The 127,844-nt window shown below is 43.9% G+C and overlaps 2 protein-coding genes across 9 annotated transcripts; one reads left to right on the plus strand and one right to left on the minus strand.

Moving 5' to 3' along the window:
• The first annotated feature begins 4,009 nt into the window (after window positions 1-4,009).
• Cdk12 (cyclin dependent kinase 12) lies at window positions 4,010-77,487 on the plus strand. Of its 8 annotated transcripts, none has more exons than XR_003486877.2 (18): window positions 4,011-5,121; window positions 12,535-13,410; window positions 20,652-20,828; window positions 21,976-22,115; window positions 23,306-23,476; window positions 29,653-29,842; window positions 31,390-31,446; window positions 32,356-32,457; window positions 37,709-37,786; window positions 42,946-43,062; window positions 44,086-44,217; window positions 46,764-46,975; window positions 48,592-49,044; window positions 66,702-66,803; window positions 67,450-67,568; window positions 71,122-71,229; window positions 75,009-75,176; window positions 75,697-77,487. XR_003486877.2 is itself a non-coding variant. In XM_027424051.2 (14 exons), the coding sequence occupies exons 1-14, from the start codon at window positions 4,079-4,081 to the stop codon at window positions 53,883-53,885; spliced, it is 4,461 nt and encodes a 1,486-aa protein (XP_027279852.1). In that variant the 5' UTR covers window positions 4,010-4,078; the 3' UTR covers window positions 53,886-57,048. The 8 variants fall into 8 exon arrangements, 3 of the variants coding, with proteins under 3 accessions (XP_027279852.1, XP_027279854.1, XP_027279853.1); XR_003486879.2 differs by having other exon boundaries at window positions 71,122-71,225; XR_003486881.2 differs by lacking the exon at window positions 75,009-75,176.
• A 48,674-nt stretch (window positions 77,488-126,161) lies between these two features.
• On the minus strand, window positions 126,162-127,310 carry Neurod2 (neuronal differentiation 2). The gene has a single exon (XM_027424156.2). The coding sequence runs from the start codon at window positions 127,308-127,310 to the stop codon at window positions 126,162-126,164; it is 1,149 nt and encodes a 382-aa protein (XP_027279957.1).
• Between the last annotated feature and the right edge of the window lie 534 nt (window positions 127,311-127,844).

Genomic DNA, 127,844 nt, shown 5'->3' on the forward strand with positions numbered 1-127,844 from the left:
CTTACGCTGCCCTATAAGATCTTTGGGGAGACCTTAGGAGCCGTCTTTTTCTAGCCGTCTGCCATGGCGGGTGGGTGAAAGACCCGAGCTAACATGGGGTTAGCTCGTTAAATTACAATAAAGCCTCGTGCAGTTTGCAGCAAGCTCTCGAATCCGCCTGGTGATTGGGGTGACCGCGAACCTGGCCTGAGACCCCGGATACTTGAGTTTTCGGGGGTCTAACAAGGGGATGAGGAAAGACAAGAAAGGGGAGGGGGGGAAGGAAAGAAAAAAAAGAAATTTTGGACACAAGATTTCCTAGGATAGAATTTTACTTACTAAAAAAAGTGTAGTTCAATGGAAACACTGAGGACACTGCTGCTTCCTGTACCGAGTGCCCATGTGCTCAGAGCCATCCGTTCTGAGTTTCATTTTCTTCTCTTTTTGTAGAAATTTGACTTTTGTGATGTCAAAACATCAGTGTTTTTCCTTTTTTAAACTTTTTATTATGTATACAATGTTCTATACTGCATGTGTCCCTGCATGCAGAAGGGGGCACCAGATCCCATTATAGAAAGCAGTGAGCCACCATGTGGTTGCTGGGAATTGAACTCAGGACCTCTGGGAAGAGCAGTCGTGCTCTTAACCCCTGAACCATCTCTCCAGCTCAGTCAGTTTTTCTTAATTCGTGTTTATGTTCACTGATTTTTGCCTGCATGTGTGTGTGTGTAAAGGTGTCAGAAGTCCTGGAATTGAAGTTTATAGGCAGGTGCAAACTGCCATGTGGGTTCTGGGATTAACCCTGGGTCCTCTGGAAGAGCCAGTGTTCTTAACCACTGCGCCATCTCTCCAGCCCTCAAAACATCAATCTTATCTATAGTCTATCCCAGAGTTTTCTTTCTTTTTTTGGTTTTTCGAGACAGAGTTTCTCTGTGTAGCTTTGGAGCCTATCCTGGCACTCACTCTGGAGACCTGTCTGGCTCTGCCTGCCTCTGGCTTGCTCCACCAACGCCTGGCTCTCTTTATTTAATTTTGCCATGCTTGTCTTTTTTTTTTTTTTAAGATTTTACTTATTATGTCTTCTGCCTGCATGCCAGCAGAGGGCACCAGATCTCATTCAAGGTGGTTGTGAGCCACCATGTGGTTGCTGGGAATTGAACTCAGGACCTCTGGAAGATCAACCAGCGCTCCTAACCTCTGAGCCATTTCTGCCGCCTCTATCCCAGTTTTCATTCAGCTGCTCTTCAACTTTTCAGGATAAACAACCTATTTTTGTATAAAATTTGCACAGTGCATTCAGTCAAGTCAATTCTTTCTTAATTTCTTGAGTTTAATTTATTTTTAGTCAGAATCTCTATACACAACTTTGGTTGACTTGGAACTCAGAGATCTTCTGCCTTAGCCTCCAGAGTGCTCGGTTTAAAGGTGTGCTCCACCATTTCAGGCTTCAAAGTGACTTTTGCTTGTTCCAGATAGGATTTTTTCAGTATAAGAGATTTGGCGGTCCAGGAATACATTTAAAGACCAGGCTGACCTCCAATTTATAGATTCCTGCCTCTGCCACCCGGTAGCTGGGATTAAAGGTGTGCCCGGCTCAAACTGACTTTTAATACCTTTTTTACCAAGGTCTTCATAATCTGACGGGTGGTGGTGGCACACACCTTTAATCCTGGGAATTAAAACCAAATCAAGAGCAACCATTGATCTTAACCACGGAACCATCTCTAGAACCCTTTAGGCCAAAGTTTAAAGAATGGGAATCTTAGCCGGGGATCTCTGTGAGTTCGAGGCCAGCCTGGTTTTAAGCAAACCATTCAGATGATTCAGCCCAATTTCCAACCATTACTAGCTTCATATATCCTTTGTTCCTGGCTCACTTGTTCAATTGACATTTAAATATATTTAAAATAGTGTGAAAGGACGCCCCGGTGGCACAGACCTTTAATCCCCAGCACTCAGGCTCAGAACATTCCATCCTGTCTTTGTGAGTTCCTGGCCAATCAGGCTACGTAGGGAGACTCTATCTCAAAAAAAAAAAAAAAAAAAAGTAAAAGAATTTAAAATAAAAAATAGATGTAACTGCAAAGGTTCCGGAAAAAAGCTCACACCTGTGATTCCATCAATAGGGTGGCTGAGGCTGCAGAGCCCAATTTTGAGGCCATCCTGTGCTGCAAAGTGACTTTCCTTTGGCCCTCTCCACTAACTTTTCTGCTTCTAAACTAACTTCTCTGAATCTGGGATTCCTCGCCTGTAAAGTCGCAGGGAAGACAGTGTCCAGTGGTTGGTTAGTTTCGTTTGGTTTCTCTGTGTAGTCCTGGCTGTCCTGGAATTCAGGCTGCAGACCAGACTGGTCTCAAACTCACAGAGATCCCCCTGCCTCTGCCTCCCAAGTGCTGAGAGTAAAGGCGTGCGTCACCAACGCCCGGCTAAGACTCCCATTCTTTAAACTTTGGCCTAGAGGGTTCTAGAGATGGTTCCGTGGTTAAGATCACTGGTTGCTCTTGACTTGGGTTCAATTCCCAGGACCCACATGGTAACTCAAAACCACCTATAATTCTATTCCCAAGGGATCTGGTGCCTTCTTCTAGTTTACATAGACATGCTTGCAGACAGAACCAAATCTCAGTTAATCAACCAGGTTTGGGCTAGATCTCAAAAAGTAAAGGATACCTGCTGGCTGTATGCTCTTTTATTTAATTTTCTGAGACAGGGTTTCTCTGTGTAGCTTTGGAGCCTTTCCTGGCACTGGCTCTGGAGACCAGGCTGGCCTCAAACTCATAGATCCGCCTGCCTCTGCCTCCCGAGTGCTGGGATTAAAGGTGTGAGCCACCACCACCGGCCCCAGGGGTTGTTATTCCTGAGGGCAGAGAAATTCAATGCACAATGCCTGGCACTCAGCAGCAAGCTTTCTTTATACCATCAGACGTCAGCTATCACGTCCCCACGGTTCACTGTTTACCTGTCCTTTGATTAAGAAAAAAAAAATCTGAAAATCCGGGCTTTGGTGGCGCAAGCCTTTAATCCCAGCACTCGGGAGGCAGAGGCAGGTGGATCTCTGTGAGTTCGAGGCCAGCCTGGTCTCCAGATCGAGTGCCAGGATAGGCTCCAAAGCTACACAGAGAAACCCTGTCTCGAAACCACCACCACAACAAGCTGTGACAATCCTTCTCGCACGAGTGGTCGGACGCGTCTCCGCGGGGACCCAGCGAGCCACCGGTTAGGTTCAAGTTTTCAAGGTAAACTCGGCAACTTCCGCTTCTAGAAACCTCTCCAAAGGGGAGCTGGAAACTTATCGCGAGAGTCTAACGGGACGCGTCCGCGGCTCGGGTCCTCTTCTCGCGTTGTCTGGCGAAATGGGGTCGAGAAAAAAAAAAAAAAAAAAAAAAAAAAAAAAAAAAAGGGAAGCACGAAGTATCGCGGGAGTCCAGTGCAGTCTCGCGATACTTCGGGAGCTCGCCCCTCCCCCTCAGCCAAGTGCCGTTTCGGTTTAATCTAGTGTGTGACTGAGTCTGTGTGAGGGAGCGAAATGAGTGTGTGAGGTATTGGGCTGAGGCGGAGGCTAGGCAAGGGCCTCCCTCAGAAACGAGGGACAAAGCGAGAGGGCAGGCAGCCTAGGCCGCGGGGCCCGGGCGACCGGGCAGGGGAAGGGCCCGCGCAGTCCTCCCGGGGCGCCGGAGCCGGAGTCGGCCCCTCAGGCTCTGCCGGGCGGGCGGCTTCCTGCTTCCTTGGGCTGCCGGGCTCGCGGGCCTGAAGGGCGGCTCGGCGGGGGCGGGCAGCGGCGAGGGGCGGACTCGAGCAGCTCGGGCGGGCGCCTCGCTCGCTCTCCCTCCCTCCCTCGGCTGCCGAGAAGCTCATTTCTGCCCTCGCTGCTTCTCCCCCCACCTCATGTAGGAGGGCGCTGAGGAGCGAGAGGGAGGAGGAGCCTGGCCTGAGGTCCCTTCCTTCCTTCCTTCCTTCTTTCCCTTCCTTCCTTCCGTCTTCCCTCCCCACCCCGTTTTCGGGGTTCTGGTGGTGGGCGTGGAGGTGGGGCTGGGGGGGAGGGTGGGGCTCCTGGGAGCGCCGGGGAACTTTCCCCCGTCCTGAGGCCCGGGCAAAGGGAATGCCCAATTCGGAGAGACATGGGGGCAAGAAGGACGGGAGCGGAGGCGCTTGTGGAACTTCGCAGCCGTCATCGGGAGGCGGCAGCTCCAACAGCAGGGAGCGTCACCGCTTGGTGTCGAAGCACAAGCGGCACAAGTCCAAGCACTCCAAAGACATGGGGTTGGTGACCCCCGAGGCGGCGTCTTTGGGCACGGTAATCAAACCTCTGGTGGAGTACGATGACATCAGCTCCGATTCAGACACCTTCTCCGATGACATGGCCTTCAAGTTAGACCGGAGGGACAGCGACGAGCGTCGCGGGACGGACCGGAGCGACCGCCTGCACAGACATCGTCACCACCAGCACCGGCGGTCCCGAGACTTGCTAAAAACTAAACAGACGGAAAAGGAGAAAAACCAGGAAGTCTCCAAGTCGGGATCTGTGAAGGACCGGATATCGGGAAGTTCAAAGCGTTCGTTGGAGGGGAGCGATGACTACGGGAAGGCGCAGATATCCAAAAGCAGCAGCAAGGAATCCAGGTCATCCAAACTCCACAAGGAGAAGACACGCAAGGAACGTGAGTTAAAGTCTGGACACAAGGACCGCAGCAAAAGCCATCGGAAGAGGGAAACACCCAAAAGTTACAAAACGGTAGATAGCCCCAAACGGAGGTCCAGGAGTCCCCATAGGAAGTGGTCTGACAGCTCCAAGCAAGATGACAGCCCTTCGGGAGCTTCTTATGGCCAAGACTATGACCTTAGCCCCCCGAGGTCTCACACCTCTAGCAATTATGACTCCTACAAGAAGAGTCCTGGCGGTACCTCAAGAAGGCAGTCAATCAGTCCACCCTACAAAGAGCCTTCTGCTTACCAGTCCAGCACACGGTCACCCAGTCCCTACAGCCGACGACAGAGGTCCGTGAGTCCCTATAGCAGGAGACGGTCATCCAGCTATGAAAGGAGTGGCTCTTACAGCGGGAGATCGCCCAGCCCCTATGGTCGAAGGCGATCTAGCAGCCCTTTCTTGAGCAAGAGGTCTCTGAGTCGGAGTCCAATCCCCAGGTGAGCTGTTGTTACCTGTCTTTCGTGAAGTAGGGTGGGTTGGGAGGGACTGGCAGTTAGACTTTATAACATTTTGTTAAAGTTTGCTTTAACTAGGTTGGCTAGTCATCTAGGTAAGTCTGGCTTTCCCTTAACCCAGAATTGAGAAAGATTTCACATGCCTCCAACTGCTCAAGCAAGGTAGGTAGGTACTTTTCACTAGTGGGGAATCTTCTGTTGTAAGAAATCACCCTTCTGCTTAGGGAGTGCATAGTCTCCAAAACTTATTTAACAACTTGTTGCTTTGTCTTAAAACTTTGTGCTTAAACCTTATTGGAACTCACAAGAGAATTGAAAAATTATAAACTTTAATTTCTATTATTTTTAGTCCATTTGCCTGTTAACCTACCAATTTTGTCTAGATATGTCCCCAGATCTATAATTATCACTATTACTTTACTGAAGAGCCCTATCTTGTAACTGTTTAGTGAAAATTGAGCTAATGAGGGTGTTTTCTTTTTGACATACAGCCTAGCAAAAACAGGTTTCAAAGACAGTTTGTTGAATTTTTATTTTGGTATTTTGGATTTTTTTTTTTTTACAGCACCACTGTTGACTTACCTTGTTAATACTAACAATTTTCAAAATCTTCCTTGAACTAGGTGGTACTAATGCCTTCAGCTTGTTTTTTTTTTTTTCAAGACAGGGTTTCTCTGTGTAGCTTTGGAGCCTATCCTGGCACTCTCTCTGGAGACCAGGTTGGCCTCGAACTCACAGAGATCCTCCTGCCTCTGCCTCCCAAGTGCTGGGATTAAAGGCAAGTGCCACCAACACCCGGCCTAAATACTCTTTTAAATGTATGTCTTGTTCTAGTCTGCATAGAGTAGGGCTTTGTGTGACAGTAACCCTAAGCACTGATGGACTCTGGGACTGGGCTTGGGCCTGGGGGCCCCCTTTCCTTCCTCTAATGGGAGATGGAGTGGGCTGCACTTCCCTGTGGTCCCTCTGCCTCCCAAGTGCTGGGATTAAAGGCGTGCGCTGCCATCGCCCAGCTTTGAGTGGAATCTTAATATTTCCTAGTGACCTTTGGCAAATGATCTAATTTGTCCACACCTGAGTTTCTTCTTGTGGAAAATAGGAATAAAACTGCCTACTTCAAGGCAGTTGTGAAGATTAATATATATGAAGCATGTTATTGTGTCTTGTACACAGTGTGACTCAGTACATTTTATGAGTGAAGACCACTGGTAAATATTAATTCATTCATGTGTTTTATAAGTCAGTGTATATTTCACTGTCTTAAAGGTACTTAAAATTTAAGAGTATTTGCCTAACTACAGTGCTTAAGTTTTCTTAGTATTTTCTCATTCTGTAATTAAAAAATTCAGCCAGGCGTTGGTGCCGCACGCCTTTTATCCCAGCACTCCTGAGGCAAAGGCCAGGGGGATCTCTGAGTTCAAGGCCAGCCTGGTCTCCAGAGCAGAGAAAACCAAAAAAAATTCAAACATAGGTTGAAATAATTATAATAAACATGCATGTATCTAACACCTAAATTTTGCAACTAACATTTTGTCACATCTGTTGGCCTTCATTGGTGCATCTTTTGTTTAGAGTCATCTCAAAGTCATAGCAAACAGCATACTTTTTGTAAACATCTAGCATGTATACCATTTCTTAGAGTTTATACTTTTTTAGAGAGGTATGATTAAACAGAATACATAAGTCATGAATGTGCCATTTATAATGTTGCATAGTTTTGAAAGGGAACCTAAGAAGTATTTTTAGAATTTTGTGTTTTTTAGACAAGGTTTTACACTGTAACCTGAGGTGGCCTGAAATTGCCTATGTAGCCTATGCACATCTCAAACTGACCTGGGATTTCTAGCAATCCTGCCTTAAGCTCTTGACTGTTGGGATTACAGACAGATAATAATAGGCAGAATGTTTGTTTTCTTGAGAGTGTTAACATTAAGGTTATTAAGGTTACATGAAAAATTTTTTACTGTTGAGTTTAGATATATAAAAGGCTAAAATAGGATTTTGTCTTTAAATCATTCCTTTTAGATAGATTCTTAGAGAAAATAGCAGATACCAAGTTCTCAATTCACTTAAGAGAACTGAGAAAGTTGTGTTCCTTAATTGAAATTAATGCAGTGATGGCAGGTATAAACCCGGAGGGATACAGGAGAGTAGTGGGGGATGAAAATATAAAATATTGGAAACATGCACCTTTTTTTGTTGGCTTCTAGAAAGCATTATTTGTACCCACATAATTTTATTTATTCGAATTTACAACAGGAAATTGCAAAAAAAAAAAAAAAAAAAAAAAAAGAGCCTGAGCAGCCTGGCACACATTCATAATTTGAGAAGCTTAGCAAGTGGATTTTGATTTTTGAGGCCAGCCTGGGCTATTTGAAATCCTGTCTCAAAAAGACCAAACAATGAATAGGCTGACAAGATGGCTAAATACCTGTTTGATCCTCAGTTATCCTCCAACCTCCACAGATATATACAAGCAAAATAATAATAATAAACCTATTTCTTTATATGCCCCCCTCCCCCATAGGGTTTCTCTATGTAGTCCTGGCTGTCCTGGTACTTGCTTTACAAGACCAGGCTGCCTCTTGCTTCTATAGTGCTGACATAAGAATCTAAAAGGCCTCTTCTCCCTTCAAAAAGAGGCCTGGTGATATAATTCAATTTACATAGTATACTTTGGCCCTGTATTCTTTTTTTTTTTTTTTTTTTTTTTTTTTTTTTTTTTTTTTTTTTTTTTTTTGACTTGATGACAGAGTTTGTGTAGCTCTGACTGTTCTGGCACTCTGTGGTAGACTCTGCATTTGGGAAAAACAAGAAACTGGAAACAAGTACCATTTTGGTTATGGGTCAGAGTTTGGGGATTTTTGCGTGTTAAGGAAGTGCTCACGAAGTAGACCAGGCTGGCCTAGAACTCAGATTCACCTGCCTCTGCTTCCCTGGTGTTGAAATTTAAGACATGGGCTACTACATCCAGCTTTATTCTTTTTTTTTTTTTTTTAATGGTCCCTGAACACTTTTACTTCTTAAATTTTATTTTATTTATTATGTATATAGTCTTCTGCCTGCATGCCAGTGGAGCATCAGATCTCATTTTAGGTAGTTGTGAGCCACCATGTGGTTGCTGGGAATTGAACTAGGTACCTCTGGAAGAACAGTCAGTATGCTCTTAACCACTGAGCCATTTCTCCAGCTACCCCCCCCCAACCCCCAGCTTTAGTCTTGATAGGGTCTAACTGTAGTCTTGGCTGCTTTGGAATTCCATGTGTAAGTGAGGCTGTGCTTGAACTCAGAGATTTCACCTGCCTTTGTCTCTTTAGTACTATAATTAAAGGTGTTTGCCACAACAGTATATGGTCCAGTACCTCTTTTTTTTTTTTTTTTTCTTTGAGACAGGGTCTCACTATGTAGCTCTGGCTGTCCTAGAACTCACTCTGTAGACCAGGCTGGCCTTACTCACAGACATCCAACTGTCTCTTTCCCCCAAGTGTTAGGATTAAAGGTGTGTGCCACCACCGCCTGGCAAGACAGGGTCTTATACAGACCAGCCTTCCTTGAATGCAAAGAGATCTGCCTACCTCTTCACGGGTGCTGGGACTAAAGGCATGAACCATCATGCTTGGCTGTACTCAGTTTTAGTGGTTTGTATTGTTGATTTTTCCTCACACTGAATCTTGAGCAGGATTGTAATGAGAAATCCATTTGTGTCTGTTTAAGGTTTATCAAGGATTTATTAAGATATGAAAGGGGAAAATATATTCATAAATACAAGATATGGTAAATCAGTTGCAAAGTCTTTGGAAAGCTGGGGACCAACCATTCACTGCTTCACCAACGCCTGACCTGGTTTTCACCACCCCTTTGTCCTTCCTTATAATGTCTTGGCCGGGCATTGGTGGTGCACGCCTTTAATCCCAGCACTCGGGAGGCAGAGGCAGGTGGATCTCTGTGAGTTCGAGACCAGCCTGGTCTACAAGAGCTAGTTCCAGGCCAGCCTCCAAAGCCACAGAGAAACCCTGTCTCAAAAAACAAAAAAAAAAAAAAAAAAAAAAAAAAAAAAAAAAAAAAAAAAAAAAAAAAAAAAAAAAAAAAGAAATGTGTGTGTAAAGCTGCACTAGAATTCAGGTGCCAGAACAGCAGTAGCTGATGAGTATATTGGCAACTCTTGTTTTCTTCTAAGTTTATTTAACTGATGCCCAAACAAAAAAAAAAAAAAAAGAAAGAAAAGGTCTTATAGGCACACAAGCACCATCTCTATCAGGCCAGATAGCCCAAGGTCATATACCCATTAAGGGGCTATAGTAAAAGTAGTAATTAATGAGTGGAAAAGTAATTAATGAGATTTTAAAGATTCTAAAGTTCCAGAGCGCTCTCTCTCTCTCTCTCTCTCTCTCTCTCTCTTTCTCTCTCTCTCTCTCTCTCTCTCTCTCTCTCTCTCTCTCTCTCTCCCTCTCCCTCTCCTCTCCCTCTCCCTCTCCCTCTCTCTCTCCAGGGTTTGTAGCCTAGGCTGGCCTCCAACTCACAGATCTACCTGCCTCTGCCTCCCGAGTGCTGGGATTAAAGGTATGGGCTACCACTTCCTGGCTAGATTTCCAGATTTTCTTTTTCTCTTTTTCTCTTTTTCTCTTTCTTTCTTTCTTTCTTTCTTTCTTTTATTTAATTTATGAGCATTGGTGTTTTGTCTGCATGTTTGTCCTTGTGAGGGTGTTACCCTGAAACTGAGGTTATAGACAGCTGTGAGCTGCCATGTAGTTGCTGAGAATTGAACCCAGGTCCTCTGGAAGAGCAGCCAGTGCTCTTAACTGCTGAGCCATTTCTCCAGCCCAGATTTCCAGATTTTATTCACAGTCATTCCTCATACAAAATTTATTTTGTATAATGGCTGAGCAGTTAAGAACATTAACTGTAGCTGGGCATAGTTTGAAGCCAGCCTGGTCTACATATCAAATTTCAGGCCAGCCAGAGCTACATAGTAAGATCCCATTTCAAAAACAAACAAGTTGATTTGTGCATGTAGTAATTTCTTGTCTTACATGTCCTAAAAAGTTGAGTGGAAATCATTTTTTCTGTAAGTAAGACCTTTAATATCAACCAACACTTGAGGGGAGACTAGGACAAGATGATAAAAAAGATACCAAGAAATGTTATAGCTTTTAAATTTCTAAATTTTGTATATTGGACATTTGTTTTCTAGAGACACAATTTTATAATAAACTGAGTCTATAAAGTAGTACCATAATTAAAATTTAGGGAAGTTGGGCTGAATGAAGTCTTGGCTCAGTGGTTAGGTGCACTGGTTCTTCCAGAAGAACATTCCTGGCACCCATACAGTGGCTCACAAACATCTCTAAATCCAGTCCCAGGGGTTCTGATGCTCTCCTCTGAAGTCCTTTGACACTGGGTACAGACATGGTTCTCTTACCGAAATACAGGCAAAGATTTAGAAAACAAAATTTCTCAAAGTAAACATTGTGAATATGACTATATTCTGAAGTGGAGACATGCCATCTGATATAAGTACATAATGGGCAATTTAGGTGCTTTTCTGTTTCTTAAAATTTTTCCTTTAAGACAGGATTTCTTTGTGTAACCTTGTCTGTTCTAGAACTAGCTCTGTAGACTAGGCTTGCCTTGAACTCATAGACCCTCCCGCCTCTGCCTCCCTAGTGCTACAACACATTGCCAGCTTATTTTTTCTTTATTTTATTGTTTAATTGCAACAATTCTGTCTCTGCCTCCTTAGTCTATGATTACCAGTATGTACTGTTAACCTTTCTGTTTTACTTGTTTTTGTTTTCTTTTGTTTGAGACAGGGTCTTAATTCATAGCTTAGGCTGGCTTGAAACTTCCTTTGTAGAGCAGACTGTCTCAAATTCACAGAGGTCCTAAAGGCATGAACTTACCACCCCAGATGGTTGGTTCTTTTTTTTCTTTTTTAGTGTTTATTTTTATATTTTAAATTATGTATGTGTTTGTGTGCATATATGTCCATGAAGGCCAGAGGCTTCTAGATTCCCAGATCTTGAGTTACAGGTGGTTTTGCCCAGTGTGGGTGCTGGGAACCAAACTTGGGTCCTCTGCTAGATTAGTGCCCATTTAACCATTGAGCCATCTCTTCCAGTTCCTTATTTGATTTGGAACAAAGTCTGAATATAGTTCAAGTTGTCAGGGACCTCACTGTGTGGTTCGTACTGGCTGCTCAGTAACTGAGTGTGTGTTCTAAGTGCTGGGATTACAAACCGGAGCTGAGTCCTAGCCAAATGAATTTTTAATTTTACTTAATTCAAGTATAGACTCATACAGAATTTAGAATTATGTTTTATTTTTAGATGGTCTCATGTAGCACAAGCTGGCTTTGAGTTTTCTGTATAGCAGAGGATGCCTTTGTTTTTTTTTTTTTTCTTTTCTGAACAATATGTATATGTTTGCTTATATGCATGTATCTGTACCATGTTCATGCCTGGTGTTCAAGGAGATAGATACATAGCTGTTGGAGGGTTTGAGCTACCAAGTACTGGGAAGTGCTTTTAACCACTGACCCTTTTCTTTTTCTTTTCGAGACAGGGTTTCTCTGTGTAGCACTGGCTGTCCTGGAACCTGCTCTGTAGACCAGGCTGGCCTTGAACTCACAGTGATCTGCATGCATCTGCCTTTTCTCTAGTCTCAACTTTGAACCTCCCTCCCAGAGGGAGGGGGGGAGAGAGAGAGAGAGAGAGAGAGAGAGAGAGAGAGAGAGAGAGAGAGAGAGAGAGTGTGTGTGTGTGTGTGTGTGTTTTCTCTGACAGGGTATCGTGTGTGTGTGTTTTCTCTGACAGGGTATCGCTGTCCTGGAACTCACTCTGTAGACTAAGATGGCCTTGAACTCACAGAGATCACTGGTCTGTGCCTTCCAAGTGCCAGGGCTTTATGTATGCACCACAATGCCTGACTTGTTTTATAATTGTTTTTATTTTATATGTATGGATTATTTGCCTGTATGTCTATACACCATTTACTTGCAGTTCCTGGGGAGGCCAGAAGAGGGAGTTTGAACACTCAGCACTAGAGTAACAGTTAATTAGCCATCATATGGGGTTTGGGATTAGAACCCCAGTCCTCTGGAAGAGTAGCCAGTGTTCTTAACCATTGAGCCAGACTCTCCTAACCCTATTCCTCACTCACTTTTTTTTTGAGACAGTAAGCTGTTTTTGAGCCCATGTTCTTTGGCCTCTGCCTTTCAAGTGCTAGGAGTAAAGGAGTATGCTACCATGCCTGGCTTTAATCTACTTTTAAAATTGGTAACTCAGAATGGGATTAAATTTACAGATCCAGACCCTATTTTTTGCTGACCTATTGTTCTCTTTATATCTCTGTATATTGTTGATTTAAACTCTGTTTTGTTTTTGTTTTTGTTTTCAGTAGGAAATCCTTGAAGTCCAGAAGCAGAAGTCCTGCATATTCAAGACACTCATCTTCTCATAGTAAGAAGAAGAGATCCGGGTCACGTAGCCGTCATTCCAGTATCTCACCTGTCAGGCTTCCATTGAATTCCAGCCTGGGAGCGGAACTCAGTAGAAAAAAGAAGGAAAGAGCAGCTGCTGCAGCAGCAGCAAAAATGGATGGAAAAGATTCCAAGGGTTCACCTATAACTTTGACTAAAAAAGATAAAGTTGAGGTGAAGGAGTCAGGGTTAGAGTGTAAAAAGTTACCCAGAGGTATAAAGTCAGAAAAATCTACCACAGATACTGAACTGGTAAATGTAGCACATTCAAACACAGAGGTAAAAAATTGTTTAGATACAGGGAAAGTTAAGGTGGATGAGAACTTGCAGAAGCATCCTGTTAAGGATTTGAAAGCACAGGGAACAAAAGACGCTAAACCTGTAGCACTGAAGGAAGTGATTGTTACTTCAAAGGAGACAGAGACTTCAGAAAAGGAGACCCTTCCACCTCTTGTCACAGTTACTTCTCCACCCCCTTTACCGTCTACTACCCCTCCACCTCAGACACCCCCTTTGCCACCTTTGCCTCCACTACCAGCTATTCCACTGCAGCCACCTCTGCCTCCTCCCCAACCACCATGTAGTCAAATTCCTGTTTCTAGTACTTCAATATTGCCCTCATCTCCTCACCCAAGGACAGCTACTCTATCCTCTCAGACAAATTCTCAGCCCCCTGTACAGGTTTCTGTGAAGACTCAAGTATCTGTAACAGCTGCTATTCCACACCTGAAAACTTCAACATTGCCTCCTCTGCCCCTCCCTCCCTTGTTACCTGGGGATGATGATATGGATAGGTAAGTCCCATAATAGGATGAAAGAAGTTAGTCTTCTTTATCTATGATTTATTTTCTCTTTAAATTTTTTGAAACTATTAGAATGCATATCTTTTAAGGATGCTTTTATGGTTAGGACTTGTTTTTTTGTTTTTTATTATTTGTATTATTATTGTATTGCTTGAGAGTAGAGCATTAGAACTTTGGGTTTTTTTTTCTTTCACTTTAAAAAGTTACCTTATTTTTGAATGTGTATACTGTGTCTTAGTGTGGAGGCCAGAGGAAAATTTGGTAGGAGTCAGTTGTGTGTTTACCTGCTGAATTACCTCTTGATGGGCACCTTCTGGGGTTGGGGGGGGATAGGGTCTTGTTATACTCATTATATAGTCTCATAGCAATCCTGCCTCAATCTCGTGAATCCTGGGATTATAGACATGCACCACTATGCCTGACAAGAATTAGATTTGTGTGTGTTTGTGCACGCATGTATGACTATTTTGCCTGTACATATGTGTGTGTAATATTTGGCCAGAAGATGATGATGAATCCCATGGAATAAATATGGATGGTTCCCAGCTACCATGTGGCAGCTGCAATCAAGTTCTTCAGAAGAGTAGCAAATGCTCTTAATTACTCAGCCATCTCTCCAGCCCTAACTTTATTATTATTTTGTTTATTTATATGTATGTCTACGAGCCTGCATGAATATATGTGTACCACATGAATAGGACAGTGTAGGCTAGAGGTTATTGCATCTCTTAGAACTGTAGTTGTGTTGGTGAGCTGTCATATGAGTGCTAAGAAACACCATGTCCTCTGGAAGAGCAATAATCATTCTTAAACCCCTGAGCCATCTTTTCCAGGCCTAAGTGAACTATTTTCATTTATGTATGCATTGGAGACCCGAGGACACCTTGATAACTCAGGTCTCTGAGGCTAGCCTCAAACTCACAGAGATCTGCCTGTCTCTGCCTCCCAAGTGCTCGGATTAAAGGCATGCACCATCACTATCCATCAGGTGATATAAGTTTTAAAAATCACCTATCCTATAGTTAAAAAAAGAGCAGTATGAAGAATCTTTGCTAATTAGACTATAACTCAGAATGGGATAATGGGAAGATCTTAAATTTTAATGAGTAGTTTGAGTGTTGATTACTGAAATGATTATGAAGCAGGAATCTCATAAGTGATTTTATGAAAGGTATTTTTAATCTATTGGCCTTACTAGATGAACAAGACCTCCAAACAGATATGCTTTAGCCAGCACATACATGGAAATATGGTCTTACTGTTTTTTCTGTTAAGATCTTACCTTTTTCTAGGGGATGAATTGCATTTACTGTCATGAACTTTGTTGTAAATACAAAAGTAAGTGCTGTTTATGTTAAATTACATCCCCTTTTTTTTTCTTTATTTTTTTGTTTTTGTTTTTCGAGACAGGGTTTCTCTGTGTAGCTTTGGAGCCTATCCTGGCACTTGCTCTGGAGACCAGGCTGGCCTCAAACCCACAGAGATCCACCTGCCTCTACCTCCCGAGTGCTGGGATTAAAGGTGTGCGCCACCATCGCCCTGCCCTGTTTTTCAAACTTACTACTTTTTTTTTTTTTTTTTTTGTCAATCCCACTCCCTCCCCTCCTCCCCTACTGCCACCCCTAACTAACACCCTATCACATATCCTCTCTGCTCCCCAGGGAGGGTGAGGCCTTCTATAGGGGGTCATCAGAGTCTATCATAGCCCTTGGAACAGGGCCTAGGCTCACTCCCATGTGTCTTGGCTCAGGGAGTAGTCCTCTATGTGGACTGGGCTCCCAAAGTCCACACCTATGCTAGGGATAAGTACTGAACTTATCTACAGGCGGTCCTGCAGATTTCCGTGGTCTCCTCACTGAAACCCCGTTTTAATTATTAAAAGCTTATTGTTCCAAGCTTTCCCTTTACACCTTTAAAATGTTTGAGAGTAGTAATGGATGGTGGAATGGGTAGGGTGGTTGAAGTGTTTTGCTTTTGGATAAAGTCTTGCTTTACTGTCTAGTTTGCTATGTGTATATATGTAGGGAGGTATTGTACATATGAGTGCAGGCACCCTAGGAGGCCAACAATGTCAGATCTCCCTAAAGTTGAAATTGTAGGGTGGTTTTGAGCCAACACCTAGGTGCCCAGTTTTCCACAGCTAATGCTGTAAACTGCTAAGCCATCACTCCAGACCCTTGTTCCCAGTTTTTCTGTTTGTTTTTGAGACATGAGCTTACCAAAATGCTTTGGGTGATCTCTAATATGCTTGTATACCAGGCTAGTCTAGAATTTACTATATAACTTCATCTGACCTTGAACTCAAGGAATTCCTCCTGCTTCATGGCCTGAGCTTTGGGGTTCCTTGCTTCCTTCCTTTCTTTTTTAAGATTTTTTAAAATTTATTTTATCTATATGAGTACTCTATTTGAATGTACTCCTTTATTCCAGAAAGAGGCATCAGATCCCAACTATAGGTGGTTGTGAGCCACCATTTGGTTGCTGGAAATTGAACTCAGGACCTTTGGAAGAACATTCAGTGCTCTTAACAACTGAGCCATCTTTCTAGTCCCCAAGCTCTTGGACACCCCACATGTGAACCTTTAAAAATTGTGAATGAGGAATCATGAGTTGTAGATATGGATAAAGTGTATACATCAGTATTTCCTGGTAATTTTGTCACATAATATCTCCATTATATCAGACTCCCCATATTTGGCACATTTAGTGCCTTATAGCAAAAGCTGTAGTGTTTGTTAAACATTAGATTTTTATGGGTCCTCATTATGTTTTCAAGTTTGTTTTGACTATTTTAGGCTTGGCTGGCTGTAAAGCTTTTTTTTTTTTTTGGTTTTTCAAGACAGGGTTTCTCTGTGGCTGTGGCTTTGGAGGCTGTCCTGGAACTAGCTCTTGTATACCAGGCTGGCCTTGAACTCACAGATATCCGCCTGCCTCTGCCTCCCGAGTGCTGGGATTAAAGGCATGTGCCACCAATGCCCGCTGTTTGTTTTTTGAGACAGGGTTTCTCTGTGAAACAGTTTGGGCTATCCTGGAACTCACTCTGTGACCAGGCCTGCCTCTGCCCCTCAAGTGCTGGTCTTTTCAGGGTTTTTAATATATTGACATTTACTGAAGCAAGATTTTGACCTCTTCAAATTAGTGTGGTACATGTCCTATTAAAGACTCATTCCTAATAAACTTTCTTAAAATAGAATCTTATAGAATGTTTCTCTTTGTAGTCCTGACTGTCCGAGAACTCCCTTCATAGACCAGGCTGGCCTTAAACTGATAGAGATCCTCCTGCATCTGCCTCTTTGAGTATTGGGATTAAAGGCATGTGCCAACAGGCCTAACAGAATGTACATTTTTCAATGGTAATAAACCATATTTAAGCCACCAAATAAGTCTGTGAGGAAAAAAACTTAAGTGTTAAACATAGACTTAAGTGATAGTATTGAGACAATTCAGATACTTTGAGTTTTCTTCCCCTCTAGTGAACAGAACTAAGAAAATCTCAAGAGTTTTACAGTATTTGTGTAATTATAGTTTTCCTTCTTTAGAGATTTAAAAATTAGATAGATTTTTAAAGCTTATATTCCATTCATTCTCTCTCCTCTCTTCTCTCTCTCCTCTTTCGCTTCTCTCTCCTCTCTGTCTTTCAAGACAGGGTTTCCCTGTAACAGCCCTAGCTGTCCTGGAACTTGCATATTAGACCTGCTGGCCTCTTGAATTCACAGAGCTCTGCTTGCCTCTGCCTCCCTGAGTGCTAGGATTAAAGGTGTGTGTCACCACCACCACCACCACCACCACCACTACCTCCTCCTCTTCCTCCTCCTCCTCCTCCAGGATCTAACATTGCACTTTTAGAATGGGTTCCCCATAGTCAATGTGAATTCCCACCAAAGAATTGCCTGATTTATAAATGTAAATTGGATTGCTGCCTGTAGGAAGCCTTATCATTTATGATGATTTTTGTAGTACAAAATCCAGCTGTTGGTATAAATAAATTTGGTTACAATTTTTTTAATGGTTTTTGGGGGCTGAAGAGTTAGCTTAGTTGTTAAGAGCACTTACTTACTCTTATGAAGGATCAGGGTTCAAATCCTAGCACCCACATGGAGGCTCACCACTTCCTCATGTACCAGGCATACATGTGGTACATAGACATATGTGCAGGCAAAGCACTCAGATGAATAAATGTAACAGAAATGTTGTGGGGCTCTGGGGCTGAAGAAATTGATCAGCAGTTGGAGATAATTGCTTCTCTTGCAGAGGACCTAATTTCAGTCTCCAGCACCCATGTCCATTAAATCACAACTTCTTGTAACTTCAGTTCCAGGGAATCTGATACTTGGTCTGCTTAAGCACATAGTTTCACATGCACACACAGTTTTAAAATACATTTTTAAATTTGGATTTACCAGGCTTTATAGCACATATCTATAATCCTAGTACTCAGGAAGCTAAGGTACAAGGATTGGTGGGAGTTCAGGGTCAGCCAGAAATACATAGTGGCAGTATGTCTCAAAAAAATAAAAAAGATCTAAAATTTGACTAGTTTTCTGATTTCTAGATATCTTTATTTTTTTCTATACTGACTACTATGATTTGCTGGTTATGTGAGTCCTGTCAGGGCCTTAGTAGATCTGAAATAGTTGCTTAAACTTTTTTACCTTTTTAGCTTGAGAGTTCTTATTTTGCGTGCTCAAAGATGATTGAAATCTGGCTTCTAGACAGGCCTATGAGGGATTATGGTGATTATATTAGTTGAGGTGGTAAGTCCCAGTCACTGTGGGTGGCACCATTTCCCTGGGCCTGGATCCTGGACTATATGAAAATGAAAAAGTAGGCTAAGTACAAACATTAATTTTTTTTCTTTTAATTTTTGTTTTTTTCGAGACTGAGTTTCTCTGTATAGCTTTGGAGTCTATCCTATCTATCTGTATACCATGCTGGCCTCGAACTCACAGATCCACCTGCCTCTGTCTCCTGAGTCCTGGGATTAAAGATGTGTGCCACCAATGCCAGGCTTAAAATTTGTTTTCAACTGTATTGTAAAAAAAATATTGCAGTGACTGGCTCAGAAGAGCCCTGGTTGCCTTTCCAGAGGACCCAGGTCTAATTCACCACATCCACATGGTGGCTCACAACCATCTATAATTCCAGTCCCAGGGAATCTGGCACCCTTTTCTGACCTCTATGGACACCAGGCATGTGCATGATGCACAGACATATATTCAGGCAAACACACAAAATTTTTGAAAATGAATCTTTAAAAACAAATGAAAAGGAATATGGCTCACACTATGAACTTGTATTTTTTTTTAAATGAAAAAGAATCAACCTTAAAAATTTTAAAGACAGCAAACTATATCTTTCAAGAATAACTAACATAGTCCTCCCTCTTTATATAGTAGTAATTATTGTAGTTTATGCTTTCATTTGTTTATTTTTTTGGTTTTTTGAGACAGTTTCTCTGTGACTTTGGAGGATGTCCTGGAACTAGCTCTTGTAGACCAGGCTGGTCTCGAACTCACAGAGATCCACCTGCCTCTGCCTCCCCAGTGCTGGGATTAAAGGCATGCACCACCAATGCCCAGCAGTTTATGCTTTTATTAATACATATTTTCAAATGCATAAAATGTTTTTAAAAACATAAAAAAAGATTATTGAAGTATATTCCAAATAACTAAAGTACTTAAATATATTTTTTAGTAATTTTGATATCAAATTAGCTGTAAAACACTTTGATATTGTATTTCCTTTTCCCAAGTTCTTTTTAAGTCTTCAATAATCAAGTAGTGTTAAATTGTTGGCCTTTTTCATTTAGATATTTTGTTACAGAGAAAGTTATCTTTTATTAAAGAGTAAGTTTCATGAATTGTATGAGCTTCAATCTACATTGTGACTTTTACAACTTGCTTTGTACATTTTATTTCAGGGGTGCCATAGGGTTTTTTTGTATTGTTTTAAATATTGAAATGGGATTAAATATAGCTGCTGGCCTCAATTTGCTGTATAAGTTTAAGTTGGGCAGTGGTGGCACACCTTTAATTCCAGCACTTAGGAGACAGAGCCAGGTGGATCTCTGAGAGTTCCAAGGCCAGCCTGGTCTACAGAGAGTTCCAGGACAGCTAGGGTGGTTAAACAGAGACACCTTGTCTTACAAATCCAAAAAGAAACAAAACAACTTACTGTATAGTTGAGGCTGGCTTCTTTTAATATCTGATTCTCCTGCCTATACTTCACCAAATTTAGATCCATCCTTCCCCTTCCTGCCAGGTATTGGGTATTTAACTCAGGGTCTGGCACCTGGTATGGGCTGGAGAGATGGCTCAGGTTTAGGGCTTTGGCTGCTCCTCCAGTGGACTTGGGTTCAGTTCTTAGCACCCCTCCCACGTGGCAGTTTACATTCCATCTGTAGCAACAGTCCCAAGGTATCTGATGCCCTCTTCTGGCCTCTACAATCATTGAATGCATGAAGTGCCCAGACACAAATATAAAAATAAGAGTTCAAGACCAGTTTGATCTACAGAGCTAGTTCCAGCACAGCTAGGACTGCTACACAGAGGAACACTGTCTTGAAAAACAAAAACAAAAAAATAAAAAATTTTTAGTAAAATATACCTTAAATATTAGTATGTTAAGTGTGTTCCCCAAGTATTTTCACACATTAGAAAATAGAAATATTCACAATGCTGAAAGAATGTTAATACTTCATAAAATGAAAACATCAAGTCATTGGTGTCTTTAATAAATTGGTTATATTAATCAGGAGTGAGTAACTAATACACTTCAATGAGTTCTAACTTTTTAGTTGAGACAGGGTTTCTCTGTGTAACCCTGTTTGTCCTGGAACTAGCTCTGTAGACAAGGCCCGGATTAAAGGCCACTACTGCATAGCAACTTTTTAGTCTCTGTCTTTATTTTTAAAGATTATTATTATGGATATGAATATTTTGCCTACATTTATATATGTGCATCATGTATGTGTCTGCTTCCCACAGAAGCCAAAAAAGGATATGGTATTTCTTGGGACTGTCATTACAGATAGTTGTGAGCTATCATGTGTGTGCTTGGAATTGAACCATAGTCCTTTGAAAGAGCCACTGGTGCTCTTAGTCACTGAGCCATCTGTTTAACTCCCAGAAGTAAAATCTTAATCTTTTTAATAGTTCGTCATTATAATGTTGTTCTAAAGCTTTGTTTGCATAGTCTGTGAGTAATCTTTTTATCCTCTCATCTCTATTTAGTCCAAAAGAAATGCTTCCTTCAAAGCCTGCAAAGAAAGAGAAGGAACAGAGGACCCGCCACTTACTCACAGACTTGCCTCTTCCTCCTGAGCTACCTGGTGGAGATCCATCTCCCCCAGATTCTCCAGAGCCAAAGGCAATTACACCACCTCAACAACCATATAAAAAGAGACCAAAGTAAGTTTTTTTTACGGTTGAATCTTTGTTTTTTTTGTTTTTCTTTTTTGGTTTTTCGAGAAAGGGTTTCTTTGTGGCTTTGGAGGCTGTCCTGGAACTTGCTCTGTAGACCAGGCTGGTCTCTAACTCACAGAGATCCTGTGCCTCTGCCTCCCAAGTGCTGGGATTAAAGGCATGCGCCACCAACGCCTGGCAGATCTCTTTCATTTTAAATCTGAAATTTATATAGCTTCCACAACTCATAGAATTGAGAGACAACAATTTATTTTATTTTTTTATTTCATTTTATTTCGTTTTTTATTTCATTTTTGTGGGAAAACAGTCTTTGGAAGAATGCTTATCCTCTAGATACCTATCTTAGTTACTATTTTATTGTTTTGATGAATTACTCTGGCTGATGTAGCTCTTATGAAAGAAACTATTTTGGGACTTGCTTGCAATTTCAGACATTTAATGCATTCACCATGGTTATGAGCACGATAGCATGTAAGTGCCATACTGAGAGCTACATCCTGATCCATAAGCAGATAGTGGGAGCAACACTAGGCCTGGCTTTGGCTTTTGAAACCTCAAAGCTTACCTCCAGTTTATACTTATTTCAATAAGGCCACACCTCCTAATCTTTCTAATCCTATGGAAGAACTCCTTTGCCTGATGACTAAGCATTCAAGTATAAGAGTCTATGGGAGCCATTCTCATTCAAACCACCAAGCATAAAACACAGCTAACATTTTTGTTGTTGAGACAGGATATTACTGTGTGTCCCTGGCTGATCTGGAACTCACTGAGATTGCATGCCTTTAATCTCACTACTTGGGAGATAGAGGCAGTTTGATCTCTTGAGTTTAAGGCCAGCTTGGTCTTCAGTGTGAGTTCCTGGACACCCAGGAACTACCTAGTGAGATCCTAAAAAGAAGATAATAAAAGACACCACCATGCCAGCCCTAACCACATTTTTTATTTTAAAAGTGATCCATGTATTTAGTGAAATTCATACATCCTGCCACCACTTTGTTTCTTTTGAAGTCAGAATTCTGTTATAACCACTGACAGTTAATATTTTATTTCTGCCATTTCGGTAAAAATTTTATGAAAAGCCAGTCACTTAATAGCAAAAAGTAACAGTTTTCACTGGGTTACTTTTTAGAATTTGTTGTCCTCGTTATGGAGAAAGAAGACAAACTGAGAGTGATTGGGGGAAGCGATGTGTGGATAAGTTTGACATTATTGGGATAATTGGAGAAGGAACCTATGGCCAAGTATATAAAGCCAAGGACAAAGACACAGGTACATTTACTAATATTTTAAATAGATTTAATAAAATAAGTTTTAGGCTCTAATTTGTTCTCTTAATTATTAAGTAGATTAAAATGTTCCAAAAGAATAGTTTGGTCAACCCTTAGTGTCTGTTCCAGGACCTCGCTGTACCAAGTCCTTTACATAAAATAGCATAATATTTGCATGTAACCCCTACTCATCCTCCTGTTTAGTTTAAATTACCTCTAGAATATTCATGGTATGAATAAAGGCAAATTATGAATAAACATTGTTATCATTCAAGGATTAATGACAAAGAAAATGATGTCTGATTATGTACAGTTCAGAAAGTATCTATTACCACTGGCAAATGTTTTTAGTCTACAGTTGTTTGAGTCTATGAATGACATGTAAGATACAGAGAGCTGACTGTATAATAATGTTATAGTAAAGCTTTCATTTTGGGCTACGAATATAGTTCAGTGTTTGAGTACATTTATGAGCACTATATTGATTTTCAGCATTATAAACTTAAAGCTTAATTCCTCTACTTTTGTTGTCTGTTTTGAATATTAATTGTTTTGACTTGAAGTATTTTGTTTTTTGTTTTGTATTATGGTTTGGTGCTGGGATTTGAACCTTGGACTTACACAAGCAGTTTATCAAAACTTTTGTGTGTGTATGTGTGTTATAAATTTTTAGTGTTTGTTGGAAATTTTTGTATTATTTTGCCAGGATGGTATTATAATATTATTTATTAATGAATACACATATATGTGTCTGTTTGTCTCTTTGGGGCTTATTTGTGTCATGGTACACATTGGGCAGAGGACAACTTGCAGGTAGTCCTTCTCTCATATGAGATCACTAGGGAAGCAGAGGTAGGAAAATAAGTTGGAGACAGCTCAGTCTACTTGCAAGATCAGGTCTCAGAAATGAGAAAGGGGGTTAGGAAAATAATGAGATTATATATCAGCATGACTCAGTATGAAGAATGGGGAACATAGGACTAGGGCTGGTTGTGTAGTCCGATGATAGAAGAAATGCTTATCATAGGTTCTAAATTCAGTCTTAGCCCCCTAAAAAAAAAGAGAAGGGAAATGAAGTGGTTTTATATAAAAACACAAAAATGCTTAAGTCTGTGAGGGCAAGAATGTGTAATGCTAGTTCATGAGGATGACTAAGTTGTTTATAGTGACAGTTTGCGTATGTTTTTGCAGGAGAACTAGTAGCTCTGAAGAAGGTTCGACTAGACAATGAGAAAGAGGGCTTCCCAATCACAGCCATCCGGGAGATCAAAATTCTTCGTCAGTTAGTCCATCGAAGTGTTGTTAACATGAAGGAAATTGTCACAGACAAACAAGATGCACTGGATTTCAAGAAAGACAAAGGTAATAGCAGAAATTTCAGATTCTTTTGTTTTGTTTTGTTTTTGTTTGTTTGTTTATTTACTATGTATACAGTATTCTGCCTGCATGTCAGAAGAGGGCACCAGGTCTCATTGCAGATGGTTGTGAGCCACCATGTGGTTGCTGGGAATTGAACTCAGGACCTCTTGAAGAACAATCAGTGTTCTTAAGCTCTGAGCCACCTCCAGACCCCGAAATTTCAGGTCCTTTAATTTCATGTGTATGAAGTTTTTATCTGCAAGCACATGTGTGCCTGCAAGAACATTGAATGGTCTAACTAATTTTTTTTTTTTTTGGCAACGGTGGGGGTAGCAGGGTCTCAACATAGTACTGGCCATTCTGTAATTCACTAGACCAGACTGGCATCGAACTCAGAGATCTGCCTGCCTCTGCCTCCTAAGTTCTGGGATCAAAGGCATGCACCACCATGCCAGCATTTATTTATTTTTGAGACAGTTTCCTTGTAGCCTTGGCTTCTCTGTATACCAGGCTGTCCTCAAACTTGCAGAGATGTCTGCCTGCCTTTGATTTCCAGTTGTGTTTTCATCTGTATATTTTTTTTGTAAGCAGCCATGTGGATTCTGGGAATTAAAGATCCACTGCAAGAGCTACAAGTCTTATTTACTGAACCATACAGCTTCTCTTTTCAGAGTTGGGGGGTTGTTTTTTGGGCTTTTTTGTTGGTTTTTGGTTTTGTTTTTTGAGAGTTTCTCTGTAGCTTTGAAGCCTTTCATGGAACTGGCTCTGTAGAACAGACTGGCCTTGAACTCAGATTTGCCTGCCTCTGCCTCCCTAATGCTGCCACCACAGCCTGGCTCAGCTTCTGTTTTTATATTTATTTACTTTTACAGATAAGGTCTCTCTGTCTCTTCTCTTCCCCTCTATCCTCTTTCTCCTTCTCTCCCTTCTCTCTCCCTCCCTCTCCCTCTCCTGGCTGGGCTGTTCTAGAACTTGCTATGTAGACCAGGGTGTATCTCCTGGAGCTAGTATTATAGGTGGTTGTAAGACACCCATTTTGGTTGCTTGGAACCAAACTCAGGTCCCCTGCAAGAGCATCATGTGCTCTAAAATGCTTGGCTATCTCTCCAGCTCCTGCTTTATTATATTGAGACAAGGGTCTTAGTATGTAATACAGGCTGGCCTGCAATTTCTCGTGAACTGCTTTGCTCAACAGCTTGCCAAATAATATGATTATAGGTGCATAATACCACATCATTATATTTTTCCTTTCTTAGCTTGTTTACCTGTGTGAACTTTTTAGCCTTACGCTTGCTGTATCAATATGGATGACATTGAACTTGTTATCCTCTTGCCTCTATCTTTCAAGTGGTAGGATTGAAGTGATAGGCTACCATGTGTAGTTCTTCCTGTGTGGATTTTTTTGACAGGTTGACCTCAGTCTTGCTTTTCTTTTCTTTTCTTTTTTTTTTTTTTTAAGAATTTATTTATTATGTACACAACAGTCTGCTTCCATGTATATATGCATACCAGTAGAGGGCACCAGATCTCATTATGGGTGGTTGTGAGCCACCATGTGGTTGCTGGGAATTGAACTAGGACCTCTGGAAGAGCAGCCGGCACTCTTAACCTCTGAGCATCTCTCCAGCCCCCTCAGTCTTGCTTTTATATCTTTTTTTTCCTTAAGATTTATTTTTGTTCTGACCTTCCCATGAATTATAATCACAACTGGAAAGTTAGCCAAGGATTTTAGGTTCAAGGCCAGCTTAGTCTACATAATAAGTTTGAGTCCTACCTAGGTAATATATAAGACTTAATCTTTTTTTTAAAGTGTTTTTGTTTGTTGGTTTTTGCTAAGTATTGTTGATTAATAAAATACACATTCTTAGGTCAGGTGCTGGTGGCCCATGCCTTTCATCTCAGCACTTGGGAGTCAAAGGCAGATTCTGAGTTCAAGGCCAGCCTGGTCTACAGGGCAAATTTTGAGGACAGCTAGGGCTACACAGAGATATCCTGTTTGAAAAACCAAACAAACAAAATACTTTTTCAAAGAGGTTTACTTGATTTTATTTTATGTGTATGAGTATTTTTGTCTACACATGTCTATGTACCACATGAGTACCTGGTGCCCACAAAGACCAGAAGAGGTTATCAGATCCCCTGGAACTGGGATTATCTCTTCTAGACCACTAAACAGTCTTTACCTGTGAATTACAAGATAGCGAATTAGATAGATTTGCTTAATCAAAGGGGTTTCATAGTAGTTTTAGAATGATTTTAAGAAACACAGTAAAAATGTATATAGCCTTAATTTGAACCCACCCCACTATATGCTCCCCAGCATTGAACCTAGTCATGCACTGTACAGCTAAGTGAATGTGTGTGTCTACTATAACAAATAATGAACAGCATCATTTATATTTGTATAATTATGGTCTGTACTGTTTACAAATTGTAAAACATTCTATTTTTTTGTTGTTTCCTTTTGAGATAGGGTTTCTCTCTGTGATAGTCCTGGCTGTCCTGGAACTTACTGTGTAGACCAGGCTAGCCTTGAACCCAGAGATCCACCAGTCTCTCTCTGCCTTCCAAGTGCTGGGGTTAAAAGCTTGCACCACCCTCACCCCCACCCCCACCACTGGGCTAACATTGTACTTTTAGAATGAATTCCCCATAGTCAGTGATGTGATTTTATATACTTTTGTTGATTTAATTTTGAGACAAGTTCTTGATGTATAGTACATGCAACCTTGTAGCTATTGTCACACTTCCTGTCTCAATTTCTTGAGTGTTGAGAAGTACAAGTGTGTGCTAGCATGCCTGGTTCATACACCCTTTTAAAAACTGTTTTCTAGGGGCTGGAGAGATGGCTCAGAGGTTAAGAGCACTGACTACTCTTCTAGAGGTCCTGAGTTCAATTCCCAGCAACCACATGGTGGCTCACAACCATCCCTTATGAGATCTGGTGCCCTATTCTGGTGTGCAGAAATACATGGAAGCAGAATGCTGTATATATAATAAATAAATACAATCTTAAGTAGAAAAAATCTGGGTTTAAATTAGAATAAAAATTTAGAATAAAACTTAAGCCCAAGCCAGGTGTTGGTGTCACACGCCTTTAATCCCAGCACTGGGGAGGCAGAGACAGGCGCATCTCTGAGAGTTCGAGACCAGCCTGGTGTACAAGAACTAGTTCCAGGACAGCCTCCAAAGCCACATAGAAACCCTGTCTCAAAAAACAAAAAATAAAAAAAAAAGAAAAGAAAAAAAAAAAGTTTCTAGGTAATCTGACATCCTTTTCTGATCTTAAAGTGCACTTTTAATCAGTTGACAGAACTCAACAGCTGAGCCATCTCTATAGCTCTTTCTAAGAAAAATCACAGGTGTTTGTAAGTGGTAATTTGGATCTTGGATCTGAATTCTTGGACCTTTGGTGGAGCCACCAGTGCTCTGAGCTATCTCTCCATCCTTGTATCTATGTTACTTAGGTTACCAGATCTTTTTTTTTTTTTTTTTTAAGATTTTATTTTATTTATAATATACACAAAATTCTGCTTCCATGTATATCTGTACACCAGAAGAGGGCACCAGGTCTCATAAGGGATGGTTGTGAGCCACCATGTGGTTGCTGGGAATTGAACTCAGGACCTCTGGAAGAGCAGTCGGTGCTCTTAACCTCTGAGCCATCTCTCCAGCCCACGTTACCATGTCTTATCTCAATCTTCTCCAAGGTACTCCTTAATTCCATCTTTCTTTTGTGGAAATATGAACTATTTGAAAATTTTAGGGAAACTGGGAATGTTTCTATCCCCATTCTGTCCTATCACCCCGGGTCCCCAAAAAAGAAGAAAGGAAAAAAGCATTGTAAAGAGGCTGAGGACCTGACTCAGTGGGTAAAGTGCTTGCCATGCAATCAGGAGAACCCAATTCCCAGGTAAAAGTTGAGCATATCAGTGCATGTTTTTGATCCTGCACTGTGTAAAGCATAGACAGGTGGATCTCTGTCAATCACTGCCCATTCTCTCTAGCCAAAACAGTAAGCTCTAAGTTTAGTGTGAGACCCTGTCTCAAGAAATAAATGCATAACATTTGGGAAATTTGAGAGAGTTCTTGAAGTCTACCCTCTATATTAATATCCCTGCCTTTTACTGGGGCTGTAGCTATGTTATGACCCACCTGCCTACTACACTTGAGACCCTATGTTACAGTTTTGTTTTTATGCTACTGGTTAACAGAATTATAAACCTACAGTATTTTGTTTTGATGGGGTTTCAAAAAGCAGGCTGAAGCTGGATGGTGGTGCTGCATACCTTTAATCCCAACACTTGGGAGGCAGAGGCAGGCAGATCTCTTGAGTTTGAGATCAGCCTGGTCTACAAGAGCTAGTTCCAGGACAGCCTCCAAAGCCACAGAGAAACCCTGTCTCGAAAAACCAAAAAAAAAAAGCTTCCCCTCTGAATTATCATAAAAATGTTTAAGTAAAAAAAGAAAGAAAAGGAGCAAAGGGGCAATGGTGGTTTCAGAATGAAAAGGTCATTCACGTTTCATGTCATACATTCAATCTTGGCTCTTGTAACAAAATGGAAACAGGATTGCTATCATACAAAATGTTCACTACAGCAGGCTGTATGCACCTGTTTCAAGCCCATCCCCATTCCCTAAAGCTTCCAACTCAATTACTTCCCAGCTTGTTGGGCCTGTCGACAAAGGAGCACATAGATCTTCTCTTTGATCCAGTCTTATGTTAGACCCCTGGAAAACTCAGGTATCGGGGTCCCAGGCAAAAACAAAAACAAAAAACCAACCAAACAAACAAAAAACCAAAAGCCCAGGCTGCTCTATAACTTCTATGGACAGCCTTTAATTTCTCTACCATATAAGGTTTATGTGGTAGTAGGGATTGGGCTCAATCCCAGGGTTTGGGTAGCCAGGTTGGTGTGTATCTTCTGAGCACTTGGGAGGTGTGTGCAGTTTTGGGGCCAGCCTGCTTTACATATCTACATAGTAGGTTCCATGCCAGACGTGGCTACCCTGTGAAACAGCAAATCCAAGGTTTTATACATGTTTGTTCCAGCACACTCCCAGGTGAGCTACATTCTCAGCCCATCCTCAGTTCCATGCTACAGTATTGCTATAAATTTCAAATTCCTCACAACTGTTTTTAGTGTGCTTCTTGCTAATATTATTCATTTCTGAATTCAGAGGCTTCAATTAAATGTTTCATGCTTCTTAACTGTTTTTGTAAATTTATTATCATTATTACCATGTTGTGAGTGGTAGTGTATGTATGCCATTGTACACATGTAAAGTTCAGTTGACAAATTTCAGGAGTTGGTTCTCTTTTTCCACCATGTGCTCTGGGGGTCAAACTCAGGTTTTTTGAGGTTTGCCTGGCAAATATTTCTATAAAACATTGAGCGATCTCAATTATCTCAAATGTCAATTATTTTTACTTACAATTTTTTCACAGTTTTCTTATTTTTGTTTAAGTCTGAGTTCATAGCATATGTGTATTGGGGGATATTATTTATAAGTGTGTGACTTTTGTTTATGCTGCATTTGTTTAACTCTGTGAAGCTGTGTTACTGTGCCTGTCTAAAACACCTGATGACCTAATAAAGAGCTGAATGGCCAATAGCAAGGCAGGAGTGAGGATAGGCAGGGCTGGCGGACAGAGAGCATAGATAGGAGTATGAGAAATTAAGTTGAGGAGGACGTGAGAACATCAGGGGCCAGCCACCCAGCTACACAGCAATGCACTGAGTACGCTGTATAGAAGTGAGAGAATGGGAAAAGCCCAGAGGCAAAAGGTAGATGGGATAATGTAAGCTAAGGAAAGTTGGTGGTGCACGCCTTTAATTCCAGTACTCGGGAGGCAGAGGCAGGCGGATCTCTGTGAGTTTGAGGCCAGCCTGGTCTCCAGAGCGAGTGCCAGGATAGGCTCCAAAGCTACACAGAGAAACCCTGTCTCGAAAAACCAAAAAAAAAAAAAAAAAAAAAAAAAACAATTTATGACAAATGAGCATGGTTGTCTTACCCAAAATAAAACAAGAAATAATTAAGAGCCAGTTCATTAGACTTGGCCCAGGGTCTAATTTTATGTCCTTCATATGTAAAATTAAGCATTTGTTCTGGGGATACTGTGGTTGTTTTTTTTTTAGTTATATTCAAATACTAAGTTTTTTTTTTATGTTATGTAGGTGCCTTTTACCTTGTATTTGAATACATGGACCATGACTTAATGGGACTGCTCGAATCAGGTTTGGTGCACTTTTCTGAGGACCATATCAAGTCATTCATGAAACAGCTAATGGAAGGATTGGATTACTGTCACAAAAAGAATTTCCTTCATCGGGATATTAAATGTTCTAACATTTTGCTGAATAACAGGTAACATAGTAACCAAATAAGGCTAATCATTTTTCTCTTTCTTTTGGATTTTGTCTAGATAATTAGGATAATTATAAGCAGTGCAATTTTTTTCTTGTCATACATGTGGAATGTGTTTTTTTCTTGACCTCCCTCTTCTATCATCTTTCCTGATTTAATGTTAGAATTAATAAAATAGGATTGTAAATATTTTTTACTTGCTAACATTCTAGGATATTGGTCTAGTAGAGAATATACTATATAGTCAACCACTATATAGTTTAAGTTAAATATACATTGGGTTCATTCTTAGTATTCTTTAGTGTGAAGAAAAGTTCCTGTCAGTTATTTCCTTTCAATGGAAGACCTTTCCTCAACACACACACACACACACACACACACACACGCACGCACGCGCGCGTAGTGGTTGTGGTAGGAGGCGCAATGTGTGGGATTACTTGAGATTTTTCCAATTTTTACACTAAAAGCCTGGTAGTTCACATTGTGCAGCTGAGTTTAGTAGTAGGGCTAAGCAGTTTATTAATTTTTCAATTCAGTAAGCAATTTTTGGTTGTTACTTGTTTTAGACAGAGTCTCAGTATGTAGCTTAGGTGGCTTTGAACTATGATTTTCTTTCTCAGTCTCCCAATTGCTGGGATTAAAGACATAACACCACCACAGCAGATCATGTTTGTCTGTTTAATTTAGATTGACCTGGAAAAATGCAACTTTGAGGATTAAATTGAAATTTATCAGGAAGACTGACAATGAAGAATCAAAATCTCTTGACACTGATTACACAAAAGCACATAAACATGAAAAGAGAGCATTCCTGTAATACCAGTAGTTTAGAAGCTAAGGTGGGAGGATCAAGGGTTTGAAAGCAAGGGTAGGAATATGTCTCAATTGGTAGAATCCTTGCCAATATGCACGGAGACCTGGGTTTGATTTATAGCAACGTGTAGCACTTTCATGGCCAGCCAAAAACTATGTGTGACTCTCTCAAAAAGAAAAAAGGTAAATAGTGTATTGTGTCTAGAAAACTATAAACATAATATTATTACTAGAGCAAGAAGTAAAGCAGTTATGGGGAAAATTGAAGTGCTGGGATAAAGGCATGCACCACCACCTCCTGGCTTCAACTTCAACTTCTGTCTTAAAATTAAAACAAAACAAAACCAAAAAGAAGTAAATAGTTAAAACTGTTTTGGTAGATATATACCTATAGTCACAGTTCTTGACTGGGTTCAGGTGAGGTGATGCTTAAGTCTAGGAGTTAGAGACCATGCTGGGTAATGTATGCAGACTCTAGGATAAAAATGAAAATGAAAAGTTAGAAATAACATCCAAAAATGCAATAATAGCTTTTTTTGTATGAATATACATATACTTTATGAGGCATTACATACTATATAAGGAGAGGAAAATGGGGAGGGTAACCCTTAGAAATACCAAGCATTAAAGTTAATTTTTTACAATTATTTTAGGTCTTTAATTGGCACCTAAGTTTTCAAGTGTAGTTTGAGAACTGCTACTTTTACTTATGGAAATAATTGTTTGTTTTACAGTGGGCAAATCAAACTAGCAGATTTTGGACTTGCTCGGCTCTATAACTCTGAAGAAAGGTGAGGCATTCATCAAAACTACCTATGGGAAGGTTTACTTGTTACCCATGATTCAAGGTCAGGTTTGGCATGGCATGAATATTATCTCAAAAAAATAAAAATAAAAAATAAAACTGAGTGTGGGAATTAGAGAAGAATCCTTTTAATTTTCTGATACTTTCAAATTCTACAAGTTATAGTGAGTATTTCAATGTGTTACTAGCTAGATCTTTTTGTTTGTTTGCATGTTTTCTGTTTGTTTTTGAGACAGGGTTTATCGATGTTGCACTCACTGTCCTTGGTTGGCCTTGAACTCACAGAAATACACCCACTTCCATCTGCAGAGTGCTGGATTTAAAGCCACCGTGCCCAGCATTCATTTTTTTGTTTTAGTGTTTTGAGACAGAGTCTCTCAGTATAGTATTGGCTGTCCTAGAGTTTTTTCCTTAGACCAGGCTGGCCTCAGAAATCTGTCTGTCTCTGCCTCCTAAGTGCTGGGATTAAATGCAAGCACCACCCCACTTGATTCATTCATTTTTTTAAAAAAGACTTTTTGTTTTTAATCTTATGCCTTTCACATACTTGACTGAGGAGGTATCAAATCCCCCTGAAGGTGTGTGTGTCCCTCATATTTGTATATATCATGTCTTCCACTTGGTGTGTGGATGGATGCTGGTATTAAAGGCATGTGTCACCATGCCATGTAGCACCTAGATGTTAGACACTATTTGAATTCTTCAATCAGCCCTTCATTGAAATAAGTTAACACAAGTTGGACATTTCTGTCCAGCTTCCTTTTGGCCTGCTCAATTGCCTTTGGAATTTTTAGCAATCTCATCTTTACTTGGCAGCTATTTACATTTGTGTGTAGTTACATATTTTCCATTAAAAGCCATTGTACATTTACAATCTGATGGTTTTACCTTTCAGTCGACCTTACACAAACAAAGTCATTACTTTGTGGTATCGACCTCCAGAACTGCTGCTGGGAGAGGAAAGATATACACCAGCCATTGATGTTTGGAGCTGTGGGTAAGACTCTCGTAACCTTTTGCTTTGTCTGTAACTCACATAGTATTAGCATATACTGTTTCTTCTCAATATTAGCCATTTTTCTTTCTTCTTAAGTGTACACACACTTATATACATACATATAGCTAAAAATAAGGGGGCTGGAGAGATGGCTCAGAGGTTAAGAGAGCACTGTCTGTTCTTCCAGAGGTCCTGAGTTCAATTCCCAGCAACCACATGGTGGCTCACAACCATCTATAATGAGATCCGGTGCCCTCTTCAGGCGTGCAGGGATACATGCAGACACAAAATTGTATACATAATAAATCTCAAAATAAATAAATAAATAAATAAAATAAATGTTTGTTTTTTTTTTTTTTTTTTTTTTTTTTTTTTTTTCAAGACAGGGTTTCTCTGTATCTTTTGAGGCTGTCCTGGAACTCAGTAGACCAGGCTGGCTTCTAAGATCTGCCTTCCTCTGCCTCCCAACTTATTAAGAAAAATAAACAATTTAGGTACTTGCTTCAGTTGCCCAGTCTTTCCTGAATCCGGTAATGCTTCTGTCTCAGCCCTCAGTTAGCCATGATAAGACGCATATATCCCTGTGCCCAGTTTATCTCAAGTCTCTTAATTAGCATTCCTTTCCATCTCTCTTGTTTTCATTTGTTTACTTAACAGACTCTTTAGAGACACTAGATCATTTATTCTATAGATAATTGTAATAATTGTACTCTTTTTAAAAATATATATATTTAATGTGTATGAGAGGGAGGGCGAAGAAAATAGAAAAGAGTGAGAGTAAGCATATGCCAAGTTTGTGGGAGTGGCCACATAACCCGGAAAATGATGCCAGATCCCCTAAAAGCTAAAGAGGCAGTTGTGAGCTGTCCTGACGTGGTGCTGGGAAGCAAACTGGTCCCCTCCTAGAAATGCAAGTGGGCTTGACATTCTAGCCATCTCTTCAGTCTTACTGTACTAATTCTTGTTCAAACTTACTAATCCTTTCCTAGTAGTCTAAATATGATTAGATAAGTTGTTGGGTTCTCTTGTTACATTGTTAATCTTTAATAGTCATCCTTGTTTTCTTGTTCCAGGCTTCTGTCTATAATCAGCCTTTTTTCTTAAGGCATGTTTTTTTTTTTCTTTTTTTTTTCCTCCTATCCCCTTCTTTCTTTTTTTTTTTTTATTCAGGGTCTTTCTATCCCTGGCTATGTTGGTTTACTATATAGAGTAGTCTGGTTTCATATTTGTGGCAATCTTCCTGCCTCTTCCTCCCAAATGCTGAGGTTGTAAGTGTACACCCACATATATATTCTGAAAATTTTTTTCTTTTAAGGTAAGATCACATTTACCACAGGCTATCATCAAACTCATTGTATAGCTCAAGAAGTCCTTAAACTTTGAATTCATTTTCTTCTAACTGCCAAGTGTTGGGATTGCAGATTGTGTAAACTACTCCTGGCTTGAAAATGAAATTTAAAAGCTACATTTTTGTATGTTAAGGAATAAAGTGTTTATTCTTTTGAGACAGGGTCTTGTTATGTAGCTGTGGGTGGCTGGGAAGCTGATATATAGTCTAAGCTGACTTTGAACTCCACCTAACTCGGCCATCTTCCCGCCTCAGGTTCTTAAAGGTGTGTACCACCATGCAAGGGCCCTAAATATTTTCAATGTCCCTCATATGTGGTGTGGTACTTATGTTGCTTATGATTCCCACGTACATACTTCATCTTTCCCATTTTTTCCATTCCTCTATTGTAAGTCTATGGTTTTTATTTTTAAAATTCAACAACATGGTAGCCTACCTAAATTAAATGATGCTTTAGTTAAGTTTAAATGAAACTGGGTATATTTGTATTCAAAAGTACTAACCCATTTTATTATATCTAAGCTGGAACCTTAACAGCCCGTCATTAAGATGAATGCGGAAGAACTAGAGGTGTGGAAGAACTAGAGTTGCAGAGTCCTCCTTGAGGCCAGCCTGGGCTACATGAGTGACCCTGTCTCAAAAAAAATAACAAGATTCATGGGGGAATTTATAGTTGTATTGGTGTTCTTTTGTTTTGTTTTGTTTTTCAGTCTGCATCCTGCTAGCTTATACTATGATAAATAAAATGTTGATTACATAATGAAGTCTTTTGCACCAAAGGACTGAAATCAGAACTCTGAAACAGAGCCAGTGTGGTAGCACATAGCTGTCATTTTAGTGCTTAGCTGTAATTTTAATGCTATTTTCTGGGCAGAAAATAGAAAGACTAAATTATATATGAAGCAATTGACAAGTGGAGTCAGGAGGACTCCAGTTCAAGCTCCACCTCAGTGCTATTGTACACTTTTAAGCCCAGAACCCAAGAGACAGAGGCAGGTAAGTTTATGAGACCGCCTGGTCTAAGAACAAGTTCTAAGACAGCTTGGAACTACATAGAAAATCCCAGTCTAGAAACAATCACCACCACCACTACCCAAAAATAAGGTCTTCTCAACAAGTTTGAGAACAATGTCTCCAAAATAAATCATCAAACCTTTCTATTCCTTTACGATTTTCTTTTCTACTGCTCTTCTATTTTACTATTTGGTTTAAAACTGTGTTTGGAAGTTAATTTGACAATTAATATTGGAAACAAACCTTATTTCTCCTTTTTCTACATCTGACTAAAGTTTGAAAGCATTAGTTACCCACTAATCAAATTAGGGAAGACATAGGAAAGCTAAAGCAAATTATCTGTGAAGTACAAATTTCTTTAGGGCATTTTATGTTAAAAATGCTAATAAAAATGAGGCATAGTAGTGCAGGCCTTTAATCTCAGAACTTCAGAGGCAGAGGCAAGTGGATCTCTCTGATCAAGGTGAGAGTGGTCTACATAGCAAGTCTAAACCAGCCAGGTATACATAGTGAAACCCTTTCTCAAAGAAAAAAACAAACAGTAACAGGAAGAGGGGGAAGAAAATGCTGGTAGAAGGACTGGAGACAATACACTTGACTCAGTGATTAATGCCACTTGATGCACTTACTGAGAAACCCAGGTTTGGTTCTCAGTATCTATCCATAACTCCAGTCCCAGGGGATCTTGATATTTCTGATCTCCATGGGCATGTGCATATACATGCTCCTACCTCCCCCCCACACACGCATAATACATATAATTTAAAGTAAAAATTTTAGTGGCTGGAGAGATGGCTCTGCCTTTAAGAGTACTTGCTGCTCTTCTTGAGGATGACCATGGATTGGTTTCCAAGATATTCAGCAGGCCAATACCTGTAATTCCCCTCAAGGGGATAGAATACTTCTTGTAGCCTCCAAGAAACCCACACATAAATAATAAAAAAATCAGTAAGTGGGGGAGTGAGTACGATCAAAATACATTATATAAAGTTCTCAAAGATTTAGTAAAAGTAATCTAGGCTACATGAGACTATAAAATGTCCCTAAAACCCAACAAAAAGTACATTAAAATAATTAGCACCACAATACTAGCATCAAAAAAAAAAAAAAAAAAAAAAAAAAAAAAAAAAAAAAAACCTTTTTGGAAACAGGATCTCTTTATGTCCTGGAACTCATTATGAAAACCAGGCTGACCTCCAACTCAGAGACCCAACATTTCTGTCCCCCAAATTTTTACTACTTTGGGATCTTACTTTATACCGATCTGTTTTTTGGAGCGTTTTTATTTTTTTTTGTTTTTTAAAGTCATTTCTCTGCTCTTGCAAATCCTAGTTTATAACTTGTAGGCTCATGTGACCTTCCCACCGAAGTTTCTGAAGTAGTGCAGGTATAGGTGTGGGCTACTATGTCAGGCCCTAGTCTTTCCATGTCAGTTTTTTTTTTATCTTTTGTTATTTTGAAGAATGTGGGCCAGGCACTACACAGATCTAGGTCATATATTTTTAGTTAGTATATTTCATGGGGCTGGAGAAATGGCTTAGCGGTTAAGAACACTATGGCTGCTCTTCCAAAGGACCCGGGTTTAATTACCAGCACCCATATAGCAGCTCACAACTGTCTAACTCCAAGGTCTGACACCCTTACACAGACATACATGTAGGCAAAATATCAATGCACATAAAAAGTAAATACATAATTAAAAAATAATATTCCATAAGCAGTGTTATGTTCCTCACTAGGCATTTTATGTACATTTATATGGACTCCAGTTGCCCTTTAGAAATGATAGCTACTTTATGGTCACTTGGTTAATATGTTTTCTTTCTCACTAAAAAGTTGTTTCCCTCTTATAACTAGTAATTATTTTGTGCAGAGATGCCTTGAGTCTGTAATTTGTTCATTTTGAAAGCTGTTTCTTCTTTTTGTTATTGGTGCTTAGTTTTTTGATACAGGCCCCTGGCTGTCTTGCTGCTGCTGCTTTTTTTCTTTTTTGTTTTTGTTTAAGTTTTACTTACTTTATGTGTGGAAGTATTTTGTCTATGTGTATGTATGTATGTTTTCTACTGTATGCGTGGTTCCTGCAGAGCTCAGAAGAAGGTATTAGCTTCTCTGGAATTGGAATTACAGATAGTTGTGAGCTATGTAGTTGTTGGGAATTGAACTCAGGTCCTATTCATAAATCAAGTGATCTTAACCACTGAGATACCTCACTCACCTTGGTGTTTCTTTTTTCTAAAGTTTTGTTTTGTTTTATTCATTTCTATTTTGTTACATGTGTGTATGCATGTGAGAATGAGAGAACGTGTGTCTCCCATGTTGCTATAGAATCACTGAGGTGATAGGACATGACCACACTCAGTTTTATGTGGCTAAATATTTATTTTACCTGCTGAACCATCTGAGTCCTGAATGTCCATTTCAAAATAACAGAAGTATTTAGAATTTATTTGAGTCTTGATGAATTGATTTTAGCTGATAATACAATAGGTTTTTTTTTTTGAATATACATTGCTAGAGGTATTTTAATAGTATAGTGTAGTTCTACAAAGGAAGTTAATGATGAAAAGTTAATTATCTCTTTGTAGAAACTGCTTGCCCTCCATGTAAAATTGTCTGTATTTCCTGAGTTTGCCATGGTAAGTTTGCCATGGTATGACAAAGATGAAGAACTTCTCACTCCCTTGCTTATAAAGGACTATTGTTTACTGGCAGTAGAGTTTCATCTGCTGGCATAATCCTTTTACAATGTCTATTTTCACTACAATAAGTTGCTTTTATCTTTTAGACTACTTTACTGCATAATATATTGCATGTAACCTAGTGTGTTGAGACAAACTTTAGATAGGCTCAAGGGATTTCTTTCTAACCTTTGGATTTTATTCTTTTTAGATGCATCCTTGGAGAACTGTTCACAAAGAAACCTATTTTTCAAGCCAATTTGGAACTGGCTCAGCTAGAACTGATCAGGTATACATATGCTTTTAAGTGCCTACCTATTTTCACCTGAGAAGTTTTTTGCATGGCCCCAGGCAATAAGTATACAAGTCAAACATTTACTGATGATTAATTATAAATTTAAGATAATCTTTGACATAAACTTACTAAGTTTACAGTTTATTAAAGGTGAAATTAAATTTCTATAATACAATAGATATGCTAATTTTTTATTTTTTGGTTTATTTTTAATTTAATTTTTAATTTATGTGTGGGCATTTGCATTTGGATGTCTTTCAACTTGATAGCCTTTCCATCCCTTGACCCTATGGTGGAAGAGAACCAATACCACTATTTGTCCAATGACTTCTACAAATACATGCAAAGAAAGAAATAAGCAGAGAAAAGAAAAGTTTTTAAGAAACCAGATGGGACTGGAAGGTTAACTGGTGGTTAAGAGCACTGGCTGCTCTTCCAAAGGACTGGGGTTCAATTCCTAGCACTCACAGGGCAGCTCAAAACTATCTGTGGCTCCAGTTCCAGGAAATCTGACACTCTCTCACAGACATACGAGAAAGCAAAACACCAATGCACATAAAACAAAAGTAAATTAAAAATAAATAAAAGGAAGCAAGCATACTGGTGTATGCCTTTAATCCCACCCAACACTTGGGTAGCCATCTGTAGACCTTGTTTACATAGTGAATTCTAGTCAATCAGCACTACATAGTGAGAGCTTGTCTCAACAAGACTAATGTAAATAAAAGAAATACTTAGAAATTCATTTTTTAGATAAAACTTGTGATTAATTCAAATAGCACTTTCTTTTTTTTTTAAGATTTTATTTTATTTATTTATCATGTATACAGTCTTCTGCCTGCATGCCAGCAGAGGGCACCTCATTCAAGGTGGTTGTGAGCCACCATGTGGTTGCCGGGAATTGAATTCAGGACCTCTGGAAGAGCAGTCAGTGCTCTTAACCGCTGAGCCATCTCTCCAGCCCCTCAAATAGCACTTTCTAATATTAAATATTCTAACATAATACAATATAGACTAATTTGATACATCCTTAAGAATTATGGTAGGGATTTTTAAAAAAATATTTATTTTTAATGTGCATTGTTATTTTGGCTGGGTGTGTATGTCTGTGTGAGGGAGTCAGATCTTGGAGTTATATACAGTTGTTAGCTGCCATGTGGGTGCTGGGAATTGAACCTGGGTCCTGTGGAAGAGCAACAGTGTTCTTAACCACTGAGCCTTCTCTCTAGCCTCCTGTTTTGTTTTTTTTTTTTTTCAAGACAGGGTTTCTCTGTACCCCTGGCTGACTAAAACTAGCTTGGTAGACCAGGCTGGTCTTGAATGTAGAGATCCATCTAACAATTCCTCCACAGTGCTGGGGTTAAAGGCCAGCCCCAGCTAGCTAGCCTTTGTTTTTCATACTTAAGCCAGTATGTTTCTAAAAGAACCAAAAGCTATGTATATAATAAGACACTGGAGTTTATAACACCATAGTCTCAAATCTGAGCTGTTATTTCAGTGTTCAACAGTATTTTGTGGGATTATACAGTGCAAAGTTGTTATGTATTCAGAATGAAGATTTCAGTGAAGTCATACAACACAACACTGGGGAATGCAGCCAGAAACATCTCAGACTTATTACACATTTGATTTTTAGTTAGCTTTTTGGTTGTATGTATTACTGTTGCCAAATTTGTCAAGATTTAGCTACTCAACCCTTAGTCATAACCCACACTTTTAAAGCCAGGTAATGAAATTTTCAAATTTCTGTAACATTTTAGTTATTCCATGAAATGATTAAATAAATTTCTCTTTTCTCAGTCCAGCTTATCATCTCTTTTGTGGTAGCCTATGGACATACAAATTATGTTTCAGGGGCCTGGAGGGATGGCTCAGCAGTTGGGAGCTCTTTCTGCTCTTGAAGATGATCTGGGTTCTGTTCCTAGTACCCTCATTGTAGCTTATAACCATCTTTTGGGTTTTTTGTTTGTTTGGTTTGGGTTTTTGTCTTGTTTTTGTTTTTCAAGACAGGGTTTCTTTGTGTAGTCTTGGCTATCCTTCAACTAATTCTGTAGAACAGGCTGGCCTTGAAATCATGGAAACCCATCTGCCTATGCCTCTCAAGTGCTGTAATTAACAGTGTGTGCCATATTTAATTAACATTAAATATGTTTTTAATTTTATGTGTTTGAGTGTTTAGTTACATATGTGTAACTACACCACATCTATGCTTGGTGTCATTGGAAGCAAAAAAAAGGCATTGAATCCAATAAAATTGGAGTTACAGAGGCTGTCAGCTGCCCTGTGGGTGCTGGAAACTGAACCAGGATCCTACTTTTAAAGCCACTTCTGTTCTATAATGTCTAAGTTTTACCTTCATATTTTTATTCTTTGCCATACATAAATATGATGTGTTTGGGAACAGTGGTGCCTTTCCTACCAGCTATGTATTAGGCTAAGACAGTAAGAATCATTTAAGCTCATGAGTTCAAGTCCAGTCTGAGCAGCAAAGTGAGTCCTCATCTCAAAAAAAAAAAAAAAAAAAAAAAAAAAAAAAACTGGCAAGATGGCTCAACAGATAATGAATGGCACTTGTTCAGTCACTGCTAACTCATATGATAGAAAGAGAGACTCCACTGACTTCTACCGGTGCACATTAATTAATGTAAGAAGATTTGTTGAAAAAGTAGTTTTCAGACCAGTCTACTTGTAAAAAGATCTTAGGAGCCTCAGTTCCTCTCATGATACCTAATAGTTGGTGGTGTCAAGTGTTGTAGAGACATACTTGCAATGGGCCAGTTAGATGGCTTCTTGGGTACACAGATTTTTACTATGAAGCCTGACAAAATAAGTTCCATCTGCAGGACCCACATGGAAAAAAGAGATTTGACTCCTGAAAATATTTTCTGATCTCCACTAGTGTGGTATGGCATATGCACCACATTACACAAAAACACACATGAAAACCAAATAAATGTGTTTCAAATTATTAAAGAAATAAAAAGTAAAATGGGAGCTGGATAGATGGCTCAGTGGTAAAGTATTTGTCATGCAGTTATGATAACCTGAATTTGATCCCCAGAACCTATATACAAAAAGCTAGGTGTGATGTTGCTTGTGTCATCAGTGCTGATGAGGCAGAAGTAGGTGATCTTGGCACTCACTGACCAGCCTGTTTAACTTCCTCAGCAAGCTTCGGACCACATGAGAAAGCCTGTGTCAAGAACAAGGTGAATAATATTTAAGGAATAGCATCTGAGGTTGACCTCCATATGCACATACATATACACAGACATGATGCTATTTTTTCAGATGGCTACTTTATTCTTAGGGGGGTAGCTCAGTGCAAGGAAAGAAATGTAGCTGGGCCATGGTAGTGACGCTTTTTCTCCCAGCATTTGAAAGGCAGAGGCAGGCAGATCTCTGTGAGTTCCAGGGCAGCCTGGTTAACAGAGTGAGTTCCAGGACAGCCAGAGCTACACAGCAAAACCCTGTCTCGAAAAACAAAGAACATAACTCTTTGTGGATTACATGTTTTCTTTCTCCTTCACTATTTAAATCTTGACGATTGAACTCTGATCATCAAGCTTGTCAGGAGGAGCTTTTCTCACTGAGCTGTTTCTCTAGCCACAGTTATAAAATGCAACCTATAAGTTGGCTATTAGGGAAATACTTGTGGAATAGAATTTGGGCCTCTGTTGCTATACTTTGCTTACTTTTTCTCTGTTCCTTTCCCTTGGTCTTTTTCTTTTGGTTTATTTTTGTTTGATTTTGTATTTTTTTTTTCTTTCATTTTGAAGCAGAGTCTCTCTTTATAGGCCATACTGGCCACGAACTCATAGTCCTTTAGCTTCCTAAATGCTGGGATTATAGGCATGTATGACTTTTTTTTTTTCCTTTTTCAATAAAACAAATAGGGAAAATATAGCAAGTAAATAAAGGTATTTTAAAAGATGACATATATCTCATTCTAATAATAATAATAATAATAATAATAATAATAATAGTAGTAAGTGCTCAGTTATCTATGAACATTTCTTTCTTTTAAAAAAGAAACAAAGAAAACAGGATTTCTATAGCCCAGGCTGTCCTGGAACTCACTCTGTAGACAAGAAGGCATAAACTCACAGAGATCTACCTGCCTTGGGCAAGGATTGGCATGTACCAATTCTTAAAATTTTCACTATTTGAAATTAATTTTGTCATTTGTGGGGTGGCACATGTGTTTAATCTCAGCCTTTGGAAGAAGAGGAAGTTTTTGTTGTTGTTGTTTTGTTTATTATGTATGCAGTGTTTTGTCTGCATGTATCCATGCACACCAGAAGAGGGCACCAGATCTTCTTACAGATTATTGAAAGCCATCATGTGCATGTGGTGACTGGGAATTAACTCAGGACCTCTGGACAACCAGCTAGTGTTCTTAACCACTGAGCTATCTCTCCAGTCCCAAGGCAGGTTCTTGAACTCTGAGTTCAAGGTTATCCTGGTCTACATAATGTGTCCTGGAAAGCCATGACTTCATAATAGATGTAGTCCAAATAAAGAAATAAATTAATTCTAACTAAATAGAATAAAATTTGTGAGAAACTTTATAGGTAAAAACATGTTTTACAAATATTGTATTGTATTTTTAATAGTTTTCTCTTGCTTTGTTTCAGTATTTCCAGTTTGTTTTCTTCTTCTTCTTCTTCTTCTTCTTCTTCTTCTTCTTCTTCTTCTTCTTCTTCTTCTTCTTCTCCTCTTCCTCCTCCTCCTCTTCCTCCTCCTCCCACCTCCTTCCCCTCCTTCCCCCCCTCTTCTTCGCCTTAAGGTTTTGTTTTTGGTTTTTGGAGACAGGGTTTCTTGGTGTAGCCCCTGGCTGTCCTCTCTTTAGAGACCAGGCTGGCCTCGAACTCACAGAGATCCACTTGACTGTGCCTTATGTTATTAAAGGTGTGTACCACCACTCCCTGGTCTCCAGTATGTTTTCTCAAAACCAATTCTCTTATATAGCTTCTCCTTAGAGCAGTAAGGCATGCTTTACCTTTTTTTTTTTTTTTTTAAATACCTACTAAGGTAATCAATTATAGATTCTTCCCCCATATCCCAGAAGACAAGTTCTCCTTCAAGAACCTCTAGAAGTCCTGATACTGGTGATTGACTTCATTGCCCTTGTCCTTTTGCTTTCTTTCCAGTCGTCTCTGTGGTAGTCCTTGTCCAGCAGTGTGGCCTGATGTTATCAAGCTGCCCCACTTCAACACCATGAAACCCAAGAAGCAATATAGGAGACGTCTAAGAGAAGAATTCTCTTTGTGAGTTTAGCACAATCATATTACATCTCTTTTTCTGTTTCTAGCTTTTGTTGGGACCTGACTTTTACTGTTAAGCCCAATTTACTACAGCGAACATTTAAATTACATTTTCCTTAAAAAAAATTAAATAAAATTAAATAATTTTATTTGCATTTGGCATTTTACCTGTGCAAGGGTGTTGGATTACCTGGAACTGGAGTTACAGACCATGTGAGCTGTCCTATCGGTGCTGAGAATTGACCTGGGTCCTCTGGAAGAGCAGTTAGTGCTCTTAACCAATGAGCCATCCCTGCAGCCCGTTAATTACATGTTTTGTTTTGCTTTGTTTTTCTGAGACAGCCTCACTGTGTAGTCTTATTTGGCCTAGAACTCACTACATAGATGAGTCTGATCTCATAGAGACCCATCTGCCTTAGTCTCCAAAATGCTGGGATATGTCCCACCAAGCCCAGTCTTATTCATTCATTCATTTATGTATTTGTGTGTGGAGGTCAGAAGACTGAGTCCAATCCTTTGACCGTGGGTCCCAAGGATATAATATTGTTTGTAAGGCTACATAAATTAGCCCATGGTACACAATTGAGGATGTTGGATGCCCTGGAACTGCAGTTTGGAAGAGTGTGAGCTGCCATATGTATACTGCAAATTTAATCTGGGTTCTCTGAACAATCTCTCCAGTTTTAGACATTTTATTTTTGAAGAGTTTGCTCTATCAGACCCTATTTCTAATTTTCTCTTTTAAGGGCCTTGGAAAATGAAAACCATTTTATTTTGAACAGTATGTGGGTTTCCTTTTGTGTGTGTTTTTTTTTCTTCCGATCTTCCTAAGGAAAGAGAACAGAATTGTTGGTTTTAATAATTTTCACCTGCATTGTATCATTTCTTAAATCATGGCTCAGATCTGTTGCCTGAATTAGCCAATTTCCACTTTCCTTTGCTCAGTTTTACAAGGAGAATCAGGTTTCCAGGTTTGAGAACTAAGGGATTGTTGTAAGTTTTTGATTTCTCTGTTCCTTTTTATAGCATTCCTTCAGCAGCACTTGATTTATTAGACCACATGCTGACACTTGACCCCAGCAAGCGTTGCACAGCTGAACAGACCCTACAGAGTGACTTCCTTAAGGATGTGGAACTCAGCAAAATGGCACCTCCAGAGTAAGTATTGGTGGCTGTATAATGATTCTAAATTTCCTCCTAGACTCAGAAAATGAGAAACTTAAAAAAATCAAAATAACTGTAAATGATTGTCAGTTCTGATGGAATGTTAAGGAAAAGACATAACAAATTTGTTCTAATCTGATTCAAGCTATTTTCCTTTGTTTCCAGATCTCTAGTATAAACTGTGCCAAACAATGTCTTTCAAAATATTCCTTGTAGGTTTTGCTCTTAACTATTCCTTCTGGCTTAATCATTTTTGTTGTGACTATGTATTTCTCACATTCCAAGAATAGTTCTAATAGTTTAGTTTACATCATTGTCAGGTCAGTAATTTTTGTTTTTTAAAGACCAGGCTGTCCTTGAACTCACAGATTTGCCTGCCTTTGTCTCCATGATTTTTTATGTAATTATATAGTTTTAGTGTATCTCTTTCATTACTATTTTTACTTTTACTTTTCTATGTGTGTCCAATAAATTCAACTGGTGAGGCTTCTGCCACAAGGGCTTTTGCTACTGTAGCCACCTCTAGGGCCCTCTTTGGTCAAAATTGTATGAATAGAGTGTACACTAGAGGATATTCAGTGATTCTATACCCACATTTAGCTTTATGGCACATACTACATCCTTTATCTTTGATCGTATCACTGGAAGTACTAATAGGTCACAATTGTGCTAGATTTATGTTTGTTTATATCAGTACTGTGGTCCTTATACATGGTAGTCAAATAAATACGTTTTCACTGAGCTGTGTTCCAAAGCCTCTTGTTTGTGCTGTTTTTTTGTTGTTGTTGTTGTTGTTGTTTTTTCTTCTTTCATTTATTATGTATACAACATTCTGCTTCCATGTATATCTGCACACCAGAAGAGGGCACCAGATCTCATAACAAATGGTTTTGAGCACCATGTGGTTGCTGGGAATTGAACTCAGGACCTCTGGAAGAGCAGTCAGTGCTCTTAACCTCTGAGCCATCTCTCCAGCCCCTGTGCTGGGGTTTTTTATGTTCTTATGTAAGTGGTTACTGGTGGGGGCCAGAAGATGGTGTCAGATTCCATGGAACTTTCAGCCACCAGACATGAGTTCTAGGAATTGAACTCAAGTTCTGTACAAGCACTTAACTAATGAACACTTTCTCTGCCCCTTTAGCATGTTTGTTTGTTTGTGTTTGAGATTTTGTTTTGTTTTCTTTTATTTGAGGTATGGGATGGTCTCACTGAGTTATTTAAGCTGGCCTTGAATTTAGGATCATCTTGCCTCAGATTTGTTTTCTTACCAGACTGGACAGATATGGTGGTATACACATATATACTTGTAATCCCAGCACTTGGGAGGCTATTGCAGCTGAATCAAGAGTTGCAGGCTAGCCTGGGATAATATGTCTTTCAAAAAATAAAACAAACAAACAAACAAAAAAAAAACCAAAAGAGAGGACTTGGATAAGTACAAGAATAGATGGTAACTATAAATTTTATTGTCCAAGGATCTATCCAAATTAATTTATTATATTAGACTTTTTATATGTTTTTTTTTTTTTTTTAGTGAAATTTGGGAACTATTATGTAGTTTTGTTCATTTGTTTGTTTTTTTTTTTGAGACAGAGTGTAACCCTGGGTGACTTGGAAATCATTTAGTAGACTAGGCTTGCCTGAAAGTAACAATCTATCTCACCTTCCTCTGCCTCTTACTTAGTTCCTAGGATTAAAGATATGCCCAGCTTAACTCCATGAATGAAAAAGTTGATATCCAGTCATGGAGATTCACTGGAATTTTTGTACACTGGTGATTTAATCACGATACGTTAATATAGTTTCAAGATTTCTTTCTTTTCTTTCCTTTTTTTTTTTTTTTTTTTTTTTTTTTTTTTTTGTTTTTGTTTTTGTTTTTGGGCTTTTTGTTTTTCTAGACAGGATTTCTCTGCCTTGGCTGTATTGGACCTCAATGTGTAGACCAGGTTGGCCTTGAATTCACAGAGATTCATCTGCCCCTTGAGCTCTTGGATTGAAGGCATGCACCACCACCACTTTTTTTTAGTACCAAGGTTTAAAGCACTCTTTCTTCTGTTTTTGCATTGTGTTGTGTGTTCATGCTTTTCCCGAGCTACATGTGAAAGGTTAGGGCAAGTTGTGGGAGTTGGTTTTCTTTTTCTATCATATGTGTTCCAAATTTGAACTCAGATTGTTATGCTTCGTGACAAGTTCCTTTACCTAGTGAGACATCTCCTAGACCCTTTCCTAGGCTTTCATAACTATTAATAAGGTGTTCATCTCTGTGCTTGTATTTTTCTTCAGCTAAAATTTGGCCAGTAAAGTTCTCTTTATTCATTTTGTACCAACTGTTTTTGACTATATAGGAGTTGGTTCTAGTATTAACAAGATCCTTTTTTTCTTACTGTGCAAATACTTCTATATACTACCACCTGCCAGGACTCTTTTTATATTGCATCCTAACATTTATGTTTCTTTTTTCTATTTTCCGTGTTCTTGTTCTTCTTAATTATTTCTCCATTTACTCACTGCTTATTCCTTCTTTGTTTGTGTTTCTCCAGCCTACCTCACTGGCAGGACTGCCATGAACTGTGGAGTAAGAAACGTCGACGCCAGCGACAAAGTGGTATTGTAATAGAAGAGCTGCCTCCGTCCAAAGCCTCTCGAAAAGAAACCACCTCAGGGACAACAGCTGAGCCTGTGAAGAACAGTAGCCCAGCACCCCCTCAGCCTGCTCCTGTTAAGGCAGAGCCTGGTCCTGGGGATGCAGTAGGTCAGTGCTGAGATGGAGCCTACTTCTATGAAGTGCACTTACGTAGATTTGAGGGTAGAAGACATATGTTTTCATAACCCCGTGTTTTTATCCAGTGGAATATTAGGAGAGAGATAATTGTCCTCATTTCTCACTAGAAGATAAACCTTACTTTCTGCACATGGTTCAGAAAGTTTGCAATAGAGTATTTTTTTTTCCTTGAAATAAGGACTGTGTTTGACAGAAACCAATCAATTAAATAAGTAAAATTTAAGGTTAGTTTGTTCATGACTTTTTTTTTCAACTTACTCATTTTATTTATGTATATGGGTGTTTGTCATCATGTACATCTATACACTGTTTGTGCTTGATACTTGCAGAGGTTAGAAGCAGATTTCAAATACCCTGGGATTGGAGTTACAGACAGTTGGTGACCTGCCATGTGGGTGCTGGGAATTGAACCCAAGTTCTCTTGATAAGCAACCAATGCTCTTAACCACTGAGCCAGTTCTCCAGCATTTGACTCATGGCTTTTTAGCAATAATTTAGAGATATTTATGTTATGTTTTAAAAGGCTTTAGATTCCCATCATGTCAAATCAGAATTGCTAAATGTAATTGGTTTTGTAGATTATTACTTGACCTGTTATACTAAAACTGTGTCAAAATAACCATTATGACCAAGTATTTCTCTTATAATAGCACAGCCAATGGTCTTCAGATTAGGATCTTCTTGCCTCAGCCTCCAAAGTAGCTGAGATTACAATGTTATTTTCAACATTTGGTACACATTAGAAACATCCAGATAACCCTTAAAAATAAATACCCTCAGATTAGTGTGGTGGCAAATAACTACAAGATAGCACTGGGGAGGTAGATTCAGGAGAATCAGAAATTCAAGGTTATATATTACTACATACCAACTTTGAGGCCATTTTGGGATACAGGAGATGAATAACCCTTGAATAAATAAATGTACAATCATTGGGCACATCATTAGGGACCTGAGTTCTTAAATCCATCCTAACAGTTTTTACATATAATATTTGTTGAAAGTCACTGACCTAGAAGAATATAGATAAGATATAGTCACTTTTATATATAATGCAGACATGCTTTATTTAGTCCTTGTATGTAGGGTTCAGAGGGTCCTTAATGTATGTAGGGTTCAGAGGATAACTTGTAGGAATTGGTTCTCTCCACTATATGGGTACTGGGCTTTATACTGTTTTCATGCTTGGTGGCAAGTACCTTTTACCTAGCCCTCCCTTCCTTCCTTCCTTCCTTCCTTCCTTCCTTCCTTCCTTCCTTCCTTCCTTCCTTCCTTCCTGTCTGCTTTTTCGAGGCAGCATTTCTCTGTGTAGCAGTCCTGGCTGTCCTGGAGCTTGCTCTACAGACCAGGCTGGTCTCAAACCCACTGAGATGCGCCTGCTTCTGCCTCCTAAGTGCTGGGATTAAAGGCATGTGCCACCACTCCCCAGCTGTCCTTAAATTTTTAAACAAAAATAAAAAACTGATGTAATCTGAGATATTAAATTGTGAGGCTTTCAAAATGAAACTATGCCTTTATCAGTTGAAGAAGGCAAAAGGCCTTGCCTTTGCTTGTCATCTTATATTGGCTCCACTCTCATCCCACAGGCCTTGGTGACATCACACAGCAGCTGAATCAAAGTGAATTGGCAGTGTTATTAAACCTGCTACAGAGCCAAACTGACCTGAGCATCCCTCAGATGGCACAGCTGCTTAATATCCACTCAAATCCAGAGATGCAACAGCAGCTGGAAGCCTTGAATCAATCTATTAGTGCACTGACTGAAGCCAGTTCCCAACAGCAGGACTCAGAATCCATAGCCCCAGAGGAATCATTGAAGGAGGTACCCTCTGTATCAGTGGTCCTGCCTTCAGCAGAACAGACAACCCCTGAAGCTTCAAACACACCAGCTGACATGCAGAATATGTTGGCAGTTCTCTTGAGTCAGCTGATGAAAACCCAAGAGCCAGCAGGTAACCTGGAGGAAAACACCAATGACAAGAATAGTGGGCCACAGGGGCCCGGAAGAACTCCTACAATGCCACAGGAGGAGGCAGCAGGTAAACAGACCGGTCATGAATCTCATTGAGCTCAGGTGCTGTTGATCCTCTTAAAAATCTCTTAATGTTTTCTTTTTTACATCATTGGTCTCAGTTTCAGTTTTCTGTAATCTAGTTTACAGGAGAACATAGCACCAAATGATGTATTTCTTGTCGAGCTTTTTCATTTAAGTCTCAAAGCACCTTTCATATACTGATAATTTTTCCACTTAATAAGGTACTGGTAAGTAAAGCCCCTGTTTTCCAACCAAAGAACCAAAGCCATAGGTAGTGAGGTATATTGAACTGCTACATATGTGGTGTAGCTAGCTAGTCCTAGAAAATCTGATTTTAAATAAACATGAAATTGTTCTTTACATCTAGTGGAGTGGATCCTGGCTACCAAAATCTTGTCTGGAAGATACAGTCAAGAAAGCCCTAATAAAATGTCATTTCAGTTCCTGAAAATAATTGGGGAATTGTTCTAAGCAGATAACACCTTACATTTTCTTTCCATAAAGTAATTGTATACAAAAGTGATAATTTTTAAGTCTGTGTTTCTGAAAGAAACAGCGGAATCAGGAAGTAAGCATTACGAAAAGAAAAAACAATGTCTGAAGGGGAAAAAAAAGTATGTTACACCTTGTGTCACATGACCACAACCGTGCAGTTGATTAGAAGGAAAAGCATTGTAAATTCTCTAATTTTTGATTCACAATCTGCTTGCAAAATCTTAATGTCTGAAAATGTTTTCAACTCCTTGGAAATTTTCATTGGCCTTGAAGATCCCATGCTTTGGGGAATAAGAAGAGCCCCAGAGGCTGAAGAGGGAGGTATACTAACTTTGAACTTTAGGGTCCTGCATTTACATTTCATCTGGTTTGATACAGAAAACATATTTATTTTCACTAGTATAAGGTCAAATACATAACCTGTTTTTTTTTTTTTGTATGTGAAAATTATTAAAACTGCAAAAGACAATAAAATTAACCTTTGTTTTGTGAATAGGAAAACTTCAGCTTAAGAAATTTAAGTAAGTCTGTGCTCTGCTGATTGTTTGCAGACAAAATTAGAACTGTACACTCACATGTGTTGATTCACATTGCTATTCTCTATTATTCCAATTGTTTTCAAAGACAGTAATAGACAAGCATATATATGGGGTTGGAGAGGTGGCTTAAAGGTTAAGAGCACTGGCTACTCTTATAGAGGACTTGGGTTCAATACCCAGCACCCATTCAGTGGCTCACAGCTGCCTGTAACTCCTGTTCCAGAGGAGGATATGATGACCTCTTCTGCCCTCCAGGGACCAGGTACACACATGGCAAACAGACATACATGCAGACTAAACATACATGCTATAAAAATAAATATTTAAATTCATTTAAAAGAGCTTTGTAGAATTAAAGTAGGGTTTCTCAGATCATGCCCAACATTCCTCAAAAACAAAAAACAAAAATTTTTTTTTCAACTAAAAGTCAAAGTGTCTGAAAGAACTTGGTCAAATTAAATAACATCCTGAGGGGACTGGAGAGATGGCTAAGTGGTTAAGAGCACTTAACTGCTTTTTCAGAGGACCTGGGTTCAATTCCACATGGTAGCTCACAACTGTCTGTAATTCCAGTTCCAGGGGATCTGACACCCATGGCAAAGCACCAATGCATGTAAAATAAAAATTAATAAATTAAGAAAAATAACATCCTGGTAGAAGAATATTCACCAAATAATAGAACCAACAAGCTGTTAGTCACATGAAGTTCATCTGTAAATAAGTCATAGTATATAGCTAGAAATTGGATATGGCTTTTAGAGAAGAATGTAAAAATGCCACAACTAAGGATGAATGTAAATGTTGGGTGTGATGTTATATGTTTTTGACTCCGGCACTCAGGAAGCAGAGACAGATAGATTTCTGTGATTTCAAGACCTTCCTAGTACTACATAGAAAGTTTGAGGCCAGCCATCTGGTCTCAAAAAAACAAAAACAAAAACCAAAATCCACCAATATGTACAACTATTTATTATAGTCATCCCTGGGTTATCTAGTATTTCTGGTGTTATGAAGCACAATCTGATCTCAACACTTAAGATCCTTCTGCGTCATGCCACCACACCCTGGTGCCTCTTACTTGGCCACTTTACTGTTCATTAAACACTTCCACAAGAGGGCAGACAGTATAAAGAAGAAAGGTAATTTAGTTTTTCTGTATTTGTTAAGAAAGGGTAATGGTTGAAGCTACTTTAACATTTATTTACCTCCCTCCATAAGTGTGAAACTATTATAGATTGATAACATCAAAACTTTAAATCTGAGTATAATATAATTTGTAGTTTATACTTTTAGTTTATTTAAGAAACTGTATTAACTTTAGTAGTTCTTTTAATGGAAATTGGTATAATTGTGCCATTTTCACAACCATGCCTTTAAGGTTGGTGTGGGATTATTTTTTCACCCTCAACTATTAAAAAACTTGACGTTTCATTTCTTGAATAGGTTCTAAATACTTTTTTTTTTTTCTTTTTAATGCACTGGTACTTAGGTGTCCTCATAAAGATACATAAATAGTATTGATAGTAAATGCTCTTAAATATAATACATGGTTATAGTTCAGGTACCCTCTCCTTTCAGGTTATTTATTCTCCAAATTGTAAATTTTCAGTAGCTGATTTTTTTTCTGCCTTAAATATATTTTTCCCTGGTACTCAGACAACCATCCAGTCAACAAGTAACTTGGAGTTAGATATTATAAGTCTGTTACTATCAACTGAAAGTTGATTCCCTGCCTCCTCTTGCTTGTTCAGCTTGTGTCCCAATCCAGAAACTCTAGACTGCTTACCTTATTTGTTGCTTCATATAGCACGTGGCCTCATTTTCCACTGCATAGTGGAAATTGTATATTGTTTTTAAAGTACTTTAATCTGCTTATTTGGGGAGTGCAAATTTAATTATTTTCAATGTGTGCTCAAGATAATTATAATACAGAAATATCAATTTATAACCAAAAACTGATTTTGGCTTGCCTATTTTTGACAGTAATACATCACTAACTAACAGAATGACCATATAGATATTTTAAATGTTTCAGTAGGAAAAATTGGTTTTTTGGAAGATAAAACCAAAACATTAGACTTTTTTTTAGCAGGTTGACTCTGAATCTTTGAACACATTAATCTTAACTATGCTTTTGTTTTAGTAGTTGTCTAAGGCCTCAAACTCATTTTGTTGAATCACTCATCTCTTGCTTTAGTAAGAAGTCATTGTCACAGGAAACTTTAGACAGCAATGAGAAAGCAAAAGTTTGGGGACATGGTTCAAGAAAGATCTTAGCAATGATTGAGCTTAATATTAGTTCAGCATATTCCTGAATATTAAATTCTTAACACAGGATGAACACATTTTTTTAACAGTCTAGTTCTGCTTAACACACCTAGAGTGATTTTTTTCTCTTTGTAGCACAAAAAACATGAAGAAGGTAAGAAAACAAAATAGAAAATTACAATAGGATTATTATTCAGGAAGCTGTTTAACAGTGTAGTTGGTTAATATGCAACTTGAAGATATGGTTATGGGGAGAAATGACTAACTTTCACAGAAGCAAGATGACTTTTTAATACATGTTGAGTTTTTTCTTGATTTAATCTCTCCTGTATAATATTCTTTTAAGTTGTATTTCAGGTTAATCTTACATCATTGAACATTGTGTAACTGTGTTAGCCAGGTCTGCAACGTGTACAGAAAGATTATGTATTAGAATATGACCACAGCATGTATATTGTTCCTTCTCATCTTCTTTCTTTCTGCTTTATTTTCAATAATGTTTTGATCTAACAGCAGAAGGGATGGAGAGGATGCCAACAATCTGCATATTAGAACAGTTTCTTAAGGAAGGAAATCTCAGACAAAAAATTCAGGACAATTATTTGAAATATAACATCTTTTTATACCAGCTGTTAGGTCCAGAGTTCAACTGTTTTACTTCTAATCACATGATTATTTTATTTATAAATTTCAGTTTCCTGGTCCAAGGTTTTCTTTAATGTATCTGGTTACTTGTATTGGTATTTATTTTATGTTGGGTAGTATGTGTTTGTGTTTATAATCACATGTGAATTTTAAGATGGTGTTTAAAAGAAGTAACCCTTCCACAGCATGTCCTCCTCACATTCTTCCACCAGAGAAGAGGCCCCCTGAGCCCCCTGGACCTCCACCGCCGCCACCTCCACCCCCTCTGGTTGAAGGCGATCTTTCCAGCGCCCCCCAGGAGTTGAATCCCGCCGTGACAGCCGCCTTGCTGCAACTTTTATCCCAGCCTGAAGCAGAGCCTCCTGGCCACCTGCCACATGAGCACCAGGCCTTGAGACCAATGGAGTACTCCACCCGATCCCATCCCAACAGGACTTATGGAAACACTGATGGGCCTGAAGCAGGGTTCAGTGCCACTGACACTGATGAACGCAGTTCTGGTCCAGCCTTGACAGAATCTTTGGTTCAGACCCTGGTGAAGAATAGGACCTTCTCAGGCTCTGTGAGCCACCTTGGGGAGTCCAACAGTTACCAGGGCACAGGGTCAGTGCAGTTCCCAGGGGACCAGGACCTTCGTTTTGCCAGGGTCCCCTTAACATTACACTCTGTGGTTGGGCAACCATTCCTGAAGTCTGAGGGAAATAGCAACTCTGTTGTACATGCAGAGACCAAGTTGCAAAACTACGGGGAGCTGGGACCAGGAGCCACTGGGGCCAACAGCTCAGGAACAACTCTTCAGTGGGGGGGCCCAGCTCAGTCTTCTGCTTATGGAAAACTCTACCGGGGGGCTGCAAGACCCCCACCACGAGGGGGAAGAGGGAGAGGAGTTCCTTATTAACCCAGAGACATCAATGCCCTGAAAGATTCCTTCCCTATCAATCTTTCCATCTAGTCCTCTGAACCTTTAATGAAATCACTTGCCAGAGCAAGGTAATCATCTGCATATGGCTGCTGCAACGTTGTCCGCTGTTTTCCTTGCTCACTTGCTACTAGCAGGTGACTCAACGGTGTTGGCACCAGTTCCTCCTGGATGGGCAATAGCCAGAATATTTACTTCTGCCTTATGTAGGAGCTATATTCAAAAATATTGAGAAAAAGAGACATTCAGTTGAAAAGTAGCTTATTGCCTGCACTTGAGCAGAAGAGAACAGTTTTGTTTTCAGTTGGCTCTGAAGAGGCTTTGGTTTTTAAAGTTTTTTTTTGTTGTTGTTGTTTTGTTTTCTGTGTGTGTGTGTGTGTGTGTGTGTGTGTGTGTGTGTGTGTGTGTGTGTGTACCGCACATGAGTGTGTTTGTGTGTGGTTTCTTTTGAATTTTTATTTAGTTCCCCATCCCCCTTCAAATAGAATAGTGTTCACAAGATCTGAGCTTCTCTTAGGGTTTTACTAGAAGGGAAACCAGTGGCTTAAATATTCCCTTCCTGTCTACCATCTCACATTTTTGCTTCAGTGAGCACTCCCCTTACCTATGTTAAGCATCTTGTACATACCTTTCCCAAATAAATTACTCATCCTTAAGTTTGCTCAATTTTGACAAAAGTTATGTCCCTCTTCCTGCACATAAAGCAGGCTGTAGAAAGTGACATTCTTGGGCAAGTTGGTAGATTTTACCCAGTCTTTACTTTTTGCTTGTTTGCTTTTTCTTTCTACCCCTCTCCTTTTTGTCCCTCCTTTTCTTTCCTCTGTGTGTCTGCCCCTATTCTCTCCCTATATCTTTTTGAGGCATTTGTTTGGAAGAAAATATAGTTAAAGATGCCCAAGAACCTGGAATAATTCTTTTCTTTTTTCTTTTTCTTTTTTAAAATAAAGGAAAGGAAATTTAAACTCCTACATTGTTCTCTGTAACTCTTCAATTCTAAAATTTTTGTTTTGTTTTTGTTTTTTAAGCCAGTTCTGATGGGGAGGTTGACTTGTAAATGATAGGACAATGCTGCTGAGCTGTGGTTAGAGATGGTACCTACATACCTAGAGGTGTAATAAGATCAATAAGCATGTTGTTTACATGTATATTTTTATGTTTAAGAAAAAAAGCCTTTCAAACAGAGCCTTGTGATATTGTCAGAGGAAAATCCTGAAAATACATGGACCTGTAACCTAACTTAGGGTGTATATCTGAAGATATATCAACCCCTGATACCTTCAAAGAAAAAAATTTAAGCAGCTTACCATGGGAAAGAACAGTATTGATAAGTATACATCACAGCATGTATAGCCTACCATTTCTTGTAAGAATCGTTTTGATTGTGGAAAGGGTTTAAAGTATAATTTCCCAAGGACTTTGCCTTATCAAAACAGGAAGTGGAAGAGAGAAAGGATCTCAGAGTGAGATAACTTGAGAGGCTTCTCATTAAGGATTCTATTTCTGAGTATCAGCATCTGGAGTATTTTAAAAGTATATATGTCATATATTGATCTACACAGACTTAGAGGTTTGTGAAATGTAGGTTAAGCTCCCTTTTACAAAGAAAAGCAAACATACTTGAGCATCTTGGAGAATAGTTTTCAGAAATCGAGTGAAAGTTCATGTTTAAATACCAAGTTAAGTTAAAAAATATATTTAGAAAGGTGTATTGATTTTTTTAAAAATTTAAAGAGGTGAAAGAACCCTCTTCAGCTACATAAAAATTATTTTCCCCTGTTACTGAAATAGATACCAGTGTGTATATTTCTTTATTTTCTGGATTTTGGTCTGGCTTTGCCATGGGGCCAAACATTAATAGTAAGTGAACCTTCTAGCCATTTGGCTTTGATAGCTTTTTTATGCCAGGATGTCTGATTAGATGTTCTAGGCACACTGAGATGCTATCCATAGATTGCATTAAAGTATATCTGTACCTTCAGTTTGCTACTAGTTAATCCTCAGACATGGGCCTTATTTTAGGGTATTTTATTGTAAGGTATTGGGCCCTAGTCCTGTATTTTTGATTAAAGAAACTGAGCGGGGATACGTTCATAAGTATCTGTTCAGTGAAAAAATTGTTTTCCCATCAAATATGAATAAATTTCTCTATATATTTTCATTGTATTTTGGTTATGGACAGTCATCAATAATGTTTTCCCTTCCCCTCTGCCACACTATATTTTTAATTATGCCAAATAGTCTAAATAATTTACGTAAGCTTCCATTCCCCCATCCCTACCAGGGAAGGGGGTAAGTGTATGTGAATGTGTGTATATGCATGTATGAACCCATTTCACCCCACCCCATTTTGGGAGTCTAGCTTTTAAAAAATATTTTTGTAATAATTTTGAATACTTCTGAAAGCAGAGGAAAGTAACCCATATAAATATCCTTAAATCCGTGTGGAGGAAGAAAAGGTATTTGGTCATTTTTCAGCTACGTTATAAACATAATGGAAGTAAAAATTTGGCTTAATTTTCAACCCAACTTTTTGAAAAGTAGAAACCTAGTTAATTCCATTCAAAAGTGGTTTGGGTTTTACCTATTGTGTCATTAAATACATTATTTTGAACAGATGAGAAATCTGTTTATGAATAAGAGGCAAAACTGGCTTGACCATGATCATTTTTTTGTGTGCAGTTTTTAAAAGCAGATTTGCTTAACCCAGTTTCCTCAGTTTTTTATCTGTCTTTAGGGATAAGGATTCAAGGATTCACAAATGACATAAGAGCTATGTATTTTTAAAAAGGCAGTTAGCACAAGTTTGTATGTAGGACTTTTGTTAGCTTATGTCATAATCATCACCTAATGTGTGTTTGTGTGTGTGTATGTGTATGTAATATGCATATATAGGTACAGTGCTTAACTGGTTACCAGCAGGTTTTGAGAGAGATTGGTGCATTGGAAAAGTGTCAGTTGCCACCTCATTCTCCCTGATTTATAGGTTCCTGACACTGTATTCCTTTCTCTCTCTTGATTTTGGCCCCCATTGGGTGTACCTTGTCTATGTACAGATATTTTGTAATATATTAAATTTTTTCTTTCAGTTTATAAAGATGGAAAGTGGAGATTGGAAAATTAAATATTTCCTGTTAATATACCACTTTTGCTCCATTGCATTTACTTCTAATTTCTGTACCCTTTGAGCATATCTAATCATGTATGAAGGACATTTTTTTCTTTTATATTATGGGTTATCAATTTCAGAAATGCTATAGACTCATAAACTACCAAAACAAAGAAAATTTCTCAAGAGTTTGGAGAGGCACTTGAGAATGATAGAGTAGAAACTAAAGAATTAAAGTTTGAGTTAGGGGAATCCATAAGAACATCATTTTGAAAAGCAAAAAGTAAAAAATGGATGGTAGTATGAAGCCATCAAGAGTTGAGCTTCATGTACCCTGACTGACTCCTCCTGGCAGGAGAGGTAAGTGGGTTTGAGCTCAACAGTCATCAAAAGAAGCTGGTAAGAATCTGTTTAGACCCAAAAGATGTTCTGAAACCAGAATCCCCACCATTCCATCCAATCTAGTTTCACAATGATATACAAGTGGGGGGGTTAATGTATCCAGCTCCCGTTGAGATTCCTAACAGCAGTAAGCCAGGAAGTGAAGCAGGATTGTTTAAATGTTAAAGTCTTTCCCAACTCTACCAAAGGGGAAAACTGTTTTAGTTCTGTTTATGGTTCTTTAGAATACTAAGGAGTCCTTGACAATATGTGCTCAGTCTAGCTAGGAAAAAGGCAAACAGATTCCATCAGGAGAAAGGAAGAGGAAAAATGTCTGAAGTTTGTATGTGGGATGAGCAAGTTGTAGAAGCATAAGAAGCACCCAGGACATGAATAAATAAGGGTTAAAAAGCATCTGCTGAGGGTTACTGACATGGGCTAAATTTCTCTATTTTGGTGTCCCTTGCTTGTGAGCAAAATCATACCCTTTTCACCCTTACCAAGATTGGAGAGCTCCAGATGTTCCTATTTCAAGAATCTTCTTGGTGATCTCTCCAGAGACAGTGGATTGGTTTTAGGTCATTATGCATTGCATGTTTGTGATTAGATGTGAATTTCAAGCTACCAAAGATGATTGTTTCTTATAAAGTGGCTGTCTTAATTCTGTGTCTAAAGACTAAGGACTTAACTAGCATGAACTTTTTTCTCTTCATACACAAAGCCATTTCCATGTAGAAATCCCTTTCAGTACCTAAATTTCTTTAGCACTCTTTTCTCAGACACACACCCTTAATTTTTAAAAGGCTAGTGCCTATAGTAAGTTAGCAATTAATGTTCTTCATTGTAAACTAGGGTTTCTTTTATTTTGCCCCTCCCGTTGGATTATATAAAGTTACTGAGTGACTTCTCTTTTCACAGTGTAGTAATTCTGAAAGGCTAGGTAGAATGAGGATGAGTTTCTTAGTGAAGAAATAGCCTACCACTTCAAGCGGGAGATGGGCTGCAAAGTCTTTTAGTTGGCCTGAGAGGTAAGGTGAGCCTTCCTGGACACTAGTTGATGGTTTTTTGTTTATGTTTGTTTTTGATTTTTTAATGTTTTCTCATGTGTGGGAATACCTTCAAGTGTTTCTACAGCCTTAGGACTGACTGTTCAAGATAAGTAGGGGATTCCTCCAGCACAGGTTGGAAGACAGCTTTGGGAATCATTGGTGCTAACCTACCCCTCCTCACTGGATAGCTGTCACTTTCCTTTCGTTTTCTTGCTTCCTCCCCTCACCTTTTTCTCGTTTCTGTCCCACTCAGGATCCTACTAGGATGTTTTAAGTCTACCATAATTACTGATTACTGAGTATTTTAGAGTTATTACTGTTTGATAGTTTTTGATAATTTTTCCAGAGAATTCAGAGAATCAGTATCTGGATCTTTAACTTCTGGAGTGGGAGGTAAAGAGCAAAAATAACCATACTTTCTCATTGCAAAGGTATGCAAGGAACTTCTGTGTTATGTTTCAGTGTTCTTGCTTCTACTCTTTCAGCCTTCACCTGTTCATCTCCCTCATCCTAATGGTGTTGCTTTTTGCTGAACATTTATTTCTAAGTTCAGTTGCAGATGATATACATGGGGAATGAAGCTTGTAGAGAGTAGAAAGCAAATACAGGTTGTCTTGAGCTCTCTGGTGATTATCACTCGAGTGCCAAAATGTTTTGACCACTGGGTTGCTCTCATATCTCTTATCTAAAATTAATCAATCCAGTACTGAGAAAGACTGGTATGGAGTTAGTCTTTCATAATCTAAATTTAGATAGGTAATTGTGAAACTTTCCTGTTACATAGTCCTCAACTTCAACATACTTTTCTGAAGTAAGGATATAGTTCACTTAGATAGATGTGTCCTTAGGACCTGGAAATAAATGGATTTTTAAAGACATCATTTTTCTGTGTGTTTATGCATGCCATGTTGTGTGTAGGTACCCAAGAAGGCCAGAAGTGGTTATCTGACCCCCAGGGAATTGTGAAACACTTGATGTGGGTACTGGGAACTGAACTCAACATGCTCTTCCTCTGAGCCATCTCTCCAGCCCCCATAAATGAATTTTTTTGGTGTCTTGATGTAAGGTAGCTGTAAATCCTAGTTGATAGTTGTAAAGGAATAAAGAACAATGTATCCAAACTGAACCATCTCTGAGAGAGGCTGTCTGAAGTAGTGGATACAGTGTAGCAGTCAGTGCAAAATGAACAAAGCCCCAGTCTTAGAGATCTTTTCTCTACCTAAGGGGCTGTCTCAGAACTTATAGGGTTCCAAATGAGGGATACTGGTGGTGAAGACCACTGTTAGACAACACTCTGGACTATGTTAATGCAAGTTTGAATTTGTTCATTTATGGATTAAACAGGCTAAATTTAAAGATTTAACAGACGCTTAGGAGCCTGATGCCTCTAAATTTAATTCTGGAACTTCTAACTTGCTTCAGTCTGATATTTGCAACTTCCATTAGGACTCAAAGGTCTCCTTTATTTTTTGTTTTATTTTGGTTTTTCCAGACAGGGTTTCTCTGTGGCTTTTTAAGGCTGACCTGGAACTAGCTCTTGTAGACCTGGCTGGTCTCGAACTCACAGAGATCCACCTGCCTCTGCCTCCCGAGTGCTGGGATTAAAGGCATGTGCCACCACTGCCTGGCCAAAGGCCTCTTAAAAAAAAAAAAAAAAAAAAAAAAAAAAAAAAAAAAAAAGCAGAACAGTATAAAGAGGTGGTAGAAATAGGGCAGGAATGGAGAACTACAGCTATCTTGGCTGTGGTTTATGAGGAGGTAAAGTTGTGATTGAGCTAGTAAAATTTAGGAGGTGTTTGCTTTAGAGCTTCACTATTTTAGGTTGGTCCTATTCAAGTAATTCTGGTTGGTGAACAGTTTCTCTTGGTCACAGTAGTACCTTTAGGCTTAAAGAATGGGCCTAGAACCCCCAGACTATTGAATAGCTTAAAGACATTCCTTCAGGGTATCTAAAGACCATCAGCAAAAATAAATACACATTTTTTTTTTTAAGACAGTCTCACCATGTAACTCTGGCTGGCTTGATACTCACTATGTAGACTAGTCTGGCCTCATATTCACAGAGATCCACCTGCCTCTACCTCCTGAGTGTAGGGATTAAATGCACATGCCACATGCCTGACCTATAAACAAAAGTATTAAGCAGAGAACTAATATGTAACATTTACATAGCAATGCTGTTTATATGTTTCAAAAGTAATTTGGGAATAAGGAGTCATGTGCTAGAAGTTAAAAGTTACTTGTGTTTTCCAAGTGTTTGTTTTTGAGACAGGATCTCTTTTTGTAGACTAGGCTGGCATGAAACTCACAGAGTTCCACTTACCTCTGCCTCTAAAGGGCTAGGATTGAAGTCATGTGCCACCACACCTGTCAAAATTTTTAAGATTGCAAATGGTTTTATGTATTTTAGGCCAACCTTCAAACTGTTCATCTTCCCTTTGACTTAGATGAGCAGTGCATAGAAGAGCCGAATATGTGAATTAAGAGCCTCAGAATGAATGAGCTACAAAAGAACATTAGCTTGATTATTTCAGAGCCATCTTTGACACAGACCCAGAAAGGCAGAGAAACCTATCATGTTGGGAGAAGTGAGAAAAAGGAAATTCATGTTAAGATACCTACTACGTGTTAGGCACTATACTAAGTGTATATATATATGGGGAGTTACTATGTAGTAGTTCCTGTCTGGCCTGGAACCCACTGTGTTGACTAGACTGGCCTTGAATTCTACTTACCAAGTGCCGGATTAAAGGTGTGTCCCATCACATACAACTGCTTTTGGTATCTTGATTATCAACTTGGACAACTTGAAGCCAAAGCTTGGAGGGAAAAAAAGCAAATCTCTTTGAAGATCCTGAGGTGTGTGTGTAGGACATTAGGGGAACTGTAGATTAGGCTAAGAAATAATCACTACTCATTTGAAAGGATCACATAACTTCACTATTGTAAAATAATGACCAGGGACTGGTCTTGTAGGGAGCAAGATTATACTTGGCATTGAAATTGATTTTCATTCTAGAAATTCAGATTATCTGGGAATATTGAGTTAATCTTGGCTATTTTAGGGAACAGGGTCTGAACATAGTGATTAAGCATATCTACAATCACAGCATATATGGAAGGCAGAGGCAAGAGGGTCAGAAGTTTAAGGTCATCCTCAGCTACATAGCAAGTCAAGGCTAGTCTGGGATATGTGAAATCCTGTTTTGTTTTATTTGAGACAAGGTCTGACTATCTAGCTCTAGCTGTCCTGGAACTCATTACACAGACTAGGTTCTCACACAGATCCATCTGCCTATGCCTCACAGGTACTGGATTAAAGGTGCATGCCACCATACCCCAAGATAATCCTTTTTTTAAAAAAATAATGTAATAAAATGAGTTTTCATCCTTAAGGTGTCCTTAAAGAAAATGTTTAAATAGTGTGAGTCAATGAGGTAAATTTATTTATTCATTTATTTTTGTGTGTGTATTTTGCCTGCATGTCTGCACCATGTGTGTTAACTGGTGTGTGGCCAGAAGAGGGCATCAGATCCCCTGGGACTTGAGTTACAGATAGTTGTGAGCTACCTTGTGGGTACTGGGAATCAAACCCAGGTTCTCTGGAAGAGCAGCTAGTGCTCTGAGCCATCCCTCCAGTCCCTTGTTGTTTTTATTTTTATTTTTATTTTTGTTTTTAACATTTTGAAATCACAAAGCTGAATTTTTAATTTCTTCTTTGAGACAGGGTTTCTCTGTGTAGCCCTGGCTGCCCTAGAACTCACTTTATAGACCACTCTGGTCTTGAACTCCGGAGATCTGCCTAAGTGCTGGGATTAAAGGTGTGTGCCTATACTACCCAGCCTGAATTTGTAATTTAGAAATTCTTGATGTCCTTTGGAGCAGGTGGCAACTTGAAAGTTGACAGATGTCGTATCCAAAGAGTTATGCCATGGAAGCACCTTCATTGAAAAGCAGGAATATCACTAGTTAAGTCATATCCTGAGTACAGGACAGCATGACAAGCAAGAACACCAAGAGAGAGTTCCATCTTTAGGAAGCATCTGGGCCTAGTAAGAGAGGTTAGTCTTATACTTGCCCGAGGTATGGGGAAATGATATTTTTGGTTTAGTTTGCTGTGCTTTTCCATTTGAGACAGACTTGAGACAAAGACTATGTCACCCCGTCTAGCTTCAAAACTGTATAGTCCAGGATGGCCTCACAATTCTGCCTGGGGATTATATGCATGTGCTGAGTTAAGAATTAATTTATTATAAGTCTTTACATAGATGTGCAGGTTATGAAGTAAGCCTAACTGTAAGAAGAAGAAGCCAAAGCAAATAAACAGAAAAGGCAGAATTAATCAGAATGACTCTTTGAAAGTAAAGATGGAAGGACTTATCACATAGCCCCAAGTAATTTTTAGGAACCCAAGTAGCTTCTGTCCCACTGTCTCTTTTTCTTTGTGATTTTGGGGAGAAAGAAGAATCGGTTTTGTGTCCCATGTAAGAAGAGCTTCTTACTAGCCTTGTGGGAAGCGGCGGGGGGGGGGGGGGGAGGTGGCAGGGGCACAGGGGCATATGTGTGTTCTGTATGAGGGCTGGAACAGGAAAGGTGTATTAGGAAATGAAGTTTGAGAACCAGTTTTACTGGCCTGAATTAGCATTTGGAATTTGGTTTGTTTGGGAGTAATATAGAATAAATTAGAGTGAGCTAAAAATGATTCTGAAGCCTTTTGTAACTTTACTGGGCCAAGGAAACAGTTCTTTAGGATGCTCATATTCTTGCCTAGACTTGAGGCAAAAAGGACTTGCACTAGAATGGAACTAGAGGAATCCAAAGAAATGAGGAGGGTCCACACAATTAGGTTTGCTGATAGCATGGGTGTGAATGAGAGGGATGGAAGGTAGTTTCCAGATGAGGATCCCAGGACACAGTTGAGCTGATAGTGAAAATTAGGTGAGAGCTGGCTGCTTTATTTTCTTTGGTTTCTCTGTGTAGCCCTGGCTAGCCTGGAACTTGGACTATAGACCAGACTGGCCTCAAACTCAAGAGTTTCTCCTGCCTCTGCCTCTGCCTCCCAAGCACTGGGATTAAAGGTGGGTGCCACCACTGCTTGGCAGCTGCTTTGTTTTTAAAAAGCAGGTGCTTGTTAGCCAAATGCAATGTGCCTTTTTCTTTGTCCAGTGTTACAGATGGTAGGACTAGGCCCTGCCAAGGGAGGACGGTAGAGCATGCACTGTGTCTAGATAACGCCCAGTACCTGCCCTAAGCTTTTTTCAGTTTAGAGAACTGGGCAAGAAAGTCTTCTCTGGGGTGGAGCAAAGACATCAAAAATGCTAGCCTATTCTGGATCTGGGAAGGAAAATAGAGGGTTTTGTTTGTTTGATTTTTGTGTTTGTTTTGTTTTTGTCAGTTTCTTCCCCTTTAATGCTTTGAAAATAGGAAATGACTAGCCTGTGGCAGCATGTGCCTTTGGAAGCACAATTCTCTGGCTTGATTCTTGGAAGGCCTTTTTCTGTCCCTCCCTGGGGGTCATTTGTATCTCTGGTTCCTGTTCCCAGAGCCATAAACTGGGAGCCCCCATTTATTAATTGGGTTGGGACTGGGGAGGGGGTCGGCGGGGGACTCTTTAGTGCAGCAGGCGGGGGTCTTCCCGAATGAGCCCATTAGCCAGCCCCAACGGCAGCTGAAACGGGGCAGCAGCCAAGTTCCTCTCGGTTTCAAAAACCCTCCATCGCCTGCAGCAGATCAGAACAAGGCCTGCGGGAGCCCTTAGCTTCTGATTGCAGCTGTGAGGAAGGACAAAACAATTTATAGGAAGCCAAGTAGCTCCTGTCTCACTGTCTCTTCCTTTCTGACTTTGGGAAGAAGAAATGCTGGGATGCTGTGTCCACTCTTACTAAGGCTTCTTTGCAGGCATGTACAGTCCCAAAGTAGGAAAACAGTTGTGTGTGGGCTTTGATATTTATTTGTCTGCTGTGGATGTATTTACATGTCCTTTTTTCCCCCATCTACACACACTTGTGTTGGACTAGCAGCCATGGGGGTTCCCTAGGACAAAGTCAAGTGTGTTTTCAGTCTGACAATTTAAGGGTGGGGAGAGGCAGTCCCATTTGCTTTATCAGGGTCGGAATTAGATTCCTTAACTTTTCCTCTTAGAAGAACTTGGCACTTAAAAGAAGAAAAAACTCTCAGGATTCATTTTCCCCTTTAGTCAAAGTATATTAGAAAGGCATATACTACAGGGGTTACTTCTTTCTACAGTGGCATAGAGAAGGGTGACAGGCCCAGCTATCACAAGGGGAGGAAGGAACATGTAGGTCTTGCACTTTACAGAATCATAGATTTCCAGAGCTAGAAAAGAGGTTGTGTAATCCAACCTCTCTTTTTAGAGCAAGATGCTGAGGCTTAAGGAAGGAAAGTGTCTCATCCACAGTCATGCAGTGAGACTGTTGAGCCATCTAGGACTAGCTCCCAGAGGCAGAATTTTAACCTACATGAGGAAGCATCAAGCCTTCAACTTTGAAATTGCCTATTCCTGATAACCCAAGCTACTTCAAGAAAGAAAAACCTTTTGATTTTGAAGCGGGTGGGGGTGGGGACAGAAATTGAGGAATAAAAATAGATTTAAAATTATTAGTACAAAACCATGTTATGTATTTCTACACTCGAGTGTTTAGGTGTGGTAACATATACCTTTAACCCCAGGGATCAAGAGGCAGAGACAGACAGATCTTGAGGTCTGCCAGTGGTACATAGTGACCCTGTCTTAAATTAGACTCATTCAGGGCGAGGAAGATCGCTCAGCTTGTAAAGGTGCCTGCTGTCAAGCCTAACAAATTGAGATCCATTCCCCAGGACCTATACGATGGAAGAAGGGAACCAGCTCCTGCAAGTTGTCGTATGCCCTCCACAAATGCACTGCGGCACAGTCACACCTCACATACACATAGAGTAAACATAAGATAATGTGATTTAAGAAAAAGTCCCAATGACATACAAATTTTATAGTTTCTTTTTTCCTTAGATATAAGTGATAACCACAGCCAAAGATCTAGATGCCATTAGTTACCCCACATTTTCAAAGAATTCTTAGCTACAAACTCGGGGGAATGATAGTAGGAAAAGCTCCTCAGAGGCATTGTGAAAATTCATACTAAATCTCAACTCAGGCTCTTCAGCATTACAATAAAGCTATGACGGAAAGAATCAAAATGGAGAGCGGGCACTTGTTTAACGCAGGGCTGGGAGTGGATATCTCTGAATGGTATATGGAATTAATAGGATTCAAGGCAAAACAAACTACTCTCAGATTCAAGGAAGTTGGTGGGGACTGTCTACCTTTCTCTTATTTATAGGGAAGTGGAATCAGTATTTGGTATTCTTGGACCAAGTGTTTCACAGTGGTCAGAACCCAAAATAGGTTTAACAGGTGGCTGGCCTATGGGACAGGTTCTGTAAGTCATCTTACCCTGGAGCTGTCTGCTGCCCTTTTCTATGCCTGCTTTCTCTGGACATAGGAAATTGGGAGCCTTAATAGCAAAAAGGGAGATGCTGAAGGAAGCAAAGAAACACTGGGTAACTTGGAGATAGTTGTGGTCCGAAGTTAGGGGATCTGCCAAATGGATTGTCTGTGGATAACAAAGGGTTGGATCCCATCATATATTAGTTACAGTTAGTCTGTTGTACTATAATTGGCAGAAAAGAGGAATGTGGGGTTGGTCTTTATGCAAACACCTTTTCCCTTCCTAGGAAATGTATGATAGACCTACTTGCCCAAATTGCAACAAATGTGCAAACCTTTCAGCTTCATAACCAGGGTGCCTTAGAACTCCTCTTAAAGAAGCCTTGATGAACAGAAGAACCTTAAATCCAAGCTGGTGATCTGGTCTAAAATCAGGTTGCCTCCTCTAAGTTACAATCTTGCATTACCTATGTATTAATGCTAATGCTCTTTGCCCTTTATAGTAATTCCATGTTTCACAGCTTCTATTTCTATTGAATTTCCTGCTAGATATCTAAGTATTGAGGCCATTGTTTTGCACTTACCAGCCTGGGAGCTAGTTCCTTGAATGTAGGAATCTGGAACAGTCAACTCCTCTTGAAGCATTCTTAAGATTCATCTGGCAATTTGGGGGGAATTCAGGTTTAAGAGAATTGGAGAAAAAGCTGTAGCGGGTAGCTGTCAACAATATAATTTCCTGTGCATGACCAAAGACTCTCTGTTTTCTGATCCCTTGTCTCATGTCTGATATAGCCTCTTATTTTTCTTTGCAGATGGCAGCAGCAGGGATGGCCCCTAAAGAACTCGGGGACACCCATCAGTTACTTTGCATCCGGAGCCTGTCAAACAGTCTCATCCACAATACTTGAAGCCAGGTAGGGACTTAAAGTCAGTCAGAAGCCACTAGCCTGATTTTACATCGAGTAGCATCCCACTCATGGCCAGGGACATTTCTTGTCCTTTCCTGAGATCTCCAGAAGGGTTCCTGAGCTTTTTATTTGACCCTGTTCTGAGGTCCTACCTTCTAGTTAACAAGTTCTCTTCCAGTTAGAATGGGTGAGCCCCTCTCTAGCAGTAGCAGTTATTTCATTTCTATGTTAATGGATATTCCTCTACAGAGTAGTGCTGGTATTATTGTTATTATTATTATTTTAAAGATTTATTTATTCATTATGTATACAGTGTTCTGTCTGTATATGTGCCTGCAGGCCAGAAGAGGGCACCAGATCTCATACCGCATGGTTGTGAGCCACCATGTGGTTGCTGGGAATTGAACTCAGGACCTCTGGAAGAGCAGCCAGTGCTCTTAACCCCCTGAGCCATCTCTCCAGCCCCTTAGTGCTGGTGTTGTATTCAGTTATTCTCAGTCTCCTTTAGGATAGACATCTCACTTACCCATACCCCTTTATACACAACACATTTTTTCCCAAAAACATTTTTTGTTTTTGTTTTCTTTAAGTCAAGATAGGACAATACTAGCTCTTCTCATTGCCTCTAACCAGCTTCACTACCTTCTTGTAGGTTCAGTGGGAGATTACGCCTGTCCAAATACTGCATGAAACACCTGAAGTAGAGGCCTGCAGCCTGCTTCCTCTGCCTTCAGTACCCAGAACCAGCACCTCCACCTTTCTTCCCTGATAGTAGGTTGCGTTGCTTCACCCACCTCACACATTAGGACCTCTGTCTCTGTCTCTCTGTCTCTTGTGTCTCTCTCCCTTCCCCCCAACTCCACAGATGACCTGGGACTATAACTTCTACATCTAGCTTCTCAATGAATTTTTGTTGTTGTTCAGTGTCTCTAAAAAGGGAAGTCATTTGTCACTCAGCAATTTCCAAGTCCTAGTCTTTAGAGGTTTCCCTTCTCATGTGCATCACTTTTTCTGTAGTTCAAAACCATTTCCCTCATTTAGCAGGTATGTAAAGTGCCCTATAAACAGAGTTTACACTGGTGAAGAGTGACACAGTAACAAATACCCTTTCTCTTGGAAGCTGAAAGTCTGAAGGCCTACTGGAAAGTACCTGGATCTTTTGAGAGTGTGTAACTAGTGTATTCCTTAGGACCAGCATCTTGGGCTGGGCAGTGGTGGCACATTCATTTAATCCCAGCACACAGGAGGCACAAGCAGATGGATTTCTGAATTTGAGGCCAGCCTGGTCTACAGAGCAAGTTCCAGAACAGCCAGGACTACACAGAGAAACCCTGTCTCAAAACAAAAAACAAAAAACAACAAGCATCTTATCTAACCCCCACATACTCAGGAATGGAAAAGGAATGACTCTAGGGTAGAATCAACCACCAGATGTTACTCTTTTAAAAGTATGGATGTCCACTTTATTTTGGGGCCTGTGGAGAGTTGTAGTGGGGTTAAAGCATCTTCCTGCCTCCTGGATGGTAGAAGTGACACTGCTTTATCCTTCTGACTCTCTGGCCCCTTTCTCAGCAGTGCCTCTCACTTGAGCAGCCCAGATAAGCCAAAGCAGCAGGCCTAGATAAGTACCTGCTCTAAGTCAGGTGGTACTTGCCCTGGGAGCATGGGTGACAGAGTGAGTAAGAGAGATAAAGTAGATGTTAGAAAGCATCTAATACCCCCAGGAAGTAGTCAGGTAGTACATATGCATTTAGTTCCTTGGTGGCTTTAGAGAGCACCAACAGGCGATTCCTCAAAGCAGTCTACCTAGTGGGGCAACTGCAGTCCTGATTTCTACCACACGAGGGCACTGCTGGCCAATTAAAACTCAAGCCCCTGAGGAAACAGTTGGATGAGGGCACTCTTTCCAGGTACAGGATCAGAAGCACTCCCAGAGAGCCAGAGAACTTAGACCAGAAGCTGGAAAAATAACTGACATTGCTTGTTATTCCTTTAAAATGGCCCTTCAGGCCTGCTGATTGAGTGGGTGCCTAGCTGAACTTAGAAGTTCCAGGTACTCTTGTCTTCAAACCCACTGTCAAACCCACTGTCCCCTTGCCCCAAAGATGTTGAGTTCTAGTCCAGGACGGTGGGATTGGTTGGATTTCAGAGGGGAAAACTTTTTAACAAGTATTTAAAGAAAAGTATCTTTGTTGGTGAGAAAATATTGAGAAACCTAAGAAACCTCATCCCCCCCCCCCCAACTCCCGCCCCAAACCTACAGAATTCAAGTCTAGTAGATCTTTGTATCTGATCGGGCAAAACACACCCAGGACTCCAGAGAGCTCTGAGCCAAAAATAAAGCAGAAAATAGCATGAGGGGGACTGCTTTGGCTATGAGCCTCATGCTACTCTATGCCATGTCATGGCTCTTCTGGGTATGCCAAGTGGCTTGGGCCCAATGGGACTGAGGACTCCACAGTTTACCCTCAGAAGGTCTTCCAGAATGAACAAGCTCAGGGAAATGACAGAGGTTTTCCTCCTTTTCCTTCCCCTATGCCTGAAGGCCCCTCCCCAGGAGGACAGCTTGATTAAACAGTCGGTGCTGCTGGAATTACTGCACAGCTGGTGCTCCCCCCAGCACCCTGAGCAGAGCAGCAGTGCAGATTAAAATCTCCAATTAGCGTTAAAGTGAAGTGAGGAGGTGCTGAGGCTGCCAAGGCAGCCAGGCCGAAACCCTGAATTGGCACCCTTGCTCCTGCCTGATACTGAGTGCCGCCCTAGTCAGTCCTTCCTAACAGTATCCAGTGTCTGTTAGACTTGTGTCACTTGGGGACAGGGGAGGACTTGGGTTGGAGGCAGGTGCCCTACCTGGCAAGATACTAGGATTCCATAGGGTGGAAAAAAATGAGATCATTCAGTGACTGTCAAGGAGATGCCCTATGCACAGCCTACTAGGCAGCCAGACCATGGTAATATTAATGCTACTGCTGCTGTTTTTGCTTAGAGAAAGAGCCAACAGGAAAGGTCTCTGAGTATTTTTATCTAAGGTGCTCAGGGACATGGTATTCATATGAACATCTATCTGTGTGTGTTTTATCCTATCTGACCCATCTGTTCCCACCCAAATTATGACTCCTTTCTTCCTCTCTCCATCCTTTCTCAGCTTCCTTGTAGGCAAGGGCAGACATAGCTAAGCTCTGGAACATCACCATACTCTGACACCTAGGTTCCAGTCAGTTGCCCTTTATCTTCATAGTTTGGGAAATAGCAGAGGTATACCAAGATGAATCAGACCCTTCCTACCCCTGAACATCTTATCTACTCTAAAGATCCTTCTACCATTTATACTTCTGTTCCTTGTCTATCAAAGTCAGAAGCAGGGCAGTACAGCGAGCCATGCCCTCTGATTGCCCTCTGCCCCTTTAAGAGAAATGGAGGTAGATATCCAGCTGACTTAACCTACTCACACCTCCAGAAATTAGACACCAGGGCATGGTGCCACCCTCCCAGACTGGCACATGCTACCCTGGCAGAGGTTCAAGCACACCCCCCCCCATGTCATACTCCTATCCTACGTCTTCCTCTATTCCCTCTCTCCACATCTTTTTTTTTTTTTTTTCTCAGCTCAAAGCACAGCTGAGCCTTAAAAAGGGGGGTGAGGGTGGAAAGACCAAGCTGGGGCAGGGGGGTGTAGAGCTCCAATAGCACGTTTTCACCTGCCATTTAATTGGATGTATTTTTAATTAATGGGACCTCAGGGACCAACATGAGACAATCTGATCTCTGAATAGGGACAGGGGAGGGATTGGATAAGGGAGGAGGATTGGGCCACTGGGTGCGGTTACCAGGAACCCAGGCCCATCAATCACTGGCCACTTTGCGTTCTGGCATGGAGAATATCGAGGTGGAGGAGGAGGGGAGGCACTGGGGAAAGGTGCCAGGATTTCCCCCCAACTGCCAGGACCTCCAAAAGAGATGGAATTGTGCTGATTGACTCAGGTCTGCAGCCTTAAATTTACATCCAGATTAGTAGGTTAAAACTGTTTTCTTACTCTTATAGTTGAGTATAAGATTATGACAGGGAGGTGGGGTTGAACTTTGAGGTCCCTAAAGAGGAAGAATAAGAGCTAGGGACCATGGACCTGGGACTGTGGTCAAGGAGATTTGGAAAGAACAGAGTTTGGGGCCCATTCTATACATTTCTGTGGGAAATAGTGCCATAGAGGGTATAGGCAAATTGATATGCAAATGAGACCTGGTGATTTCGGGTCTGAATCTTAGAACCTTGATGTTGTAAGAAGGGAACTTGGAGCTCATCTTGCCTGACCCCTTCATTGTACAGGTATGGAAACCAAGACCCAGAGTGGAGGAACCAATTGAATCCTGCCCTGAAGTTGCTTTGTGTTCTGGATTTGGAGAGTTCCTGGGAGCATGGGGCAAGAAAAAGTAGGTAGGTAAGGAAGGAAGTGAAGTGAAGTGAAAACCATAAGCATGATGTTCTTGTCCTCCAAGACATGTCTGACATGTCAAGTGACTCTCGTCACTGTCTTCTGACTGCTGCTTAGAGAAGTAAGACGGGAGCAACCTCCTTTGTGCAACCTGTTTCAGAGGTCATTATCCATCTTTGCCTCCAGCCCTTCTCTATAGGATTTTGCCATTTTGTTTTTTAAGATCTAAGGGATGGAAATGCTTCCGCTACCTCAGCTACGTAACCAAAAGGCAAATCTTCCACATAAAACTTAATTTTTTTTTTTTTTTTTTTTGAGACAGGGTTTCTCTGTGGCTTTGGAGCCTTCCTGGAACTCGCTCTTGTAGACCAGGCTGGTCTCGAACTCACAGAGATCCGCCTGCCTCTGCCTCCCAAGTGCTGGGACTAAAGGCATGCATCACCACCACCCGGCAAAACTTAATTTTTTTTGTTTTGTTGGTGGTGGTTTTGTCTGTTTATTGTTTTTTTGAGACAGGGTTTCTCTGTGAAATAGTCCTGTCCTGTAGACTAGGCTGGCCTCGAACTTACAGGCATCCTCTTGTGAGGCCCTCCCCCATAAGACTAATTTTTTAAATGGAATTTGTTTGTTTGTTTTTTGAGACAGGCTTTATGTAACAGTCCTGGCTGTCGTAGAACTCATTCTGTAGACTAGGCTGGCCTCGAACTCATTGAGATTGACCTGCCTCTTCCAGTAGAGTACTGGGATTAAAGGCGTATGCAACCACTGCCTGGCATTTATATGGAAATCTTATCACAATTGTCCATGCTACCATATAAGCCACTAGAAGAGTTATGCCAAAATGTCAAAGACAGTTTTACCCCTCTTGTCCCATGACTATAATGCAAGGACTTCAATGCAAGGTCCTGTAAAACAAATTAGAAATGTTGCTGAATTAATGTAGTATCCTGGCCTTAGGTCCCTTCTGTAGTGCACAACACTGCTCTTGTAGTGTTGTATTATCCTAAAGAGAAGGGCATATTTCCAACCTGTCTATATCCCCATTCCCTTATTTCCTTCATTGCTCTTAATGCTAGGGCCAGGGAAAGAAGGATGAATGAAGGTAATAGAGGACTATCCTACCAAGTTGCCAAAGGTGGCATTCTCAGAATTCTCTTTTCTCAAAATCTTCAACATTCTTTGATCTGTGCTTCATGGGGCTAAACTGGGCTGGAGGCAAGGATAGAATGTAGGGTTAGAAGAAATACCAATAGAATTTGCCACACTTTCCAGCTCTCATCCTTACCTTCCTTCCACCCCTAGAACTGTCTTCTATCTTAGTAACCTGTTTTTACCCTCAGGCCATTGAAAAAAAGCAGGATCTGACTCTACAGCTTCTTACCTTGTCCTGATCTGCCTTAGACTGTCGGGCTGTCATGGTCTGTTACAGACAGGGTGAGAGGCTCTCATATCCCCCTAGGACAATCTGGAAAAAAATCCTTCTAGGCCCCTTTCTGCTTTCAAGGGCCTCAGGACTGTCCATATCAGGAAACTGTGCCAAAGGCTGTCCTGTCAGGGAGATGAGGAAGAAGAGAAGATAGGACACTGACACTTTAGAACTGAGACCAAGGGCTGGAGAGATTGGCTTAGTCGTTAAAGCCTGGGCTCACAACCAAACATATAAGAATTGAGGCCTATAGTTCCACCTGTCGGACTGGCTGCTCAGCATAGTGCAGGACATTCCTAGTGAATATTGTGTGGGGCTAGGGGCTCCTCGTTACAGAATTGCTGTTTCTAGTCTGGAACACAGAGCAATGAAGAATGGCACACAGCAAAGGAGAGAAGCTACTTTCTGTATACAAGCCTGCTGCTCTCTTTTTTACTCTTGGTAATTGGCTCATCTCTACTCCGGTGTACTGGAGGCATAGGGAAGCATTCACTCTACATTCTGGATATTCTCTGAGGAATAGAGTTGCTTTCCCTCCCTCCAGTTCTACCAGGTCTGCCATCTACTCCTCAGGTCATCCTTAAGCCCATGCCTGCTCTGAAGCCCAGAAGAAACTCAGGTCCTTTGTGGGAAAATACTTAGATATGAAGTACACATGGTAGGAAAAGGTAGCAGTACCCAGAATTCCCTGCCTTCTGGGACTAGTCAGCATTGGCCTAGCATTTAGATTTTTCTGTGTTGAGGGTAGATCTGTAAATCTGAGCCTCTCACCTTGATATTTAGATATTATGCAGATCTCCCTGTATCTTCCAGGGCCATAGACAGAAAGGAAAGCAGAGAAAAAGGCATTGACAGAGGTAGCAGTGTTATGGTGCCCAAAAGAAGAAACAGGCCAGAGCTGAAGCCAGGAGGAGATGTCTGCTTCTGAAACAGCATTCTTGCCTCATCTTCTTCCGCTTCCTTTTACGTGCTGCTGAGGTGATATGCCCAAGTGTGCCAGCCGTCCTAGCTGGTGATCCTGCTCTGCTGTGCAGGCAGCCAGCACTGTGGCACTGCACAGAGCACAAGCTCGGGTCTCCCACTCCTTTGCTCATTCATCTCTGTGTCTGTGTTGCAGATTCCTAGGGATGAAATAGAGTGTGTGGGGGGTGCGGCTGGAGAGATGGCTCAGCGATTAAGAGCACTGGCTGCTCTTCCAGAGGACCCCGGTTCAATTCCCAGCAACCACGTGGCAGCTCACAACTGTCTGTAACGCCAGTTCCAGGGTATCTAACACCTTTACACACACATACATGAACATAAAAAAAAAAAGAAATAGAGTGCTGTAGCCCTATGGTATGGTGGGCACTGGGGCTCTCCAGATACATATCTGGCTGTCTGTAAGAGGGGGAGGAAGAAGGTTGCTGGCAGCTCAGCAGAGCTTGAGGTTCTGGTGACTCACAGCAATGGGGGTGGTTCATGAAAACAACAGAGGGGAAGGGGGATCAAGTCTGTTAGAGTTCTCTTTTGCCCCAGTCCTGCCCACTCTAAGCTCTGTAGATGGAAAATCTCTCATCTAGATTAGGAGATGTCCCAGCTATGAAAAGAAGGGAGGGTAAGAAAGAAGTAAGCAGAAGAGACTGAGTTCTCCCAGTAAAGAAAGAGTAAGACATCACCCACTATCTCCACAGGCTACATAGGGAATATTGGACATCTATTTGTGGCAGGGCAGCCCAGAAATCCTGGGTACCTTCCAAAAGAGGGTTCCTGCCTAGAACTCTATGTACCCAGATAAAAGCTTTTTTTTGGGGGGGGGGGTTTGTTTGCCAGAATCTTACTATATAACCCAAGCTGGCCACCAAGTCTCAGTACTGTCTCATCTTCCAAAGTACTGTAACTATAAGCATGTATATTACCTTGCCTAGTACCAGAAATTTCTTTTTGGAGATTATTTTATATATGTGGGTGTTTTGCCTGCATGTATATCTGGTGTTTCACATGTGTGCCTGGTGACTGTATTGTGAAAACCAGAAATGAGCAACAGATCCTCTGGAATTGGAGTTACAGGTGGTTTCAACCACCTTGTGAGTGCTGGAAACTGATCCTGGGTCTCTACAAGAGCAGCAAGTGCTCTTAATCACTGAGCTCTCTTTCCAGCCACGTGGAATTTCTTAATAGAAAAACAAATACTACTGTAAGACCAGACCCAGGAAGGAATGCTACCTGTGCTTCCTGCTCTCCTCACTAGAATCGGGTACCTTGGACCAGAGAGGAGCATCTAGCAGCACTTAGACTGCTGAACCGGGTACTGGTACAGGCTGGGAAATGGCTGTGGCCATCAATGTTCAGAAGTGCTGGTATTCTTCTCTCTCACAGGTCAGGGGGGCAAACTGCATCTCCTCCATCCTTTCTCAGTCAGTGACTGGAAATGGCAAGAAGAGAGCAATGGGGACTTTGGATACTAGTATATCCAGACACATGACCATAAACACCCTGACTTCTGGCCTCAGAAGAGAGGGTTGGGTGTGTATTCTGTGATAGATGGTGAGTTCTTGTCTGTCTGTATCTGTTCCTTTTATCTCTGGAAGCTCTGCTTTCTAGCCAGAGTGAGGGTTTTCTTCCCATCTACTGGTGACCCAGACATGACTTTGGTTGGACAGAGACAGATTAACTGTTCTTCATGCAGGAAGATGAAATCAGTTTTACTCTTCCTCCTTCCTGGCAGTGTCAGGAGCCCTAAGACCCATTACTAAAGCTTAGTTCTGACCTAAGCCAACACATTATCTAGCCCTGGATATAAAACTTGTACTATGAGGGGGAGCCTAGGTATACAGTGAGGTATAGGCAGGAATGTTCGGGGGAGGGGGGGGGAGACTTTAGCCCCAGGAGAGACACCACATTCTCCTTGATCCTCTTCCCTTCCAAATTCCTTTCTCTGCTCCCTATTCTTTCACCTCTCACTGGCCAGCTCAGGTATTGGCCACCTGATTACCTCCAGTCTGATTAGATATGGCAAATAGTTATCTTTCCTTACACATACTTCTGCCCCTTCCTTTCTTCCCAGCTGAGAAGATAGCTGAATTTGAATTGTTCCTACCACTGACTATCACAGGATCTGAATTGTGTTCCCAGCCTCTACTGCCCAGCTTGACTCCACAACTGCCTTTGGATTGGGAAGCACTCATCAGCCTCATCTTCCCCTGCAAGTATACCCATGCCTGAACTGCAGTATATATGGCATCAAGACCCTACTCTGGAGCAGAGGGCAGTCCTAGAGGTGCAACTGGGGTTTTGGCCCTAAATGTGTGTATGCCTGTGTGTTGGGCACACTGGTTTATTAGTGTTATTTCAGCATTGTGATGCAGAGAGAGTAAGTGTAACAGCTGCTCCTTGCTTGCAGTGTTTATTGTTACCTAGAGACAACCTCCTGGCTTTTTCCCAGATTCCCCCCCCCAACCCAGCCCCCTCCCTGCCAACAATCCTGTTCTCTCCACACTGATGGGAAATTTATAGCTTGCCCATATCATGCCATTAACTCTCTCCTGTCCATAGAGTAGATGGGTCAAGGGAAACCAAAGTAGAGAGTGAGCATGCTTTGAACCCAGAGTAGAATAATGTATAAAGAACAGAGGGAGGAAGGAGACATATCCTTCCATTCTGTGTCCAGTTTTTAGGCCCCAGCCGTTCTACTATCCAAGTACATCTGCTTAGTTTCTGAGATCAGATAAGATCAGTCACATTTGGGTGGTATAGCCAGAAACCCAGTTCTTCTGGCTCTTATATGAGAAGAAAAGAAGAAAGAGTTTGGGATCTGGCTTTGAGACCCCAGAAGAGCTCCTCTGGACCTGGCCTTGGGATCTTGACATCTTCCTGTCAAAATTATTCTCTTCCCTGGCCATCTCTATAGTCCTTTATTGGATTGTCCATCCTTGAGCAAATACTGCAAGATAGTATTGGAGTGGAAGGGGAATGCAGAGTTGCAGAATCCATAGCCCCTCCTTGTCTAAGCAAGGTAACTGTGGATGTTGCATGGAGACAGGAGGTCTAGCCTGAGAGATAATGGTCAGACCATCACAGTGGAGTTGATGTCAGACATGAAGCCTGCTGCTGAGCCTGTTGGGAAACCTTTATCTGCTAAGTTCCCAAGAGATTTCAGGCTTTCTCCCAGATGGCCTTCTTGATGTGATTGGGGTTCTCATGGTCCATTTTCTTGACCTTGAGGTAGATCCAAGAGCCTGAGGAGAGGAAAGCGTCATAGTCATAGTCCCAGCAGAGCTGGAGACAGAGCCCCTGCCATTTCCTTCATGGGAGTAAAGGAGAGCCCTGTACCTATTCGCCATCCACATGGAAACAGAAGAGAAGAAACAGGAGTGGATTTTAACAGAAAAGGTTCAATTAAACATACAAAAAAGGAACTTACTCATGGAATGAAATGTTTCTCTTCAGAAACTGTCCTTCTGCCTGTGATGAATTTGTCTGCCTACCCAAGGAACATTGGGTAAACATGGTTCTTTTTCTAGACCTCCTCCACATAGCCTCAGCACAATTTCCCCACATTGGAGTACTCCTTGAGTCTTTGAAATACAGTTTTTATGGTAGTTAGACTGCATTTCAGTGCCATTTCTGGGTTCTGGTGCCAACTCCACTTAACAGATGACCTTTGGAAGTTATGTGGAGTCATTCTTTCCTAGTCTGAAATGCAGATAAGGTGGTAATCCCTTGAGAAGCCCACACCTACATTCTTGGATATGTCTTACTTTTTTGTTCGAGTACCTTTCTTTTAACTCTAGTGATTAAAATCTTTTAATTCCATTGTTTCAAAACAAATTTTAAAAAATAAATGCAAATAAACTACTGTTTTTCAAGATTGTTAGACTTTCAAGGTGGGCATTGGTGGCGCACGCCTTTGATCCCAGCACTTAGGAGGCAGAGGCAGGTAGATCTCTGTGAGTTCGAGGCCAGCCTGGTCTCCAGAGCCAGTGCCAGGATAGGCTCCAAAGCAATACAGAGAAACCCTGTCTTGAAAGAAAAAAAAAAAAAAAAAGAATTTCATCAGAGTGTATAAATCCTGATCCTCAAGAGGTCTCAGTAAGCAGTATTTGATACAGTAGGATATTGTTGGGTTTTTTTGTCTGTTTTTTATTTTTAGTATTTTGGTTTTCAAGACAGTGTTTCCCTATGTAACAGGAACGCACTCTGTAGACAAGGCTGGCCTCGAACTCACAGAGATCCACCTACCTCTTGCCAGTTGAATACTGGGATTAAGGCATGTGCCAGTACTGCCTGGCAGTGTTTTAATTTTATATGTATGGGTGTTTTGCTTGCTTGTCTGTCTGTACCAGGTCTCTATCTTGCACCCGTAGACATCAGAAGCTGTCGTCAGATTCCCTGGAACTGGAATTGCAGATTATTATAAACTGCTATATGGGTGCTGGGAGTCAACCCAGGTCCTCTGCAAGAGCAGGCAGTGCTTCTAACCCCCGAGGCATCTCTCCAGCCCCAAATTCTGTTGTTTTTATGAACCAGTGGACCTGACATTGCCCAAATTCTGTTGTTTTTATGAACCAGTGACCTGACATTACTTCAAATAGTCTATGATTTCATGAAGATTATGTTGAGCTTACAGGTGTGAGCATTTTTTAGATTGCATTATATTTATTTGTGTGTGTGCACATGCATGTGCCACTGAATGCATATAGAAATTTTGGGGAATTCACCATGTAGGTTCTGGGGACTCAGGCTATGAGGCTTTGGAAGTAGGTGCCTTTACTCACTGATCATCTCACCAGCCCACCCGATGTGGTTTTTTAAAGATTATTTATTTATTTATTTATTTATTTATTTATTTATTTATTTATTGGTTTTTCAAGACAGGGTTACTCTGTGGCTTTGGAGGCTGTCCTGGCACTTGCTTTGTAGACCAGGCTGGCCTCGAACTCACAGAGATCAGCCTGCCTCTGCCTCCCGAAGATTATTTCATTTTTATTGTGTGTGTGTGTGTGTGTGTGTGTGTGTGTAGAGAGAGAGAGAGAGATTGCCCAGAGTCAGAAGAGCACATTAGATCTTTAAGAGCTAGAATTACAGGTAGTTGGAGCTACCCAGCGTGGATGCTGGCAACTGAACTCAAGATTCTCTAGAAGAGCAGCAAGCAAGCCACTGAGTCATCTCTCCAGATCTATTTATTTTTAATTTATTTTCTTGTTATTTTATGTATACAGGTGTTTTGCCTGAAGTATATATGTGCATTCTTTGGGTGCTTGGTGCCTGTGGAGGCCAGAAGAGGGCATTGGATCTCCTGGAACTGGAATTACAGATAGTGATTTGCCAAGTGGGTTCTGGGAATCCAACCCAGGTCCTCTGGAAAAGCAACCAGTTCTCTCAACCACTGAACCATCTTCTCCAGTCCAGTATTTATTTTATAATTCTGTGTATGTATCTGTGTCTGCTTGTAGGTACAATGTGAGTACAGTTTCCTTCAGAGGTCAGAAGAGAGCACTAGATATCCTGGAGCTGATGTTATAAGCAGTTGTCAGCCACCTGGCATGGGTGCTAGGAACTAAGCTCAGATCAGCAGTAAGAACAAGTGCTCTTAACCACTGAGCCATCTTTTCAGCCCCATCCTATCCATTTTTAATAGTGGAGTTACTGGGCCAACAGATACAAATATCTACTCCCCATGGTTGTAACTATTTTACTGACGGACTCTAATGAGAATATTATTTATTATTAATCTTCCTTTTTAAAATAATTTACTTAAATTTATTTTATGTGCATTGATGTGAAGGTGTCAGATCCCTTGGAACTAAAGTTATAGACAGTTATGAGCTGCCATGTGGGTGCTGGGAATTGAACCCAGGTCCTCTGGAAGATCAGCCAGTGCTCTTAACCACTGAACCCTCTGTCCAGCCCCTAATCTATTTTTTTCTAATGAGAATATTTCTTACTCTTTTTGTGTCTGTGTGTGTGTGTTGTTTTTTGTTTTTTCGAGACAGGGTTTTTCTGTGTAGCTTTGTAGACCAGGCTGGCCGTGAAACTCCCAGAGATCCACCTGCCTCTGCCTCCAGAGCCCAGGAAGGTTTATTTATTATGTATTACAGTGTTCTTCCTGCATGTACACCTGCAGGCCGGAAGAGGGCACCAGACCTCATTGTGGATGGTTGTGAGCCACCATATGGTTGCTGGGAATTGAACTCATGATCTCAGTGCTTTTAACCACTGAGCCATCTCTCTAGCCCATGTGTGTGTGTGTGTGTGTGTGGGGGGGTGGTCTGTGGGTGTCTGTGTCTCTGCCTGCCTGCCTGCCTCTGAGTGTCTGTGTGTGTTTGTTTCGAGACAGGGTCTCTCTGAGTCCTTGGTGCTCCTGCCTCTGCTTCCCAAGTGTTGGAATTAAAGGTGTGCACCACCATGCCTTAATCTTCCTGTTTTAAATTGTGTAATGGAGACACAAGAACAAGCCACTATGGAGACAATCTTTATTATAGATAGGTAACTTGCTTTCGTCTTTCCTTCCTTCCCTTAATTTTTTTTTTTTAATTTATTTTTGAGACAGGGTTTCTCTGTGTAGCCCTGGCTGTCTTGGAGCTTGCTCCGTATACTAAGCTAGCCTCAAACTCAGAAATCCACCTGCCTCTGCCTCCCAAGTACTGAAGTTAGAGTTGTGTTTCACCACATTTTGTTTTTATAGATTTTTTTTTTTTTTTTGAGACAGGGTTTCTCTGTGTAGCTTTGGAGCCTATCTGGAGACCAGGCTGGCCTTGAACTCACAGAGATCCTCCTGCCTCTGCCTCCCGAGTGCTGGGATTAAAGGTGTGTGCCACCAACCGGGCCAGATTTTTTAAATGAAATAATTGTAGATTGACATTCAGTTAAAGAAACAATACCAAAATCTAAGTATAATGGTTCATGCCTGTAATCCCAGCACTCAAGAGACTGAAACAGGAGGATTACATAAATTTGAAACCAGCCTGTTCTACAGAATGAGTTCCAGATCAGCCAGGGTTAAAGTGAGACCCTGCCATTACAAAAAAAAACAACAACAACAACAAAAAACAGGCTGCGTATTGGTGGTATACCCCTTTAATCACAGCACTCAGGAGGATTTTGTGGTATGTATAGTTCTAGATTAGCCATAGCCATGTAGTAAGACCCTGTCTTAAACAAAAACAGAAAAGGTTGGGGAGATGGTTCATTGAGTAAAAATATGTCTGCCACATAGCATGAGGGCCTGAGTCCAGATCCCCCACATTTGTAACCCCAGCACTGGGGTAAGGTAGAAACAAGTTTGAGACCAGCTATCCTGACCAACTGGTGATTTTTTGGTTCAGTGAGATATCCTGTGTCAAAAAAGAAAATAAGGTGAAGAGTGATAGAGGAGATACCAATTAATTAGCCTCTAGGATCTACATGCATAATCCCACGTGTATCCACATATAAATATATATACACACAAAAACAGGAGGCCCCGAATGGTATCACTTTGCAAACTAATAAAATGTATCTATAATATTGACATTGATGCATTCCATTAATCTTGTAAGGCTTTTATTTTCAAGTGTGTGTGTGTGTGTGTGTGTGTGTGTGTGTGTGTGTGTGTGTGTTGGGGATTAGGTATGGATCATGCATATGGAGGTCAGAGAATAACCTATGGAAGTTGATTTTTTTCCTACCATATGAGCTCTGGTGATGGAACTCAGGTTGTCAGACTTGGAGACAAAGAGACTTGACTTGCTGATCTATCTCACTGGCCCCAAGGTGTCTGTAGTTTTACTACACATATGCATTTGAGTTAGTAAGTGCTGTTCATTTTTATTTCCTGGGTTACATTTGTATATCCACCTCTACAGTGAAACTGCTGAACAGAGAAGCTGGGGTGTAGCTTGGTGGTAGTTGTACTCGCCCAGCTTGCCCAGGGCTCTGGGTTCAGTCTCCAGTCCCCGCAGAAAGGAAGGGAGGTGAAGAATGGAAGAAAGGATGCTTTGTAAAAGTTCCAGCACCAGAGGATTCCCTGTGCCTGTTTGCTAAATCTCCCCTATCTTCACCCCCATTGTATGTGTATAATATGGAGTCAATTCTCTCCTTTATCTTTATGATTTCTAGGGATCATCAAACTGACATCATTGTCAGTCAGCAAGAGTCTTTATTCACTGAATCATCTGGCTAGCCATCTACCCATGTCTTAATTCTTGGTAACATTAACCTTCCTCTTTTAAAACTTTACCACTTGAAAGATAGAATCAGACAGTCTATAACATTGTAGGATTGGCTTTTTTCATGAACCATAATTCCTGGAGGTCCATCCAAATTTTTGTATGTACCAGTGGTTTATTCCTTTTATTTAGTCCATGGTATAGATAGATCGCCACTACTTTATTATGTTCTAGACAGGGTCTCATATATCGAATTCTGTCCTTGAAATTTCTATATAGCCCGGGATGATGTTAAACTTCTGGGATTACAGGTGTGCACCTCCACACATAGTTTATACCATTGTTAATTTGTCCATTCAATTCTATTTTGGGGGCTACAAGTAAGTTCCTTGAACATTTGTCTCCAGTTTTTTTTCTGTGAACATAGTTATTTTTTTTTTTTCCGAGACAGGGTTTCTCTGTGTAGCTTTGGAGCCTATCCTGGCACTTACTCTGGAGACCAGGCTGGCCTCGAACTCACAGAAATCAGCCTGCCTCTGCCTCCTGAGTGCTGGGATTAAAGGCCTGCGCCACCCACGCCCGGCTATTTTTTCTTAGACAGGGTCTCACTATGTAGTTTTGGCTGTCCTGAAACATGCTATGTAAACCAAGCAGCCCCTGTTGCTGCTTCCCAAGTGCTGGAATTAAAGGTATACACCACTATGCTCAGTGAACATAAACATTTTTAGCATCACCAAGTTTTACCCATCAATAAAGTTTTCTTATTTTGTACTCAGTAGCAATGAGTGACAGCCCATTCTCTTGGTTAAGTATTATGTCATCAAAATTATTAAACTTCTTGACCTTTAGGCATGGCATTTTTGTCTCCATTATGTAATTGAGGAAATTTGAGGCTCATAGTAAGTCATTTTCCCAAGATCACATGCAGTTGTGTGGCAAAGAAGAACTTGGATCCCTTTCTACCACATCAAACATTGTCAGACTACAGGCCTCTCTACATTTAGCTAAGGTTTCTGGGAAGTGTATGGGCAGTACTGGCAGAGAGATGCCGGAGGCAAGGATATTCTTGGAGTAACCTGGGTCCTATTTAGATAACCTTGGTTCATCGATTCAAAGAGCAGCCATGGTGCAGAGTGAAGATGCTATAGCATATACCATTGATGTTATTTCCCCTTTAGCAGAGGCTGAAATGAATATAGCCCTTGAGCAATGTCCTTACAGACCTGAGACCTGAAATGGAAAAGGAGGATCTAGCCTTTGAATGCCTATTAAAGATCCTCCTTGGAAATATGGAGTTGAACGTATCTCTGAGGTATGAGGAAACAGAAGCCCAAAGCAAGTGAGCTCTATTCCAGAGGGGTAGTACCTTGTTTCTTTTAATGACAAGGGAACTAGAGTTCCTTTATTCATTCTCTCTCTCTCTCTCTCTCCTCTCCTCTCCTCTCCTCTCCTCCTCTCTCCTCTCTCCTCTCTCCTCTCTCGTCTCTCTCGGCGGGCATTGTGGAGAGGGGACAAGCAAAAGTGCCAGTCCATTTCAGTCTTGACTTTACCCCTGTGCTTTTCTTCCAGTGTCATGGTTATGTAGGTCCAGAGAAGCTGGAGAAACAAACCATCTGCCCCTCAGCCTCTAGACACAGATGAGAAGTGGAAACCTATGATGGATAGTAATGATGCCAACTTGTGGCAGTGGCGCACACCTTTAATCCCAGCACTTAGGAGGCAGAGGCAGGCTGATTTCTGTGAGTTTGAGGCCAGCCTGGTCTACAGAGTAAGATCCAGGACAGCCAGGGCTACACCAAGAAACCCTGGAAACAAAAAGGTATCAGCTTGCAGGAGAGGAGGCTTGGCTCCTGAGAGCTCCCATCTAGTCCCAGGTTGCCACTCCCACTTCCTGCTGGTGTTGGCTCTTGTTGGGATGATTTTACCATTGCTCCCTTGCCCTTCCCCAGTAGCTGTAAACCCATAACCACCCCCAATTACTTACAGCTCCAGAATCAGAGTGATATCCTCTTCCCCACCCTCCTCTCCTCCTCTTCTTTGGCTTATCTAGAATGGCATACCACCCAGTGGCACTCTATCCCCATCCAATAATTTTGGCGCGAGAGACAAACATTGAGGCCCAAACCAGGGATTATAAGGGCTATATAGGGCCCATGTTGCATTGCTGAAATGACTGGAGCTACCCATCCTGAGCTTTTTTGTCTTTTGGTTAGAAGTTCTTAGCAAAAAGCAGATTGGCTCTTTCCCCCTGACCCCTTACTGGGGTTTCCTGACCCTCAGACATCCTGAATGACACTGAGAAGTCTTTCCATGGGGCCTGCATGTTGCCTGACTGGAATATCTCAAAACCTTGCTTGTCCCCTCTCTATGGATCCTCTAGTCCAGGTCCCCTCCTCTCCTGGCACCTCTCCCTTCCCATTCCTCCTTCCTCCTCTCTCTCTCAGCAAGTTTTTTATGTGATTACAGGCACTGCATGGTAATTAGTGCTAAACTCATTTGCACAACTACAGTTAATTGGCTACAACAATTAATTAATGTGTTGGAAATTTGGCACTGGAAAAAAAAAGTTTGTCATCAAAAAAAAAAAGGGGGCAAAAAATTGTAGAGTGAAATACCCATAAAAATCGAGGGCAGGCTTCAAAAGCCCAGCTGGGCCTTCAACTTGAGGCCAGCCTTAGATGCCTTCCCCTCTCAACTTCAACGAATTTTCCTCTTTCATTTTTATCTCTTCTTTTCTTTTCTCTTTTTTTAACAACTTAAGCAAACTCATTTCCCTGATAAAATATAGCATGACTAATGGCTAGAGCATGTAAAAATCATTGGGAAAATGTCCTTGGAAGACGAATGCATTTTCAGCAGAATAATTAACTTAATTAACAAATTCACATGCATATTCATCAGGCTATTAATGTCTTCTCGGCTCAGCTTGATGAACATTGCGGTAATAACCATCTCATTTACATACTGCATTCTACTGCGATCCAAAACAGATACAACATACAGGCATACACACACACACATACACACACACACAGGAATACACACAACATGCCTTGGCTGCTCTTCTAGGTTGACTGGGAGCGCGCGCGCGCGCGCGCGCGCGCGCGTGTGTGTGTGTGTGTGTGTGTGTGTGTGTGTGTGTGTGTGTGTGTACACGAACTCTTAACTGGGTGGCTGTATGATCTACTGAGGGTCATGACTCAGGTGGCTAGGCATACGCACATGTGGATGTCTAGAAGAACTTCATATTCTCTCTCTGCCTCTTTTTTCTTGTTTCCTTTTCTCTGTGTCATTTTCTCTCTTCTCTCACCCCCCCCCACCTCTCTAGGGAAAAACTTGGTATCCGTGCCAACTTTTCCCCCTCCCCTCCTCCCTCTCTTCTCCTTCCCCTCTCCCAACTGCTGCCAGCCGGCATCAGCGCCGAATTGCCATCTCCTTGAGCTCTCTGTGGAGCAATCTCAGAGAGCAGTAAGGTGTGACGCGGGGCTCTGCCGGCTCCGCAGCACCGCCTGCGGAAAGAGCGCAGGATGGCGGAGGAAGATTAAGAGAAATCGCGAGCAGGGCTCGGCTGCCATTGGTGTGTGCAAACGCTGAGGAAGAAGGGAGAGGGAGAGTGGGTGGGGGGAGAGAAAGGGGGAAAAACCAGCAGCTGTCGGCCTAATTCTTCTAACACTCTGCTTGTGGTCATATTAGAAAAACAGATTATGCCCCTCGGTGCCACTCACTTATACTTGACATACGTTAATGTTCTATATCTCCATTCTCCGGTCTTCACAATTATGGACTTGGGTCTAGGAGTATGGGCCTGGGTGGCCAAGAGGTATAGAAGAAGTCTGTCTTCTCATTCTCTCCTGACCTCCAACCCAGTCTCTTCTGACCCTTTGAAAACAAGGGTGGGGCCGGGCACCGGTGGCGCACGCCTTAGATCCCAGTACTAGGAGGGCATAGGCAGTAGGATCTCTGTGAGTTCAAGGCCAGCCCAGTCTACAGAGCAAGTTCAAGGACAGGCTCCAGATCAATACAGAGAAACCCTGTCTTGGGAAAAACAAAAACAAACAAAAAGAAAACTAAGGGTGGGCCAGACATGGCGCACGCCTTTATTCCCAACACTTTGGAGGCAGAGACAGACCGATCTTTGTGAGTTTGGGGCTAGCCTGGTCTACATAGTTCCAGGCTAGCCAGAGCTATGTGGAGATGAGAGATAAGAAAAGTTCACTTTGCAGCTGACACACCATTTGTCCTGCCTATTGCAGCCACTTAGAAGACGCAGAGGTCAGGGCACCCAGAAGTCCGTGTCCTGTCTCCTACACCGCCACCCACTCAAGGGTCTCAGTCAGGGGAGTGCACTCTCCCCCCCCATCACACACCCTTTAGATTAATTTTTATTCTTGTTTTTCAAGACAGGGTTTCTCTGGGTAGCTTTGGCTGTCCAGGAACTCTCTCTTTAGACCAGGCTGACCTCTAACTCACGGAGATCCGCCTGCCTCTGCCTCCCAGGTGCTCAGATTAAAGGCGTGCCCTGGCTGCCATGACCACTCAGCTCCTTCAGAGTTTTAGTAGAGATTACTTTTAGGCCAAGAGAGACTGATTGGCAGCTCCTCCCCTTACCTTTGTGTTTGCCCTCCCCCACAATCAGAAATTGGGAGTCAGAGAAAGGGGTCTATATAGTCCTTGCTTTTAGAGGGTCTTTACTGAGAAACCATAAGCAAAAAAGGAGGCCAGGATTGTTTCTAGGTTGCTATGGAAACCAGGTCTCCTCTTCCTGGTAGGAAGGGAGGAGTGCCTGAATCCTCTCTCCTTCCACCAATCCTGAAGGTGGTAACAGGCAGAGCTTCCCAAGGCCTGGGGAAGGGCTCATCTTAAGAGGACAAATCAACCATTCCCCTCAGCTGGCCCACCATGTCAGAGTCCTTTGACCCTCACTTTCCCTACCTCCCCACCCCAATATTCAGTCAAAGGAGGCTTTTTTTTCCCCTCTAGTGCCTTGTCCTCTGTGGAGACCTGTTGCTTAGCAACCACTACTGCCTTCTTCCTAATAACTCACAGGGACTGAGAGATATAATATCTGTCTCTATATTCAGTTCCTCTCCCCTGTCTATTTATATTTAATAACTGAAGCACTGTCTTGAGTTCCCTTGGCACCTGTTTTAGAGGGCCCTTAGAAGGATCAGGCTGCAGCAGAAGGTTACACCTAAGGAAGAACAGGGAAGAGTGAGAAAAGGAAGGAAGCCATGGGGCTGTGTTCTCCTAAGTATAGTTGGAGAGAGGGAAAAAATTACAACACGGACTATGGGAAGGAGCTATCTGTTTCTAGGGTCAATGCTAAGACTAGGGTGCTAGCATCTCAGACTGGTACTTTTTCACTTTCCACTTCCATCCCCACTGCTGCTTCTGACCATTCCCAGTCCTCGTCTCTCATATTTCTTTCATTGTTGTCTTTGTTTTCAAGACGGGGTTTCTCTGTGTAGCCCTGGCTTTCCTGGAACTTGCTCTGTAAGACCAGGGTGGCCTTTCACGACTCAGAGATTCACCTGCTTCTGCCAACCAAGTGTAGAGATTAAAGGTGTATGCCACTCGCCCAGCAATATTTCTACATCTGAGAGACTCTAGTGTCTGGATGTTGGTGTGTCAGAAGTGTTATGCTGAAGGAAGTCCTTCGAGGGCCCTGGATATCACCCAAAGCTTTCTGGTCACTAGGAAGGAATTCTGAGCTCATTACCAGAAAACTCTCAACTGTTGTAGTAGTCAAAGCAATACAATGTCACCAAAAGTGAGGCTCAAGGGAAGCTTACATTGGAGGTCAGATCTGAACATAGTGGTGTACACCTCTAAACTGAGGACTCCAGAGGCTGAGGCAGGGGGACTGCCATGAGTCAAAGCCTATCTAAGCTGTATAATGAACACCAGGCCAGCCAGGCTTACATAGCAAAACCCTGTCTCCAAAAAGAGTTAAGAGATCAAGGTTTGAATTCACCTATTCTTATTCTCCTATGTTCTGGGTTATTATGCTTAATCTTTTAAACTTGCTATTGCTAAATCTGTACACCACATACAGCAATATTTACCTTGTTAGACCTTAGCAGAACCAATTAAAGTGATATGTGAAAGAAAACACCCTGAAAGCTGACAAATTTAACTTAAATATTATTTTAAGGTAGGAAGAATATCTGGTTGCTGGGAAGAGGGTGGTGTATTGAATTGACCCCAGCTCTGGACGTAGAAAAACCCTTCCCAGCTCTCCAAACTGCCCGTCTTCCATTGTTTTGTTGATAGTAAGGGTACAACTCTTTTGTCTTCTGGTCAGTGGCACTGGGAATAATAAATCCAAATCAAACACAGGGCCCATGGGAGGGTCATGTGGTATCTTTTTTATCTCTTCACCTCCCAGGCTCAATCTCAGACCTCTAGTGCAAGGTTTGGCCTAAGTGACCAATACAACATCCATTGTGGTATTCTTCCTCTCTTCCTCCCTCATCCTTCTCTCTCTCTCTCTCTCTCTCTCTCTCTCTCTCTCTCTCTCTCTCACACACACACACACACACACACACACACACACTACCCTCGACTCCTTTCCCTGCCCAGCACACTCCTTGCCATCATGCTAGCTCACAGACATACAGTCTTACCCACCATACCCCCCTTCACCAAACCTCTTCCAAACGGAGCCTTCTGTGGGAGACAGATGGGGTGTCTGCAATGGAAAGGCTCTGGGCTCTATGCCGCCTTGGGTGGGCAGCCCCCCATCTCCCCACTACTCCCTCTCCCCACCTTAGATGCTCAGATTTGCCCTGAGCAGCCCTGGTTGTGGCTGAGAATTCCATCCCCCTTCTCAGGTCCAGTCTCATCTAGGACAGCATTTTCCTCTTGAGACATAGACCCAGCCCCTCCTCATGCAAGTATAGTGAAAAGGAGGAATCAGTCTCCATGTGATGGAACTAGTATGGAGAACCTATGACCTTCCACTGGGAACTAGATGGCTAGGATTTAGGATCTGAGTTAACAGAAGAAGCTAAGTCTGTGCAGTATCTTTGTTCTAGAAACCCGGGGTCCCTGGAGGGAAGCTCAGCTTGGGGAAGGGAAGGAGAACTAACATTACAGAGCACCAACTGTGAGCCAGGCACAATGCCAGAGCATTTCCATACCTGCACTCAACCAGCAAGGGAGGAGTCAGAGTATTTGTTTCAGGAGCCCTCAGCATCACAGCATAGTTGACCACCTACCCTTTGATTTTGTGATATCACCCCCAGGCTGATCCTTTCTTCTGTCTCCTCTGTATGCTTACCCTACTCCTTAGATTCAATCAGGTCTCCCCCCTCCCTTATGATTTTTTGTGGTGCTATTTGTCCTGTTTTCTGAGGTCTTCACATAGTTTCACATTTCTTTAAGCAGCCAATTGATTTTTTTTAATTATATGTATGTGTATGGGTTTGTACACATGAGTGCAGCTACCCACAGAAGTCAGAAGAAGGCATTAGGTCCCCTGGAACTAGAGCTAACTGATCAGCTGTGAGCCACCCAATGTGAATGCTGAGGACTGGACTCAAAAGTCTCCTGCAAAGGCAGTGAGCATACTCAGCCACTGAGCCACCTCTCTAGTCCTTTGTGCAGACATTTGAATGACACTCTTTGTTTGCTTTAATGGTAAGTTCCAGAGGAGCAGCTTGTGCTCACCTTTGTGTTGTTTCCAGTGTCCAGCACAGAACCTCGCATAAAACAGTTGTTATGAACTATTTCTGGCCTCAAGTTAGTTATGAACTATTCCTTCACCCCGGAGCTCAGACACTTCTGTGTGTAAGCCAAGAAGTAGGGTGCCTGGGGGGAGTCAGACCTCCTCATTCACCCTAGAAATGCCATCAGGACAAGACTAACACCAGTCCCTTCCCAATGTCCAGAGCATAGCCACACCTTCCTGCTCTCTGGCTTCTCAAGTGCCAAGAGAGCCCAAAAGGCCTGATCACCCCCCCCCCCCAGAGGCCTGAAATCAGTCATGTGAGCTTAAGGAGGAGTTTCATCAGGATAGGGTGCCATAAGAAAATTCCTCTCTTCTACCTCAGCCAAGACTACAGAGGCCATCTGGTACCAGCCCTCTGTTTGCTTCTGTCCTCTTCCTCTGGGCTTTGGGGAAAATGCTTAAACTAAGTAGGAAGGATAGACAATTTAGCAAGAAAGGGAGCTGCTTGCTCCTTGCCTCATCCAGGTGACTGGAGCAGAGGAACACAGCATCCAGGGACTGCAAGTCCTATGCTGCTGCTCTTTCCAGACCTCAGGAAGCAGGTCAACCTCTAGGTGTTGTACTGCCCCCAGCCTGGGGCTTCATCTGACTCTTGCTGCCTGTCTGACCTCAAAAATATCTCCCTGTCCGTGGGGAAGTCGAGCTAAGCCTAATAGTTCCGTGCTCTCCTAGCCATCGCATATGCCTAATCTTATACAAGCACACAGCAGTCTTGCAGGCTCTAGCACTCTGAGCCAGCTCAGTTCCAATACCCAGCCCTCACAGCAGCTTCTCAGCCAGGATCCTGATGGCACCCCCTTAGTGCCCAGGTATCTGGGGTCATGGATCTGGAAGCCATTCTGGGAAGTTTGCTCTCTCTGACCCTACTTGTTCTCTGGGTCTCTAATAAAACAGGACAACTCAGGCTGTGGGCCAAGTCCTTGTGTCCTCATCAAAGGCAGCATCTGTCCCCCTCCAAAAAGATAACCCTGCGGGGAGGAGGTGAGACAGGCACATGGGAGAAACCCAGATCTTGCCTGGGCTCTTACGCCAGATTCCACTGCAGGCCTAGATTGTAGGAGAGGACCCAGACAAACAAGAGGCCTACACATGCCCTCAGAGGCCTGCATGCCTCTGAGCCCCTGCACATGAGAGCCCCTCCTGGGCTCACCCAACTACCTGGGCTGCTGCTGTTGCCAAGCGGCCTTCTTTTATTCATGCGTTGTTTTATTGCTGGCAAATGCCGCTGCTTGCCGCTGTTGGAGGCGTTCCTGCCAAATCCATCCCAACATCTTGGCCTGGCATCAGGGCGGCATGCTAATGCGGAAATTTAAAGAGCCGCTCAGCTTTAAATCGGAATTTTAAATGAGCAGCAGTGCTCCAAGGGGACCTAGGCAAAATCGAACAGTATCTGATCTACCCCTTCTCCCACGCCCACAGCATCACCTCAAGTTCCTCCTCTGATATGGACACTGGGAGAGGTAGTGACATGAGACACGCTAGGGAAGAGGGAGCCACTGTGACAGATGAATCAGTATAAGTTGGGGTCAAGGAGCTGGGAACCCCCACTTAGAACCAAGAAGGCATTCATTGCTTAGTCCTATGGGTGAATGGAGGCAGGGACTCTGTCCTCAAAGGATCAGGCCTGGATTTGGTGAAACTGAGGTTATCTCTCATGAAGAGAAGGCCTGCCCCACAGTGAAGAGTGGATTCCATGAAGACGGGCAGCTCTCACAAGAGCACTAACTAAGATGTGCGCACACAGCTGCATGTGCAGGCCATGCTTGCTGAGGTCAATACAGCACGAATCCACACAGGCCACCAACACCCGAGAGTGGAAGGGAATCTCTCATACTTAGAGTAGCAGTCTTTCTTTACATACCCGGTCACCATCCTACTGCAGAGCAAGCCAGCTTTTGCCAACCACTAGTGTGAAGTGTGCCCCGGGTTCTTCCATATATCCCACTTTCTCAGCTCCTGGCAGCTGCCTTGAGTCAGCCATGGTGATGGAGTCCTGCAGCTTCTCTACCAGGAGGGGGACAGGAGGCATCTGAGGTCATCCTGTGTCCCTGTCTTAGCCACAGAATGGTGCATTCTATGGTCACTACCAGATGACAGGGGCAAGAATATCAGATGGGAGGTGTGCTGGGCCAATCTTTAGAAGAGGGTCTATGGAGATGACATCATCAACAGAACCTGTGGCTCTTTGATGTCCTCTTCTTGCGGGTAGTCTTTTATTATCAGGAAGCATTGAATATAAGGCCTCAAGACACCATGCTTTTGGTATTAGAAGGCTTCATGGTTTTCTAGGTTGATAGGTGCTCGAGAATCCAGGTATGTTGCATCCATTAGGGTTCTGTCGTAACTCACTTGGTGGTCTCAACCTGACCCTATGCTGCCAAACTAAGAGATGCTCCCAGACCTTCTCCAAGATTCCTCCTCCCTGGAAGAAGAATCTGGCTCCTCCAAGAGCTACTGTGGCTGCCAGCCAAGGAGCTCGGGGCAAGCCTGGGGCATGCATCTGGCACCTGCCCACCAGATCCCTGAGGAACACTGTCCTCCACTCCCAAGGTCCCGCTTAGATGGCTCCTAGGCTATGAGACAGAATTCACTGTTCCCTATTGCCAGAGAAAACTTTGAACTGGAAAGCCTCTCATTTTCCATTCTATTGGAAGTTGCTCCAGTATCCTCCATCAAGCCTGGATACACTAAAGACCACTGGGCAAGTTCTCTAGGTAGGACCAACTACTTAATGTAGTAGGAGTTGAACTGGGGCTACATAAGGGGAAGTGAGACTGGGACTGGAGTTATTAAGGTCAAGAAATGTATGAAGAGAGTGAGACAGGATGTGAATGGGAGGAGCTGAATGAATCTGCCCCTTGCATCTAATTAGCAGCATGCAAATAATATGCAAATAGCATACTCTTTGTTTCAAGGCTACCTGGCCTGTGCTTTTTGAAAATGGATTGTAAAGGAACCTCCAGGCAGTATCTGAAAATCCCAAGACACGGGAATATTCAAACACAGTATGGCTGTGTGGGTCTAATTTATCTAGTTCTGCGTGGGCTCAACCTTTTTTCTGTGGACCTCAGTTTCCCTGTATGTGAAATGGCAAGATTATGTGAGATGGTGTCTGAGGCTTCTCTCCAGTGCTGACAGCCCAAGGTTTCCTGATCTGGGGCATAGTGCCAATGCAAGGTGGAAGGGCTGATTCCATGATGGGATGGAAGCCAAAACCCTTGGTTTTCTTTTCCCTGCCACCCACCTCAATTCTATCACGCCATCCCTACACTCCTAGCATCCCAAAGTGGACAAGTTTCTGAAGATGGTTTTGTGTCCCATGAGGTGCCTTTATCAACACTGTTTCCTCTACCTGGAATGCTCTCTGTTTCAGCCTTCCATCTAACTACACTCCAACTCCAAGATGTTGCTTTTCTTCTCCACTCCTTGGCTATAGCAAGATGTTCTGCTTCTGAGTGCCTCTGTGCACTGTCTATATGCTGCTTGGGTCAAGACTGAATCTTAGGGCTAGGGAGACAGCTTGCTGACTAAGAGGGCATACTACTTTTGCAAGGAACCAGAGTTTCGTTCCCAGCACCTACATCAGGCAGCTCACAACTGCCTGTAACTCCAGCTTCAGGGGCTCCCACGTCTCTGGCTTCCATGAGCTTTCACACAAAGATGCATCCACATGGTTAAAGATAAGTATTTTTTAAATCTATTTAATGTGCATTGGTGTTTTGTCTGCATGCATGTTACAAACAGTTGTGAGCTGCCATGTGGGTGCTGGGAATTGAACCCGGGTCTTCTGGAAGAGCAGCCAATGCTCTTAACCACTGAGCCATCAGCTATCACAAAGAAAGGTATTTTAATATGTATTTTGTTAATGCTTTAACAAAAAAGAGATTGAATCTCCTGTCTAAGCATATGAGCTTCTCAGAGATACTGTAATGAATCACCAACTTCAGCAGCTTACCACAACAAAAATGCATTTCTCGAATTTCTGGAGTCCAGGAGGGTCAACATCAGTTCCCCTGGGCCAAAATCAAGGTGACATCAGTATGGAGCTCTCTCTGGAGGCTGTGGGAGATAATCTTCTTCCACCTTCCAATCTAGAGGCCACCTCCGTCTCCTCATCACCCATATAAATGGTCTCTGGAATACCTTCCCCACACACGACCTCACTCCAGTCCTGGGACTGAACCTGCAAGGGTATACACTGAACTACATTGCCAGTTTTTCAAAGTTTTTATTTTGAGACAAGGTCTCTCTGACTTGTCCAGGTTGGCCACAAATTCGAGATAATCTAGCCCCAGCCTCCCTAGTAGCAGTAATTACAGGCATGTCACTAGTGGTGACATCTCAAGCCCACCCACCCACATGACCCAGAGTAGCTTCCCCACCTTTGGATTCCTAATGCAGTCATATTTATGAAGACCTTTTTTTCATATAACAGTTACAGGTCATCCAGATTAAAACATGGACACATCTTCAGTAGCATAGAGTATTTCTCACCCTAGTTAAGTCTCATAACAACCCTGAAACATAGGTTTCTGTATTCCAGAGAGGAGGCACTGAGGCTGGGAAGACTGAGTCACCTACCAAAGGTCAGCATGGCTGTAAGATGACAGCTAAAAGCCAGGTGAACGTGATTCTAGAGCCAGCCTGCTGTTTGTGTCACCACTAGCCTCCACTTGTACCCCAGGTCCTGGCCCAGATTCCTGCTTGAGTGGGTATCCAAGAAAAGAAAGATGGACAGACAGGGAAAGGAAAGATGAGGCCCAGCCTTACCATAATGTAAACACAGGTTGTTTTTGCCAAGACACCTCCCCTCCTCTCTAATCCTCCTCCGCCAACCCTGACCCTTTTTTTCAGAAGTCTGGAATCCCCCCAGTTTGCAGCCCCCTGCCAACAACTCCTGCCCAGAATAGTGGCACAGTGCCTAGACTTCAGGCAGGAGATACCAAATCACAGAACCAGAGGGACATCTGGAGGTCACCACATCCAGCCCTGTGCCCACAGCCAGTCTAGCTCGAAAAGAAGCGACAGACAGAGAGGGCCAGGTAAGCAGGCAGCAGAAAGGAGCAACAGCCACCTCTTTCTTCCTTCTTTCCTCCTCTTCCTCACCGTTACACCATTTCTACTGGGTGTCCTTAGTTTTAACCTTCTGGACAAGCATAATTCCTTAGTCTCTGACCAGCTTCTATTAAAGGAATTCTCCAAAAGGCAAGGCAAGGCAAGGTTTCTGACTAAAGTCCCTTCACCTTTCTGGACCTCTAAGTTGTTTTTTTTTTTTTTTTTTTTTTTTTTTTTGAGACTGGGTCTCTCCCTGCATAGCCCTGGCTGGCTGTTCTGAAACTCACTATGTAAACAAGCCTGGCCTTGAACTCACAGAAAGCCCCCCTGCCCCTGTCTCCCAAGGTGTGCACCACTATAGCCTGCTTAAATTCTTCATCTTTAAAATGGAATGGTGACGATGGGAATGCCCATCTTATAGGACTATGACAGAATAATGCAGCCCAAGGAAAAAGAAATCTAATCACTACTTGGAGCAAGACAGGTACTGCAGAAAGATTTTGTCACACCTCTCCAGCCCTCCAGCCAAAACCCATTCCTCGTGGATAACAAGGGCTCTTCCTCACCTCAGCCAGTCTGGTCCACCTTGTGCGCTAGACTGTGAACTCCTTTAGGCAGAATCTTGTTCATTTTTTAATCTCCTCCCGTCCCCTCCCCAGTGTCTAAGACTGTACTTGGGCATGCAGGCTCCATACTATGATAAATAAGTGAGTGAGTGTATGAGTCAGAGCCCCAGGTCCGGACATCCACCACCAATCCTCCTCAGTAGGACCCTTACGGTGGAGTTCAGGCTCTCACCGCAGCCGCGGGGAAAGCGGCGCTGCAGCTTTAAGATTCTCCGGGGCGGGCGTCCTGGGTTGCCAAGGCGCGGTTGCCAGGGGCCTGCGCGGAGTGGCGCTCAGCCTTCACGCGCGGGCGCTGGGTTTCCGCTGCCGCGGCCGCCGCTGCAGCCGCCGCCGGGCCGCGTCGGGCTCGGCTCCTCCGAACCGTCTGGCGGACTTGGCACCGGCCGCCGCTCCTCAGTGCCCCCGCGGTGCGTGGCAGGCTGTGGCTTCATTATCCTGATTGATTCCTCCTGCTCCCCGACACCGTGGGGGCCCCGGCCAAGGAAGGGGGAGGGAAGCGGCATCTGCGGGGCCCATTCCCGGCCCTCGACCCAGCCGCTCCTCGGGCTGCCGGGCTAGCGGCCCTCGGTGCCCTGCGGCGGCCGGTCCATAAGGGCGGGGTGGGAGCACTCCGGGGAAGAGCAGAGCCTCCCTGGCCTGGCTCAGTGCTGCCGCCCTAGGAACAGAAAGGAGTCTGGGTGGGGAAGGAGACCGGTGCTGGAGGTGCTGGACTGAGAACTCCGAGAGCAAGCCCTGCCAAAATGGGAAAGGTGACATCTCTGAGAAGTATCGGTCTCCTAGCCAAGGCTGAGCGACAGGTATCTTAACACCGCCCTCCTTGGCCACTCAAGTGTACTTTCAGGTGAAGAAGCCTTGGTAAGGTCTGCCCAGACAACTGCAAGACCCCTAAGGAAGAAGACCGTTCTCAGAATCAGGGGTGCCTACATCCCAACCAAGGGCTGAAACCTTGGGGGCCAGGCCTGAAGGTGGAGTGTCTTCTTCGTTCTGCCGCTTGCTTGTGACTTGGGCAAGTAACTTCCTTCCTTGGCCATGATAAATATCTCCCAACATCAGTGGTTACATAATTTGCAACTTGTTGGTGTCAGGAGCCTAAGTTCACCAGGATGAAGGAAGGATGCTGGGGGTGGGGGGCTGGCTCCATCCTTGTGCTTTTGGGGTGGATCACTTGAGGGAGGTGAGTTTAATTCCCTTAACTGAGATGACTCTGAACCTTCCAGCCAACCTTGCCAAGTTGTAGAAAAACAAAACCTGCCCCCTCACCACTGTGTACACATGTGTGCATTTGGCATGGCATGGCATGACATAGATTTAATATCTAAGTTCACTTCAGGCTGTCTCTCATCACACCCATCCCTGAAGCCTGGCTACCAGCCCTGACAGTCTCCCCCTAGTGTCTCAGCCCTGTCCTATCCAAGGACCTGGTAAATCATCTATATGGGACCCTTGTGAGTACCTCATTACCACACCCCTGGCCCTGGGAAAGGGCATTTGTGGAGCATTTGAGGCCATTTTTGCCTGAGCTGTGACAATTTTTGTTGGTGAACACAATTGAGGCCACCCCACAACTTGATGCCAAAGTCTAGGCCTGTCTCTTCTATGAATTCACTCATTTATTCTTCTAGTTCACATTTTCTGGGTGACCACACAGGGCCAGCAGGTGAGAGTAATGGACACCCACCCATAGGGAAGGAAGCATGCCATTCTGAATCTCTGGCCTACTACAGGCCAGCCAGATGCACAGCAGTCCTCTAGTACGGGGACATTTGCTGTAGCAGGACCTCCCAGATTCCAGAACAGTCTACAATGCCATGGTGCCTCTCCCTGGCCCCTCCTGAACAAGCTCTTGACCATGACTTTCTCGTGGTGGATCATAAAATTGGAGTGTGGGGCTCAATTCTTTGTTTTATTGGGATTACCGGTGTTTACAACAATTGTGTATTACTTTTGTGTTCAAGGGGAAAATGCAATAAAAATGTCACTGTTTGGGGGGAAGAGACCAGGGAGGGTTTCCTTCACACATACCCTGGTAATCAGAGAGATACGTCAGCACATGCATCTAGCTAACCTGCCAACCTATACTGGGACCTTGATCAGTGTGACCCCTATATGCAGCTGCCTCGGTCTCCCCAACTGGCCTGACTGGCCTGCTCCATTATCGGTGCCTCCAGCTCTCCGCACTACTTCCTATTAGTACAAACCATGTGAGACCCTCCCAGGCAGAAGAGGAAGCCATGGCCGCCTAGTGGCTGCCAAGGAGACTGGCAGGAAGGGGCTTCACCAAGCGTCTCCTGGGAAACAGTGAGCAACCCACAGAAGGGACACATGGGAAGAAACCCTGCCTTAGTGTGTTTGTGTTAGTGTTGAGGGAGACAGGGAGTTAAGCTCCCCAGTGCCCTTTGCTCTTCTCTGTCCTCAGGGAAAGTCTCTCATTGGCTCTTTCACAGCCTCTCCAAACCCAATCCTGTGTATGCTCTTCTGAGACTTGAAAGTGATTTAGAAAAATGTCTCTGCAGCTTCTTGATGCAAGCGGAGGAGAAGAGCCCTGGGCTGAGGCTCAGAAACCCAGGTTCTCATCCTTCCTTCCTCACCTGTGGCCCTGGCCTGTTCTAGCCCCTTGCTGAGAGTCTTGTCTCCAACTTTACAAAATGAGGGTACCAGCAAAGACACCATTATGAGTCCCTGCATTGCGGCTCCTTCAAAAGCTCTCTGAATAGCAGTTGGGCCTTTTTCTGCCCTTGGGATAGATACCTATAGGTGCAATTGGTTGCTTAAACCAGTCTGGTCAAGTGATGTTTACACTGTGAAGGTCCAGAGGCTAACTGAATTTCTGTAAAAGAGGTACCAGGGACCCCTTGCTGTCCAGCACAGAGACCAGCTGTGTGCCAGCTGGTCAGCCTTAGGGAAGTGCCCCAGAATCACCTCATCCCTGGTGTCCAACGCTAAGCTAAGGAAGAAACCATGGGACTCCTGTCCCCTTCCTGCCTCCACCTGCTTCCCTTATACCCTCCCACCCCCACACACCCCAGCTGGGCATTGAATCTAGGCCCTTGTAGGGCTACTCAAGCACTCTCCCACTGAGGGATACCTCCAGACCTTCTCTTCCCCTTTTGCCCCTGGGGACAGAAGGGGAACAGAAACCTTGGAACCCAGAGACAGAGATGTCAGAGGTGCCTAAGTGAAAGCAAGTGGCTTTGTCCCTTCCTGGTGGGCTCATCCTTTTCCTTGTGACCTCCCTTTTCCTTTTCAGCTTGGTAGGAGGTGCTGAGGGAGCTCTACATGCCAAAGAAATCCCCTGAGGCAGCAGCTCTGGGAAAAAAGAGGACCTGGACCCCAGCCTCCTTTAGATACCACTACTTAGGAGAGAGCACTGGCCAGCTCTCCTGGCTGGCCTGACCTCATAGCTCCTGACCTTGCTCTGCCCTTGGCAGTGGCAGAGAGAGATGGAGGAACGAGGTGTTGGAGTTGGGAGTGCTGACCAGACAGACAGGAATAAGGAAAAAGAAAGAAGCAGGGAGCGGGGACAGAGATCTGGCTCCTCACTTGTCACCTTTACTGGGTACCTACTGTGTGCCAAGTGATGGGCTCTGTCCCAGTTTTTGTGTCATCCAGTCCCATCACAACCTGGTGCCGAGGTGTTGCCATTCTCCATTCTGCCCTGACAGAGAAGGAAACCGAGACTCTGAGCCTTATGTAACCTGCCCAAGGTCACACAGTTTTTCAGAAGTACAGCCAGGTTCCTAGCCCAGGCCTGGCGGCCCCCAGTGGCTTCTCCCTGCTGCCAGAAAGTCCTCCTCCTGGAAAAGCAGGTCTGGGGTTGGGGTTTTCATTTGGAGCTCATCAGGATCCCCAGAGGCAAATCTATTGTCATCTGCCCTACTCCTCCTCACCCATCTGCCAGGCAAGTCGCAGGTGAACCCCCTGCCATGGCCCTTGCCCCAGCCCCAGGTGCAAGTTCATCTTTGCCTGGCTCCCCACCACTCCCTGGTGAACCCAAGGTGGCTCTGAGGTCAACCCCACCCCATGCCTTTAATTCTGCATTTCCTTGTCTCAGTGCATGGGGAAAGCAGGGCCAGGGAAGAGGTCACTTGAAGGTTGAAAATGGGGGGCTCTTTCTTGGGCAAAGGATTTGGGGGGGCCGATTATCTCCCTTGATTCAAAGGAACCCTCCCCCCAATCTCCACCCTCACCCCAGAGACAGCCAGAGCTTTGCTTAGTTAATGAAATACAAAAGAAGGAATCAGGGGTGGGGGTGGCTCCAGAGCCTTGGAAAGCAAGGGAGAGAGAAAAAGTTGGGTCTCTTCCAAAGAGTTAATGTTCCACAGTATGATCGATTAGGTGTCAGATGTAATTTCAAACCAATACAAGATGAATGGCATAATTTTCCCTCTCTCATTTTAGACAGAATTAAGAATCCATTAGCTAACACAAATTTTTGGCAAGTTTAATAGGAGCTCAAATCTACATTCGGAGGAACCGCTCCCCAAAGCCTGTTTCAGGCTTTCACTTCTCAGGCCCCCTGCCTCCAGCTCCCTCCAACTCTCACCAGCCGGCTGCTGTGTGTTCCCCCCACAGGCAGCCCCCCACTCCTTTCCTAGCCCCAAAGTGCCCCTCCCCAACCCAGCCCTAGATTAACTGGCCTGACCCCTCTCACAAAGGCCGGGCCAGCCCACCATTGTCTTGCTGTGGGTGGTTGGAGGAAGGGGTGGAGGGGCTGGCAGTGGGCCCAGGAAAAGGGAAGGTTTTCTGAATTGGCCCCAGGCTCTAGAAGAACCCTAGGGAGAGAGGTGAATTGGGACCCTGGCCCTTGGAATCTCAGCTCCTCAACTGCACTCCCAAGAAAGATTTGTCCTAAACAAAACATTATCCTGCTCATAAGGGGGACGCAAACCCCCATTCCTGTATTCTTGACGTGACAGTCACATGTTACTTCATATGACTATCATCCCATTTCCCACATAAAGAAACTGAGCCCAGAGGGTTGATTGAAGTCTCACAGGGTGGACTCTGGCTCTGCTACTCGTCACTTATTAGGGCCCTAAGACCCCCTCGGAGCCTCAGTTTCCTCCTGTGGAAAATGGGAGAACAAAGTGGAATGCGATGGCTCCCATTGGGGTTTAACAGGCAACCTAGCACTTTCGGAAGCTTGTGGCAATGAGCATTCCTGGCTTTCCAGGCTAGATCCAAGAGAATCATCTCAGCCATGGCACAGAGTAGATCGAGGTCTACCCTGAAAGGCAAGAGGCTAGAATAATAGTTATGGCCCTTTCCCCTTACCAGATGTTTCTTCTGTCAAAGGTGGGAACAAATTCTTTACACACATTAGCTCACTTATTCCTCACAACCTGAGGTGCATCTATTATCATACCCATTTTCCAGGTCCAGAAACCGAGGCCTAGGTGAAGTAACTTCACAAAGGTCACCCAACTAGGAAGTAGCAGAGCTGGATTCCAATTCAGAATGCCTGTCTCTAAGACCTCTTGCTGTTCACCAGCAGATGGTAGAGTGCAAGGAGGCTTGAATTAGATCTTTTACTCCCTTCGATTTTGTTTGTTTGAAATAGGGTTTCATGTAGCCTAGGTAGACCTCAAACTTGCTATGTATCTGATGACTTTGAGCTCCTGAGATAGCCAGTGTGTGGAATGCATCCTCCAGGCACAAGCTCCCTCTGTAGCCCAGGCTGGCCTTAAACTTACAGCTATCCCTCCACCTCATCTCGAAAGTGCTATAGCCCCCTCCTGGATTAGGTCTCAGGGGATGAGTGGGGGCTGCCAGGTGGGTAAAGGGCAAAAGAACAGTGGAGGCAGCAAGGACACTGCACACAAAGGCACACAGCTAGCCGGCCTATGAGGCCTAGACACCTGTGAACAGCAGACAACAGGGGGCCCGATGGGCTGGCCCTGTCTTCCTTCCCACAGCTTTGCTGTAAAAGCTGGGCAGACCTTCCTGTTGTTTGACCCCCACAGACAGCTCTGCTCCCCATGCCAGCTTAGGAGCTCTGACTTTGCCCTGTGGTCTAGGAATACTCTAGCTTGTATCCGCCATGTGCCAACGGCTTTGTTTAACTGCCATGCTTTTATACATTAAGTAGCCACAGGATGCAGGGCCTGTTGTCCCATTGTTCAGATGAGTCACCTGAGGTTCAACGAAATTAAGCCATTTGGCCCAAGAGACAAGTTTCAAAGCCAGGCCTGACCCCAGCCAAAGCTCAAGCCCTGAGCCCTGCTGGGAAGGGATGGTAACCCTGGAGGAGTTTTCAGCAGTGGATTGAATTTCTGGCAGGGCAGGGGATGCTCTTTAACAATCTCAGTACTTGGGAGATGGAGGCAGGGAAGGTCAGAAGCTGAAGGCCAGCCTCTGCTATGTAACAAGTCAGAGGTCAACCTGGGATACCCAAGACCTTGTCTGGAGAAAAAAAGAATGTGACAGGAATTAAGGGTTGTGACTGAGATTGTGAGTTGGGTTTGAGCAGGGTGAGATAGGGGCGGGGCAACCACCCCTCTGGTCCAGACAGAAGCGACTGTGAGGGACTTCCTACCAGCCTTCCTTAACTTGCATGGTGCAGCAGGGCAGGTATCAATAGCCCCACTTAACAGACTGAGGCTCAGAGATGTCAAACAACCTCTCTGTGGACTACTCAGCTCTTCTAGGGCAGAGCCAGGACTGCTGGAGCCCCAGCCTCTCCTTGCCACCCACCCCCCACAAGGGAAGACTGACCAGCTTTTGTCTCTGCGCCACCCCCACCCCCACTCTCCCCCCCACCCTCCCACCCCACCAGTGTTCCTGGAGACATATGGAGCTGGTCTTATGTTTTGACTCAACAAATGGCCTTAATCTGGAGAAGATGAGGAGGAGAGAAGAAGGGCTGTTGGAAGGGGAAGGTGTCCAGAGCCCCGAGGACCTGTTGCTGACTATTTTAGAAGATATACAGGAAGGTGCATGGTATTAATGAAAGGCTCCTTGTTACTTGCTTAACTTTTGTGAGGGACGTGGGGTTGGCATAGCTGAAACAGACAAAATAGTTTTGAGGGAAGAAACTCACCTTTGGATGGTTAGCATCTAAGAATCAAATCACCTGAGCAGGTTCTTTCCCAAGCTTTGGGCATGGCAGGTAAATGTCTCCATTGAGCCCAGTGTATTTACATGGTTGTCCTGGGACATGCTCTTGTGTGTCTGGCACTGTTTGAGTCCTGGGGCATTCAGAGATTGTTGCCTTCATGGAGCTTTATTCTGGCTGAGGAGACAGCCCAGTTCGAGTAGATTATTTGTAAACTGGGAAGGAGAAAGTGCTGCTGCTCCCCATGGTCATGCAGCTGTGGAGATGAGGTCACAGGAGGCTGACTGGAAGGGGGCATTGTCTCTGGCCAGGGCACTAAAAGCATCAGTGCCTGGCTATGGAGCATGCAGAGATGAGGAAGGGATGAGTGGACTGGACAGGAGCACTCATGGGGCAGCAGCCTGGAGGATGGGCAGACAGAGGGAGGCACAGATTGCAGCTCAGGGGTCTCTGCAAGGGAGATGGAGGGCTCTGGTCAAAGTCTGAGCACAGGAATCCATGCCAAAATGTCTTTGTGAACGCTCACCACAGCTCCTGCACAGAGACTAAACAGTGGAGAGGGAAGCAGGCAGAGGACAGGCCGGGAGGAATTTTCTATCAAATATAAATAAAAATCTGTAGGATTAAAGGGACCCATGAAATCAGTGAAAGAATTTGCCACACCAACCTGAAGACTTGAGTTCAATCCCCAGCAATAAAGGTGGAAGGAGAAAACTGACTGAACAAGTTGTTCTCAGACTTCCATATTCTTTTTTTCTCAAGATTTATTTGTTGATCTTATATATACAAGTGCTCTATCTGAATGTACAACTTTAAGCTAGAAGAGGGTATCAGATCCCACTACAGATGTTTGTGAGCCACCATGTGGTTGCTGGGAATTGAACTCAGGACCTCTGGAAGAACAGCCAGGGCTCTTAACCTCTGAGCCATCTCTCGCACTGACTTCCATATTCTTGATGTGGACAGCATGTACCCACTCATGTCATGCACACACACAGACACACACACACCACATACACACCCTACATACACCCACACACCATACCACACACACACAACAGAAATTTAGGACTGGAGACCATGCCCTATGCAAAGAACATACAAGGGGGATTCAGTAAAGGATCCAAGGCATATCCTTCCTTACAGCAGAGGAGTTTCAATGAAGCTTGTGAGTTCTTTAAGGCAAGGTCTCCTGTAGCCCAGGCTGGTCTTCATTTGTATTTGAGAATGACCTTGAACTCCTAATCCTCTTGTGTCCACTTTCCAAGTGCTGGGATTATAGGCACATGCTACTACACCTGGCTCTGAAATGCTACTGATTTTTTTTTTTTAAGTGAGAGGCTGGAGACTCAACAGTTAAGAACACTCGATACTCTTGCAGAGGACCCAAGTTCAGTTCCCAGCACCCATGTTGGGCAGCTCATCACTGCCTGAAACACTAGCTCTAGGGGACCTGGTGTTCCCTTCTGGCTCTGACAACACACACACTCAGATGTGGATTTACACACACACACACACACACACACACACACACACACACACACAAGCTGGAATTATATCTGATGTGTGATGGGAATCAAACTTGAGAACTTGAGTCCTCTGCAAGAGCAGTATGTGCTCTTAACCACTGCTGGGCCTTTTCTCTAGCACACACACACACACACACACACACACACACACACACACACACACACACCACACACACACAACACATACACACACACACCACATCACACATACACACACACACACACACACACACACACACACACACACACACACACACACACACACACACAACAATTTTTTTTAGCTGGGCGGTGGTGGCACACACCTCTAATCCCAGAACTTGGGAGGCAGAGGCAGGCGGATCTCTGTGAGTTTGAGGCCAGCCTGGTCTACAAGAGCTAGTTCCAGGAGAGCCTCCAAAGCCACAGAGAAACCCTGTAATGAGTATCCAAATAAAAAAAAAGTTTTAATGTTTAAAGTGAATAAAGGCTGGGTGTGGTGGCTTATGTTTTTAATTCCAGCACTCAGGGGTGAAGGCAGACAGATGTCTGTGATTTCAAGGCCAGCCTGAAATCTTTGTAGTGAGTTCCAGATCAGCCAGTGCTTCATAGTGAGACCCTTTCTCAATCCCCAGATTCCCCCCAAAAAGTAAATGAGCCAGGCACAGTGCCACACTCCTGTAATCCAAGCATTTAAGAGTTTGGCAGTGGTAGCACAGGCCTTTAATCTGAGCACTCAGGAGGCAGAGGCAGAGGCAGGCAGATCTCTGTGAGTTCAAGGCAGCCTGGTCTACAAAGCATCCAGGATATCCAGGGCTACTCAGAGAAACCCTATCTTGAAAAATGAGAGGGGAGGAAGAGAGAGAGGGAGGAAGGGAGGGAGGAAGGGAGGGAGGGAGGGAGGGAGGGAGGGAGGGAGGGAGGGAGGGAGGGAGAGAGAAGAGAGAGAGAGAGAATGGAGAATTCAAAGTCATTCTTCACTGTATACTGAGCTGGAGTCCAGCCTTGGCTACAGAAAACCTTGTCTCAAAAATAAATGAGCAAAAATCATTATCCCTGGTTGCCTAGTCCTGGGGTTGCTCAGCAAGCATACTAATGGATTTGGGTTTGAGAGGATGATGTTTAAAATGTTCAAAAACGGATTTAAAAACTTTTTAATTATTTTTATCCTTTTAAATTATGTATGTATGGGGGACATGTGTATGTGGGTACAGGGTGTGGGTGCTTATCCAGGCCAGAGGCCTTGGAGTCCCTGAAGCTGGTGTTACAGGTGGTTGTTAGTGATCTGACAAAAGTGCTGAGAACCAAACTTGGGTCCCCTCCAAAGACAGCAAGTGCTACTGAGCTATCTCACTAGCCCTTTAAAAATTCTAATCTTATTTCTTTATTTCTTATTTATTTATTGTGTGTGTGTGTGTATGTGCATATGCATGCATGTACCATAGAGTACCTCTATGGAGTCTAGAAGACAACACATAGGAGTTGGGTCTGTCCTCTATCATGTAGGTCCCAGGGATTGATCAAACACCTTCACCCACTGAGCCATCTTTCTGGTCCCAAAAATAATTATGAAGATGTTACACGAGTCTATGACTATACTAAAAGTCATTGTTTTTAAACTTTATATAAATATATATCTGAATAATGCTTTGTCTTATTTATTTATTTATTTGGTTTTTTGAGAAGGGGTTTCTCTGTGTAGCCCTGGCTGTCCAGGAACTCACTCTGTAGACAAGGCTGGCCTTGAACTCAAGAGATCTGCCTGCCTCTGCCTCTGCTGGGATTAAAGGTGTGCACCAGCACACACAGCTTATCAGCATCATCAATTATTCTGGCCGATGCATCAAAAATAGATGGGGGTACACAACACTACAGTCATATCCAACCAAGGACAGTAGTGGAGGCTATCCGGAAGAGAGAGATGGAAGCTGGCTTGCCCCAGGAGGGGGCAGTGCAGTGGGACCAGACATATCAGACATATTCACTGATGAATCAGGTATGGGAATTGAAAGAAAGAACCTGGCTAGGGTGTCCCAGGGGTCAGGCCTGAGAGATCAGGACAGCTAAAGAACCAACTAGACAGGGCCTAAGGGGATCTGCCTCTACAGGTGGCCTTATGTTCTAAGACCCTGAGAATTTGGTGGGGTTTGTTGTTTTGCTTTAGGATAGGTCTTAACTGTGTGGCCACCCTCAAAATAACTTCCCTTGTGCCTCAGCCTTCCTGGTGGCCCTGAGATTACAGGCTCTTGACAGTAAGTCCCGTAGCTGCTCCTAGCTTTTAAATGTGTTCAGCCCCAGCATCCAGAGCCTCTCAGCATTCAGGCAGCTGCACGGATTGCTGGAGCAGGCCTGGCCGCTGTCAGGAGCTTGCAGCACATTTCCTCTCCCTCCCTTCTGACCTTCCAGCTGAGAATTCTCTGAGCCAAGAGTCCTGGAGAGAATGAAAGGGACATCACAGACCACAGATCCTAGAGGGAGCACTTGCTGGGGGGTGGAGGAGGGTGGAGGGCGCTGCTCTGGCTGTTTCATCCTGAGGAAGGAGTCTGACTGAGCAGTCTGGCTCCTCCACACCCACCCTTTCTCAGGGACACAGGGCTGGCCTACACATTCAAGGTTGGTGGCGGATGATCTCAGAGCCAGTCCTCTTCAGACTAGTGAGAAATTCTAGGAAGCTAATTACCACCTTCAAGCGGATGCTAGGTTAATGTGATGATTCGGAAGGTGTATTATTCAATTACATTTAACAAAAAGATTTATAGTCAAGTAAAATATAATTAGGAGGCTGCCAGGAGACAGGCCTCCTGAGAGGAAGGAAGAGAGGGGAGGCTAGTCCCCAATGAAGTGGGTTTGAGCCGGCGGAGGACTGACTCATGCTTCCACACCCCTCTGCAAGGCCGACAAAGCATTAATGAAGTCTGCCCTTCAACACACTTCACAGGAGCTGAGTCCACGCCTGGCTCAGAGTCTCTGAAGAAAATAGAACAAATATAATGGAACCTGCACTCAAGGAGTCTACAGGCCAGGAGCCATCTCTCCAGTCCTTGTTCTTTATTTAATTATGTGTATGTTTGTGGGTATGTGGACATGAGTACAGCTGACTGCAGAAGCCAGAGGTGTCACTCCTCTGGAGCTGGAGTTACAGGAAGCCACCTTTTCAAGACAGGGCTTCCCTGTGTAGCCCTGGTTGTCCTGGAACTCACTCTGTAGACCAAGCTGACCTCAAACTCATAGAGATCCGCTTGCCTCAGCTTCTGTTCTGGGATTAAAGGTGTGCGCCACCACACCCAGACTCAACTTGTGTTTTTAAAAGATACTCTAGACCATGCCTGTAATCCTAGCCCTTGGGAGGCTGAGGCAGTTGGGTTGCCATGAGCTCCATGTCAGCCTGGTTTACAGCTTGAGGCTTGGTCATCTAGCAATGGTAGGGAAGTATGGAGTGGTGAAAAGGAGATAGCTCAGCCAGTAAAAACTCCAGTCACAGGGCTGGACAGATAGCTCAATGGTTAAGAGTGCTGACTGCTCTTCCAAAGGACCTGGGTTCAATTCCCAGCACCCAAATGGCAGGTCACAACTGTCTGTAAGTCCAGTTCCAGGGGATCTGACACCCTCGATACATGCAGGCAAAATACCAATGTACATTATACAAATAAATAAATATTAAAAACAAGCTCCAGTCACCCAAGCCTAATGACCTAAGCCTGGGGTTCAATCCATGGAACCCACAGAAAATGCTAGATATGGTGGCCCAAGTCTGTGATCCAATGGCAAGATGGGAGGTGAAGACATGAGAATCATGTGAAAGCTGGAAGACCAGCTAGCCTGTAGAGACATCGAGAAAGATCCTGTCTCAGCAAGGCACAGGGTGCATCCCCACCCCGCACTCTTACACACACGCACGCACGCACGCACGCACGCACGCACGCACGCGCGCGCGCATCACACCGCACACACAAACACGCACCAACTAATTAAATGGAACAAGATTAGAGTAGAGGCTGAAGGGACAAATGACCTAATCTGTATGAGGAAGTTGTGAGGGAAGAAGGAAGAGCCTGGAATAAACACCAGTGCCCCTATAAGAATCCAAGTAGAGAGTGGGGATGAGGTAAACTCAAGGATGATGCCCGGATTTCTCTGCCTTGAGCAACAAATTGAGTGGGTAACTATTACTGCTTATTGAAGTGAGGAAGCCAGGAGAGAACACAGAAAAACACTTGTGGAGAGAGTTCAGATCTGGGGTGGGAGACCCTGGCAAGGTTTCTCAGCCCTCAGGGATGAGGTGCCGATGGCCCTTGGGCTGGGCCTCTCACCACCCTACTCTGGGGCTGCCCAGCTCCCCCTTTGCTTTACACGCCTGTCTTTTTCTCCTGTCTTTTTCTCTGCATCTGGGAGAGGGTGCCTCTAGCTGGGAGAGAGAGTTGTCAACCCAGTGTTTTCCGGCTTCTGGCACTGCCAACGTTGTCACACTCGATTCACACTGTGTTTGAATTCACTGAGGACTCACTGTTGCTCACACTCTGAACCAGAGGCTTTGGCCATAAGGTCAGTCAATCTTGCCACCCACTCTTTCCATAGTACTAATAATAAAATAACTGGGGCTGGAGAGGTGGCTAAGTGATTAAGAGCCCTTGTTCTTGCAGAAGACTGGGGTTTGGTTCCCAGAACCCACATGGTGGCTCACAATCATTCATAACACCAGTTCCAGATGACTGTACACCCTCTTCTGGCCTCTGAGGGCGCCAGGCACACATACATACACATGTAGGCAAAACACTCATACACATAAAATAAGCCTTTAAAATTTAACTGTGAAGAAGCTAGTAAACAAGGAGGACCCTGAGAGAGACATACATGGTCCCTTGGAGAAGGGGAAAGGGTCAAGATCCCCTGAGCAAATTGGGAGCATGGGAAAAGGGGTGAGGGAGCTAGGAGAATGAGAAGGGAGAAGAGGAGGGATGCAGAGGACATGAGGGAGCAGAAAGGTTGAGTCAGGTAAAGAATAGAAGATAACAAGAATGGAGATATCATAATAGAGATGTCTCCATAATAGAGGGAGACATTTTTAGGTTTACAGAGAAATCAGGCACTAGGGAAATGTCTGGAGATCTACAAAGATGACAACAGATAACTATCTAAGCAACAGAGGAGAGGCTACCTTAAATGCCCTCCCCTGATAATGAGATTGATGACTGACTTATATGCTGTCCCGACCTGCAGGACATCAACCTGGGACAAGAGAGTCAGGGATAGGGAATGGGGACAAGAGATGCAGAAAGAAAGACCACAAGACAGGATTCTGCGCCAATGGCAAACTTTACTTTTCTCAGGCTAGCTTATATAGTCAGGATATGGGGAGGGGCAGAATGGGTTGTTTGTGCACCAGGTGTTAGTACAGGTAGGATATTAGGAAGCCACAAAGAGGATGTTTGGTAAGGTAAAGAGTTCGTGAGTAAGAGGTCCAGGAAGGGTTGCCTAGGTGACTGAGCCCGTGGGTGGAGGGCTGGGTCAGGTTGTTTCTTTTCTTGAGCTGAGGTTCTAAGGAGCTGCTATGTAAAGGTTAACTATGTGGCCTGCCAAGCATGGCATAGGATCTCATGCCAAGCCCTGAGATTTGGCTCCCAACAATATGTCACCCGATAGCCCTCATCCAGCAGCTGGTGGAAGTAGAAGCAGACACCCACAACTAATCACTGAACTAATCTGGAATCCAGATGCAGAGAAGGAGGAGTGAAGAGCAAAGGGGTCCAGACCAGGCTGGTGAAACCCACAGAAACAGCTGACCTGAACATTGGGGAACTCTTGCTCCCCAGACTGATAGCTGGGATACCAGCATGGGACTGATCCAGACCCCAGGAACATGGGTTTCTGTGAGGAAACCTCGGGAATCTATGGGACCTCCTGTAGTAGATCAGTACTTATCCCTAGCATAGGTGTGGACTTTGGGAGCCCATTCCACATAGAGGAATACTCCCTGAGCCAAGACACACGGGGCGGGCCTAGGCCCTATCCCAAAGGATATGACATCCTATGGAAGGCCTCACCATCCAGGGGGAGCAGAAAGGACATGTGATAAGTAGGGTTTTAGTTGGGAGGGGGTGGTAGGGGAGGACAGGAGGGAGAAGGGAACTGGGATTGACATGTAAACCAATCTTGTTTCTAATTCAAATAAAAAATCTGCAAATAAAATAAATTTAACTGTGAAAAATTTAGAAGGTGTCTTTTAAATTTTTGAGCTGTGGAGCTGGCTCTGTGGTTAAGAGTACTTGTTGCTCTTGCAGAGGACCTGAGTTCAATTCCCAGCACCTACACAGTGATTCGTAACTGTCTGATCCAAGAGATCTGATGCCTTCTTCTGTCCTCCATGGTACCAGGCGCACATATGGTGCACATACTTACATCTAGACAAAACATTCACACAGGTAAAATAAAATAAATCTTACAAAAATTTAAATTTCGTGCTGGCTAATTTATATATCATCATGACACAGTGTCATCTGGAAAGAAGGGGTCTGGATTGAGGAAATGCTGCTATAGGATTTCCTGTAGGCCACTCTATAGGGCATTTTCTTGATTGATGATTGATGTGGTAAGGCACAGTTAGCTCACTGTAGGTGGTGCTACCCCTGGACTGGTGGTCCCGGTTACTATAAGAAAGCAGGCTCATGCCAGACAGTGGTAATGTGCACCTTTAATCCCAGCACTCCGGAGGCAGAGACAGACAGATTTCTGTAAATTGGAGGCCAGCCTTGTCAACAGAGTAAGTTCCAAGATAGCCAGAACTACATAATAGAGAGACCCTGTCTCAAAAAAGCAAAGAAAGAAAAATAAAAGAATGAATGAATGAAAGCAGACAAAAATAGAAGAAAACAGGCCGAGCAAGCCATGAGGAGCAAGCCAGTAAGCAGTGTTCTTCCAAGGCCTCTACGTCAGCTCCTGCCTCAAGGTTCCGGTTCTGCCTGAGTTCCTGCCCTGACTTCCCTCAGAGATGGACTTTTACCTGAAAGTGTAAGTGAAATAAACCCTTTTGTCCTCAAGTTTCCCCTCCCTTTGGTCTTTGTGCTTTATCACAGTGATAGAAACCCTAACCAAGACAAAGACTACCACAAAAATAAAACAAATACAGTGATGACTTAGGACAACTGGCTTGAGCTAAACCCTCTAGTTGAATGCTCTTCTTTTCCTTCCTTCCCATCCTTCTCTACCCAAAAGTTGATTATAACATACAAAAGAATCCAAGGAATCCAGGTGTTTAAAAAGGAATGAACTAACATCTCAGACACAAGGAACAGCTGGTTTTGTCTGGATCTCCCAGTCTCTCCTGTGACCAAAAACTCTTCCTGTGGCTTTCACTTTGGGTCTTTTGGGTTTCTTTTTCTCCTCATCATGTTTCTTCATGAAAATCTTATCTTTTTCACCATCCCCTTGGACTGTTTCAGGGGCTTCTTTTTGTCACCCTCAGGATCTGACATGGTGCCCTTTCCACAGACTCCTCTCATCCTAAGCTAAAAGCCTTGAAAGGCCATTTTTATTTTATAAGATTTTTTCATACCTCTCTCTCTCTCTCTCTCTCTCTCTCTCTCTCTCTCTCTCTGTGTGTGTGTGTGTGTGTGTGTGTCTGTGTGTCTGTGTGTGTGTCTGTGTGTCTGTGTGTTGCACATGGGGAAATCAGAAGACAACTTGCTGGTGTCTGCTTTCTTCTACCGCCATGTGATCCAAGGAATTGAATGCAGGCTGTTAGCCTTGATAGCAAGGACCTTACCATTGGTCCATCCTGCCAGCTCCTCACTTTTTACTTGAGTGTGTGCATGATTTTTGTGTGTATTCACGTGTGTGCAGGTACACATGCAAGTGTGAGAGCATGGATGTGGAGGCCAGAGGTTGATTTTGATGTTAGTTACCTCCTCTGCCTTTATTTGAGTTGTAGAGATTAAGTTCAGATTTCCAGGCTTGTATGCAAGTAAATGCCTTTACAGCTGAGCCAGTTCACTGTCCTTCACTTTATCTGTTGAGATTGGGTCTCTCCCTCAACCTGGAGCTTGCCAACTCTGATTGAAAGGTTAACCAACAAGCTCCAGGGATCCTCCTGTCTCCACCTCCCCAGCGCTGGGGTTACAGCTGCATGCCATCCTGCCTGGTTTGTTGTGTGGGAATGGGGTGTCCAAACTCACATTGCTCATGCTTGTGCAGGAAGCACCAGTATAGCCATCTCCCCGTCCCTCAGAGGATCATCTTAAAATCTCACAAAGGCTGGGTGTGGTGGCACACACCTTTAATCCCAACACTAGGGGAAGCAGAGGCAAGGGGATTGATGTGAGTTCTTGGCCAGTTTGATCTGCATAGTTTCAGGACAGCCAGAGATACAAAGTAAGACCCTTTCTAAAATAATAAAATAATGATAATAAAACAATAATAAATAAGATAAAATCTCACAGTGAAACAACTTGCGTGAGTGTCTATAGCCAGTGGGAAAAGAGATGAAACACAGCACTGTTGCCAGTACACCAGTCTGTGACCAGAGAGGAGGAAACATTTCCCACCCCTGCCCCTACATTCTTTCTCAAGTGAAGCACTCAGGCAGTTCTCCTGCACTGACCTGAATGCTGAGGACAGACACATCTTATGATAACTCGGGGAGGTTCTGCACTGTGCTGGGGAAATGTGTCCCTTTCTTGAGAGGGCACAGCTCTCCTAGATGCTACCAGATCTGTAGTGTGGTTATTTGGGCTCACAGTAGGAGGAGCCCACCTATGAGGTGGGCTCTATGATTCAAGAGATGACTCCTGTATCTTCCGTCCTCTAAGTGTTTGTGGATGCTTGCATATTCATGCAGAGCCTGATGGGGAAGGCTCATGTAGTCTGCATTTACTCCCTGCGAGCAGGAAGAGCCCAGCCTTCTATGTCCTCAGGATATTTGTGTGAAAGGCTGGTCATCAGGTTGTGAGGCTCCTTACAAAGTCAGGTGAATTGGATTCCTCACACGTGTTCCTATGATGGAGTCCTAGAAAAAAAAGAAAGGCTCTGGCCCCAGAGCTCTGAGCTCAGCTCCCCTCTTCCTGCTCCCTGCCTCCTCTACCTCCTCTCAAGCTGGGCAGAGTGCCCTTAGCCTGTGCCTGCTGGCACACATGCCACATGGTGCTTGGCGTACGTCTGGGCAAGGATGACGCCCCCAGGACCGGCTGGGATACCAAGCCACCCGCTGCCTCTCCCACCTCCAGAACGGAGCGTCCCCATCTTGTCCCCTTTCCCAGCCAGAGACACAGGGAGCAGGCGGGGACACAGCTCAGACAGATACAAACACGCAGATGCACCCAGAGACGCCCACGGGCGTGTGCCCCAGAGTGGCACAGACACAGGCGTTCACACAGACACGGGTACGCACTCACCCCCACCCCCATCCCCACCCTTCGCCCCAAGGAAATGCAGAAGTCTCCGCTTGCACTGGTCTGGGCAGGAGTCTCTGTCCGTGGTGCTGAAACCAGAACTCTTAAACCGCTTCTCTACAGATGGATGAGACAGGAAAAACTTTGGGGGTGAGGGAGCTGGGAATGGGTGATGGGTAAGGAAAAATAGAGGAGCAAGAGAGGAACTCGTGGGTAAAGGAAAAACAGGCCTAAGGAGATATCCAAGTCTGGGGAAAGGGAGGTGAGCAGGAAGGTGACCTCAGCCTCCAGTCTCTGCCAAGGACAGGGTCAGGCTCAAGGATCTACAAGATCTGCCCCTCTCTACCCTTCCGGACTATCAGGAGAGATACATGGATGTGTGGAGGGTTTGTGGCCTCCTGTTGTCTCTTTCAGGTGCCACCTTTCTCTGAAAGAGCTGAGAACTGTAGGGAAAAAAGACAATACTGAGAAAGTCATATACTACTAGTCCTGAGGCAACCCTCCCCCTTGATTCTTTATTTTTTATTTTATTTACTCAATGTAGCATTAAAGATTGAAACTAGGGCCTCACGTATACTCAGCAAGCTAAGCTGCATCATCTTTTTTTCACTTTTATTAGGCATTGCATAACATGCCCGTGCTACGTAATATACTTGGTAGCCTTCTAGCAGGAATAGATAACCATGGCTGAGTTTCTTTACTTTTTTTTGATTGTTTCTTGTTTTTCATCAGTCAGGAAAATGCTCCTTTAATCAATGTTCTCCAAAAGCCTAGGCATACAGTAGCTTTGACTCAGGAGCCATGCCTATCTCAATCCATCAAAGCTCATGATAAGGAAGTCGGGTCATTCTGTTTTTTCCTTGACTCTGTTAGTGAACCTGTGACTATACACAGTGGCCACAGCAGAGATGACCAAGCACATGCCCACATCATCAAGGGCAGGAGAAACCTCAAACCACATCCCTCACAAGTGAAATAAACCCTAAACCCTATTCATCTTCTCAGAGATGACCTGGCTCCCCGCTTCTTCCCAGGAAGCCCCCTACTTAATCTTTTAAAAAATTTTTATACTTTTTCTTTTTAGACAATGTCTTGTTAAATTGACTAGGCTGGACCTGAACTTGTTTTGTAGAACAGGCAAGATTCTTCTCCCTCAGCTTCCCGAGTACAGCCTGCACTCCCAGGCCCAGCTTGTTGCTCATTTTTTTCTTGTTTCTTTTCTTTTCTTTTTTAGGTAGGGTCACCTGTGGCCCAACCTTACCTTAGACTCACTGTGTAGCTGAGGCTGGCTTTGACCTCTGTGAATTTCTCATCCTCTGTGTATACCTCCCAATGCAGGGACTACAGGAATTCACCATCACATCAGCCCCCCCCCCAACTTCTTAACCCAATTCATCTTCAGCAAACAGACAACAATGTTGATCTGGATTTGCTGTGAGGATTGCAAAGACTTAGTGACTGCCTAATGCTCATCCCTAGATTGGATTATTGGTTCTTCTCTTCTTCTCCAGTGAAACTGTATTCTGGGGAGACTTCTCCCACCAGCAAACCTGTAATCTTAGAGCTTATGGGACATAAAAGTGCCCATTCTCCTGTAGGAAGATATTCCAGACACTGCCGGCTTACCACAAAAGGGTCCTATAAGGAAAGGGATGCTGAGAGAACACAAAAGGGAGAGGAAAGAGGGAATGAGAATAATGTGTGAATAAAATTTATGAAAAGGGGCTGAGGAGATGGCTTAGCAGTCAAGAGCACTGGATGCTCTTCCAAAGGGCCCAGGTTCAATTCCCAGCACCCACATGGCAGCTCACAACTGTCTGTAACTCCAGTTTCAGGGCTCCAACATCCTCACAGACACACATGCAGGCAAAATACCAATACACATAAATAAATAAATATTAAAAAGGAATGTTAAAAATTATTTAAAAAGAAGGATCCATAAAAGACATTATAAGATAAAAGAGCAGGGTGGAGATAGGAATGGCAGGACAGGAGAAGACACCACACACACACACACACACACACACACACACACCACATACATACCCCCATATCTGGAGAAAGAATGTGTGTCAGCTGCAACTCCTTCCCCTTAAGCTTCCCAGGGCTCAAGGGCCTATGCAGCCAAGTGCCTTTGTGTGGTGTCCTCACAGGTGGACTGGGAGTGCAGGTGCCTTCCTGAGAGTATTCCTACCCACTCAAATACCGGCAGTGGCAGGAGACAGGAGCCACATGTGTGGGCATTTACTGGAGAGTGGGTAACATGATGATTAAGGATGAAGAGCTAGCAGAGGAAGACAGGCAGAGGGAGGAGGTAAGATGCTCAAAAGAGTTTTTCAGATCTCCTGTCCTTCCCTTTTTTCCTACCAAGGAAGCCTGGCTTCTGTGTCTCCAGCACATAGCATGCTGTGTGTCCTGTAGGTAGACCTAACCTCACAGGCTTGTTGAAATGAATGTCAGTTCGTGTGTGTGGTGCTTAAGCAAGCTAAGTATGCATAATAACCACAAAGGCATCTGCTTCAGCTCTGCTTATTTTTGTATCTCTTGGCCTTTCTATGACTCAGTTGGGGAAATCCTTCCTTGTGCTCATCTGGACCTTCCTTGCTTCTTTCTTGGGTCCAACTCTTAGGTCTTGCTTTGGACACCAATAAAGACAGGGTTTTCCCAGGTGTCTTCCGATACACTCCTGGAGAAGAGACAGAAAGAGAGAGGGGAGAGAGGAGAGGCAGATACAGAGACAGAGAGAGACAGAGAGAGGGGAGAAAGGAGAGAGGATATATATATTATATATATATATATATATATATATAGAGAGAGAGAGAGAGAGAGAGACAGACAGACAGACACAGACAGACAGACACACACACACACACACACACAACACACACACACACAGAGAGAGAGAGAGAGAGAGAGAGAGAGAGAGAGAGAGAGAGAGAGAGAGAGGAGGTTTACCAGGCTCCAAAGGGAGGAAATGACACAAAAAGGAGAGTAACAAGATCCCTGGGCAAAGGGCAGAGTTTTCTTCACCTGAGGTTTTCAAAGACATTTTCCTGTGTTCCACAAGAAACCAGACTCTACCTGCATTAGTGCTGCCAGCTTCGTCTATGTCCTAGTCAGTGCCAGTGGCCCCTGCCTCACCCAAGACTGTGTGGGCAGGGGCTTTTTCTCCCCTCTCCTTTTCTGCACCCCTCCTCTTTTCTCTCCCTTTCCTCTCGGGAATCTAGTTGGAGGGAAAGGAATTCCCTCACTGTTTAGAGGGGTGGGATTCCCCCACCCTGCAGCAGCAAAATGAACGGTCTCATTCTGGAGGTCAAGGAAGCACTTGGGGTTGGCATGGGAGAGGTAAGAGGTGGCAGGGCAGCCCCCGCTCCCCCTAACTCCTGTCCCATCACTGTCACCATTCAATCATAGCAGATGGGCTGCAGCTGTGAGCGCCAGCCCGGCACACAGGCTGGTCCGTGCCACTTGGGAGAGACGGAAGAGAAAGGGAGGGAGGGAGGAGTGGAGGGAGGAAAGGGGGAGGGAGAGAGGAAAGGGAAGAAGAGGAGGAGGAAAAGGAAGAGAGGAGGAGAAAGAGAATGTTTAGGGAGAATGAGGACTCCAGGCTTTGTGCCTCTCTCTTCCCAACAGGAGAGCAGAGGCCAGGGCTGGGCTCACAAGCTGGGCAGTGCCAGGCGAGATGGGCATATGCCCTTGATTACTACCAGGACCGCAGGCCAAGCCTCCGCAGCCGCAGCGGCCTCATAAATCAGTTTTTAAGTAGCAACCACATGGACATTTCCCAGCTGAGAGGCTTGGCCTCTGTCGGTCCAGCTAGGGCAGCCCTGGCGGAGGGCAGGTGCCAAGCCAGGACACTGAAGACAGGGGTGGTCATTGAGGTTTAGTGGCAAGTGGTATTGGAGTCTGTTCAGGCACAGCTTGGGGACACTGGGGCTCCTGCCAATAGGGAGCAGGTAAGAATACAGCTGGCTGTGGGGCCAGGATTCCCTGCTGGGGCTCCCAGACAGAGGAGGGAAGGAATGTTCCCTCGGGTTCCCAGAAAGAAGTGTGTGTGTGGTCCGAGTGGGTGCTGGGCAGCACACCTGTCCCAAGGATGCTCACTTGTGGACAGCTCAGAGTAGGAAGGTGTCCCTGTGATTCCCAGTCCAGGCCCAGGGTAGACCAAGCACTCAAAGTTGTTTGCGCAGATAAACAATTGGGTGTGAGAGGCCAGTTATGTAGACTTTTGTGTTCACGAAAGTGAGAAGTTAACATCTGATTATGTGATGACTGGAGAAGCGTGTGTGTGTGTGTGTGTGTGTGTGTGTGTGTGTGTGTGTGTGTGTCTGTGTGTGTGTGTGTGTGTGTGTGTGTGTGTGTGTAGGGTCTTTAGGTACCAGAGGCCAGAGGACCTTTCCCAGAACACTTTACTCCTTTCAGGACTTCTGCCCTACACAGCCCTCCCTGAGCCCTATTCAGCTCCCCTGATCTCAAACTTGGCACCCAGCCCTCTCATTCTCTGAAGGCCTGTTTTGGTGGTCTGGGATAGTTAGAATGAGGGTTCCTCCCTGGCACAAATGGCTACAGAGCAGGTAAGATGAGGGTGTCCTGCCTTCTTGAGCTCGGTGTCTCCTCCTTGGGTGAACAGATGTCTTGGAATTTTAGATGTGCTCCCCACCCCTCCTTGCAATATCCCACTCCCAGCTGGCACTGACTGTGACAGTAGAGCGCTCCTCTCCCCTCCCCCATCCCACAGCAGAACCAGTTGAGAGACTCAGAGTCCAACCTGCGGCCCCAGCAAGGCCAGCAAGGTGGTGGCTTGCTTAGAGAGAATGGCTCGGCTCGCCTCACCTCAGCTTCTTGCCTCCTCCCCTCGTCCTCTTTTTCTTCACTATCTCCTTAGCTCCACCTCTCCACTGTTTCTGGCCCTCTGGCTCTGCCCCACTCCACAGGCCAGCCAAACAGCAGTGTCTACGCAGACCCTCTGCCCAGACCCTCACACTCGGGGAGAGAAACTCCTCCTGGCAACTTTAGCGGAATTCTTCCCTCCAGAGACCCCTTTTCCTGCATTCCATGAGCCCCTTCACCATCAACTGGCTGCCTGCCCTGAGTAGAAACCCAGAGTTAATCCAGAAAGCCGGGGAAGGCAGGGTGGGATGGGGGATCAAGGTTCTAGAAGCAGAGGAGAAGGGGTCATCAGGCTGAGAGACACCCAAATTTTCTAATTACTGCTAATTAATAAATAATCCAATTCCATGGACCCCCAACTCAGGGAAGGGGGCGAGACCCACAGCGGGTAGGAGGGGGTCTTGGCAGAGCTTGGCAGCCCGGGTGGTGCCAAGCGCCCTCCCCCTTCCCCCCCACCCGCCAGCATTCCGAGGTAACAGGCATTTGTTACCCAGCTCGTGCCAGGAGCGATTGGCAGGTTCGAGTAGGCACAGTCATTCGGCACACAGATGTCCCTGCCTTCACTCTTTTGATAGGGATTCTGTCAGCTCCGAATCCGAGAGAGACAAGCAGACAGCTATGCAGACAGAGTCACAGACAGACGCAGACACACAGAGAGCAATTGTCTAGAGGACACAGAACTCTGCACATAATTACTTTTCTGCCCTGAAAATAATTTTTTAAGGAAATAAAGAATGAGAATGGCTCCCACTGGCTTTAGGGGACACTTTCAGAACCCTTCTGAGTGGCTCCATCTCTCCTCCTGATGCTGCCTGCCCCTGCTAAACCTTCTCCAGGAGCCCCGTGGCCCTCCAAAATATCAATGCACAGCTTCAAAGTCAGAATACAGAACCACCTAAGTCTAGACCACCTTACCCTGGCACAGGGCTCTTCTGGAATTTTAGGGTTTGGGCAACCATGCAAATTCTAGAACATACCATCCAGGTGCAGGGTCCAGTGTCCTAGAATATGTGAAATTTGAAATTCCAGAACTTCCACAAGTTGGATATCATGCAGGATGCCCTATTCTTGCCTCTCCATTGGCAATGGAAGTGTCCCTGAGCAAATGACCCCACATACCTAGCCTGAAGACCTGATTCCTCCAGACCTTTGGCCTGGTGACCAGCCAAATGCACAGCAGCTCAGGGGAAAGCTCAGCTCAGCTGCTCTCCAGATCACCCAACTTCTGTTCCCATGCTGACCCTTGGAGTCTGAGCTGAGTCCCTGGCCCCTGTGGGAGCAAGTGGTTGATCCCTGGGTGTTTGTGTTTATCTGGACATGGAGAGCAGTGGGGGGTTGGAGTCTCTCAGGGCCACCAGAAGAAAAGATGGGAAAAGGAGGCAAGAAAGTCAAAAGGCAGAGGACAGGGACGCAGAGAGGTCTGAGGTGTGGTCCGTTAGGTTGTGTTTTTAATCTTTCTTTTTTTAAAAAAAGAAAAAGCCCCCATCCTGTGTCATCATTTTTATGGGATCTGCAATTCTGGCAAAAATCTGTCTTTAATTTAGCTGTCCATATAAAAATCCTCACTGTATAATAATGAACAGATGCCATGGAATTTAAGCTGGAGCCTCGGCTCCTCCCCGCCTTCCCCCCGCGCCTGGCACCGGGCACCGGGCACCGGGCACCGGCTGAGTGGCACAGACTGGCACAAACATGCGAGCGAAGGGTGGGCAGGGGGCGACCTGGGCTCAGCGCCAGGGCTCGGGGTGGTGGAGGTGCTTCGGGCTCAGGGCTTGGGCAGGCGGGAGATTTTTTGCGGCGACACTAGAGGGAAAGCGTCTAAGGAATTTTTCTGTCATTTTCTACAAAATGATCAGTAGTTAAGGATTTGGGTTTGGTTTAGTTTAGAGGCTTTGTGGTTCTTCTGGGGGTGTGCCTCTCTCTCTCTCTCTCTCTCTCTCTCTCTCTCTCTCTCTCTCTCTCTCTCTCTCTCTCTCTCTCTCTCTCTCTCTCTCTCTCTCTCTCTCTGTGTGTGTGTGTGTGTGTGTGTTAAAGTACAGCCCAGTCTTCCATATGAACACAAATATTTCAGATATTTTTTATTAAGTTGTTTTTAACCCGCCCTCTGTGCAGCACCCCAGCCTCAGCCTGTAACCCAGTTCGCAGCAAGCGGGATCAGCTCTGCGTCGGGCTGGCCTCAGCCTCCGCTGAATTGCAGGCGCCAGCGCCTCCAGGGGCTCCCCAGCGGCTGGAGAGAGGCTGGGTGCCTTACTGCCCTGCCGAGGGAGGCCCCAAGTGACATCTGACTTGGAGGTGTGTGAGACCAAGGGAAGAGAGAATGTCCCACCTCACATCGCCCCAAATTCCCCCTCGGTTCCATTCCCAAGAGAGAAGAAAAAGAAGCCCAAGCGCATTCCGGGTCCTTTCCTGCCTCTGGCTGCTGTGGAGAAGGCCAGCACAAGCCTGGGTTTTGAGGAGTTGTTTCTGAGCCCCCTACCCCCGCCACTCGCTTTTAATGCGACTCTGGCTAGAACAGATGTCCCAAGCCGGGCGGACTGCCCAGACCCCGCCCAGCTGTGCCCTTGGCAAAGTCTTGGCTGAGGATAGGAACTGGCACGCAGGTCCCCAAAGGGTTTGTGAGCTCCTGCGGCCCCAGCGGGACCTGACCTCTTAGTCTTGGCCTCCTGGCCAGCTCAGCCTGAGGCAGGAGGCGGGAAAACCCCAGAAAGACCCGTTCCTAATTCAATTAATTCCAAAAGGAGGGACGAGGAAGGAGATGCTAACAGGGCTTGAGAGAGGCCAAGAGACATGGAGCGGTTGGAATCATGAAATATCAGGCACACACTCTGGGTGTGGAATTGGACTGTGCACCCCTAGTTTGAGGCTGGGCTCCTGCGCTGGAGCTAGCAGAACTGGCAGCGGCAGACATACCCAGGGGCACAGCTGGACGATGGATGTGCCCCGTCTCCCTTGGCAAGGCTGGTGCTTAAAAGCATAGGCTCGTCCCTTCCTTCCAGTGCTACCTCGCTCCCCCTACCCTTATTATGGGACTAGGAAAAGAACAACCCTGACATCTCCCTGCAAGTATTCAGTGCCCTCCCCCAGGTGAGCTCTGCCCAGTCCTGTCCTTCTCCGTTCTGTACAAGGCCTGCCATTCAGAACCTGGTGATTTAGAATAAAGTTTCAACAGCAAGACAGTCTTCCTGAGGCAGCAGCACCTCCACCTAAGGCTGCTCACCTAGGGAAGCTTTGTGGAGAATTTTTGAAGGCTCAGGTGCAAAACAAAAATAAAAATAATAAAAATAAATTAATATGCAGAACCAGGGGGCTAGGGCAGGGCTTCCAGGTTTTTCAGAGTCCAGGTGTCACCTTCACACTAGGCCAGTGGCCAATACCTGGTTACCCAATCTCAGGAGAGAGAAAGAAACAAAACAAAAACAGCGTGTGTCTTTGACTGGCGTCTGGGAGCCTGTCCTGGCTGTGCAGGCTCTGTCTCCACTCACTCCCTGTAAGCAAGAAGCATTTCCCTTTGAACTGTTCACACAGGTCAGAATGGAGCCCTGGGCGGCCCTGGCACTCTGTTGTCATAAGGTGGGGGCTTGGGGGTGGGTGGAAGTCAAGACTGAGGCTGGCCAGGTGTGACTAGTGCTGTCTTTCACTCCTTCTACCTGGAAAAGTAATTTGTGGGATCTAGAGCCACACTTAGTCCTGCAGTCCCCAGTGATCCATGATCAGGAGCTTCCAGGAGCACCTGACTTCCTGTTAAAGGTTCCTGGAAGAGGAGGAAGTCAAGGTTAGGCGAAAGAGAATGAAATCTCTCACCTTGTCCACAGATCCTGCATCTGGTGGCTATGGACTTATGGAGTGAAACAAGCTGGCACACCCTTGTGGAGTGTCTAGAGTGGAAGACTTCCCAGTCGCTGATCCAAGTAGGACTCAGCTTTCTTGCTTCCCCCAGTGGTTCATCCTGTCATTACCCTAGGTAATAAAATCAGAGCTGGAGTTTCACTGATGGGCAGTGACTCACGGTCCAGGTGGTGGTTGGGATGGAATCCAATGGTGAGGGGAGAAATCTGCACATTCCTTTCCTATCACTACCAGATCAGCAAATGGGTATCTCTGTTTCTCTGCCATTTTCAAATGCTGGGCATGGGATGGGAGCTGGAAAAATCAAGGGGAAAATAGTCTCCAGATTGAACCTGGCTATAGTCATCGGCTGGACAGCCCAGGGGTTGTTTTGAGCAGGGTATAGAATGCTTGGAGAGCCTGCTGCTCAGTTAGGCTAGGGATGAAGAGATATCTCTTTATACTTTCTGCTCCTGCCCATCACCCTGCCCCAAGCCATGCCAGCGCCCTTTCACCTCCCCCCTCCTTCTGTTCATAGTGCTTCTCTGGATGTGTGTGCAGGCAAGCCAAGCGAGAGAAAGAGATCTGTGAGGGGGCGTCTGGGGCCGAGTGTCCATGCACATCTTCTTCTCCTGCTCATCTTGCCATCTCACCAGGGCAGTTAAGTGTTGTGTTGGGGAGGAGGATGGTGGTGGGAGGCTAGAGTCAGCCAGAGTGCAGGGAGCATGGGAGAAAGTCAGGAGTTGGAGTTGGCTGCAGCTGAAGGGACTCTCTAGAAGCAGGGGCTCCAGTGTGTCCCTGCCCCCCAAAAGGGTCCTTGCAACCCCACATGGCCTGACCCATAGATGCAATGACCCCAGAGTCATCATCATCTTTCAAATGAGGCTGCAGTCTGTCTTCAAAATAGAATGAAACAGTGTGGGGTAGCTGGAAGAGTCTGTGATCTCACCAGGGGAGCCACGTAGAGGGGTCCTTTACATCCGGCCCCAAGCCACCTGGATCCTGCCCAGCTTGGAGTTCAGAGCAAGTTCTGGGAAACCAGCTGAGTGGGAGAGAAGCCCAATTAACCTTGCTTCCAGGGCAAGATAAGGATCAAACCCTGGGATGAATTCCTTTTCTTCCAAATGCCCCTGCCAGGCCAGCTCCTAAGGTTAGAGTCAGAACGTGCATCCTTCAAGCTCCCCACTCCCCACCGAAGTGGAGGACAGAGAAGATGGACCAAATCTTTCTCTAAAGAATACAAGTGAGGTCTGTTCGATCTCATTAGCCACCCACAGGGAAGAATCCCAGTGACAAAGGGCTCACTCTTACTTTAGAGAGATGGGCCTGAGAGAAATCCAGAGAACATGGTGAAGGTTTTTAAAGAATTAACAATGAAAGTCTCCTAGGAAGTTTCCCTGCAAGAGAATTCCGATGGGCTCTGCTCTGCAGTCCCAGGCGCTGGCCTCCTTTGGCAGCAAGAAAGGAAAATGTTAAGTACGGGTCAGCACTGTGGAGTGGACAGCTCCCGGCCTGTCCCCACGCCTGTGAAGGGGGAGGTTGGGGAGAGCGCATTGTTTTTACTCAGAAGACTAAAAAAAAAATAAGTGTGGGCACTTAGTGGTGTCGATGAGAACAGTTGACATTCAGACTTTCTCCTTTCTCTTCCCTGGTCCTTTCGGAGCCTTTAGCTCAACCTCACTTCAATCCTAAAGTGAGTGATGGTGTTTTGAGGGGGGGGGGCACCAAGGACAGTTTCTTTAAGAAATTCCTAAGTCTCCTTAGGTTTTAAGATTCGAGTTTTTAGGACCCAGACTCCCTTTCAAATATTTCAGAGGGAGGAGGAATCTTTTTGTGGAAAGTCTGCTCCTACCTCTAGGGGTTATACTAGGAGGAAAAGTGAGATCTGAAAGAGTTTTATGTTCGCTTTGCATTGAGCCTGCTTTCTTTCTCCTTCCCCCGAATCAGGCAAGGAGGCCAGGCCGTGCAGGTATTAATTGGTGCTGTTTCCTTTTGCTCATGGTTAGGTCTTGATCTTAACCAGGGTCCCTCTCCAGATTCAGCCACCTCATAGACTATTCATACTCCTAAAATATCAAGATCCCTGATGCCAGAAGAGTCCATTCCTTTGAGCCCACTGAAACACAAATTTAAGGTAGAAAATTAATATTTTTATCCTCATGTTCTTATTTTTTTTTAATTCAAGAATGTCCATGTCTGCCTCGATTTTTTGCATTCACTTGCTTTTTTGTTACAGGAAGCAGAGGGTTGTAAAATGATGGGATGGTCCCATTTTTATAATTTTTCATTGATGAAAAGATGTTTTGTTTTCAAAGAAGATCCTTGAGCGTGTTTGGCAGCTGAATGAATATAAGAAGATCACAGGAGTGCTTTGTGCTGGGCGCCAATGTGAATCTGGGTGGGGTCGAGGAGGGGCAGCAAGTGTGACTGTTTAGGAGCCCACTGGGTGTTGTGAAGGTTTTGCAGTTTGGAAACCCCACCCAGGAATGTCCACAGCCGTTCTCTCAAACCTCTGAACAGTCACTCCACATAGCCTCCATCACCCCAGCCCCAGATCAATACTTGTTCCCACCCATAAAAGGAGGCCACTGTGAGAAAGCGGGTCTGCTTTGCATCTCATTTACATAAATATTTATTAATCGTCATTAAACTCAACAGAAACACGCAATGCACTTCGGGTGTCCGACGGGAGTTTCATCTTCTCTACAAGAGGAAGGTAAAATTGCGTGTGTGGGGGTGTGTCGCCTGTGGGTTTGCGGTTTTTTTTTTTGTTTTTTTTTTTTTGTTTTTTTTTTTTGCATTGAGTGTTTGGGTGCCTGATTCCCTGCCTCTGGGGCGGAGAGGTTCACCTGTTGCCTCTTTGACGGCAATCTCCAGAAGGGGACCTCAGTTCTCCTAGCTCACTGGATGACAAAAGTCAGGAGGAGCCTAGAACCAAAACACAAAACAAAAGCAACAACAACAACAAAAATCCCCCCAAAACAACAACAAAAAAACAAAACAAACAAACAAACAAAAAAACCTCTCCAGCCACCAGAAGTCACCAGGAGTTCGGCGCCCACCGAGGCACAGTCCGGGCAAGGGTAGGGCTGCCCCCAGGTCTGGGCTCCTCCACCTCACCCTAAGAGGGACGGGAGTGCCTGTAGAGAGGAGGAGCCAGTAGACTCGCCTCCTTCTGTCCCCGGACGCCCGCGTCGGGCCTGCGTGTGCGAGCGGTGTGGTGTGCGTGTGTGTCTCTCTCATGCAAACCCTCCCTCCCCAAACCGACCCCCCAACAGTTTGCCATTCCATACAAATTTGGAAACACGTTTTAGAAAACAGTATGACGCACAACGGGACAGGGTGGGGGGGGAGGGCAGTGGCACTGGGATTCCAAATCTCCGAGTCATTGATTGTAAGAACCTGGGGGGGGAGGGGCGGCGCGGGCCCCCACTTCACCAAAGTGCACAGATCCGCGCTTGGGCGGGGCAACCAGCGGACCCGAGGGGCATCCCGGGCCGGGCTGCTAGGCTCAGTCAGAACCTTCTTGCATAGATATTTGTGTCTTTTTAAAAATTATTATTGGTAGTATTTATTATTATTATTATTATTTATTATTATTATGCCTTTTATTGCTTCTAAAAGTTCTTACTGCGTTTTCTCTCCGATCCGGACTCTGAGTTCGGCCTCTGTCGCCTCTTAGCTTTTTTTTTTTCTTTTGTATGTTTGTTTTTTTAAAAAGGGGAAAGGAAACATGATTCTAGTTACAAATTGGCTTGGCCTCTCTCTTTCCTCTCAATCCACATCCCCTCCCACCAAAATAAAAATTAAAAAATGCGGAGATTCGGGCTGGGGTGAAGGCGTTTGGGCGCCCTGGCTTTTGCCCTCTTCGAGAAGGAAGAGATACCAACTCCTTTCGCCCTGGGCAGCTCGGTGTCTGTTTTTAAAGTAATCGTAAGCGGAGACACTATCCCGAAACTCAGCTGCCCCTTACCAAAGCCTTCTGGCCTACTGGGAGGTGGGGACAGAAAACCCAAGTTTGGGAATGCGAAAGGGGTCTCCAGGGAAGGCCTGGAAGGAGCTCCCCAGAGATGCACTCCACGGGAAAGGGGAGGAGGAAGCCCGTTGGGAGAGAGAAGGCGAGTCCCCAGGGAGAAGCGAGGCCCCTGGGACGGGCCACCCACAGGTAGGAGACCAGCCCTAGAGAGCCGCAGAACCGGCGGCCCACGCCCCGCGCGCCTGGCGCTGGAGTCGGTGGGAGCCCCTGAGCTCGCGGGGCTGGGGCTAGGGGGCCGGGCAAAGGCAAAGAAAAAGAAAGGGGTCGGCGCGAGGTCTCAGTTATGGAAAAACGCGTTGAGCTCCTCGTACATGGGGCCCCGGTCGTGGTGAAGGTGCATATCGTAAGACAAGAGATTCTCGGAGTGGACGCCCCCGCGCACCGCCGACGAGCCAAAGACCAACCCGTGGCCCGCGGGCCGCGAGCCGGGCAGCGCCGAGTAGTGCATAGAGTAGTGGTAGCTCTTCTCGTGGTCGGGAGACGAGTCCTGCTTGAGTGAGAAGTTGCCGTTGAGACAGAGTGGGGGGCTGAGCGGGCCCTCGTACTCGGAGCTGTTGTAGTCCGGGCTGGCGCCACCGCCACCCGCCGCCGCGTATAGCGTCTCATAGGCGGCGCAGTAGCCGTGGGTCCGCAGGGCGTGCGCAGCGCCTCCGCCCAGGCCGCCGGCCGCCTGGCACTGTGCGCCCGCCAAGCGGGAGCACGGGTACGGGTACGGGTGCATGGCGAACGGGCCACCCGAGCCGTGAAAGCGGCCGGCGCCGTCCGCGCCCTGCTCTGTGAGGAAGTTACGAGAGTTGAGCTGCAGGCAGCCAGCCACCAGATTTGTAGTGGGTTGCGACAGCCCCTTGCACAGAGTCTGCACGTAGGACACCAGATCCGGCCGCTTTCCGGAGCGCAAGATCTCCGAGAGAGCCCAGATGTAGTTCTTGGCCAGGCGCAGCGTCTCGATCTTGGACAGCTTCTGCGTCTTGGAGTAGCAGGGTACCACCTTGCGCAGGTTGTCCAGCGCGGCGTTCAGGTCGTGCATGCGGTTGCGCTCCCGCGCGTTGGCCTTCTGTCGCCGCAGCTTGGAGCGCTCCAGACGCGCCTTGGTCATCTTGCGTTTCTTCGGCCCGCGCTTCTTGGGCCGCTCGCCTTCCGCTTCGTCCAACCCTTCCTCCTCCTCCTCTTCCTCCTCCTCCTCACCACCCAGCTCGCCTTCCTCCTTGACTTCGGCCAACGCGGCTTCGGGGACCTCTTCTCCACGAAGGGACACTGGCTTGGAGGCCCGAGCGGGTCCTGGAGCCCCCGACCCGGGAGCCGGAGGTGGCTGCGGTGGCGCGTCGCCCTTGTCGCTTCTCGGCTCGTCGTCGTCGCCGTCGCCCCAGCTGGCGAACTTGGGCACGTCCGAGAGAAGGCCGGGCTCGCTGAACAGGCGGGTCAGCATGGTGCCTGAGGGCGCCCCGGGGGCGGGGAGACAGACAGCACAGAGTGAGGGGCGCACCGGGGTCACCACGGCCCCCCAACCCGCCTCCACCCCGGAGTCTCGGTGCGCGCTCCAGCTCAAGGGGCCCCGATGCCCACCACGTCCTGCCGCCCCGCCCAGAGCCGGCCCAGCCCTGCCCGGCTGCCGGCGGGGTTTCGCGGCCCAGGCTGTCGCCCCAGAGCCGGGCCCGGCTCCGCCCCTGGCCGAGAAGGAGGCCGCTTCGGGCCCAAGTCGAGGTCCCAAAGAGCCTGGACCGGGTGGGGTAGTAAGAGGCCAGGGTTCTCTGGCCGGGGAGGCGGTGCTCTCGCCCGAAAGCAGGCTCTCTCCGGGTGATGGAGAGAGGCTGGGCGGCCACTGTGGGGACAGCTGCCCGGTTCCTGGGATCCGCGGCCCGGGCCCCTCGGCCTGGCTCCCCCTGCCCTCCGGTGCCTCTCACCCCCACGCTCCCTAATCCAATTTGCAAGTTGGCCGCGCGCCGCCCCCGGCCCGGCCCCC

This window comes from Cricetulus griseus, chromosome 7, assembly GCF_003668045.3.
Source record: "Cricetulus griseus strain 17A/GY chromosome 7, alternate assembly CriGri-PICRH-1.0, whole genome shotgun sequence".
NCBI classification, from domain to species: Eukaryota; Metazoa; Chordata; class Mammalia; order Rodentia; family Cricetidae; genus Cricetulus; species Cricetulus griseus.

Coding starts and splice junctions, on each gene's coding strand:
- Cdk12 (XM_027424051.2), top strand. CDS start 4,079: ATGCCCAATTCGGAGAGACATGGGGGCAAGAAGGACGGGAGCGGAGGC. Junction 20,829..21,975: donor CCATATAAAAAGAGACCAAA/GTAAGTTTTTTT, acceptor GTTACTTTTTAG/AATTTGTTGTCCTCGTTATG. Junction 23,477..29,652: donor GGATTTCAAGAAAGACAAAG/GTAATAGCAGAA, acceptor TATGTTATGTAG/GTGCCTTTTACCTTGTATTT.
- Neurod2 (XM_027424156.2), bottom strand. CDS start 127,310: ATGCTGACCCGCCTGTTCAGCGAGCCCGGCCTTCTCTCGGACGTGCCC.